Raw genomic sequence first — 133,229 nt, forward strand, 5'->3', positions numbered from 1 at the left:
ATTTAGGTATTGAGGGTATAGCCTGTTTAATATGCTCAATGATAATTTATGCACACAAACCGCTACACAGATGTAGATCACATTCACATTGCATATGACAATCCAACATGATATGTTTGGGTGTGTTGAGTAGACATTTTCTGACATACTACTATTTTACATTACTGTAGGCAAACATCAGGTGAGAAAAGGTACAAGCAAAAAGCATTGTTCGGGCCAGAAACCATCTCTCACTTCACCTGCTGCTGTAGCTAACAGACATATGATACACTGTATCCTCATTTTGCTGGGATAAATACAGACTAAATACATCCAAAATACAGTTATTTGGGTAAAGTTCATATTTATGTTTATATTTCTCTGTGACCTTTAAAATCAGTCTTGGTTTATTCTACTGTATACTTTATGACAGGAAAATTACAAAATCACACACTGATTGAACCAAACAGTACCGTAATTGGTGTAATTAAATTACATTATTTAGACCCAGCTCATCTAATGGAGAGAGGAACTAGATATGTTATCACTTTAAGACACATAATCAGGGCCTGTTCTAAGCATGCAGCTTTAATGTGTCTAAAAGTTAACATGACAGTAACTCTTTGTCAACAGAAGAGAATGGAAGAAGACAATGTTTGTTGCTTTTAACTTGTTAGTAGCTTGACTTCTTCAATGGTTGTTGTGTACCTCCAATACAGTACTAAAAAGATGCAAGCGCAAAGATTTTGTATGCTTCTCCTGGGGGCTAAGCCCCCCCCACCCTCTTTAAACCCTAGTGACGTCCCTGGCGTGTACTTATCGAATGCAGCAGGTATGAGCAAGAGAGGAGGGAGTTAATATCAGGACTAAATAAGGGAAAACACACTTACAGTGGATAATATGCAAGGAACTCAAGGACAATCCGAAATCATCTAATTAGTTTCTTCAGAATAACAGGAATAATAGAGATTTTTCCCCTTGCTGATCTACTGTTCTACACTCCAATCCAGTAGGTGGCGGTAAAGCACCGTGGAGCTGGTTTGTCAACCGCCATTAAAACTTGCAGAAGAAGAAAATGAAAAGTACCTCGCGTTTGTTTATATTCTGACCATTCTGACAGTTTATTAGTTCCCGTTCGCTGTGAAAGCTCAACTTCATGCCAGACTTGTATATTAGGTAAATATGTGCCTTTTTAACGTTACGTTCAGCACGTAAGATTAACTACTTTACAACTCAGATTATGTAGAGTAATACAATGCAGTTGTTTTGGATTGCCGCCATACCGCTAGCTAACGTTACTCGATGCTAAGCTTTAACCACTATCTTATCCATGTGCTAGCCTTAGCTACGTCAATGTACTTGTGTATAAACCTGCTAACATATCCGTTGTAGCAACGGTCACGCTAAAACTAGAAACGCCACAACTGTCGTAAAATGTCTGTTGTAAAATGCATATGAAATAATACCTGACGTTGGCTTGGCAATGTATTGGCTAACTACTACGTGGTTGTAACTCAACTCTTGAGTGCTAACAGTATTAACTAACGTCACGTTTGAACTCTGATCGTAAATCTCAGTATTCCTCAAATCAAATTCATATCTAATTACAACACCGAGAAACCGAGATTGCAATGTGTTTAGATGTTGTTTTTTACTGTGAGACATGTCGATATTAAACACATTAATTTCTGCAAACCACTGCTTTTAGAGTCTCTTTTTTTTTATCTGATTATCCCAGGAGATGATGACATATTTAATTTAGAACACACAATAGGGTTAAATGTTCTCTCTGGAAACACTCATTGAATGGGCCAATGCATGCAAATAGATGGCTGAACATAAGATATGATCATTTGTCTTACAGGGATGGATCCTGGTCACCCGTTTGAAACGACGCATGGGAATGGTGACCACGAGGGCGGTGATGTCACTTCCTGGGTTTCGGTGTGTCCCAGAGGCCTCTGGAAAGTCCAGCAGAAGCAAACACAAAAAGGGAGTCAACAGACGGTTTCTGAATCTGAAGATGGTGCATGTATGATGCTTTTATATTGCATTCTTTCATAATATTAATCATCCACTTTCAGTCAATATTTGTAGACTGAAGTATCTATTAATCTCACTCACACAGTGTTTCTTTGGCTCTTCTAGCGTGTTCATCCAGTTACTGTCCAAGGCTGGGTTCGCTGTGTCAAGTCCAAGTGCGACTCAAAGCTAACATGGAAGAAGCAGAGAGTTTAGTGTCCGAAAAGGGAAATGAGAAGCTCTCAGTCCAACCTGACCGATCAGTGACCGAGGTTACAGAGGCAGAATCCTTCCCAAGGAGACGGGACGCTGTGCTGCAGGTCCCACTGGGTGACTGGACAACATTGAGGCTTGGCGAGGGTCAGTGCGATATCACAGAAGCATGTGTGGAGCGGATGAGAGCAGGAGAGAAATGTGAGGTAAGAGTGAGAAGAGGACAGAAGAGTAATCCAAAAGGATGTCAAGGAAGTATATATGATCAAAGTTGGATGAACTACTTTTTTTGGAGATGCTCTACTAACACCTCAGTTGTATATTCTGACATGAGCTGATGGGGAATTGTGACGAGGAAACATTGGGATCTTTTGTACTTGTGAACCAATATTCTCAATGCACCTCAAAGCCGTCCATTTTCTCTGCCCATTTGCATCAATGTAGTGCATAGATAGGAATTTGTGCTGTGCTCAAGTAAATAAATGTCCATACAAGCTTTTGTTTTCTCAAATAAGGACATCTGTAATCTAATCTAATAATGGTGTTTTGCTTCTCAGATACTGATTTCTCCGGTGGGAAACGGAACAGATGTCTCCTTTCCCCATCCTACTGAGGAACACCTGCCGTTATGTGCCACAGTTGAACTCAAAACTTTCACACCAGGCAAGGAATCGTGGCAGATGTCTCCTGGTGAGAAGTGGCAGTGGGTGAAGTCACACAAAGAGAGGGGTGGAGTGAGGTTCAGGAGTGGGGATGTGTGGGGAGCAGCTGACAGCTACAGCCGGGCCCTCAAGCTTCTCATCACTCTCGGTGGCCATGTTAGAAAGGTGGAGCAGAAAGGACAAGACCAAGAAGCAGAGGAGCAGAGAGATGAAAACACTCATGATGAAACACAGAGACTTCCGTCACCTAATGAATTCACGACCGTTAAAGCAGAGCTACACTCAAACATGTCCTTGTGCCAGCTTAAGTTGAACCAACCACTGCAGGCTAAGGCCAGTGCGGCTAAAGCTACTCAGCTGGAACCAAGTGGGGCTAAAGCCTGGTACCGAATGGGCCAAGCCTGCCAGATGTTAAATGAGCTGGAGGAGGCCGGGCAGGCGTTTAGGAAACTGTTGGCACTACAGCCAGAATCACCTGCTGCTTTGAAGGCACTTAAAGACATAACAAGTAGAGAGAAAGAGAGAAATGCACAACTGGGACTTAGATTAAGCAAAATGTTTAGCTGAGGATTAAATATTATCCATTTATTATCAGATGTTGTCTCTAGAATGGTAAGTTTCTTCTTTTGAGTCATTATGCAATGGAAGTGTATGTACAGCACCTGCCTCAGCTTAAAAGTAAAGCCATCTGTGAAAGGTGTCCTCCTAATGCGTCGCTGCTTGTGTATTAAATTACAATTTCAAAAACTTACTTTAGCGTAGTAAATCTCCTTCTCTATGAGTGGGAAGTACATGAGACCATGGAACTCCCAGCTTACAGAGTTTAATGTCGATAATAATGTTGATAAAAATAAAGTAAACATTGATGAAATTGGCATTTGGTTAGTATTCAGTTTGACATTCTAGTACAGTAAACATTCAGTGTCAATTAAACCTGAAATGTGGATACAGGGAACATTTTCAGCCTCCACTGTCATACGGAAAAAACATCTAACCTTTTTGACCACCATTGTTTAAACAACGCCAAGGGACCTTTTCATTCTGAGGGCAGTGATGTGTCTGTTGACATTCAGTTTAAATTTTGTTTCACTTTGTTTTGAAGCATGAGTTAAATATTTTGAGACCTTTGACCTTTGCAGGTGAGTTATGGTGTTGTGCTTTACCATATGAGCTATTTGATAAATGCACCTCAGGGTTTGAGAATGTTAACGGTGTTTCAAGAAATGAACCAAAGCAATTGAGAATAACTGATAGATGAAATAAGCCGTTTATAAATGTAGTTCTTCCACTCGACCACAAGGTGTCATGCTTTTGTCAGTATAACAGTGGTCGTGTTTCCAGGCCGTTTAACAAGCACAGTGTGTTGGTTGAGGCAAAATGCCGAAACCCGGGATCGAACCAGGGACCTTTAGATCTTCAGTCTAACGCTCTCCCAACTGAGCTATTTCGGCGTGTAGGTTGCCAGGGCTATATACCTTCATAATCGTCTTCATGTATAGCCTACGTATAGAGACCATGTGATTGTTTGTCCACCATCGTTTGTAGTTCTTTACATTTCAAGTTCATAATGTTTATCAAGAAAAAATGGAGTAGATTTTCAAAATTAAAGCCCTTCAAAATCTCATGTAGGATAAAAAAGAAACAATGGTCACACACTAATTTCACTTCATATGAATAGCCGATCATCTTATTTAGACACAAATTGCCATGTTACAATACTGTGCTGGTTTATAAACTGAAAGGTCTGGACTGTTTGGTGTCGTCGTGAACATAATGAAAAGAAGGCTGAATGAAAGGTAGTGTAAACATAAATGTAAAATATTGTGGCGTAGCAGTTAATCGTGAAGTGGCCTAAAATTGGTTGCAAACACCGCAAAGCACATGACAGTGATAATGAATATTTTTTAATTGGATTAAACACACTGAACTGATCGGATCATAACGGGAGCCCATGAAAGTGAGTTAACGGTGTTACTTTTTGTCATGTATGCAACTAAAGCAAACACTTCAACCAAATACTTGAATATAGGTTCCATGTAAAAAAAGATGACCTTTATGACACCTGAGGCTGTGTTCAGTCTATTTATAAAGTTGAGTAAAATGTGAATAAACTTAAAATGGTATTGAGATTTTATTTTGCTCCTTTTCCCAAGGGCCCACAAAGCCAGAACAAAATACAAAGTCTTACTGTCATATACACAAAGACAAGGTTGCACTTTAAAAAACGATATTTTTAGTTTAGAGGTACAACATGAGGCATCATAGATATGAGATATGTCCATTGTGTTTCCTGCAGTAATAGTAGTCCCACAGTCAGTCCTTCATGTTGTTACTTCCTCTTCGACTTGGTGTTGTCAGTGTGTGTCTGGGCTGCCGACAGCTGTCTCCATGCATCCACAATGAGCGCAAGCGGTATGATGACCCACAGCGCATTCATGAACACAAAGTAGAACCAGAAGTAGACCGGGTGTCCCAACTCACTGTGAGCATAACCATCCCTGTGCTCCGTGTAGAAGTAAAGCACTGCTCCATACAGCTGACCTGCAACCAGATGATGGAATGGGGGTCATTAGATTCTGAAAACTTGCTTAAAGTCAAGTGACGTCTTTTTCTTTTTTTAACAGTAATCTTACCTAATGAAATGATGAGTTGCAGAACAAATCTGTAGGGCTTGTTAGTTAAGAAGGCAAACACAGCCCAAAAGCTGAAAGGCCCCCATAACCATGCAGTCACAGTCTCCATACAGACAGTGAAGTTATCCGCTCTGGAAAAATGAGGGCAATTAGTTACAGCTGTAATACTTATTAATTATGCAAATGTACAACATTGTTTCTGTGCAAAGATGAACTTACATTACATATCGACTGTCTCCTTTGGAGTACTCTTTCCCTGTGAGAGGAAATATGAAAACGTATTGACTCATCTGGACTGGGCCTCCAGTTTGTAGCTTTTAAGAACTTTTTTTTCTTTTTAACTCACACAGCTGTGAAAGGAAGCTCTGGTCTCCAGGAATGATGTCATAATACAATGAGAACCATCCCTCAATGACGCCGTGGATGAAACCACATACGGCAAACCAGCACACCGCCAGACGCCTCCACGTCCCCAGCCTGCTGGCGGTCCCTCTCTGGCCTTTCTGGCCGCTGATCAGCCAGGTCATGAGCAAAAACACCCCAGACACAGAAAACAGGAACACCAGAATCTCTGACATGGATCGGTCATTGGCCACATAGGTGGGAATCAAAAGGTCCCGTGGCCAGTAGGGATGAAGAGCTCCAGCTGCTGATGTGGCATCCATCATCTGTTTCAAGAAAGGTTGGTCAACACTCTTCATCCACAGCAGGCTTGAAATGGAATTACTCATATAATATGATATTTACAGATCATCCGCATACACAAGTTAGTTTAATTGACGAATTTGCTTTGTAGCCTACTGCACTGCACGTGGAGTCTATACACGTCAGGCATTCATCACACATTTACAAAGTTATTGTCATACATGTTTGATTGAAGGAGCAGACCAAAACAATAATGAATGTCTAAGTTGTCCTTACCAGAACGGATGCTACCAAAACGTGTGTCCAGACGCACAGAGTTTAACCTCTGTATTGAATAAACAGTAGGATATAAATTAAAACATATATGAATATCTTTGAGATGCGCCAGTCTATGAAACTACATGCCACATCAGTGCAGCCGAACTCAAACGCGGAACTCCCTGGACCCAGGGGCGGTTACTTGTGATTACAAAGCCCAATCATACGACCGTATGCATAGACCTAGCGGCACATGCGATCTGCCGGCTCTTTGATTGGCTTGTCGTCTCGGAACATGGACGTTTCCTTAGCAACTACCAATTAAAATGTATCGTTTGTTCAAAAATACCGCCCACCGCCTGTCTTTATGGAATCTCGTGGGGATGATACGAACGGCACTTGCAGGCATTTCAAATAATTAACTAATAACAGCAAAGAGCTGTCACTTTGACGTAAACACAATGCATAAATAAGGACGAGCAGTGTATATGATATCTCTGGTCAATATGACATCATATCAATATCGAAATTGACCAAACAGCCTGAACACTAACTCAACTAGTCCGCGGAACAAAGTACACGGGCAACTCACTTAAATTGAGTAATTGTCGAAAAATATACATTTTTAACCGTACCTCGTTAGGTGTGTGCTACAAAAGGTTTTTTTGCAGTTTTCTCTTTAACATTTGCTATATTTATGTGAAACGGCTGCAATACAATCGCCGTAATGTGTATTCTTTGTCGGAAAAATAAAAACACATCCTCCCAAGCCGTGTCAGGGAATTAACCCTGCCGTGACCCGGATTCGAACCGGGGTTGCTGCGGCCACAACGCAGAGTACTAACCACTATACGATCACGGCGCGCTACTGGGAGTTGTGTATCACAGTGCTCAGTAGGCTTTATAAAGCCGGACAGCCTGCCTGCGTAACTGGCTGTAATATATAACTCTCGTTTAGAGTTTTAACCAACGAATGTATACGGTGACTAAGGTTCACGTAAGGTGGTCAAACAAGTCACATTTGAGAGCTTTATCGTCGACAATTGGTCTAGTTTTAGTTTTTTTAAAACGTTTCTCATCCAGGAGGCTTCTTCAGTTCCAACCGACTAGTGGGAAGTTTGGGTATTTAACGTCTTGTACGGACGTTAATACTGGTAAGCAAGTCGTTACAGGTTGTAAATTGAACGAAGCATAATTTCCACGCAATCTTTGTTTTTTCGTTAACATTATTTCGGACGTGTCGTATACGGGATTTGTTTCTGAATGGAGCATTTATACAGAGAAACCAGTACTTCATTCACTGCTCGTGCATATCGTTTCACGTTTAGTGTGATATATATATAAATAATGTCTTTGTCGAAGCAAGTAGTCCCATATGGTCTAGCGGTTAGGATTCCTGGTTTTCACCCAGGCGGCCCGGGTTCGACTCCCGGTATGGGAACTGACTTTTTGACAAAGACATTGGATCTGTTCAAACTTATATTAAATTTGTTTAACACCTCTCATATGCCGATTGTCAATAGAATATATTTGTGATATTGTTAAAAGTCGGAGGTAAGTATGCATTATTAACTGTTTGACATAATTAACGCTACAGCTCACGTCTTTATTCGTATTATTGGTCGTCATGCTGGTACTAAGAAATTATTTCAAATATTTTGATGTTAAACATGCTCAAAAACTGTAATACTGATAACGTTGCACGATTTCGTTGTTTTACCGCAATCTGTAAAAATATATGGACACGTGGTATTAATCACGTGTCGCCATGTGTCACATGATGCAAAACGGAAGTAGTGAACGTCGATGCAGTGTTTTTCTATTGAACGTCTGACTTATAGTGGAAACGACGGTAATTACTGTACGAGAAAGTACTTGAATTAGGAAAGCGAAGTCGACATGGGTGTGTCTGAACTGAAGGAGTCGAGTTTGTTACTGGACGACAGGCTGCTCCGTTTCATGGACCAGCTGGAGTTACTGGAACAGAAACGAGCCTCTCTCAACACTCTCATAGAGCAGGTAACGTTTGCCTAGCACACAAAACCACGTAGCTAGGCCCCCCTCCCCCTCTTTTATCCTGTTTCTTCTTCTCCCACTAAGTGTTTAGTTACCATGTCGTGTTCCCCACAGGGATGGTTCTCCATATCCAAGGCTCGATATTCTATGGGAAACAAACATGTCTCTCCACTTCAGTATGCGAGTGAGATGGAGCCGCTGGTCTGTGTTCATGCTCGGTGAGGAATTACACGTCTTCCACAAAACTGAATGCCACCAGGTACATTGTTGTTTGCTGGAGTTGAACCACTGTCGATAATATATGACTTATCTGTTACAGAACACTGGACAATGGTGGGGTGGATTTCTGCACAGAAAGGGGCGAACAAAAGTGTAGTAATGAGGCCGTAAAAGATGCCAGCTTAATAGAGGATATTGGACCCCAAGAAGAAGGTGAGTCTGCTGCAGTCTGTGTGATAGAATAGTGAATGTTGTTTACATTTCCTAAAAGACAAATGCATTTACTCAATGATGTGGTTTCCTAGGTGTCAGGAGAAGAATCAAACCAAAAAAGGATATGACGGAGAAAGAGGCTAGTGAAGATGCAAGTAGTGAGAAACCTCCTGAAGTAACTTCAGTAAGAAAAACTGACCAGAATCCTCAGCAAGATCCACTGAAATGGTTCGGGATTCTGGTGCCGCAACCTCTAAAACAAGCGCAGTCATCATTCCAGCAAGGTATGTTACATTTCCAAAAGAGCGTGAACTTCATTTTGGTTTTGATTTGATGGTTCTGCTAATATATGATTACTTTAGGATATAGTCAAGATTAGCAATCATTTCCCGTATTGCATTCATGTATTTTTCCTGAGATCTTAATTTATTAAGAAATTGAGAAAAACTTAAGGAATATTTATAAACATGCTGCAAAGAGGTTTACAACACATTGCAATAACAGAAACACCGTTAAGTTGAATCTCTGTAAGTGATTTTATGTAATGCTATGTAATAATGGTGTAACTTTTTATGTAATGCGTTCACAATGTATTTCAGTTTTAACACTGACTGTATGATCCAGATATCAGATATGTGTTATGTGTTTCCCTTACTTGCCTCCCAGTTGAAATTAACTGACAGATCATTGACTATTTTTGCCTTCAGTACAGGCTAGTCAATATTTTGTCATGCTATTTTAATTCTTTGATTTTTTAGTTACAATGTGTTGAGCTTGCAGGGCCACATTTAATAATGCATATGTATACTCACAACAATAGCCTAATACTATATAAATATAGATAAATAAACATGGATAAACTGAAGTTATTGTCCCGCTGTGACAGATTATCATTTAATTTTAAAACACAAATTAAATGCAAATTATCAATGAGCAACTACTATGTACAACTGAATAGACCTGTAAGAAGAATCAATGCAGTTGTATTGGTGTCTGGTATTTGTAATCATGTGTGCAAGATGTTAATCCTTTCTCATCATCCTTCATGTTCTTCACTTTTTATTCCTGACATATTGCAGTAATAGAGCTGTCAGCGGAGATTGCGACCCTTCAGACTGCAGTTTTGAACACCAGACAGGAGCTGAAGCTCAGCATTGAGGACAAACACATTCTCCAGGAGGAAACCTCAGCAACCCAGTCGGACAGAGTGGCCGACTAAATAACTGTGTTGAGTCAAAGCTGGAGATAATCTGAGATGAGCGTGTGGATGTACAAACACTGACAGGTTGGAGCCAGTAGATTATGCTTCAGGGTCAGTTGAACTCTACAACGATCGGCCCTGTGGAATTTGATTACAGATGATTCTGTAATGACTTGATGACTAAGAAGTTATAGATTATGTTTGATCTTGTGAGTTTTTGACTGTATGGCATAAGATGGATCTGTTTCTGAATGTTGGGGTTAGTATTTAAAATAAAAATCTGTGTTAGTTGTTATTTATTGTTTTATATATGAATCAGTGATTTCTAATACTTGATAGATCAATTAAAATAATTTGGTAAGAACCAGTTGTAGGTTATGAAAAAAAAATCCTTTGACTTTAAATTTGATTTGGTAAAAAAATATCAAACATGAATAGCTGATAAATACATTTTGGTCCAGATTCTGTGCAGACATTTTCCACAAAGGTATTCAACCATATTGATTATCATAGTAATCATTTATTATTATTGTTTTTTTAAAGTGCGGTGTGAAAACCACTATAAGTATACAGTCTGTTGTCAATGAGGGTATTTTTTTTACAACCTGGCAACCCAAACGTTGCTGACAACTGATTTGTAAAGCAGTGAGTAATGACCAGAGTAACTACTTATTAACCATTCATTCATCCATTATTGACAACTTCTTAACTCTTTATAAAGGAGGCCCTTTTATGTAATATCTGTATTTAAACCCCCCTTAAATAATGACACAAATCAAAGAAATAGAAAGAAACGTTTAAATAAAACATCATTTTGATTCCATGATCAACGCAGAAATCAATTTTGAATGTTATTGCAATAACACAGAGGAACAGCCTCCCTCTGACTGGGGACAGCCGAGCGTTGCTGAGAGCTGCCGAGCCGTGGTGAAGGAGACTCGGGTTATTGTGTGTACTTCCTGGTGCTGCTCTCATACTGGCTGTGTGCCTCCATGAAACCCGGCGCTCTGCCTCCCTTCGCCTGCGTCCAAACGACGGATGGGAGCGCAGAAAACAGCGGATGCAGCTCCACTATTATATTATTGATGTTTCCAGACGGCCACAGCAGCCCACGTAGACAGACTGGACCATTTCAGACGTGCATGTGACGCAACCGCCGCTTGGAATTACGTTTTCTTTTGTCTGCGCAGCTGGCATCAACATTTTTTAATGTGTGATCGGGGACCGAAAAGTAAACAAGCTGGCCTGCGCTCATGATTAGAGAGGCGAGGCGAGATTGATCACTCGGACTCCGCTCGTCCTTGGTCGCACATTGATTTCACCTCGGATTAGAGGAACTGTGGGCTTCAATGGCGTCAGTTTCGAAGGTGTCTATCCTGGATTACTTTAATATTGTGTTTGAAGGTGAAAATGGCAAAATCGAGTCCAACTGCAAGGCTTGTGGTACCCGGATCCAGGCGAAGCGGAGCGTCACGTCCAACTTCGTAACGCATCTCAAGGTAATTATTTCAAAATAAAATGTACCCTCTGTACTTATCTTATTTAAATCACATTTCTGTCAGCATCAGTTTGACGTCCACCATAGAGTGTCAGCTACATTAACCTGGCAGCAAAGACAGTCTGTCGCTCCTGTTCTTCCAAAGGTGTCAAAACAAGGCAGGATGGTGCAGATATGTCGACTATGCATCTAATCTACCTGCTAACCCATAACACTGGTGTTCCTCTCTCTCTCTCTATCTATCTATCTATCTATCTCTCTCTCTCAGCGGAAGCACCAGGCTATGTATGACGACTTTGTGAAAAGGAAGGATATGAAGAGAGAGGGTTACTCCTCTGGTTCCCTGCACAGTTTCACCACAAATGGAGGGAGTACCCGCTTCACTCACCCCATCAGTACTCGAGTGGGAGGTGGAGGTGGAGGAGGAGGAGGAGGAGGAGGTGGAGGAGGAGGAATGGGAACTCTTGATGGAGGAGCAGGAGGAGGATCTGGAGGAGGGGTGTCCAAGTTTGACAGACATGACCCACGTCAAGTGTGTGTTATAATCCATCACCGCTTGAGATGCAAATATCCAGGTTATTTATGAAATCCTATATTTGTTTTTGCATTATTTATTGTAGCATCCATTTGTTTTTGTTTTGTTTTTTTGTCACCGCAGGTCGTGATCTCCGAGGCTATAGCTAAGATGATCGTGCGTGATCTGCAGCCGGTGTCCATCATGGAAAATCAAGGCTTCAGAGAGCTGCTTCAGCTCCTGGAGCCACGTTACACTCCGGAGCCCCAGCACTACATCCAGAGCCAGCTCCTCCCGGCCTATGCGTACCAGGCTCAGCTGGCGACCCGTCAGGCCCTGGCCTCGGCACACGCCCTCAGCCTCAGCCTGGATCTCTGCAGGGGGTTCACTGGAGCCACTTCTGGGTAAGGAGGTAAAATCAACCAAAAACAACACTGATTTCCTCTGAGTTTCATTCCATCACTGATGACTCCTCTCTGTCTGTCTGTCTGTCTGTCTGTCTGTCTGCAGGTACCTGGGCGTCACCTGCCATTTCCTCACGTCCGATTGGCAGATGCGTTCGGCTCTCCTGGCGTGCCTTCCCCTGACTGGCGGCAGCTCTGGGAGTCGCGTGCTTTCCGATTTCGATGAGGTGTGTCACTCTAACGGCGTGTCAGGGAGAGCGTTCCGCGTGGTTGCCGACCCTTTCCTAGCAGCAGCAACAACAACAGTAAAGCCTTGTTGTCTTCCTGGTTTCCTCGAGTCGCCTCCTCTCGCGAACAGGCAAGACGAAGATGACGAAGAAGAGGTGGACAACGGCAACACTGCGGGGGAAGGGATCAGGAACGGCCACGGTGACGGGGGAGAGGAAGCGGAGTGGGAGGACTCGTGGGAGCAGGGTCTCGGGGTTTGTCGGGTGGACTGTTTCTCTCGATCCCTGGAGCAGTGTGTCAGAGAAGGGCTGCGCTCCTGTCTGCAGGTCACGTCCACGCTGGCCAAGGCTGCCTGTTTCTACAACTACATTACCTCTGCGGTCCCACCTGAGAAACTCAGCCAGGTGTTTGACGGTCCTGGGCTGAGCATCGGGGCACAAGGAAATACCCCTCCTGCAGCCAGAGACTGGGCTGCTCAGCTTAAGGTACGTGTAGCATACAAGCAGCCGTTTGCTTTGGTTCCCCTACTTCGGATTTCACACTTGAATGACATTTGCACACTTTGCTGTAGCGTTTACATAGTTTTGTTTCATGTCTGATGCAGGTGCTTCGACGGCTGCTGGACTCGGTGGAATTCCTGGAGGAGGTGAGCGGTCCCGGGGAGCTGGCACTGGGTGGTTCAGAGAGGGCCCTCCTGAGAGAGCTCACCGACACTCTGGAGCCCTTCACCGAGGCCTGGGACATGGTGCAAGGGGACAGACAGGCAGACACACAGACGGACAGACACGTGTCCATCAGCCTTGCCTTGCCGTGTGTCCTCGGCCTTCGTAAGCATCTCTCCGAGACCTCGACGCCCCACTGCCCCGCTCTCCTGGTGGGCCTTAGCCAGGCCGTAGAGCGTCGGCTGGCCCCTGTCCTGGAGGACCCTCTCTACATCACTGCCACCACCCTGGACCCCCAGTTCAAGCTCACTTGGAGCAGCAACCCTGACTGGCACAGACAAGTTCTCATAGAGGAGCTGTCCAAACATTCCACAGCCTCCGGCTCCATAGACCCCAACACGGACCTGCATCCTCAATCCCAGACCCCTCCTGCCCCAGCACCATCACCGGTCTCCTCCCTTTCCCGGCCCTGTAAGCTGTTCTCTTTCATCAAGCAGAGACCCACGACACAGGCCAAGAGCCTAGAGCAGGAGTTGGCCGTCTACCTTCGAGAGGAGCCAACAGACGAGGAGGCTTTGCATTACTGGCGGCGTAAGGCAATTGACTTTCCTCTGCTTGCCCAGGTGGCCAAGAGGGCGTTTACCATACCTGCTTGTGGCACTGTAGTGGAGAGTATTTTCACCTCTGCTGGGCGCTGTCTGCGGCCAGAGAGAGGCCGCGTCTTACCAAAGAACCTGGAGACGCTCATCTACCTCAAAGCGAACTACAGATTACTATGGACTTAAAGCTAGGAGTCAAGCATTTCTTTGACCTAATTAGCAACTAAAGCCTTTATTCTTGCAGTAAAGTTACTACTTGGATACCAACCTCTGTTCCTCTCTAAGTGAACTGAGCTAGCAGCATACCATAGTCCCCATACTGCACATCATTTGACATGCGATGGTATGAGTTATCTAGATTTTCACCGTCAAGAGGGGATTTCCAGGCTGCAGTAGGTGTGGATTGGTGTTTGTTTACCATGAAGCCTGCATATAGACTATCCAACCACATGCTGTGGGCCGAGGGGACGACTGTAGAAGCAGATCAATACTAAAGCATTTACTTTGACATTACGTTTGCCTGGTCAGACAGCCGCAAGACCGCAAAGTCCCCGCTCTCTATCCTCCCAACCCCAAACAAAGCTTGTGTCTGTGCATCGACATGACGACAATAACCATAATGGTCAGTTATTGCATACTGTAGCATCTGATTAATTTGCACTGATATAAAATAATCCTAGAGGTTGTGAGTAATTCATTTGATGTTGTTTTTGAAGGAAAGCATCAGCTGCTAAACAACAGTATATATCAGTGCATCATCCACCTCATTGTTTTCTCTCTGTATGTATGGCTCATCGCTGGGACATCATAATAAACGAGTTTCACTTCCCAACACAGAGGTGCGTGCAGTCTGCAGATGCACTCATGCATGTGTGTCACACACCTTTCTTTTTCCATCGGAAACGAGCAGAAATCTACTTCATGTATTTTTGACCACAATATATTGATATTTTCCTTTATAACTCCACATGTGTTCTGTCAGAATGGAGGTCAATTCTGCCCCAGATAACTAGTCCTTTTGCCTTGTCTGGCCTAACGGAAAAATTTCTAAACCGCTTTGCAGGTCGCTACTTTGAAGGAGAAACGTTGCAGTGAGTGTGTGTTCGCCTCCATCCAGGGACTCTGTTACTCTCGGCTGGGCCAGTGGGGAGGCAGGCTGGGTAATTGCATGTAATTCCATTATAGTTAAATTTGAGTCAGCGGGCAGTCAGCAGTCACATCCTACATGGTCCTTTTCTCGAGCACAGCTAAGCTCACAATACCTTATTACCAAAGTACATAGAAATGAATGGCAGGAACCAAATGTAGTTACTGTCCTCTAGTTCTTCAATGCCACATCAGAAAGCACAAACTGCTTCATTTATTTAATTATGATTTATTTTTGTGATAAAATGAACAACGGCATCAATCTATTTGAAGAATACTGGCTGTGGAGGAATTGCAATAGATCTGATGATAAGGACCAACACAAGGGTTTTTTTAAGACTGCAATACATCTTCACCCCAGTGTTCCTGTTTTTTATTTTTGTTGTAATTGAAAACTACTTTAGATGAAGTGCGTTACTCTGCGAGATACAATGAGATTTCCCTCATATATCATAATTATCAAAGATTGCCGTGATCTTAATGATTATCACCGCGGGCGTCTCGGTGGATTTAGATGCGTCACTCGATAGCTTTGTCAACGTGTCAGCATAGCTTTGAGAAGTGCTTTTGCTCGTCCCCATGGGTGTGTTGTTGTTTTGGGAGTGTATGTGGAGCAGCTTGAAGTGTCTCCCCCCCCCTCCCTCCCCCCCAGCCCATGACAGCTCATCCATTCGAGTTAGTGGAGCGGGCTGCGCTGCGGTCCTGTTGGTAATTGCCTCTGAAATGAATTACTTGGCAGAGAGTGAGACTGAGGGAGGAAAGGAAATTGTAATTGAACTGCCCCCTCCCTCCCACCGTCTCCCTTACGCCTCAAGTTATTACATCTGCAGTGCAGAAAGCCATTTCTGTCTGCACAGACACACAGAGATGCAAAAATACACACACTTACAAAACCAATTTCCCCCCTCCCCTGTGCAATGGCCCCAGCAGAGGACCATATTGATGTAGGGGTGATTTAAGAGATTGATTGTTCACAGGCACATGCACACTGGTCCACTCTTGCACTCCTATTCATAGCACAGAGAAATATACTGGTGTGTGTGTGTGTGTGTGTGTTTGTGCATATTGTTTTTGTACTGCACTGCTCCCAGTCCTTCCCCCCCGTCTGCGCTGACCTCCGACTGGCCTTTGTAGCTTTGTGGCCTTTGGCGTTGGCACAAATAAAAGGTGGTGTTCAGTATCAAGAGACCCCTGGTTACCCTGTATACACAGACACACACACAACCAAGCCTCGTTATTAATAACCTGCCTGTTGCTGTCCTGTTGACAGTTGAAGCCTGTTGGATTCAAGAGCTGCCACTCGCTTTTGTCTCAGGTTGAACATTCCTACACAGAATACGGCCGTTCTCCCTCTTAATCTGGCAACTGTTTAAAGTGTGTAAGTCCAGTGTTGTCCCCGTAGTTCATCATGCAACACAAGGGCACTCACTAGTGTGTTGCCCTGTGGCCCTTTAACAGCCCTGGCTTGGAAAGAGGGGGGTGCGTGTTAACCTTTCCCTGCCCCGGCCAGACATGCACATGCTGTGACTCCAGCCACGGCACACAATGGGATCTATTTCTGTAAATGCACTAGGGTTATCACTGTTCTTACCCTGAGCTATCTCTCTCTCTCTCTCTCTCTCTCTCTCTCTCTCTCTCTCTCTCTCTCTCTCTCTCTCTCTCTCTCTTTCACTCACTCTCTCTGGCTCTCCCTCCCTCTCTTTATCTAACACTCTCTCACTTACTCAAAATCATGGCGGACAGAAACAGCCGGGCCGGTGTTAAGAGGAAAGAGAAGAAGGTGGAAAACAAAGCGAATGACGAGAAGGAGAAGGAGAAGGAGAAGGAGAAGGAGAAGGAGAAGAATTTGAAAAAGCCTGACAAACTTTTGAAAAAGCAGGAGAAGACCCCCGAGAAACCCAAGGAGGCCGATGAGAAGACGAATGGGGAAAGCAAAAGCGCAACAGGAGCAGAAGCAACAAACAGTGAAGAAAATGGAGAATTTCAGCCCATGGAGCTGCCACCTTTTGAGATCGTCACTGGGTGAGTACAATACACCAGTCAGCATGCTATACCTACACACCTGTTTTGCTCTTTAACACATCCGCTTTTTGGATTATTTTGTGTTTTCTTTTGTTTATGAAGTAGTTTTTCCGTGTCTTTCTGTAAGGCATAGTGTTCCCAATTCATGTTGGAGTTGATTTCAGGGAGGAAGGATACAAATGACTCGCACCTGCCATTCCTACTAATACTAACCCAGCGGTAAGAATAGGGATGAGTCACGCAGCCGACACAGATGCAGGCCCCTGCGATATCATTCCACCTAGCATCTGTTCCCCAGCCTCTGTCCTTTGAGTATTAGCCGTTTGATATAAGAGATCTACTTCCAATCTGTCAATCCATCTGGCTGTTCATGTGCAATACAACAATGGATTAATAACGTAAGACACGACCGGTATGTTTATTTGTACAGCTGAGTCATGAAGGGCCTGGCACGTCTACGGATCATAGGATGATGTGAAAGCCAAACTGTATTTATATATAGAAACATCACTTTACTCAGTGGCAGCCTCATCTATATTCTGTTCGCTGTGTCTATTTCGAAGGCTCACTATCATCACTCTCTCTCAACATCCCCGGGTTAGTGGAGGATGTGAATGTCACTCCCACTGTCATGCACCACTATTAAATGTGACGGATACCTTGCTGAATGTGTGTGTTTAGTCTCTCTCTCTCGCTAATTTAACCTTCATGCACCAAAGAAAGTCCCCAATGATGACAGGTGGCGCCGTGTTTTATGAAGCGTCACAACACAGTTATGGGAAACCCTCCCTTTCAATCTTTTCCAGGGAACAGATGAGCCCGTTCTACTTCAAGTTTCAGTTCAGGAACGTGGAGTACTCCTCCGGCAGGAACAAGACCCTGCTGTGTTTCAGGGTGGATACACCAGGAGGCACCACAGAGCCTCTGAAAGGTTATATGGAGGATGAACATGCCCTAGCTCACGCAGAAGAGGCCTTCTTTCAACAGGTAATGAACGCTCACACTCAACCCTTCTTACTGCAGTGTCACGTAACACACTCTACATTTCCATTAGTTGCTGAGCATTTTCTGTGTGATTATTACTGGGTGGCCCATAAAGTTGGAATAATGTGCAAATGTCTTGTCTTTTATAGCGCCAAACAAATGCTATGCATTAATTAATTTTTCACCTGGGTAATTAGGACACATGATGTAATAATTGCATCGGTCAAAAGTGATTACTGATGCATTTAAATAGTAATAAACAGAGGATTGTGTCTGAAAACAAAATATTCCAACTTTATGGGCAACAGTGTATTATTATGAGTTTTTTTCCCCCCTTTTTGCCTCCATTACTCCCCACGCTTTCCTTTCCAGGTGCTCCCTAACCCTTCCCAAGAGTATGAAGTCACATGGTACATATCAACCAGTCCCTGTGTGGCCTGTGCAACCAAGTTGGCCAAAATCCTCCAGCAGCGCAAGAATGTTCGTCTCTGCGTGTTCTGCTCCCGTCTCTTTGAGTGGGAGGAGCCGGAGATAGTGGAAGCCCTGCGGGTTCTGGCGAGCGCCGGCTGCAAACTGCGGATGATGAAGCCGTCTGACTTCGTGCACGTTTGGGAAACATACGTGGAGAAGGATGAGGAGAGCTTTGCACCCTGGGAGGACTGCCAGGAGAACTACAACTACTATGTGGAGAAACTGGCTGAAATCCTCAAGTAGATGTGAGCGAGTAAGTATTCTGTACGTTGTATAAGGTCTTCTTTGGATTTGAAGGTTTGTCAGGGTAACGACCATCTCTCTCTGACTTTTGTTATAGGTGCACATCAAGATTTCCCCACTGATTGAACCACAAACCAGCCTTTTTGTCAAATACCCACTGGTCGAATGTGTGTTCACACCTGATGGTGCAGATCAGTATTAGCTCGAATGAACAATCATGGCAACATTGCATTTTTTATTTTGATAATATCATAGGTAGACACATTGTTTGAATCATAGTAGCATCACCTGCTGCAGATAAATATAATCTTTTAAACAGAAAAAGCAATAACGTTCATTGTTGAATCTTTTCATATTAAATACGCTTTGGAGAAGACTAACATTTACATTCAATTCACCACTAAAACAGTGTGTTCACACGGAGAGAAACATACATACTCTTTTTGTCAGATGTGTAAATGCATGCGTTAACCTCATATCCCATTAACAGATATTGCATAGTGACACTTGCGCCTGCTCCACCACTTGATATTAGATTGTTGGATATTAGAAAGTGAGAAGAATGGCAAAAACCCAGCAATTACACCGATTGCGTTGCATCGGCGAGGTTCTCCAACAGCACCACTAAAGCTGTCATTATGTGGGACTGTACCGCACGACTGTGGCCATTTCTATTTCAGTAATATCTCATTAATCATTATTAATGATGAATTAAATAGCACTAATATTGAAACAGATTTTACAGAAGTGCACTTCATAATTCAGGATCAAATCCCAAATTTTTAAATGGAATAAAATCCACTTCCGATTAAACTTTTACAGAATGCTGTGTAGACTGCAAAATAATAACACAATCCTTGAAATTGAACCTCTGTGTGGGAAAAGACGTCCACATGTTTATTGTGCATGCACATTGTTTATACATCTGGCCTCTGGTATTTGCTCTTGGAAATGAAAAACTAAGAAAAGGAGGTTTGAAATTGTTTTCCTAAAGATGAAGTCATATGTACAGTGCATATAATAATTGCGTACAAGAAAAGAAGCTAACAATGTATATGATTGTTGCTTATCACATAAATAATATCATATTTTAACTGCCCCTTTAACAGTTCAGCAATACAATAACAGTATTGTGCTACTAAGTGATGTTCAGTGCAGAACAAATCTGTACATATTTATATGGCATGTGTCAGCCAATATCTCTTCAACTATTTGAATTCCTATTAAAAGTGGTACAAATTTGGAGGATGAATCTTGATGAATTAACTTCACTTTTATCCAGCATCACAGACGAGAACCTTGAGTCTGACGCATCACACAATAGCAAGAGTCTCTCTCCAGTTTTAATTCATCCAAATGTCCATTAAAGCCTCACAGCGGCAGCAAGTCTACTTATTAATACGTATCTGCTAAACTAATGCAAACAAAGCCACAGTGACTCATTGTTTAAAGGAAACCAGACCACCGTTGGTTCCTGTTGCATCTTGGCTCTCGGTTGTCACAACTAGAAAGACACGAAGGGTGAGATGTGAAAAGATGGATTATAAAATGTCTCAGCACAGCGCCTTTCATTACAGAGAAAATGTTGAATTGGAAAAGTGCATTTTAACTTTACTACCTTGGTCCTCCTCTGTAGTGATTGATAACGGTGTTGTTTCACTGCAAATCATGCCATTCTCATCCATTTCTGCAAGTTGGATTGTGTAAAAAAAAAAAAGAGGAACCAGGCAAATATGTCAGTAAGGGGCTGAACCAAGGGAACTTTAAAAACACACTTGCATAATAATACATTTTGTGTAATCTGCTTTGCTCATCTGTGGGTTCTTTACCTTTAGGTGAAGCATTCAGTTCTGCATCGGTGATGTACTGAACCAGTGGACAGGGTGCATCTGTAGGAGGGAGGAAGCAACTTCAATACAAGCGCAAACTATGAAAGTCAGGATCTAGCTTTACAAATGCCAGTTTCACAATTGTCATTTCTAAAGCAGCTCAGGAATGAATCGCTGTGGGCTGTATCTGCAGCATATGCGGAAACCACAAGCCACGAGACCTTGTGCCAACGTACCATCACGGTCCCTTAGCTGAGCCATGGTGAGAAACAGCTCCGCCTCTTCTGGCTTGTCTTCCATATCAGCTATGTTGTAAAAAAAAAAGAAAAGAAAAGAGGTCACCTCATTGTTTTTCACCGGTTTTGTTTTTGAGATTTTAGTCTTTGATAGACTATTTGGTTTCCACTAACTCTCATTTAACAGGTAGGTGTCGGTCTCTCTCAGGTAGAGTACTGTAGGTTTTTAGAGCTTTATTCTGTGCTGAAAACAGCTTACTGCTGCGAAAACAGCAAAGTTGAGGGCCGAACAGACAATGAGCTGGAACTCACTCTTAATGCCATAAAGCAACCAGATTGTCACATCGTATTAAAATTGCCATTGATACTATAATAATATTGATTATGGCTGATTTAATAATGCACATTCTTCAAATCCACTCTCCCAAAAGTCCCCAAAAAACTCAAAAGGAAACCTGGTTTGCGAATGACTCTGAGGATGATGCATCCGAGGAAGACAAAGATGAGGCCAAAGAAGATAAAGCCAGAGATGGAAAGGAGCACCCTCCTCTTCAAGACTGCAAATGAAAAATAAAATAACAGAATGAGAGTGAGACAGAGTATTTGCAGGGTAAAAACCTCTCGCCGCCCTCAGTTATACTCACGAAGGTTCTTGGTCTTGAAAGAAGCACTGCTTCTTGAATAAGATGGTCTGCCGTTTCGAATGCCCCGGCAGGTGTACAGACCCTGCTCGGGGTTATTCTGGGGTGTGACTATATATTTTTCAGAGGGCAGATGTTCGATGGGCTGCCCCTCTCTGAACCTGCGAGAAGGTAAGAATCCAAATACAAATATGAATGCATTTTAAAAAATGTTGCTCGATAGTATTAACGGCTTAACTTTTTTTTAATGTCTATTACCATGTGTAGTTCCACATGTCCTGACTTTCTTGCACCCCACATCTGAGCACCAAGCTGTCAGTGGAGAATACCTCGGACCAGCCAGTTAACAGGATTATATCAGCCTGTGGGCGCTCTATAGAAACCCCATGAAAACTGTGATCAACACATTCAATAAGCACAGAAAAATGTTAAGAGCGAAGTCAACAAAAACATACCCTCAATTTGGAGTCTGACAGCCTGGCTCTGCTCTGAGCTGAGGATTGAGTCGCTTCCTCTTTTAACTTGGCACTGATACGATCCCGTGTTTGTTCTCACAACAGATTTGATGGTGTGATTGTCTCCGTATACGTCAAGCAGACTGCCGTCTTTTAGCCACAGGTACTCCCACCCAGAAGAGACATTGATGTGACAGCTAAAGCAGACTGAATTTTCAGTATACATCACACTGTGATTGGGATCCTGTATCAGCGTCACTCTGGGTTTTGTGTCTGTGGGGAAATAATGTCATTGCTATTGAGTATGACAGCATTTTAATGTGTATCACACAGCACAGAGTAGCAGCTGGCCTTTAACTCGATGGCTATGGTTATTGTGATATGGTGAATCTTCCTTACCAGAAAGGAAATAATACATGTTACTATCCTGGGATGGAGGAGGTCATATGTTGTACACCTTGCAAAAGGTAATTAAATAGAACAGAATAGAATGAAAAATGCCTCCCAAAGAAGAAACTCTTTGGCTTTTTCAGTTTACTTAAAGAAATTATGAGACATCTTGGGAGTTAGATGAGAAGATATGAAAATATGAAGCTGATCCCATGACAGGGTTAGCTTAGCTTAGCACAGAGATTGTAAGCAGGGGGAAACGGCTAACCTCTAATAAACAGGGTATTAGCAAGAATCAAGTACATCTTTTTTTAAATACCCCCTTTCATAAATTTTAAGAACTTGTTTCGACCTTACAGAGTTTAACCGTTTGCATCACTTTTACTATTTGTGAAAAAATGTAACGGAAAAAGTAACTGTGTAGTATGTCAAATATTCATGAATAAAGTAATAGTATGTCGAAAAAAGTAATGAAAACATTCATAGAATAGTATGTAGAAAAGAACATAATTATATTAAATATATAAAAAAAAGTCATTATAGCATGTTAAAAAAGGCATTTAAAGCATGTCTTCAAAAAGCATAGTATAGCATGTCAAAAAAAGTCATAGTATAGCATGTCTTTCCTCTCTAAGGAAATCCTCCCGGTCTGGAGGCAACTCGCAAGCAACCAAGGCAAGACAATTGCAGCGAAGGCTCAACTCATCCTGGTCTCCCCACAGAAGTCTTCTCCTACCAAGACAAGACTATAGTTCTAGCAGAGACAAGGGCTCACTAGAAATCCTCCTTTCCACGCTAACAGGATCAGCTGAGGACACCAACAGCTTTTTCTCCACAAAGACCAAACAAGGATCAACCTTTTCTTAAAGGACTGCTAAAACTTAGCAGAGAGATAAATGGTCATAAGCACTGGACTTAATGTGCTGACGTTAACGTTACAATGTGATTCTCTGTTCAGTGTGTTGTTTCGTTAAGATTTTGTAAACTTGACTCAGTTGTTAGTGATCTAGAAACACAGTTTGTATGCACACTAACCAACCTTTGCTAATGGCACTACATAAGTTAGGCTACATTAAATACACGCACGTACACACACTGGTATGTATTAGTCAGCTAGTTTATTTAGATTGAGTGTATGTTTTATTTTTTATTGTTAATAAACCCTTTTTTTAACATGCTGCCGTGTTTATATACATACATACAATACAAATAATAAGAATGAATGTTATCAACAACTGCTCTGCAAATAAATACAATTCCTTCAGATGTACTAGCTGTTAAGGGTAACTTTATGAACAATTATTAATTTATTACTCATAAAAGTTACAAATTGATAGATAGTATATAAAATGTGACTAAGTTAAATTGTGAATTGGCTATTTTTCTCGTTCTAAAAGGGTGGTGCCACAATAATTATTTAATACCAATTAAATTGTTTTATAATTATTAATTATTTATTACGACAAATATCCATATTCCAATTATGCTCCCTACTAAAGCACTGCAATGTCATAATATAGAATGTCGAAAAAATCATGAAAAATTCATAGTGTAACATCGAAATAAAAAATAAAAAAGTCAAAGTTTAGCATGTCGAAAGAAGTCATGATAAAAAAAAGTCATAGTATAGCAGGCAAAACAATAATAGAAAAAAAGAGTAAAAAAAGACATATTAAAGCATGTCAAAAATGTCATAAAACAGTATAGCAAAAACTTAAACTTAAAAAATGTTTTAAAGTATAGCATGTCGAAAAAAGTAATTGTGTGTAAAAAGTCTTAGTATAGCATGTTGAAAATGTCATAAAATGACATATCCACAAAAGTGATACTATTTCATGTAAAAATAATGATATTATATCATGTCGAAAAAAGTCATGAAACAGACATAGTATATAGCATGTCAAATAAGGTCATAGCATGTCAAATAAGGTCATAGTATAGCAGGTCAAATAAGGTCATAATGTAGAAAAAAGTTATTAAAAGGCATATTAAATTTAAAAAGTAAGTAAATAGATTTAGTAAAACATGTGGATGAAGTCATAATATAGCATGTTGAAAAAAGGCAAAAATAGACAGTAAAGCATGTTGAAAAAAGTCATAGTGCAGTATGTTGAAAAAGTCCTAAAAATGTCATAGTATAGCATGTTGAAAAAATGTGTAACTGTACCATACTCTTACTTGTTTTGTACTTTTATAGACATAATATACTTTTTTAGTACTTTTCCCCCGAAAAAAGTCATTGTAGGCTATATAGCATGTCGAAAAATGCCATGAAATACTTTTTCTATACTATGACTTTTTTATAATTTTTTTGACTTTTTTTACATGATATACTGTCTCTTTTGTGACTTTATTTCTTTTTTATATTACTTTTTTAGTGTAGCATGTCAAAAAAAGTAATAAAGTTGTTATTAAAGCATGTTAAAAAAGTGAGAAAAAGTCATAGAATAACATGTGGAATAAAAGTCATGAAAAATCTACTATGGAATGGAGAATGGAGTATAGAATGTCATAAAAAGTCAGTATAGCATGTTGAATAAAGTCTTAGTGTAGTATGTTGAAAAATACTTGCTTTTCCAAATAGCATAATATGAATGAATGTTTATTGAATGTCAACGGAGACAACCTTCAAATATATACATCTCACCATGGCATTGGAGAAAACTTACCATATACTTTGAGAGCAGGCCCAGGACTGGAGATACTGCTGACAGACCTGTCGTTCAGGTGTCCCTTGCAGGAATATTGCCCTTTATGTGCAGCTGAAGCGGAGCTGATGGAAAGAGTTGCTCCATTCGAGTCAAAAGACACAACACTATCAGCTCGGACCTCCTGTCCGTCTCGGTCCCATGTATGTGTCCAGTCAGAGATGCCGTCCATCCCACAACTCATCTTCACACTCTCACCGGGGAACACATCAGACCAGAGTGTGATACGCTTCAAAGACGGAACGGGAATCTCTGGAGAGAGAAACACATGATCCCTTTTCTAATAACCGAGGATATGTTATCTTTCCATCTGGTTTTCACCATAACTTTCGATAGCATAGCATTCATGAATACAGATCTGATACACATCAACACAAATGAATATTTACAATTCATCATTTTCTTTGGCTCACCAGATACATGTAAGATGCGTTCATCACTGGGCTTTGTATCATACATTGTTTTGTCCCTTATGGCCATGCACTTATAAGTCCCACTGTCTGATAAACGGGCATCAGGGATGTTGAGTCCACTGCTGTTGATCGGGAGTTGTGTTTCATCTTTGAACCAGCGATACCCCCAACCGGACGAGAGTTCAACGTCACATCCGAAGGACACTGACTCTCCGATGTACACATTTTTAACATCTGGCCGTTGAGTCATCGAGGGCTTAGGCTTGTTTCCTGAATACAGAAAGAATGAAATGTCATACTCGTTATATTTAAACTGTTGACAAAACATCGGACCGGCCAACTAACAGGATCCCTAGTGACCAGAGAAGAGAGACCAGAACAGATGCAGAAACACAACTGGAAAACCCTTCAAACATAGAATACACCGAAGACATGTTTATTGGATGTTGATGCAGACGTACCTTGGACTTGGAGGCGTACAGCCTTACTGACGTCAGTGGAGAAGACTTGATCACTGCCTCTTCTTGCTTGGCAGGTATATGAACCACTATCTGTAGTCCCGACAGAGCTGATGGGATGCTCGCTCCCTGACACGGGTAGTGGACTGTTATCTTTGTACCACAGGAACTCCCATCCATCAGAAGCATTAATGTGGCAGTTAAAGGAGACGGGCTCTCCAGAGAACATCACCTCGTATTCTGGATCTTGCATCAGTGTGACTCTGGGTTTTTCATCTGAGGTTAAGAAAACACACCATGGCATTGCATTGCAAAATATATCTATACCCCTGCGATAATCCCCAAAATATTTGACCTAAAATGAAGAAAACAATGTAGTAAATCCCCCCCAAAATAAATGATTAAGTGAATTAAGAAGAGAAAACTCACCATATACTTTGAGAGCAAGACCAGGACTGGAGATACTGCTGACAGACCTGTCGTTCAGGTGTCCCTTGCAGGAATATTGCCCTTTATGTGCAGCTGAAGCAGAGCTGATGGAAAGAGTCGCTCCATTCGAGTCAAAAGACACAACACTATCAGCTCGGACCTCCTGTCCGTCTCGGTCCCATGTATGTGTCCAGTCAGAGATGCCGTCCATCCCACAACTCATCTTCACACTCTCACCGGGGAACACATCAGACCAGTGTGTGATAAGCTTCAAAGACGGAACGGGAATCTCTGGAGAGAGAAACACATCAGCCACTTTTCTAATAACCGTAGATATGTTGTCTTTCCATTTGATTTAATACCATAACTTTCGATAGCATAGCATTCATGAATACAGATGAAAGCAGCATCACTCCTCTGATAAACATCAACAGAAATGAATATTTACAATTCATCCTTTTCTTTGGCTCACCAGATACGTGTAAGATGCGTTCATCACTGGGCTTTGTATCATACATTGTTTTGTCCCTTATGGCCATGCACTTATAAGTCCCACTGTCTGAAAAATGGGCATCAGGGATGTTGAGTCCACTGCTGTTGATCGGGAGTTGTGTTTCATCTTTGAACCAGCGATACCCCCAACCGGACGAGAGTTCAACGTCACATCCGAAGGACACTGACTCTCCGATGTACACATTTTTAACATCTGGCCGTTGAGTCATCGAGGGCTTAGGCTTGTTTCCTGAATACAGAAAGAATGAAATGTCATACTCGTTATATTTAAACTGTTGACAAAACATCGGACCGGCCAACTAACAGGATCCCTAGTGACCAGAGAAGAGAGACCAGAACAGATGCAGAAACACAACTGGAAAACCCTTCAAACATAGCATACACCGAAGACATGTTTATTGGATGTTGATGCAGACGTACCTTGGACTTGGAGGCGTACAGCCTGACTGACGTCAGTGGAGAAGACTTGATCACTGCCTCTTCTTGCTTGGCAGGTATATGAACCACTATCTGTAGTCCCGACAGAGCTGATGGGATGCTCGCTCCCTGACACGGGTAGTGGACTGTTATCTTTGTACCACAGGAACTCCCATCCATCAGAAGCATTAATGTGGCAGTTAAAGGAGACGGGCTCTCCAGAGAACATCACCTCGTATTCTGGATCTTGCATCAGTGTGACTCTGGGTTTTTCATCTGAGGAAAACACACCATGGCATTGCGTTGCATAATATATCTATACCCCTGTGATAATCCCCAAAATATTTGACCTAAAATGAAGAAAACAATGTAGTAAATCCCCCCCAAAATAAATGATTAAGTGAATTAAGAAGAGAAAACTCACCATATACTTTGAGAGCAAGACCAGGACTGGAGATGCTGCTGACAGACCTGTCGTTCAGGTGTCCCTTGCAGGAATATTGCCCTTTATGTGCAGCTGAAGCAGAGCTGATGGAAAGAGTCGCTCCATTCGAGTCAAAAGACACAACACTATCAGCTCGGACCTCCTGTCCGTCTCGGTCCCATGTATGTGTCCAGTCAGAGATGCCGTCCATCCCACAACTCATCTTCACACTCTCACCGGGGAACACATCAGACCAGCGTGTGATAAGCTTCAAAGACGGAACAGGAATCTCTGGAGAGAGGAACACATCAGCCACTTTCCATATCCTTGGAGATAACTTGATTATCTTTGAGTTCATGATACAGTATAAAGCATTAGAAGGTCCAAGCTTAAAGCTTAAACACATCTTGTTTATATAATGCACAACAAAACTAAAACGATCATAAAACAGGAAAAAGTAAAGTTTTACTTCTATTTTTTTCTAATTGAATTTGTGTTATGACAAATGCCTGAACAGTTGACCTGAATGGCAAAAACAAGTAACAGGCCATGTAGATAAAAAAAAAAATCCCTTAAATTTAAAACAGGGAACTGTTAAAAGGACTAACTGACATTTTTCACTTTGTTAAACCACAATCTTCCTCTTACACAAATCATAACTTCTCCACATTTTCCACTGCTACTGTATTGTATGTACATCTACACCCTTCTGAGCCATCCCTCCCTGCATCATGCTCCACCACAACATCCTGTTTCAGCAGAAAGTGCATAAAGTACCGGAAGCTAAACGCTCTCAAAGTGCTATTTCGCTGAATTTGAAAGCAGCCTGGAGTCATTCAATCCTTTAGTGACCACATTTTACACATTTAAACAAACAAACGCACGCAATGTATTCAACCCAATTCTTTAAATAAAATCACTTTGCTTGTTTTTACCTAGAACATCTTGTTGTATTTCCTTGCTGAATTCGGTTGATGTTGTTTCACCTCTGCCGGCCCCGCATCTGTATTTCCCTCGATCGGAAAGAGTGAGGTGAATGCTGTTGTTTGGGCTTGTGGCATGGAGCTCATTTCCATCTCTGTCCCACTGATACTCCCAGCCCGAGGAAAGATCAACTTTGCAAGTGAAGTCCACTGTTTCACCAACGTACATGGGGTTAAAACCAGGAACCTTGCTCACCGTGGCTTTTGGTGTGTTTTCTAAAACAGAATATCAGTATCACATCACATTACTGCTACGCTGCACCACCAAACCTGAAAAGCACATCAACATTTGATCACCAACATTCAGTTGTATGCTAATGACGTTGAATATTAAGAATATATATTATTATTGAATATATTGTATGTTGACTATGAACATTAAAAAAGTTAATAATTGTTTGTGACATTCTGAGAAATGTATGCTGATTTACTTTGTTGGTGAGCGGTCAGGATATTGATTTCACTCCCATGTGTGTGTAGAGTGAATATGAAGCTGCCATCAGCAGCCAGTTAGCTTAGCTTTAACTCTTTTAGATCGCATCCCCAGTCATATTGTAAGCCTATTTAACTACTCTGCTGAAAAAAATACAAAGAAGTCAATTCCTTTGGTTTAAAAAAAATCTAAATACAAAGTTTCATTTTTCCTGGAAACCAAAATATGACGTGTGCAACTACGGCACTGCAGAGAGCTCGAGTAGGTTAGGTGCTCATCTTTTGAACGATCAAATCAAACTCCTCCCAATGTCCCGCCTTTCTATCTGGTTTCACTCAGAAATATGTCACTGTCTGGAAGGTGGATTCTGTCAACATACCATTTAATTTTGACTTGAATCAATACAAGGCAGTGGCACCCTTCTGTCCAAATGTAGCAAAGTCCACCTGGTAGCCTGGTAACCCCATGGTGAAACTAAGAAATAGTCCTGCATATAACTCCCATAAAACCACAATGTGTAATTTGTATGTAGTTTTGCCTGGATTAAACAAATGAGATATAAATTATTAATTACAGAGCTTTAGATGTAGGTTTTGTCACATTTGGGGCAGAGCAAGGATAGCCACTTCCTTGTTTGCAATTTTTTGTGCTAAGCTAAGCTAACCTATTGTTGGTGGTACCCTCACACAATCTGCAAACAATCTTATTTCTCAAAACCATTTCTTTAAGACAGCTGAAATAATGTAAACATATATGTAACTGCAGAGGCGTGAAAACTCACCATACACTGTGACACTGGTTGTGTTGCTGAACCCAGAGCTCACTCTCCTGGATTCCAGGTGAGCTTTGCAGGCGTAGCCACCTTGATCAGTTATAGTGACCATGGTGATGTTGAGAGATGAGTCCATGATTTCCAGGTTCAGGTCGTCCTGGGGCGTCAATTCTCGGTCATCTCGGTACCAGGTGAAAGTCCAATCAGCGCTGGGGACCTCGCAGCTAAACTCCACCGTCTCATTTTCAAACACATCGGGCCAGGGACTCAGTAGCTTCAGCAGTGGTTGAGGTGGGTCTGAAAATATGCACCGCAAAAGGAGAGGAGACAAGAACGACGGAAATGATCAGCGCATCATTTAAGACCAGTTTCACAGATAAAAATAACTCAATGTGTGCATAAAGGCTCATGTATGTGAACTTACCAGAGACCTGCAGGATTGCTGGGTCACTGTCCTCTGTGTAGAAAGGGTTTCTGCCTCTCCTGGCTTTGCAGTGGTACTGTCCACTGTGAGCATGATCTATAGACGCTATGGTATAAGTATTTTTAGATTCTTGGATTTCATTTGTTCCCTTATACCACAGATATTTCCATCCAGAGGACACAGCGACGTCGCATGTGAAGGTGACAGACTCGCCGGGGAACATGGGGTCATGGATGGGGCTTGCCTTCAGAGTGGGTTTGGGCTCGCTTGCTAATCAGACAGGAGAAAGAAAAAGGCCGCCATTTTAATTACGTTGTATTAACATTCAGCACAAAAGGGGGTGATTAATGAGAACAAAACTTACCATAAACTTTGAGTTCGACTGAATTACTAAGAGTGGTGACATTCTTTGTTTTGTGATGACATCTACAGGAGTAACTTCCAGCATGTGTTTGTCCTGCAGTGATTGTAAGCACTGATCCCTCTGCAGACAAAGACACATCTGGATCTGGATCTTGTAGTTGTTGTGAATTTTTGTACCAGGTGAAGTTCCAGTCAGAGCTGCCAGTGACATTACAGATCCACTCCACTTTCTCTAGAGGGAACACATCCCGCCAGGATGACAGTCGCTCCAGAACTGGAACAGGAGGATCTGGAAGTGTATCAAAACATATTATTGATATACATTAAAAAAGACACATCTAGGTCTATTGGATCCAGGAGCATTTAGCTCTTAAATACGTATAACAATGAACCATGTGAGGCTCCAAAATTTAAATACAGAAACTGGCTACTTAAAATACCTAACATTACAGACAGCTGTGAAAATGATTAAAGAACATATGCTTACAAATAGAAATGAAATAGATATTTGAGTAATATAATGTATAATTTCAGCAGTTCGACAGTTCAGTTTCATTTAGCAAATTTTAATCAGTCATTAAGTTATAAACCACGGCGGACGGAAAAAGTCAAATAAGTGCGAGAACTACAACAATTTTATTATATAGGCTTTCATTATGAATTACAAGTAAACACCCACTTATGTTAATTGTAATATAATTCCAATAGAGCTGACATATGGATTGAAATATACATCGTTATACTACACAAGCGTGTGGCAAAAATAACAAGAACACCTGCTGTCTCAGAAATTTCAGGAATTGAAAACCTCTGATATATTCTCATAAGTACTACTGGATGGCACAAGAACAGGGCGTTAGCTGGACGATAGAGTTTCGCAAACATAACCATGTGAAAACATAAAGCTGGAAGTAGAGAATAGTGAAACATGCAATATGAGGTGTCTAATATTAGGAAGTGCCAGACTCTTGACAACAAAGTACTTCATGTTCCTCATGTTAACTTTTCTCATGTTTTACTTCCTAAATGTTTTTGTATGCTTCAATACAGGCAATCAAAATATTTCATTTTACTTTAACAGGTAATTTAGTTCACAATCACAACTGAATAAACTAAATTGAATATTACGAATATTATCATTATTTAATTACTTATATGTTTTTGGTCAACAAGAAAATGTGAGATGTTTTTAATGATTAAAAAGGGGGCAAAATTATGCATAAACACGTTGTAGTTTTTTGATCAGTGTGTCAAACATGTTTCTTACCATCTTGAGGATCCGAAGCTGCACAGGCAGTGAAATCTGTCAAAACAAATTATGACGAATGTTCAGAGTGAATCGCATTTCAGGATACATTAAAACATTCTTTGTGAGACACATCACAGAAGATAAATGCAACTGCCTTAAAAATACTTACATATGACAGTGAAGACCTTAAGAAGCCACATTTTCCATTGACCTGCACATGTATTCTGTTCTGCTGATATGAGTCATGTATCTGCTGTGAAGTGAGCTCCAGTAAAGGAAATAAACTTCACACTCGATGGGCGTGCACGACGTCTTCATTTCTAAACTCACCACAGGACGGCAGCTTTCCTTCCTCGTACATCTGCTTTTCTTTTTGATTGAAGCAACAGGAAATATGTTGGTCAACCACACTCAGATGTTTGTGTTCTCAATGTGAATTTGAAATGTGGATTTCTGTTTCAATGTGACGCTTTACAGAATTTAAACGACATGCAGAAGTGTCAATGTGCTGACGTGACTTGCTTTTGTGTTGAATAGCCGAAAGGATGTTGTGTTTATTGTGTACTAGGGTGTCAAAGAGGGAGGTTGAACGCAAAGGTGTCAAAACGCCTGCAACACTTGAAGTACACAGAACAACTTTATTGTACGATCAGCACATTTCAGCTCGTGGCCTTCATCAGGGTCAAGACATATTACTATTCCACTATTCTGTTACATCTTTAAGAAGACACTAATTTCCATTATATATGTGTATACCAGCCTCACAGTGTATCTTTTTTTAAGTGTGGGCGTTGTGTGATTGGGAACATGAGCAGAAGCTAGAGGTTGTTTTTTTCCTGTGAACCCAGCCCCTGAACCACAGACATCAGTGACATCCTTTCTTCAGCTCAGTGTCACTCTCTAAACATGCAAATGCAGTTAACTAAGTTCCCATTGAATCTTCTACATACATGTTAACATTTGAGGATCTAAATGTTCATGCATATTGTCAAGTGTTCATGAAGAGTGGCTATCTAAGAAGAGACGTGCAGATGTTTTCATGCCCTGATAACCTGTGACTTCCTGTAAGGCTGAAGTGTCGCGTGTTCTGTTCCTCTGTCACTGGTTTCGTAGCACACTACTCACCATAGGGTGTCAGTATTACACAGAAAATCTGATTATCTCTGATCCCAGCACCCTGAATACTGGGACTATACTGAACTGACTACACATCAAAATGTGTGCTTATTTTACGCATTGAGATTGTCTTAGTATGGATAATATAATTATTTATGGCAATTTATTAAGTTGGGAAAAGAAAACAACCTGTAAAATGATGTTACACATATGTTGCCTTCAAAGAAAACTATTATTAATCAAAGTAAATAAACCTACTGCATGTAATTTTTAGTCACAGGAAAGAAACACACAGTTACTTCAGACAGGAATTGTTATGTAAAAAGAACAATCTAACAAATTCTACTACCTGTATTATTAGTTAATTTTTATTAGATTGTTGATAAACCCAAAACTACCTGCCTGGCTGGATAACTTTTTTGTTGTTGTTGTAATTGTTAGATTTTTAGTCACAATGCCACCTTGCCAGCCTGTAAAAGCCAGCGGCTCTTTTTTCTTATTGTTATACCATATTTACAAAAACTTGCATCCAAACAAAACAGTGTGGCAATGTGTGAAATTTGTGTACAAATCCACATATGTAGTAAAATACAACGTTTATTAAACATTCATACAGTCTTTGCAATTGCATGTCTAATGGTTGACTGTTGTATTGAGTAGTACACACATACATACATCATCAATATACTTTAACAAACAGCACAGGGACGTGGGCAGGGGAGACATTTTTTTTTAAATATAGGCTAACTTACATGTCACTAACTAAAACACAGAGCAACATTTGGCAAACTGGGATGGGTTGGTAGGTCTTCCCTGTTCCTGGCAGGAGTGGGTGAGTCGGGACGGGGTAGAGATGGATATAAAGATGTTGTCCCTTTCTTCATTATGTACACACTGCTGCACAGACAGCAACGACTCTTTCCTCTCACCTCTTCAAGCGCTCTGTACAAAAAAAACACAGAAAGTGCTGATGAGATTTATCTTACACACACACACACACACACATACACACACACACTTCAAGCAAGGCTTTTGAGCCAATAGAATAACGATGTTGGTATCACGTGGTATCTCTGCGTAGTCAGGGGTCAAGAGTCTTTGGGTGTCTTTTGTTAGTATGGGAAAAAAACGGAAAAATGTCTGAGTTTGACGGTTATCGTGCTGCATTTCGGAACCGGTCCCAAGTGCTGAGTGACAAAAGGAGGAGCAAGACCAGAGTGAACATTGGTTCAGCGTTTGAACGTCGGAGTCAGCTGAAGGAGTTTCAAGGACTGAAAAGCCGAGGTGGCTACTTTTCTTCTTGACTGGTAAGATATCGTCAAAGCTAGCTTTTAGCTAACATGAACATTGGCAACTCATTGAGGGCGCATGCGCTTTGAGCAACAGCTGTTGTTAGGTGAATGCAATGGGAGGGGGAGTGCGACATCTAGAGGCTGGATGTTATCAATGTTGTCAATAGCACCTTTAAAGTATGTGCGGATTTGTTTGTGGTTTTGTGTGTGTGTGCGTGCGCGCTTGTGTGTGTGTGTGATTGACAGAGAGCTCTACTGAGTAGTTTCCATCAAGGATCATCTGCCGCTCTCCCCTCTCCTCGCGACACTCCTGATGTCTTCCTGTTAATGTGAGTTTGTTTGCCTTCGTGTCAAATCATCTGGAGTAACTTTCAGAAGCCGCGGAGCGCCGCACTGCTGACGTCACCGCGCCTCATTGGATTGCACCCTGAAACTCACACAAGCAAGATCACATCATCTGCAGAGCGCAGTTCACACCCGGGCACGAGCATGCGCCTTTGGTAACGTGATCGCAGGCGGACAGCTGTAAATACAGGTGCGAATACATCCCAGCACATGGAGGATGCATTAGGATGTGATCACTTGAGCCAAGCTGGGGAGGGGGGGTCTGGTCAGGCAGGCATGTGACACCAGTTGCAGTATAGTGTGAACACACACGACTCCCTGACCACACTCAAGGTCAGCTTTGTAGTGTGCATGTAGTATAGCGGTATAACAGTCGCATCCAGTTTATTTGCTAATGTGAAACAACTTAGCCCAGGAGTTGAGGCCCTCGATTCAAGGTTAAAGTAATACTTCACGTACAAAATGACCATTTGTGGATCAGTTACCCAATCCTCAATCAATCCCTGATGAATAGAACAACTATCAAACTCACACTTAAAGTCCAATCCAAGTCTGAATTTATCGGTCACACACTCAGATCAATGAGACTCGAAATATACTGGCTCGAAATATATTGGCCTCTTTAGCTGAAATCCCATTACCTATAATGAACAGTAAAACCAGGTCACCTTTGTGGAGCAAAAAACAGCCACAGTATTTTAAACCCATTCATTTGTGAGCATTAAGTACAAAACTTAAAGTTGCTTGAACAGTACACATTTGTTGTGTTATTTGTAAGAGCAGTAAATTGGCACTGAAAAACCAAGTAACCATAACGACCACTCACAAAATTTGGTGAATAAAACATGGGAAATATAACACTTTCCTAAATTGCAATTAAAATGTAAACATACTACAAACCAATTTCCCCGATATTACATGACTTGGCCCAAAATAAATGATCAAATCCCTTGACTGGCTGTAAAAGACTTTTTAAAAATATCCTGATATTCCCTGACTTATATTACGGCTAATGTCAAAAGATCATAAAAAAGCAAGTGGGATTTCTTTGATAATTGATTTTACAGAAAATGGAAAACAGTCAAATCTATACAAGTGTTATCAGTATTGATTGGCTCCATTTCGCTCAAATGTCTTTGTCCCCCCCAAAAAACAATTTCCCCCCTCTTTTTACTTTTTAAAATATTGCCACCGTCTCCAATTGACAAATTAAAAAAAATATTTCAATGACGCATCTTTTGCCAGCAGTTAAATTGACACTAAAGCCTCCTGGCAGTCCACGACAAGCTACACCACTCGAGCATTTGAAAAGCTTAAATCAAAGATTCCTATACGTGTCAAAACAAAAACATGAACGTGTCTCGTAGTGGTTATAAATAGAACCATTAACACTGTAAAAACAGCAAATTTGGTATTTCAATCTGACTGACGTTAATCTTTGCCACATTACCACATCCAAAAGCAGGGCTGAGGAGGGAGCACCGACGGGATGCACAGAGGACGGCAAGAGGGAAGGACAAATGAGCTGTTATTGGTTTTAATTTGACGTCCTGAATGCACACTGCAAACCCTGGCTGGTCAGCACAGCAGTGTTAGTGTTAGTGGAGGCACATTAGAGGATATTTTATTCAGGAGAATATGGAGAAAGACATAAAGCGATGAAATGTGCTCCCACTAGTGACACGTTTGTGTCCAAAAAACTGGACAACAAAATAATCTCTGTTACACTGGAGGGGATATATTTCTCTGTTCCTTACCTCGGGAGTTTTGGCTGCTGGTTTATATATCTTCTCCTTTTCAGGCTCCAGAAGAATAACCTCTGCCGGAAGAGGAATTTACAATGTATTTATGCTTTTCAATGGATTCAAGTTGTGATATATTATTAGTTAAAATTTGGGGTTGTGGAAGCTCTAATCATCATTCAAACTCATTAAAAGGTTCTTCCAAATGTTCCACCTTTAAAGGAGTAGTTTGACATTTTGGCAAATATGCTTATTCCTTTTCTTGTTGACAATTCGTGAAAAGGTCGATACATGCTTCCAGTCTTTATTCAAAGCTAAGCAGTTGCTGGTTTTAGATTCATATTTAGCATACATGGAAGTGGTACTTATCTGCTCATCTAAAATGAGAAGATTCACACTAAAACTTTGACCTTCACTTGACTGCAGAGACGTACGTTTGACCTCCAGCTTGCAGGAGACGGCGTCCTCTCCCAGGTGGTTGGTGGCTCTGCAGGTGTACACGCCGCTCTCGAAGTTGCCGGGCTTACGGATCTCCAGGGAGCAAATGCCCTCGGTGAAGTTCTGACGAAACCTGGGGTCGGCTCCAATGGTGGCGTCATTCTTCATCCACTCGATCTGAGGCTGAGAGCATGAGGGGAGACATTTGTGACTATATGACTATAAATCCACACAAAACATTTCCTCTCCGCTCATGCTGATGTTTTGAAATGAAATCCGCAACTGTGCTGCTTTTGTGAAAGATGAGCAGCGATCGAGAGTCCCAGTGTCAAATATCACATCTTACATTTAATGGGAATTTTATTCAGGCACATCTTTTAAGTTTGAACCGAGGCACAAAAAAACCCCCAAAAAAACATTGTGTGGTTTTAGTTTTCTATCTAAGCTCTGGCCTATAAACTCATAAATTTAGTAATATTCATTGAATTGACTTCTATTTTTAAAGTTTGACATTGTTACACATGTACCGGGACGTGAAGGGGCATCCTCTAACACCTAAGGCTTTGATTTAAAAACTTTAACTTGATTAATTAAGCTGAGCAAACACAAGTGAAAACTAACGTCATCCATTGAATCTTCTTCATCTCCTTTGCCCTTTCTGATGGATGATGAAAATGAGGGAGACCTTTAAATCCTGGGCAGGAGATCATGTGTATTTGGGCCTTGGCAGGTAGACCTGCAGGTTTTATATGAGTTGAAGTTAGGTGTGTCACTCCAAAATCCACGATCAGATGTTATCACAGTTTGGATCAGTGCATCAGTGCATGGAATCAGGAATCGGCCAGCAAAGGCATGGTTTTTGGGAAAAAAGGATTTTCAGCTAGCATGGCTCATGTTTTGTAGTGTTGTTGTCTGTCCACCACAAATAGTCATGGTCCCCATAGGATGAATTCTTATGAAATATCAGTTGACACTGTGTTCTGCAAAAAAAGAAAAGAAATACAGCCCATAGTCTTGCTTAATGGACAGGGTAAAGACAATGGCAATACCCACATTCATGTTGTCTTAATCTTCCTTTCTCTCTCTTTTCCCGTCACATTTCTGTCTTTGGGCATCCGTGTGTGTGGACGTTACACTGACAGGCAGTCACACTGATAACAGTGCTCTAGTCTGGACGGGCAGCAAAAATAGGACCTTCATTGATACAGCAGCATCTCCACTTAGACGTGACAAGCCAATCGGCTAATGCTTCTTATCACTATCTCTTCTTTGTCTTCCCCCGCTTATCTCGCCATTCTCTCTAACAGCCATCCGTGTGGTCTCTGCCTCTATATGTGACACCTCTATCAGACAGGCAGGGCTACTTATCACGCTACATGCCTTTCTGCCATCCCCACCCTCAGCAAGCTCAATGGACTCTAAGCCAGAGCCCATAACCACAGGCATGCTATTAAACAAGTGTCCAACGTGTGAAATCATTTCATTTATAGATGTTATACAAAGAAAGAGATCTTAAAGTGTTTGAGGGAGATATATTAAAGAGGGGTGGACTTCAGAGTGAGGTATGGATGTCTCTGGTTGTGGTTTCCTGTAGATGATCAGTGGATGGGATTTCACAAAGCTGCGACGGCTATGTTTGCCTGCTCATGCACAGCGACTCGTTAGGACATAGTGGGTCTACTCCGTCTGGGAGCACCTCTGATGAGCCAATGTTTCAATGCATAAACCAAACACATACTATACTATACTCTGGCGATTGCCCACACACGCCACATTAAAACAATCCCCCTTCACTTGAGTCCTTGTGTTGGTTTTTGTCATCAAATTCAGGCTGCAGTCAACATCGGTTCTTGTTTAATTTGCCTCAAATACAATGGCATGTGCCGACTGCTCGGCTGCGTCTGTCCTTGCTGAGAAGTCAAAGACAGCTGGGACGATTAACCAACTGCATTTCCACCATGGCCGGCCACCTAAGCCGTCTGCGTCACCCTGACAACTGCACAGATATGTTTAACCATCGCAGCAGCCGACAAGAACAGTGAGGGACATACTGAAACCTCACGTCGACATACCAGTGCGTGCTCTGCCCAGCTTCTAGCGGATGTTTATAGCAGTGACGTTAATACCTCATTTGAACGGTCAAATTATTTATCAAGGCGTCCCAATTAAGAACAAAACTCTTTAAACATAGAAAAACAACTGTATCGTAACATTCGACTTCATACATTAGCAGTCGAGTGACGTGAAAAGGGTACAGACGGGGTCCGTGAGACATGAAACTATATCATGATGGCTTCTGTGCAAAGTGCAAATGAGTCTCTGACCTTGGGGCGTCCACGGACGGAGCACAGCAGCTTGGTGGTGTAACCTATAGTGGCAGCGCGGTCAGTGAGGGGTATGGTGAACCTGGGGGCCTCGCTGTAGTCGTGCTCCTGGTATTCAGGAAGGTTGAAGTCTCTCCCTGTGAACACATGGAATAAGGTCACGACCTCTCCTTACAGTACCTGTGCACTTATTTAAGGGAGTAAATGACTGATTGCACGGGGCATTTAACTCGTGTCTGAGAGTGAATGCTACAGTGATGCTTTAGCTAAAAAAAAAAATGTTCTCTCGTCCATCACTTCAGCTTTTCACACTGGCCAAGAGAGCTGCCCACTTATAATTGAAGCAGTGCCGAGGCCATTTCCACTCGTCAAGACTCTAAACACGCACAACCACACACTCGAGACATTTCATCATGTCAACAAATGACCTCGGGAGTATTTAGGGAAGAATGATGGTCACCTGTCTTCTGGATGGTGGCCACCCCGTTGGTGACGGTGCTCTGCTCGCTGATGCCCACTCGGTTCTCAGCGAACACTCTGAAGGAGTACACGTTGCCCATCACCAGGTGTGTGATGGTGGCGGTGAGCCTGCGGCAGTGCTCCAGCACCGAGTACCATTCCTGCCGGTGGAGACACAACCGACTCATAGGAAACCATACTTTTATGTGCCCTCATTGGATTGGTTAACACCAGTGGGCTGTCAATCAACCCATTAGCCTGATATCTGGCAGATGAGGATGAGGATGGCTATTTTAGGCTACTCACTACACCACCGTGTATAAAAGAGACGGGGAGTGATGAGGTGTGTGTGCGTCCTTGCCAACGAATGTAGCCTGCGTGGTGTTATAAGTTCTGTTCTGGTAGTTGTTAAATGTTTTCAGCGCTCCCTGGCAGAGGTATCCTCTTACTTCTCTGCTAGTTCCCTTCCAGGACCACGAGTCACAACGTTAAAGAAGGCTCATTAGCATTTTGATAGACTGTGATGTAAACTCCAGTGAAAAGTAATCTAGGCCCTCTGATTAGAAAGGGGGGACAGGAGGACTTGATGTTTAAATACTGCGTTTAGTTCGGGGAAGATCTACTTTAAAGTCTTGATTCACAGTTTAAGTATAATTGTATTCTGTTTGATGTAAATCTTCTCGACGAAGTGACTTGAAACGTCACTGATTAAAAAACATAATAGCTGAAATTTGCTCAGCAGTTGACGAAGGTCTGTGATTTGTCATCATGTAGTCCTTGACTCCCACTCTCTATCACAGTGAATTAAACAATGTAGATACCGAACAGAAAACAGTTATAATGGGGGATATAATTAAAGCCTCACAGGTCAGATCATATACAATACACCTGTCTAGTGTTGTGGTGGCACTATCAGCATCAGTGGGACAAAATCAGAACCAATTAATCAAAACGTATGTCACATGGCCTGCTGTATTTGTACGTGAACATCTGTCATACCCCATTCCTTCTGTCGGCCTTCTGGATGGTGTATCCAGTAATCTCTGTGTTGCCATTATCCTTGGGAGGGGTCCATTCCAGGGCGGCGTTGACCCCCCAGGTGTCCACCAGCTTCACACTGGCAGGACTGCCGGGCCGGTCTGAGGAGACACATTACAGTACATCATAACCAGCGTGTTCCGCTCCCAAGAGGAAAACTGAACCATTTGTATGCTCTGATATGAGGCCGTGCATTTTAACACCAGCCGCTGACAGCAGGGTCAAAGGTCATCATTGTTACAGGTGTGATGTACTGTATGTTAGTGCTTTGAAGTCAACAAGCCGGCTGCACAACCAGCGGAGCAGCAGGGAGGACCTGAAATGAGTCCATATTCAAACCTGTCACGTTGTTGGCGTGTAAACACCAGCATTGTGCAACTTACCCACAATCTGAAGGGTGAAGTAGACTTTGTCTTCAAAGCTGTCCACTTTAATGGTCATCTCATAGACACCGGAGTCCTCCCTCTGAGCCGAGCGGATGAACATGATGCTGTCTATGTCGCTGTTCCTGATGTTGACCCTCGCATCCACAGGCTGACCGTCCTTCAGCCAGTCCACCTCAGGTTTGGGGTTTCCCTGAGGAGTGGGAGAACGACAAGGGATGAGATGATACGGGGTAAAGTGTGACGTCTGCAACGTTTATCCGTAGACTAGACAGATGTGTCGGTGCCGACTCACAAAGAAGGGGATGACCAGGTTGATCTGCTCTCCAACCTGCTTGACGTAGCGGGACTTGAGAATACGGGGAAGGCGGATCTTTGGAAGCTCTGAAAAACAAGAAGTAAAGTCAGTTTATCTTTGCATTATTACGTATAAATACGATAAATACATCAGCCACTTGAAAACATCAGTTAACAACACATGTCTACAAAGTGGGGTTATGTAGAGTGAAGGAGTTCAAATGAATCCAGGTTAAATGATCAATGATCCAAATATGTCATCAAAAAATCTATTTTAAAAACTTTATATTTTTGATGGGAATATTTCCTTTTACGTTCTTTTAAAAAGGATGATGATTATCGTTTCTGAGCTGTAAAGTTGAGTAATGGAATTAACTATTTTGATAACCGATTCATCATTTCAGTCAATTTTTAATAAAAATGCCCAAACTTTTTGTGGTTTCAGCTTTTAAAATGGGACAATTTTCTTTGGCATATAAATAGTGCATTAACTATCTTATTAACTATCTGTTTTTGGATTCTCAGATGAAACAAGCCAATTGAAGTCATCAATGTGGGCTCTGAGAAATTCTAAATGACTATTTTAGAGACTAAACATTTCATCGATCCACTGAGAGTCCACCACCACCTGTGTGGTTATTAAAGTCAAAAATAAACCCACGTCCCAGTCTGATTGACCATTATGAGTATTCATAAATAGGAAATGTAGCTAAAGAAAGAAGAATCTTACAGTATCCGGCAGAGAGGCAAAAGAGGAAGACCCCGAGATCAAGCAGCTCTTAAAATAGCTTTGGTGATGAGAAACTGAACTTAATCAACTCTGACACGTGTCACAGGCACAGTAGCAGCGGGAAGATGTCATCACACTGACATCACATATAAACACCGAGGTGCACCAGATTGGAAACTGCAAATCAACGGCAATCACTGTCGTTGTGTCCTAGCTGTGGATAAAATGATACGGATGACATTGCACAGTGGCTGGTTGAGTGTTTTCTTATTCCCACTATGCTGGATGGCTGGCTGCTAAATATCAAGAAAAGCATCCCTTGCATGTTTCTGCATAAGCAGCAAATGTCTGAAAAGCTCTCTGGGCTTAAAGGACACATAAAACCGAGCCACTATCCTCCATCGCTGCAGCCTCTGGTGCTCCCGCTCAGAATGTCCTCTTATCTCACTCCCCATCGACCTCCTGTCACCGCTTTTTGCTCCGCTTCTAATTTCCCGCCGGCGTGTCTCATCCTTCTCGTCCTGAAATTTGTCACGATATCATTGCCTCAGAGGCCTGAGATCCGGCCCCCTGGAACCACCGCTCCCCGTGAGGATAAGGTCTGCCTCCAGATTTGGCTCAACCAGTAATCCCTGCTAATCACCACTCTTCCCAGTAATGCTCAGAAGTGTTGCTGGTATTACAGCATCCAGCAGGCAGCAAGTCCACCCGCAAACAACTCATAATCTGCCTTTGTATCTGGATAAAGTGTCTTTGTTGGGGGGGCTTTCAGCATATGCAGGACAGAGTGTCTTTATCAGAAGCTGGTGAACGTAGACGGGCGATTGGTCGGCACGGCGTGGGACTGACAGCTGGATTTACCCCCAACCAAGCCACCTAGAATCCATCAATTAGGCTAATGTTACGCTCCACCTCAGCTGACCAGCACTTCTCCACTTTAGTTTCCAGTTTGTTCGCAGCAGTTTGAACCGCGAGCAGGAAATATGCTCAGAGACATTAAGCTGCCCTTCTGAAAGTGGATAACTGGGGCACGTCAGCCCCGGTAGGCACTATGTCAATGTGACTCTGTGTGAACGCCGATGAAAATTCACGGCTCCTGTGAAACCGACGTCAGTTTAAACAAGCGCGAGGTTGGCAGTGTCTTTTTTACCCTCAATAGTAGGGAGATGATAGAAAATGAGGGTTTGTGTGTATTTTAAGGCCATTTTCTGCCATTCATAACTCAAACCTGCAAAATAGGGATAGTGGTTAATATATGTAATCACATAAAGGTGACTTTCAAGTGAATTTCAAAAGGGTATGATGAGAAACGGTCATGTCTATTTATTGGGAGACATTAAGTGATACCTGCAGGGTGACAGGACAGCTAGAGAACCGCTGGCATAAATTTGAGTGAGAAAGTGACAGTGAGGTCACACTGACAGGGTTGAAAATATGGCTGCCAGACGGCCCATTAGCCAAACGTTTTCCTTTCGCCTGACTCTAAGTCCATTAAATCATCTTGGAGACGGACGCAGCAGGAGCCATTTTGGATCTAGACAACTGCAGACAAGATTTTAATTGTAAATTATTGTTCAAGCTGTCATCCAAAATACATATGTTAGTTATTACTTTACTTACTTATATTATAAGTATGAATTGGTATTATATAAGTCCCCTTTCCTTATTTTGCTCTTGGAATTTGATTCTAATGTTTCCATGTTCATGTTTAAGCATGTTTTGTTTTTGTGAAGCACTTTTTAATCATTGATTTTCATAAATGTTAAGCGAATCAACTTAATTATACATCATTTAGGGCACTACCAGCAAGAAACAACCATCCATAGACAACAATAGTTTTTATTCATTTGATTTAAACATGAGTGAACATGTGTGAGTGCTTCACCTTCGTATTTGAAGGACTGAAGGCGTGTGCACAAGTGTTAGCATGATTTACAGCTAATGAAAGGTCTTGTCTGCACCTGTATGATTTATGTGCACACATCTGTGCAGTCCATCTTATGCACCCGGCTGTTAATACCACCTCTGCCACCCCGCTTGCAACTTGAGCATTTTAAAGATAGGTCATAAGTTACAGGACAGTTTTATTTTAATTTTTTTCTCACCACTGTCGCGCTGTGACACTTTCTCCTGGGTGATGTTGGGACTTTAATGTCATGAGCGTGTTCTAGTCCTGCTGGATGTGAAAGTGTCCTGAGATAACTTTTGTTGTGATGTGACACTATAAATAAAATTTAATTTAATTTGAGACAGCTAGAGAGTTTTGAGGCGGACATTTTAGAAGTTTTCTTTACCTTTGCTGGAACTTTTGTAGAGAAATTGACTTTTTTTTTTTTTACACATTCATGTCCAGCCCCACGGATAGAATATTACTGTTGCAGCTTGGGCTGTTTGGAAATCCCCTTAAAGTAGACACTCATATGTGATCTGTTGCACATTTTGTGCTGCTCACCAACAATCTCATGGATGGGCACAGGCTTAGCGAGTGTGCCAGGTTCACTGCGGCCTCCGTCGGCGTTCACGGCCACGACGCGAACATGCAGCAGGTCTCCGGTCGTCAGATGCCTGATGTGGTAGCAGGTAGTCAGGATCATCTCCTCCTGAGCCGAAACCCAGTCCGTTGCTGCAGGGAAACATAGTTTTCTAGCAAATATGCAGCTTGTTTGTCATCTTTGAAGTACACAAAACAACATTGTTAGAGGTGTCAAAACAGCTTGTTAAAGGCTGCAATATATTTTTATACATGCACACCGCCTGAAACCTTTTCCTGGATGGAAAGTGTAAAACATCCCTTGATGGGACATGCTAAGTGGTTTATCGCCTGTCGACACGTTTACACACAACCCGCCTGTAAGAAGAACACCTTGGCCTCCATCATGAAATCACAGAAGGCATGCTGTCATCTGAGCAAACGAGGGCTTCTAAAAGTGGTGTGAGGAGATACAGTACAGTGACAGCCGGTGAAACGCTGCCTGCCGTATACGGCCCGGGTGTATCTGCCCTCTGGCACCCCGGGGACAGGTGCAGCACCACATACATGCACACATACGCAGACTCACTTCCATCCTTGCAGTACTCCACCACGTATCCGTCCAGCCTGGAGTCTCCGACGGTCTCTGGCGGGTTCCATTTAATGGTGAGGCTGGACTTCTGCACATCCTCCACAGAGACGTCCAGAGGAGCGCTGGGGACTAAACCAGGTCCACACGGCACACGTTCATGAAGGTTTGAGGTGGACAGTGAGAGGAGCTGAAACTCAAAATGCCCTCTCCCTTCTACAACATGATTACATGTAAGGCTGCAGCTTCTGATTCTTTTCATTCTAAGTGACATCTTCAAATGCCTTGTTTTGCCCAACCAATGTTCCAAAACTCAGAAATATTCAATTTAGTCAACACATCTACACGATTGAGAAGATTTTAGCTTGGAATTATCAAATAGTTGTATATTATTACCTTGGACAATCGACTGATCAATTAATCGACTTATCGTTTCAGGTCTAATTATGCAGGATTATCTGTATACACTTCTGTACACCCATTTCCATTACAAGTCGTCACCTGAAGTAGAACTGAACAATTCTTCGTTTGACAGAGAATACTCTGCAAGCATATTGTTTATGGAGTTTGGGGTTAGTCATCATTAAAGCCAAAATGTCAAATATTTGTACTTCCAGCTTCTAAAAAGTGAGAATGTGATACTTGTCATTGTCATCCATGATAGTTAACTGAATATCTTTGGGTTTAGAAGGGAACTGTTCAGTGGCACACTGACAGAGCAGGACCAGCTAACAGCAGAGCAGTATGAGTCGGTGTTACCTGCAGGAGGTGGCGTGGGCGCCTTTGGCGCCGCTTCAACTACGTCAGCTTCTGCTGGAGCAGCTAGCATCAAACAAGCAGGAACGTCATTTAGGAGACAGAAAAATGTACAGAGCATCTTTGCTTCGCTATGACACTGGTCGCATGTCAGGAGGTTTAAAGGTTGGTTAAGAATCCAGTAAAAATAGGCCTGATGGGTAACACTTGTTCAATGGGACTTTCAATAAAACAGCCATCATTTGTTTGCAATGTATTTTGTGGTTGAACGGTTGTCTGTTGTGGTTGATGTTTACCATCTCTGGGAGCGTCTGCACCGTCTGCACTGTCTGTAGCAGGAGCGTCTGCAGCAGGAGCGTCTGCAGCGGGAGCGTCTGCAGCGGGAGCGTCTGCAGCGGGAGCGTCTGCAGCGGGAGCAGCAGCTAGTAGTGAAATGCCGCAGGGAAATCCAATTAGTTACTTTCATTATGACATTAGTCATGCAGAGGAAATCAATCAATGTCAAGATGGTTTGATAATGAAACACTCCACTGAGCAAGCAGCAGGACAGACCAGAAACCTTCAGTATTCACAATGACAAGAATGGATTAATGTCCCAAAATGCGTCACTTTTTGAGACACTGTAAAACAAGTCCACATAGAAGACGATCACACGTCCACATGGGTTAGGTATGAAATGGTCATATGAAAACATACACATGATGAACTTTCCAAGCAGAAATACTCGTAAACACAACGGATCACGAGCAAGTAACTGGGCATAACTGCAGCTACAGTACATTTGCAAAACTCTCCTGAATTCTGTGAACAATCGTCATGGAGACGACACACACTGTCACTCAGAACACACTGAGAGGAAAAACACCATCACCATCAAACACCACACAGGTTAGACACTTTTCATCTTTACAATTTCAATAATGTGAGTGACTTCACACAATTCTTTTTTTTTTTAAATAAAATGGAAATTTGTATTTTATAACAAACCAGTTTTTTTTTTTAGGTTAAACAAAAAGGAATGAAAATCAGCAGTTCCCCTAAATAGATATACATTTTTATTTTGTCTGTCGTCATTTACTAATGTTATTGTTGGAAAAACCATGTTAACAATAACATTTCCTGCATCTGAACTTCCTCTTCCTCCTGTTGGAGCAGCTTTTGGGTCCAATTATAAAATGACTATATATATGTGTTCACTACCAAGTCTAAAACAAGACACCTGCTCAGGCTTTCAGCTAAAATTGCAATCATCATTGTTTGAAAGTCACTAGACTGAAATGATTCTGTGTTGATGTGTGGTTTACAGTTTTGACAGCGGTGTGTTAACATCTGAACAAAGTGAAATAAATCCACAGAGTTGCTCAGGCTGAGGTTAAAGCCAGGAGAGAAGTGTGCAGAGTTTTGCACAGACAGTGTTGCACATGTGACTTCAGTTGTGCCCGCTGTCGTTTAGCAATTAAAAAAAAAAACTGTGATGTTTCAAAACTCACCACACACAGCGTTTTATATTGTACATTGAGATGCATTAGAGGATATTAATGCCCCCCCGAATGAGGGCATGAATCCACCCTGATTTAACAGTTGTGTCTCCTTTGCTTCATGAGTTGGGGTCCATCAGCAGATGAGGACAGATTTGTATTGTGGAGTTCCCCTGTGTTTAACAACCCACTTAGTTCATCAGTTCCCAGTTAAACTGTTGTAAGTAAGTGGGTGAGTTACATTATACTGATATCTCGCCTGTATTATTCAGACCTCAACAGCAACAGAGGGTGCTTCTGTGTTCTCAAAATTCAACCGAAAGTAAAAGCAACATTTCAGACGTGTTCATAACAAAGATTAGTACAGTTAGCAGTTATTCAAGGTGCCTTTAGTTCCCAGGGTACCTGGGGTGCCTCCTTCAGCAGTGGGGGTGTCCTCTGCTGGGGCTGCCTCTCCCTCGTGTGCCGGAGCAGCTTCCACAGACGCAGCCTCTGCAGGTGGAGCCTCTGCAGGTGGAGCCTCTGCAGGTGGAGCCTCTACGGGAGCCGGTTCTGGGACCGGAATGGGCTCAGGTGCCTTCTTGGCAGCCTTCTTCAACGGAGCCTTCTTGATGGGTGCAGGTTTGCCTGGCATCGTGCTAACAGACAGCCAGTCCTTGTGGATAAAGGAGCCAGGAGGGATCTTAACTAATATATATAGCGTGAGGGGCCGGTGGGCTTTAGAGAACTCCACCCACTCCACCCATCCCCTGACTTCAATAACGTTATCCCCTGCCAAGCCAACTTCAGCCACATCATCATCAGCGCTGTTGGGACCTGTGACCTATGCAGGCAGGAAAATCTGACCTTGTTTTAATAACAAACATGGTTCTTAAATGTGTACGAGCAACTATATCTGCATGTAAGTCATGCCAAATAACATTTTGCTATGAAAAAAAACATTCACACAGCCTCATAAATTATCATACAGGAATGTTAGTATCCCCTCGTGACATAATGTAAACACAGCCAATACAGGTAGTGATGTGAAGAATGGCATGACTTTATTATGTCCGTTGCTCAATGTTCGACATATGGATTTGATGTGTTTATAGAGACATGCCATACAACCATTATTAGGCCCCCTTTTAAGCCAAGTGCTCCTTCCTGGAGGAAGACGATAAAACCACGGAGGACGCCCGTTTTCTGCATACTGAGGCCATTTCTCTTACATCTCTACACGTTTTAGTGATTGTTGTCGCAGATGCATGAGTATTTACAGTGTTTACAATAGTGATGTCATGTACAAAAGAGAGAGAGAGAGAGAAACCTTTACAAATATTTGCATAAGAAAAACAAATGTCCGCTCTTAATAAAAAAAACAACATGAAAAGAGGAAGATAATCCAGTTAATAAAAAGCCCTCCCGTGGTAAGGTTAAGTGTGGTAGGTCCAATGAAACAAAACTTTGGGAACGTACCAGGGTCACGTGCATCAACATAACATCTGCAGGCTCACATCTGTTCTTACACCGCTTCCGTCTTTCACACTCACGTTTAAAATGGTGTCAAACCGTGCACCGGCAGCCCAGCCGCCATACACATCATGGCAGAGTTCACACACACATCATCATAAGTGACAGCTTGTCATCATTTCTACCAGCCGAAGGTCGATAACCCACTCTCCATCCACGTCTGGCCACCAAGGTGATGAGATTAAAGTGTCACCAGAGTAAGGGAGAGGAACTGATGATGTTACCTCCGAATCGAGGCCGATGTGGACGATTAAAGCAGTTCCAAAGCAGCTTTAGGCCAATTGTGTTTCAGGCACAGATAGATTTAGGCATCATGTCTCTACTTAACACCAGCACCCTGTTTGGACAGTAGAGGAACATCTGGACAGAACATGGGAGTCTGAGGTACAGCCACAGGGGGCACATGGGGGGCCAAGAGGTTTAAGAAGACCTCTACTACAGTTTTCTCCTCTTAGAAGATGTTTCATCCTGTCTTTCTTCCTTACAAGAACAGTCAGGATGTGAGCAATAAATACTCTCTGTAATCTAATACTCTAACATATATATTATGTGCAAACAAATCAAGGGAAATAATACAAGGAAGCCACTTAAAATTGAGTTAACTTTTCGTAATCCCAGCTCTTTCTCTTACAGTAACTCTTAATGATGCGTGAGAAGGAGCAAATGTCATGAGAATTTTTTTTTTTTACTGATGGTCTCCACTTCCCCTTGTTGGATGATGCATGAAAAATGATCAAAAGAGTGAAGAGAGAAGTGGAAACGCTGTTCTAAGTAATGGCGTGTTAGGAACACATCGATAAAAGCTGCTGCAGACAGATTATCGTTGACGATGACTCAGTATAAAATTCTACAAAATCAAGATTTCCAAAGCCGTTTCCTCGTCTATCACAAGGGAAAGTTGTGTTTTAAAACCGATATCTAAATACAGAATATACGCAAGCATAGCCAGAAATGTTAGGCTGTTTCCGATTACACAAACAAGCAGGTTATCTATCTGTGTGTTTACAATACTGTATGTTGAGTGGGGTCAATGTCAGTGTCTGTGGTTGTATCAGTGTATTACTGGAGGAAACCATTGGCTACTGAGTTTTCTTCATGGACTGACCCTAAAATCCAATTAATTATGTCCATCCATTATTCATCCATGCATGCTACTCTCACAGCTTCATAGTTCTCATATTCAATGGCTGAACTCAAAAGGAAAAAAACATTCAAGGCCATTTTTATGGCTCAGTTATTGAGTGTGTGTTATGTTCTACAGAGCACCTTTGACGTCAGAAAGCACACCAGGAAATACTGCCATCTAGAGGAATTACTAATTAACTGCATGACTCTCATTAGATAAGCAGTCACCGACACAGCCTCCTAAAATCCAATTACCACAAGTACAAAATAAAGTGCATTTTTGGCTGTCGTCAAGTGATGATCCTACTTCTTTTTTGTTTTTTTGACTAAATCAGAGTTTCTTCCTCAAAGAAAACCAGTGGTAGTAAGCACCAATAGGTTTTGGTGAAAGTTGTGGCTAAAAAAGAAAAAGAATGGGTCTTGATCAATAGGATTACAGGTAATATTTTTGCATCATATTATTCCGGTTACCATGCACTTGCAGATTCAACAACAACCCATCTGGAAGAAATCGAGGGCAGAGAAGAGACAAGTCCATGTCTCATCCTGACACCATCATCACAGCTTCCTATGAAAGCAGTTTAATTGTCTTTTTTGATAGCGGGGCCGAGCAAACCCTTCGTCCACAATCTCTCTCTATAGATCCTTTACATTTAGCTTCGTAGCAGCTCACTGAGCACACAGTTAAATTCATTATCCAGTCTCATCGGGACTTTGCCGGTCCAAATAAAGAGTCCATAGTTCCGGAGGTTGACCGACAGTCGGATGTTATTCTCAGAGCGTAGTCTGCAGCGAAGGATCCAGACAGCCTTCCCGCTCCGGAGACTCGATGTAGTTGGCCGACTCCTGGAGCTTCAGCAGCATGGCCATCTGGGAAGCAGGAAGGGATGGAGAGGCAGATTAACAGACATGTTTTGTATGACAGGGTTAGATTTAGATTTTCTCCTTTTTAGTGTTTGGTGGCCAATTTCCAAAATGGGGGGGGGGGGGGGGGGGGGGGGGATCCTTAGAACATATCCCCTTAGTCTACTGTAGGTTCAAAACATTCATTTTCATCCCCCATCCCAACAAAAACCTTCAAGCTCACCAGTGGGTCTGACTCCAGTGTGCTGGGTGGAGGTGTATCTTTGGGAGGCTTCTTCTCCTCACTGAGTGGACCTATGCTGGGGGGAGGTAGGTGAAAGAGCCTGGACTGGTCCTGCTGTGCGTTGGGCCACGGGAGAGTCCCTCTCACCCACTCCACCGGATCCTCCCATACTGCCTTCTGGCCGTGCACCTGAAAGGGATGAACGTCCTGTTAATGTCAGCACTAATGTTACAATATGGAGGGTATCTCTGTGTGTGTGTGTTAGTGTGTGTGTGTGTGTGTGTGTGTGTGTGTGTGTGTGTGTGTGTGTGTGTGTGTGTGTGTGTGCGCGTGTGTGTGTGTGTGTGCGTGTGTGTGTGTGTGTGTGTGTGTGTGTGTGTGCGTGTGTGTGCTCACCTTGATGCCGTCTTTGGCTCCCTCCTGCAGGTACGGTATAATGGAGTGGTTCCACAGGTCAATGAACCACTGCCTGAACTCTGCCACTGATACTGGGCATGACAGGAAGAAGCAGGGACCTGCGGGGAGCAAAATTTCATGTTGATTGTTTTCCTGTTCCAGATCAAACTAATCCCCCCCCCTCCCTGTTCTCTGCCTGCACTGACTGTCTCTCACCTATGAGGAAGTCCGAGGTGCCGTGTTTCTCCAGGAAAGTGTGCAGGTGGTACCAGAGCTGAGGGATCCAGTCCAACACGTGGAGAAGGGCCTGGTGGTACGCCGAGTCGTGCTCCTTCTGCTGGTAGGCTTCAACAGCTTTGCGGTGCAGGTACCTCAGCAGGAACCCGTTAGCCGGTTCCACGTTGTTGGAGAACATTACCATCCTGTCGTCACAGACACAGAATGTTACTTTTACTCTGTATGCTTCGTTTAAATTGACTTTATCAAAGTAGGAGGAGGCGTGGTGAACGTTGGCTTTGTAGCTCACCTGAAGCTCAGGTGCAGACCGTGGTTGGATGACATCTTCACGGGCTGATTTGTTGTCCCGATGATGTAAGGACTGAAACATCAACCAACAGAGGAAATGATGTACTTTCATGAAATCGCATTGCAACTCTGTAGTGAAATACCGTTAGCAGTTTGAGGAGACTCACCATTTGTGATACTTGCAGGTGAGCGCTCCGTTAACGAGCTCAGTGATGGCTGCTGAATCGCTGATGTCATCTATAATCACAACCAGCGGCAGCTCTGCACCACTCTCTCTGCCGATCTGATTGGCTAGATCGGACATGTACAACTGCAACTCCTGTGGAAGCAAGGACAGGTGAATTGGTATTTGTCATGGTGCAGAAATCAATATTTGTGTACAAAAAATTTGAAAATCAAGCGCCATGTGCTACCTTCTGTGACTGGCGATGCATGTTGAAGGTGACGGCGGCACTGCGGCCGAGGAGGCAGGTCTCGTGGTCGGCCTCAGGTGAGTCGGTTCGGCTGCGCTGCAGGAGGTAGTGGGCCAGGTGCTGGGCCAGATAAGTCTTTCCTGTCCCACTTGGCCCAGACAGAACCAGACGCCTGTGCTTCAGCAGCAAGCTGATGTAGTGCAGCATCATCGGCTTAGGAATCAGAGTCTCAAACACCAGCGAGTCGACACATTTTTCTCTGAGACCTGGAGAGGCAGAAAGAATGGAGAAACAATTAGATTCCTATAGTATTTCTCATGAAATACCTGTAAATATTGTATGTGGAAAAACATGGAAGATTGTACAGCTGCAAGTGCTCTTAAAAACAAAGAGCCTATGAATACAGTACCTACACACAGGAGTCAAGTATAAAAAGTCTAAATATAAAAAAAAAATACACCAAATAAGTTATGTAGGTACCATGTTTGCATATAAAACACTATATGGTCCTTATAAGAATGTGATGTGTCAACAAATCAAGGGGAAAAAAGGAGCCACTTATAATTTTTTTTTTTTTATCTCAGCTTTTGCTCTTACGGTAACTCCAAAAATAACGCGTGAGAATGAGCAACCCACTTCCCCTTGTAGGATGATGCATGAGAAGCAGGCTATTTATCTGTGTGTTTACAATACTGTATGTTGAGTGGGGTCAATGTCAGTGTCTGTGGACCGATTTATTATTCCTATTAATTATTCATCCCTGCATGCTACTCTCACACCTTCATAGTTCTCATATTTAAGCCATGAATGACACAATGGCTGAACTCAAAAGAGTTGTGTTATGTTCTACCATAAAAGTGGAGTAGATGCTGCCATCTAGAGGAATTACTTATTAACTGCATGACTCCCATTAGATAAATGGTTACTGATGCAGCCTCCTTAAAATCCAATTACCACAAGTACAAAATAAAGTGCATTTTTGGCTGTCGTCAAGTGATGATCCTACTTTTTTTTCATATCAAAAGCATCACATCAGTTAAAAAAACATCTCGACACAAACTGCTTTCAGTTCATTTCTGTATGGTGGTTATTGACTATTGAGTGGGTCAATCCCTCACAATCTCAATCTTTTTTTTGCCAAAGTTGAGTTATCATTATATGGCAATATTGTGGCCAGGGACAGTATTGAAAACTCTCCCCGTTGGTGCATTCTTGGTCACTTAGACATTCAACATATACGTGTTGGCTGCCAAACAGGAACATTGTCTCCATAATTGTCAATCTGTGATTATAGTTTGTCAGAACATATTCAATCAATGGTATTACAAGGAGATTTAGAAAATAAATTAATTAATTAAAGCAAAACTCAAAGTTGAGTTTTACATTATATTAAAAAGACCAAGTGGCTGCTTTGAAGGTGGGGAATGAATTGAAATAAAAGTGAATTATAGACAATATCATACAAGTAGACTCACTGACCTTTCAAAGTGAGAAGTATTTGAGCTGACCCGTTGCTGAGACAACGATAAGGTGAGGCTTTAGGTTTGTCCCCTCCTATCACCCTCTGCACCTGAGCCAGCTGGTACATGTGCAGAGAATCACAGGACAGACCCAGACTGGCAGCCGGGTCCACTTGAGTTAGGTAGTCCTAGCAAAGAAAAAAAAACAAAAGAAAATAAGTTAGGACCCGTCATCAAATCACAGCTATACTATTAGTTCAAACCCCCAGGCAGCGTGAGGACAAGCATGGACTCACCTTGAAGGTCTTGGTTATGAGAGAGTCGAGACCGGACCAGTCGGTTCTTGCATTGAGCGGCACTGAGCCCAGGTGGAACTCCTGCTGCTGCTTACTGTCCTGCAGCGACAGAGAGAGGGAACGAGTGCACAATCACCCAACTGTTCGATTTAAAGCTGCTCACTTTATTGGATAGTGTGTCTATTAAAGCGGCTCTCTGTTTACCTCGGCTTGATCTGCAAAGCGGACAATCACTTGTGCACATTCCTCATCCCGCTGGGAGGACACACTTACTGAGTCAACCGGAGACAAGTCTGGAGGAGTGAAGTAAAAAAAAGAGTATAGAGATATAACTTTGATGTATTCTGCACACATGCGTGAGCTGAATGTGAGTTTCCGTGTTTGTCTCTTACCAGGATCTTTACAATCATTCAGACTGAGGCTGAAGGACTTGGTGAGGGACATGCTCATCGGTTGCCTCAGTGACGGCGCCAGGAGTGAGGCCAGGCCTGAAGGCTGGGAAGTGGAAGAGGTGGGACCAGAGCCTGTTTTCAAATGGTCATTCTCTGCCTTCAGGTTCTCCACAGTTGACTAGGACGTAAAAAAAAGTCAATTTTCAAGTCAAAATCAAGTTTTTTTCAAATTATCAGATACTTATACTTCAGTTATGTACTTTACTAAACATGCACATGCAGGAAAAACACACCTGCATGCTGTTCATGGCTTCTCGGAGCTGCTCCAGGTGATGGGCAGAGCTTAAGGCCTCCAGTCGGATATCCGTCAGCTCCCTCTCTTTCACCCACAGTTCTGAGCGCAGGTCCGATACGGCCGCTTCCTCGTCGTCTCCCTCTTCTGTTGTCTCGATGATCCTGGAGAGGACACAATGCACCCGTCAAGTCCAAACTGGCGGACTCACTATCGAACCACCAGGTGGCGTTTTGTGTACTTACACAGAAGAGGCCGATGTCCGGATGGACGAGGGCTGGTCTTCTCCTTCTTCTCCTCCCTCGTGGAGCATCTTTGGGGAGTTGGGAGCCGAGGAGTCGGGGGTGACGATCTCTTCAATGTCCGAGTACGTTTTGGCGCCTTTCTTGATGCTGAATGCCTTGTTGAAGGAGCTCCTCAGCTACACCGATGGAGAGGAGAGCAGGGAGAAAGATGGAGAGGCCGACATTTGAACAGATATTCATATAATATCCATATTGGGTAACGCTTATTTGCTCTCTTGTCTTGCACGAGATAAGAAGATTTCTATTACTCTCTCATGCCTGTCTGTTGAACATGAAGCTGGAGGCAACAGGTAACTCGCATAAGACACACTATACTACTATACTATACTATACAGCTAGATCTATTAAAACCTAAATGCTGGACATGTGCCAGGCTAGCTGTTTCCCCGTTTCTAGTCTTTATGCTAAGCTAAGCTAACAGGCTTCATATAAACAGACAAACATGAGAGTTGTATCAACTTGTGGAAGAAAATAGATAAGTCTATTTCCCAATATGGGAAACTATTATGTTAAGCTTCCTGTCATTTTCTAAGACTTCTATAGCGACAAATATGGTGTAAATGAGGGGGAAACCATCATTTAGGAACTGCAATTAATAAACTTTGATGATTAAAATGAGAACTGCATTTTTTATGGAACATCATGTCTGTTGATTGCCACTCAAGAGAACAGGCGGCCAATCAGCAATCTCACCTCAAAGACCTTAAATAGAAGAGGAGGGCGAGACTGGCACGTGTGCTACTATCTCATTATCACCATGGAGACTGAACCAAAACAAAGACACTTGCAGCATGCGTTCTTACCCAGCTCTTTTTCTTCTTCTTCTTGGCTTCTTGGTCCTTCAAGCTGCCCATACTCGACATGCTGGTCAGGCTGTTGAGACTGGAGATGCTCTCACAGGAGTTCTGACGTCGAATCCGCACGTCTGGTAAAAAGGAGAACTCAACGTCAAAAGACCGCAAACGTGCCGAGACAGTGAGCGGAGGAGAAAAAAGTAAGATGGCCTATGTTCAAACCTTTCATATTACCTGGGGTGTTTAAGGCTCCCTGGATCACAGCCTGGGCTTCTTCATTCCTGGTCTTCAAAGCCTCGATGGTCTCCCTCAGGTCCAACAGCTCCGAGTCCTACACAAACAGATTAATATCAGCATGTTGGGTTGCGATTGACCAGTTTGTCTGTAAATCTGTGTCAGCATTTCCGCCTTGTTCCAAGCAGCTTTTCATCATCATAAAGTTTTTTTCTATTTACTGCAAATTTACATTGAATGGGGTCCTCCGGGAGAGAACAGCTAAGAAATGCTTCTGGAAACAGATAAATAAATGCAAATGACCTGCGGAAGTACTCAAAGTAATGAATAGTTCATCAGCACTTCACTCATCATGACCTCATTCATGCTCATCTCAGTTCAGCGCTGCCATGTCTCTGTGTTCTTTTTTATTGAGACAGTTTTAAATAATGCACATCTTATTTCTTTTGATATTTCCCCCATATTTTATACATTTTGAAAATAATTTATTGCACTTGGACCATGGCAATGTAGCATTTCATTACATATTATACACGTATAATGAACTATGTGACAACTACAATTAATTTTTTTTTTGAAAATATAATAAATAATTAATGTTTGGGCTCATTAAAAAAAACAAAAAACTAAATTTCATTCAGATTTTTGCAATTTTTTTTATATTAATAATAAAACAATTATATATTCTTATAATTTGGGGGAGGAGTAGTATTGTCTGATGTTCACAACTCAAACCCACTTGAGCTTATACACCTGGTGGGCTTCATCCCCCTCACGATGTTAACAGTTCAAAAGCACAAAGAGTCCAGAACAACGGAGCCTCTCTCTGCTGTGTATTTTGTGCTAAAGCCGACCCCACTCCACTCTGAACAGAGCCGGTCGGCCCATCTCCTCAGGGTTAAAGAGCCTGTGCTGAGGCTGAGCTGCACAGGTCAATGCGCTGGCACAAACAACAAAGAGATTTCTGGAGCGGTCTAGACAGCCTTTTCAGTGGGAGCAGCAAGGCATGAAGCCCTCAGAGGGACTCCTCACATTCATGCACACACACACACATGCTGCACACGGCCTTCGGCGCTGATCAATTAATTCACAGCAAAACAGATAGAAAGGTCGAGGAATGCAGGAGTGTGATGTTTGGTGTGAGTGCACATGCGAGCTGTTTTCACTTTTCATTCAGCCTAAAGCAAAGGTTGTTCTTCATAGATCCTCTGTCCTCCTCTCACGCTAAGTCACCCTGCGGGACGGCAGCCTGGGCCTCTAACCTACATTCAGCTCCTCACCGCAGGCTGTGATCAAAGTCAGATCGCCCCACGTTCTGCCGCCTCTTACTGGACGGCTCCTGAGATGGCAGCAGTGGAGGAATGCAGCTGGAATTCAGGGTTGTGTGTGTGTGTGTGTTTTCAAAGTGTGGATGTGACGTTACCTTCTGATCCTGGGTTATTGACAGACTCTGCAGCCGAGCTGTCATCAGGTGCAGGCTCTGCTCAAAGGCGGCCACCAGATTTGCCTGTTTGGAAAAGATGAAAGGAATAAGCAATAATTCATGTTTTCCTCCAAATGTTTATTCACGTAGTTGTCTATAACATGACATTATTATTTATTTGCATTACTAGATGTTGACAGCATCATTTACATGAAGACACATGTACATATTGTATGGGGCAGAGGTCTTCATGTATAAAATAACTTTATAATTATATATGTATACAATGCTAAGCCATTAAAATAATAATGGTTGATATATATATATATATATATATTTATAGAACAGATTTGAATTCTATATTGGCATTTGTACATCACAATTTAATTCAACATTTAACAAATGTATATTTGCATATTAACGGTTGCATTCGTGTTAATGTGTATTTTTGGAGATATTTAAATATTTGGAAGGAAAAAAGTTTGGGATCAAATCATTCTGGGGACCCCCTGCAGTAACTCTGCCGACCCCCTAGGGGTCCCGGACCCCCTGTTGAAGATCTCTGGTATAGGGGGACTAATGAACACTACTGTATAAATCACATTACAGATTCAATAGATGTCCTCTGCCCATTTATTCCTCATGTAGATATTATGCTAAAAGGATGGATGACACACAAAGGCTGAACAGGATGTCCCCTGTGGAAAATTCTCCTCCTCCCTAATCTCTCTCACACACTCCCACTTTAGCCCGGAGCAGGAAGGGAAAATTACTCTCCTTTCTCCTTAACAGAACGTATTAATATAGAAGAATAATGCATAGAGCCCAATCATTGATCCAGCACATTCATAACCATGCTGTGATCTGTGCATCTGTTTTGCCCATTTACTGCCCTTGCACGCACACACACATGCACACACACACACACACTTGATTGATGTGTGCCGCATAAAGCCATGCATAATGGCTGCACTGTATTGCTGCAGTTGGACCATTGGAAACGCTGACAGGGTGGTCATACAGAAACAACCTTGTAGAGTGGAGAGAAAGGGCAAGGCACCTGGGTGTGTGTGTGTGTGTGTGTGTGTGTGTGTGTGTGTGTGTGTGTGTGTGTGTGTGTGTGTGTGTGTGTGTGTGTGTGTGTGTGTGTGTGTGTGTGTGTGGCTTGGGGAGAGGTTCAGAAGAAGGTTAGCATTATTAAGGCCCCACATGGAGAAGAAATGTGCTGAGACTGCAGAGAAAATTATTTTACTTGAAATCTCTCCCTGTGGATCTCTTTTCCATCTTATCTGAGGGGTAAATATCTTTCCTGGTGTGAGAAAGTAAGCGAGTGATGAGTGTGGATTGAATTGGATGGTGATACTAATCTTTAAAATATAAAATATGTAGTATAGTATAGTATATATGTATATGTGTAGTTTTTAATCACATGATTTCTTGGAATAGCAGGTCACTGTTACTTTGTTAATAGTAACTCAAAGTTGATGGGGATGATTTTCTGCTGTGCCCTAGTGAGTAATCTTTGGCAGCAGGGCGGAGTACTGTGTGTGGGACAAAATAAACACACAGTACTCCGACAGCTCGGCTTATTGATGCATTTTTAATGTTTTGAGCGAACAACGGAGTTCTGTTTCACAAAGGAATGAGGTATATTTGGCTTTCAGCACACACGTAATACTTATTAGTGGGATAAATTTATTGATGTTGTTGGACTTTGAATCTGCATCAACTGACTAACATAATATCATATAACATAATCTGACAAGAAATGTCTGTGCATTTCAAACAAGAGAACAAAACAGCTGAAGGCACGCTGACGTTGATCCTTCTTTGCCTGCTGTCGCTTGTTCAACACTCCTCATGTCTTTATGAGGATCAGTTACCTCGGCCTCGGGGCAGACGTCACTGAGGTGGACAGTTCATCAACATGAGTGACAAGTATGAGGGTGTAAAATTGGAGGGAGGGGCTACTACAAATTTGTTGCCTCGGGGCAAAACGCTGCCTATTGTAGCTTTATTTATGGCAAATGCCATTCAGATAGATTGTGTGTGGTTGAGTTAAAGTTACATTTTTATATTTTTAAGAGGAAATATTGACACTACTAAACAAAGGAAAATACGTTTCTTTGGGTGCTTCATGATTAGTAAGACAGCAGACAGTACATACGTTTGCTGTCAGCTGTGTCGTCAGGTTAGACACCTTCTCCTGTGACGACTCCAGCTCCCTCCTCAGCTTACGGATTTGCTGCGAGGGAAGAAAAAAAAAGGTAAGTTACACTTTAAAGAAAACAGTTTTACTGAAGCCGACAATAGCTGACATTACACAAATGACTGTGTTCATCAAATGAATGACAGACAACCCCACAGACAACAGAGATGAGAGTGACGGGTGAAAGGACAGGAATGAGAAAGAAGAAGAACAACAACAAGATCAAGAAAAAGAAGAAGAAGAAGAAGAAGAAGAAGAAGAAGAAGAAGAAGAAGAAAGAGCAGGAAAGAACAAACTTACCTCTCCCTGAATCCTTTCCTCAGCCTTTGGAAGCAGGGGGAATAAAAGTAAGATGTTAGATAAGACAAAAGGAGAGAAGTAGAAAGGAGAGGAGACTAATTAAGTACACCGAGCATTCCCAGGGAGAAAGTCCTGTTTCTCTTTAAAGTGTGCAACAAGAGGAAAACACTCAGACATTAATACACCTCACAACACATTAGACACTGAAGTTTAGCTACCTGACTCTGCATGCCGCCCACACTCACAGAGGAGTAAGTCGACGAGGCGTTGGACGCCAGGGAAAGCACAGACCCATGAACTGAAAGGAGACAATTACATTAATGAGATAATAAGAAGCTACCCAACAACACTGAACAATATATATATATATATATATATATATATATATATATATATATATGAAATGTATAAATCAGTGGGCTAACCCTCATCAAGTTCCTTGTCCCTAAAGGATCCGGAGCGAACCATTCCCATGCTGCGGGGGCGTTCAGCCAGCGACATGGTGCTTCCCAGCGGAGACGCTCCGTACAGCTCCAGAGAGGCATCGTGTGTTGGGATGCTGTTGGAGCGAGTCATCCTCGGAGGGCCGCCAACAGGGCTGGGGACTAGGAAGAGAGCAGAGGGGTCACGGGAGGGAGAGTTAGCGACGTTACACACCAAATGCATAATCAGTGCTAATGCCATTCTAGTCAGCACTCATGTGTTTTAAACTCACCCATACTGGTCTTGGAGGTGCGGGGCAGGGAGGTGGGGGAGGACAGCAGTGGAAGAGCCAGCGAGTCGGTCATACTGAGAATAGAATGAGAGTGTCTCCTCTCTCCTTTCTCCTTCCCTTCCTCCTCAACCTGGCAGGCACCGCTGTAGAGACACAGGAAGAGGGAAACGTCATGTTAAATGCTTTCCAAAACAAGTAGCCAACATCATATGAAACAAGTACTATTTTAATCCAGTAATGGATGCTTCTCAAGGTGAGCTTTTATTTCTTAAATGTTCATAAATTGTGTTGGCAATATCTTATTTTGTGTGGAAAGACCAACAAAAGGTTGGCAGTGAGACACAATGAGATACAATATTGAGGGGATTAAAGCCGGAGTTTTGGAATACAAGTGCCTGGGATGATGAGGATTAACACAATCTGTCATTCACTGAGGATCCTATCAATGGGATCTCTGTGTGTGTGCAATTAAATGGCCATGCTATAATTGTGTTAACTCATCGGTGCATGACGGTATGGTGTGTGTGTGTATGTGTGTGTGTGTGTGTGTGTGTGTGTGTGTGTGTGTGTGTGTCCACTTACCTTAAACCTTTCTTTGGCAGTGTGTTTCTGTCTCTCTGAGAACTGTGGAGATTAAACATTGACATTATTGAACCACTCCCGTGAGGAGTTATTAAACTCTCAGGAAAAGGCAGCAGACACAAAGAAGCATCGTACGACTGGCAGACAGCTGGTGTCAGCCAGTAATTATGACTTCAGCCACTGAGGCCCGTACAACACCAATAATAGGGCTGCAGTAATAATAGCCTAGACTCCTCATCCTGCATGTGGTGTATGTGGGTGGGTGCACATGCTTGTAGTTGCCCTTGTCCTTGTTGTTTTAGTTTGCAATATATAAATGATAAATATGCAATATTTCAGTGATGGAGGTAAGGCATCCAATACGATACAAGCATTTCTGTCTTGTCTTTGGCTTTCTGATTACTTCACTGAGTAAAAGGTATTAAAGTCATACGACAGGTTTAGTTTAGGCTACGTCTAAAGTAATACATTCTGATATTCGGAGTATATACCTACAAGACCACTAGACATCTAATCCAGTCTGTGTTTTCGTGTTTTGCTGCATACCTCTTCCAGTATGAGCAGTATTTTGTCATCAAATACCAAAAGCTTTTTTTAAAACCTTTACTCGTTACTAAGGTGAGGGGATGCATGATTGTGGCATAGAACAAAGTGAATAATATATCAAAGGGTTTCCCTGATGTTGGTGCAGTTCCTCAGCACACCAGTAGGTGGAGTTATATAGCAGCTTTATGAAACATGAACCACCAAACATCTGCTCCGGATCTATACTTGTATGATGTGACTTGGTTTAATATGGAGTATGGACAGTGGAAGATGATTGGATCTCACCTGTCTGTCAGAGACAACGAGGCTTTGCTTCCAGAACTCCAGCTGGGGGGAGGGCCTCTGTCTTCCTGCCTGTCTTTGTGTCGGGACTCTAAGGTGGTGTAGCCTCTCACCAAATGCTCCCTCTCCCTGGTCTTCTCCCTCTCCTGGGGCTCTGGGGCCAGACTCATGTGGAGCGGCAGCGACTCCATGCTGCGATGCAGCCCGGACAGTCGAGGGTAGAGCAGGGGAGAGGAGCTCCCTGGGCTCCCTTGAACCCCGAGAGACGTGACCTGCCGGGGCCCTAACCCGGTCCCTGAGCCTGAGAAGCAGGTTGAAGAGTTCACGTTGAGTAAAGGTGCGGGGCTGGGGGTCAGTCGGGGGCCAGTGGAGCTATCTACTGAGCTGGCCAGATCCTGGAGCTTAGAGTAGGGAGGGATCTTAGGTGGCAGGGAGTCCTGAACGCCCACATCTAGGTTTGAGTTCAGTTTGTCCAGCTGGGCCATGGATGGAGGCTTCGCCAGGCTGCGTATCCCAGATAACCTAAAGACAAAGACAAACGGTGTTGAAGCATATTCACACTTTCTTTGTGAAATACTGTTAAATTGCACAATGTATGTTTTGGGGGAGTACCTGTGTGTGCTGGGAGAGGGCAGATCCATGCCCTTGCCACTGCTGGGTGGTCTCAGTCCCTGTAGCTTCCCTCCGTTCTCTAAGGGGGTCTGAGCAGGGCTGCCCTTCAGAGACCCACCTCCGCACTCAGAGTCCGATACCACAGCTTTGGCTTTGGCCCTCTCTTTCTCTTTCTCTCTGTCGGTCTGATTGACTGGACTGGGACTCGGGATCCCACGGCCACCTGCTTTACTCAACCCAGAACCGAGCCCCGAGCCAGGCTCTTTAAGTCTCGAGCCCTGGGGCGGTTTGATCAGCCCAGAGCCCGCATCCAAGGTCGTGCTCACCGGGCGAGCTGAGCTCGGCCGGGTAAGTGTCAGGGTGCTCGTCTTTGCCGGGCGAGGCAGAGAGCGGTACTGGAGGGACGTCCTGGCATTCGGAGATAGAAAGCCACTGTGGTCGCCGTTTGAAACATCTAGACTTGTCTTCCTTCCTCCGCCTCCACCACCAGCCCCCGGTTTGACAGGAATACCTGACGTTTTGGGATTTTTCCCCGCATTTGCAGACCCACAGGGTACAGGCATGTTGGCATTGTTTGTGCCAATACTGGTCGCCGTGGCAGGCTTCTTGAAGCCAAAGCTTCCACCAGTCGAGGGCCGAACCAGGCCAGACGGAGGCTTACGTTGCTCAATGGCAGGGACGCCATTTCTGTGGTCTTTACCGGCATCGGAAGAGGAGCGCTGAAGGCCGGAGGTCTTCACTGTTAATCGAGACTTATCCATCGGCTTGCCATCTGACTTCACTGTGCCTAAAGAGGTCGAGGAGGGAAAACAGAAAGAAAATCACAGATGAGTAGCTTGACTAATTTAAAGCCTGAACAGTTTCTGGTGGTGAGAGCGAGCGAGTCATATGGAGGACGTCATATCTTATCTGACCACCTACAAGGTCTGTCTGTGTGCTGATAAAGACCAACCCGTCTGAGCAGACAGACAACGTGTGGACCAGACTCTCAGCCAGCTTCACCCTCACACACACACTGTTATCATGTGGCTACTCCTCCTTTCCATCCTGATGAACTATAACAGTTTTTCCTGACTTTCCAGTAAGTGCACGTCTGTGTGTCACAGCTGCAGAGCGCCGAGATTAACGTGCAGCGCGGCTGTGGAAAAACCGGCGTTCACATTCACAGAGCGTGTCTGCGGGCACAGAAAGTGCACGAAACACCCAGTATAACTGAGTTTCTCCACTCTTGAAACCTCTTTGGGGAAAGAGGGCGGAGTGAGAGATATAGCCGGGGTGAACGGAGGTTGGAGGAAAATAATGTGATTTTCTTCCCATCTGTACATTTCCCAGATGGCAAATTAACTGGACTTGTTTGGAAGTTATTATGAGAAAAAAAAAAAAAAGAATTAGACACATGTGCGCTGTATGCACCACCGCACCAGTGCCAGTCCACACTTCCTACGCTCTTAATACGCATCTATTGGGAGTTGTTATGGGAGGTTTATATACAAGGCATTAACAGAGTCAAAGAACTGCTGTTGAATGGGACCCACCGGCGTGCTGCCTTGGCACATCTGGAGCCACTTAAGGGTATTGAAAAAGGCCGCAAAACACACACGCATAGGGCCAGACGTATATACCACACACGCTCACGGTGTCTCAGAGATTGGATCTTATAGGAATGTGACACCGACAACACATTACACTTGCAGCTCTTTTGTAAATGTGAAAATTGGCTTTACATGTCAAGTCATAAACTCAATCCATCGTAAAACCGCAACGCTGCATGCTCCAAGGACATCGAGCTGCAGAGACACACGCGGCCAGCAGGGCGGTGTGAAGCAAACACACACGCGGTGACAGAATCCAGGAGTGTCTATTAATTCTGACATAAATGAAGCCTGATTTTAATGACTCAGGCTGTGGAGACAGTGGAGCTCACAACAGGCCTGAAGAGATGTCTGAAGAGGCAGACAGACAGAGAAAGCCTCCGCGTAACATTTCTAACCCTGTCGTGTCTGGGTGTTGAAGGAAAATAGCTTTTTTTATAGCCTCCTTCCTTAAGTATTCTTCAATTTAAGGCCACTGTGGTAGAAGGGAGATGAGTATGCTATGATGTCTGTCTGTCTGTCTGTCTGTCTGTCTGTCCCCGTGCGGCTGACTGTTTGTAGGTCAGAAAGGAAACAGAGAGACACATGATACATCAGTGCTGACAGAGTGATGAATACCTGCTCCGGGTTCCTAACTGCATCGTGCTTCTTGCAGCGCGCTCGCACCAAAATAATTCATTCATATCTGACCGTACTGTTAACGGACACTGTCGTCTCATAGTGAAAGGAAACACAGGCAGTGCTGACTGCTGGGCATAAATGTTAACACATTGTGAACGTTGGTTCCAAAGCCCCACCAACATCTATTATCTTTATTATGTGAATACCATCGTCTACCGCTTATCCTGTATTCAGGGTCGCGGGGGGCTGGAGCCGATCCCAGCTGTCATTGAGGGAAGGTAGGGTTCACCCTGGACAGGTAACCAGTCTATCACAGGGCCCACATGTAGAGACAGACAACCATTCACCTATCCCCATCTTTGGACTGTGGGAGGAAGGCGGAGAACCCGGAGAGAACCCACAATTACACGCGGAGAACATGCAAACTCCACACAGAAGGAAGTTCTGTGTGGAGTTTGCATGTTACTACTAATACTACTGTTACTACTAATACTACACTGAGTGATGCTGAATGTCAACATATGTCTACAAGTACATCACATATAATATGACTCAATACATAATAATAAAAATGAAGTGAACTTGAAGTGTAATAAGTTTAGAGTTCAGTAATAAGTAAGTTTGAGGCACCGTGTTATAAGTGTTATAAGTGTGAAGTGTTTACTGTATGTAGAATCGTTTAACAAATTATAATATATATATATATATATATATAACAAATTATATTATAAATTATATTATATGTACAATATAATTTGTGCTTACACAATTAATCAATTGTTTAAGTCATTTCCCGAGGAAAACCAGGAAGTAAGGAATCCCAAATATTTACATAGTGCATATTAGAGTATATACTACAGGATAAGTATACAATATGGAAACGCTTTTCTATCCCTGTAAATGTTTACACACAATCCTGCTAAACCCAACTGATCTCCAGCGTGAGCGATAGAGACCAACGTCTGCCGCTCATCTGGTTGAACCGATGTTCTCCTCCACGCTGGCGAGCTACAACTACCTTTTTCCAGCCTGCTTTCAAGTGACTTCATCATCTGATTATTTAGAGTCCCAAACTCGGCGGCAGACTGAATAGCCGCGATAGCGGATTCATACGGCTCCCATCAATAACAATAACGGCCTGGCACACACATCACAGGCTGGTTCAACACACTTGTTTGGCATATCTGGAACTTCAACAGCTGGCAATGCAAACACAGGACGGCCCCACAGAGAGAGGACTGTTTACACAGCCACTGGTGCACAGAGGCCGGCGCACAACAGCACAAATAATATCCTGTCGTTGGGGTTGTCTATACGTGTATATTTGTGTGCGTGCGTGCTTACGTAAACGGCACACAGATGGTGTGCTTAAAAGGCAGCTGCACAATCGGCACTATTGTGCTCTTTGTGTGTGTGTGAGTGAGAGTGTGTGTCTTAAGTGTGATGGGCGACACTCTGTAAGGCTGGCACAATCTCAGATGTGTCTGCTCTCACAAACACACACTATTACACACACACACGCACACACTGTCTCTGGTCCAGTTGTTTTGGGTACAAGGCCTTTATTTAAGTGTTATAAATTCTCTCTGTCCGGCACAAAAATAAAGCCTGCATAGGAAAGGCTGGACCAACAGGAAGATAAAAAAAAACACTGTTAGTCAATGTGTGCATGTGTGTTGGCTGGCAGGAAGGGAGTGGGTGGCGATGGGCGTTTGATACATGGCACCACTTTCTAAAGGCCCGGAGGGTGGGCTGCAGCTGTGGATGAATGTGTGGGACAAAGACAGAGAGAGTGTCTGTGACTGTGTGGGCGTGAGACTGCCAGAGAGAAGGGAATATTAAAAGACAGCCAATGTGTCCGTCTGCCCAGGTTATGAAACCATTTCAACGTTAAGTGCAGCTCTATATATTACACCTTGCTGTGTGTGTGTGTGTGTGTGTGTGTGTGTGTGTGTGTGTGTGTTCCTCCTCTCACCTGCCACTTTCAGGCCACTCTGAGAGGTGTGTGTGATCGGGGAGGTGACTCCCACAGGTGGGTTTCTTCCTTTCTTCAACATGTGTCCCTGACCCAAGGTCTGAGGTTTCTTCAGTTCGCCCCTCCCTCCTTCGAGCCCCACCCCCTGCGTCCGCGTCTTCTTCCATTTATTGGCCGATTCGGACTTGAGACTTCCTGTGTCGTAGACGCCACCGCCCTGGCTCTTGCGGCTGGGTTTGGTGTCGTCGGTGTCCCAGGACAGACCGCTCTCCACCAGAGATCTCTTCTCCGCATCCGTACGCATCTGGAATGGGAAAGACAGACACATGCTTTGAGAAACTGTGTCAAGAAGATGTTTCAGATGCGGGTGTGTGAGATGTGAACATGACATTATATGTATGTCTCTGGTACACTGTTTGCTTTATAGGCATGGTTCTCCTTGACTATCTAATTATAAGGCAGGGGGAAAAAAAGATTGAAAAGCTGCAGTAACGGCAGAGACATTTTTTTTATCTCACATAGAAAGTGCCCATGGCTTTTATTGAAACGTTTTCCACAGATTTGAATCAGAGCTTTAATATAAAATGGATTTATTAGTGATATTTTGTTCAAGACATAAGGAAGTCTAGATATTTATATGGATCTTGACATCCAGCACTCACTTAGAGTCTGGGATGAGAGCATAGGTCAGATAAATTAGCCTTAATCTAGATTTGTAACAGCTATTAGGCTTGTGTGTCAATGGATCTACCATGTGATATGGCGGGACACTCTGAAAAAGTGAGTGTTACTGGAAAAACACCACAAATCAACCTCCTCAATTTCATGTTCATGGACATATTTTATTGCCATTATAAAACCTCTGTAATAAAAGGAGTCAAGTATTAAGTGGAACAGCATTGTAATGAAACAAAGGTTGAATAACCTGTGAATAATTGTATTTGGCTGTTGATTCAAATGTAGATTTTATGACCTACTGTTAAAAGGTATTTAGAAAACAAATTGGCTTTGTAAAATCTAAAGACGTGTTAATAATTTGCTTGAGACACTGGGAAGCATGAGCCAATGGAACAAATCATTGGATATTAAATACAAAAAGGTTGTGTATCGCCTGAAATCTGCACTTAATGTTCATCATTGGCCACAGTTTGAAAAAGAAAGGCATTTGATGAGGTGAGTGGACTCCATCGGAGCCTCAGACTCTGCCTCACCCTGATGCCCTCTAAGCAGAAAAACATGTCTGAATCCAGTCAACCCAAAAACATGCTCTCTGATGCCTCATCTCCCCTGTCTAAATCCTATTGTATGCTCTATTTGAACACTTTCAAAGAGAGAGGGGAACCTGCCCAACACACACACACACACACACACACACACACATACTCAAATGTTAAAGGAAATATGAGGTCATTCTGGAGTCCTGGTCTTCTGTGTGTGTTTTGTGAATACACATGGAAGTGTACAATAGATTTGAATACACATAATGCACAATCCCTGCGTAGGTGTGTGAGAGTGTGTATAGGAGTCTAAATGAGGACAAATATGCCTAGTTTTCACAGAGACGGATTATTCTCTCCCCTGCAGGAGCCTGACAGTTACACAATGCATCAGGAGGTGTTTGAGTGCCAGTTCAGGACGTTGCACCCAACAGTTCTCATGAGGACTCATATGCTGAATTCCTTTTTTATTAAAACCAATAGACCCCATAGACGGGTTTCATATCACACGAGGATCAGGTATGCGTGTGTGTGTGCTTGTGTGTGTCCTGTCTGACCAGATAAAACATGGTCATTTCCTCCCTCACATTCCCTGATTATTGAAACAGGTGGGGATGAGATACACATATTGGTAAAACAAGGTGTATTGCCCTGATTTCCACCAACTGGGTTTTTGTACCACCTACACACACATGTTCTGGCTCTCAACCATGTCTTCTCTCTTTGTACCCCCATCTCTCCTCCGCCTTCACATCCATGTTGAGTACATTATGCAATATGTGGGAGAGATGAGGAACGGATCATTTTAAGCCAGAGCTGCCTTTGAGGGAATTAAAATCAACCGACTAAAAAAAGGGAAAAGGTGGCGCGCCGAAAACGGAGACAAAGAAAAAACAAAGAGGAAGTGATAAAGAAAAATATCAGCTAAGCATGGCGAGAGAGCACGGTGCCATGTGTATTAGGGTGCATGATGAGGTGATGGTTGGTTACCATGGTGACTCCTGCAACTAGGCGTGGGGGGGCGCCCCGGTTCTAGCAGCTCGCTGTCCAGGGCTGCAGATGGCCCTCTGTGTGTGTGTGTGTGTGTGTGTGTGTGTGTGTGTGTGTGTGTGTGTGTGTGTGTGTGTGTGTGTGTGTGTGTGTGTGTGCGTGCGTACGTGCGTGTACTTGTGTGTGTGCATGTGTCAGTGTGTCTGTGTGCAGATGGCTGTTCTAGACCTGTCCTTCAATATACAGGAGGAGACAAAGACCCGCACTCCCAGCATCTCTGCACTTCGGTTGCCATGGTTACGTTGATTCCCTCTCGCTCTCTCTAACTCCCTCTGTCTTTCTGTAAGATCCCACTACATCCATCACATAAACCACATTGCGGAGGTGTGACCTACATCAGACACTATCTGGAACACGTACAGCTACAGATGGACATTAAAGGACCTCAAGCAGAGCTGCTGATGGGATTTTAGGGGCGCTGAGGTCATGAGTCCCAAATCCTCCCATCCCCTCAGCAAAATATTAAGACAAGACATTATATATATCAGTGCACTTCAGTGTGTTGTTAACACAAAGATAATCACTCTGCTGTACTGAACTGGGCCGGTTCAGGCTCTGTAACATCTGAATCAGGTGGGTGAAATCATGCAAAAACACAAACATTTGACTTGAGCAGAGCCTGAACTGGTATATTAAAAGTCCCAACCCTCTGAAGCAGCAACTACATGCCATGGCATTATGGTTTGTGTGGATTAGTGTAGGTCAATGACCAACAACCATGTGTACGGCCACACTGGATCATCATTTTCAGACCTCAGACTCTCAATCCTACAAGAGTACATCAATTAAAAAATGCCTCCACAAAATAACAAAATGGAGTGTTGTTGAACAATGCTGCTATCAAGTACGCTGTGTGTGTGTGTGTGTGTGTGTGTGTGTGTGTGTGTGTGTGTGTGTGTGTGCGGTGAACATTGATTGCTGCAGATGTGATAAATATCAAGGGTGTGTGTAGAATACCTAATCAGGCTTTGTCTCTGATGCCAGTGTCCTGTTGCCTGTTGTGTGTGTTTGTGTGTGTCTGTGTGTGTCTGTGTGTGTCTGTGTGTGTTTGTGTGTGTTTGTGTGTCCCCTCCACACTGACAAAATGTACGACATGTTCAGCACCTCATCGATACCTCACTGGATTAACAGCTTAATCAATACTACTGTAGCCTATGAACACTGCTCATCTGCCTGTGTACGATGGCTGTGTGTGTGTGTGTGTGTGTGTGTGTGTGTGTGTGTGTGTGTGTGTGTGTGTGTGTGTGTGTGTACTTACCACTATGGCTGAGTTTCTGCGGGAGCTGATGGGAGTGGTAGGAAGGGAGTTGAGAGTGGGACTCGTGTTGAACTCTTCAGAGCTGAGGTTGTCTGAGCCGTCACTCAAACCACTGCTGATGGAGCTGCTCTCATCCCAACTAAAGGAAACAGTGACAGAGACAAAGACGTGTCAGATAATATTCATAGAGGAAAACATGCTGTTCTGTTATTGTCATGGATATACAGTGGAGTAGTTCAAAAATGAAGAAAGAAAGAAGAAAAAAAACAGCATATTGACTCAGCTGTAACGTGTTGCAATTAAACGGGCTGGTAAAAGCAATGAATATGCGATTCAAATAGTTTCCTAAAAGTGATGGGGAAGCAATCAAAATAGGTCAAAGTAAAAGCATGGTTGACTTTGCTAAAATAATTTAAATAGTTAGCTAAAAGGAACAAATATGCAGTCAAATAGTTCGCTAAAATTAATGGCTAAATGGTAAATATAGGTAACTACTGCAAACCTGATAGAGGTACGGGGGTTAAATCTAGACAAAGGTAGAAATGTGCACCTATTTTTTGAACAAGTGGTTGAGCCCGCCATTGAGTTTTTAATTCCCCTGCAAAGATTGATCAAGTATCACATGCCACCACATGCACTCATACCCCCAAAATATATCTGTTACAATAAACTGGATAACCTGGATAACCAGCTCCGTTACATCAGCGGTTGGCTCACTTGTCTCCCCGTCTTTGAGTTTGTCTTTTGATCAAATATTCATGGGCCTCGTTTAACACACTGCCTCCTCTATATACTTATCTTTCACACTGCATGAGCTGCAAACACTTGGCAAACTGAATTTCGGAGCGCTCTCACATCGTCTCGGCCCACACACGAACTAAAATAGCACTGAAGAACATATACGCTGATGAATTTGCCCACAAGTGCAATGCAGAAGGGGAGTCTGTGCCAAGATTGTGAAGTTTGGAATACATCTTCTTAGCCATTTCACTCTTTCCCCCCTAAAGAGCAATTGTCCTGGATCTCCTGACAGACACAGGTCGAGGATTTCCTGCTGTCTTACTGTTTGCTTATTTAAATCCGATGAAGAACTGTGTTTACTTCAAATACAAATTATCATTATTCCCAGAGTACTAACCTCTGAGAATGTGGCTGGACTTGAAGGTGAGTTGTTTATTTGTGTATGTATAGTGGCTTATGGCATAATTGTCTACTCTGCCTATTGTCAGTGGAGTTGTTGGTATTTTGGCCTGTTGGACAAAATATTTCTCCATCATGTTTTATTTAACAAATCAACTGTGATTACCTGTGTGGTGATAAAGTTCGTGGAATACTACATCTCCAGTAATATGAGCTAGATACCACATAAACCTCATGTTTCATCTGGCTCAACACAATGACTCGTACAAATGATGAAGGGGGAGAGTGGGGGAGAAAAGGGCACATCTGAGGGGTGTGTTTGGGTGTGTGGGTGTACATCCACATCTGCTCGTATACATTAAGTAGGTCATGTTCAGGAAGTTAGGGGGTTGGTTATGATCGTATTTGGGTCAATAGTTCAGACCGATATCGCATATACTGTAAAACAAGTTAAGAGGGTGGGGCTCGCCTAATGAGGTCATGTATACTGCGAAATAGGGGAGGAAAGCAGTGGGCCTTCCGGATGGGTGCCTCTACGGGTCACACTGCACCCTGGGGGACATGAGGGGGGATCAGGGGGAGCGGGGCGAAGGGAAGACCTCCCTGTCTGGTCTGTGGATATGTACACACATGAGCAGACGAGATTTTTTCGTCTGAAGTGGCTGTCACGCTGCCTTGTCTACACGCCAGAGTCAGATTAAGGGCAAATGTAAGATGAGGTCAGCCACAGCTAGAGAGCCAACCTTCACTTTCTGCATCCACGTTAAATGCTAACAAATCCAACAGGCGTAAAACTAAGAATTATCAGGATGTTTGTAGGACGTCACCTCATGTTTTAATTTTTAAGGGATGTTTTCGAGTTTTACGAGACACCATGACCTGATGGAATTGTTTATTGCTGAATATTTACAAAGAAAGCTCTGCACTGAAATCATGTGCTTTATTAACAGACAGGTGATTTCACAGTTGGTTTTGCATCTAAATGTACCATTTCACGACTCAATTAGAGATTTAACAACTCTGGAAGAAGGATGTTGCATTCCTGCTTCATACCAGATTTCTATTTATTCCTTGATACGACAATGTGTAAAAGAACTAATAAACTTTGAACTCAATACTCCCCAAAATGCGTTCATTCATTTCAGAACAAACAACACAACTTTGGACTATTCTCTCTGAAGCAACTCCTTACTCTTCATGTCCTGCTATTTATTTCAAAGCTATTTGGGTGTCCACTTGAGATTTTTCTCAATGATAATACTCTGATGAATAATTCAGATCTCATAGGAAAGGGAACATACATGGTGTCTGCTGGATTTAGTGTCACTCAGCCGACCCACAGAGGAGAGGGACGAGGTCAGAGGTCAAACATCATGAACAGGACCAGATAGATGGGTGAATAACACAAGCATCTGAATCAAAGCCCCAATAAAAATCCACAATCTAGATCAGGGAGAGACGTTCTATTAAAGGCCGTTTAGATGAGGAAAATTATGCCTCAGAGACTCAGAAAGTAAATGAGAGTTGAAGCGACGTGGCTGCCAAGACATTGGTTCATCTATGCATACTTCTCAGTTCTGTGAGTAGAAAATCTTTATTCAAGTTCCAAGACTTAATTTTTCTTTTTGCAAAAACACTGTCTGTCCAAGTCAGTCCAAAGGTTATTGGCTAAATCCTGTTTCAAAGCCAAAACCTGATATCCTCAATCACTGTCTGCAGAGATATGGCCACATATTACTTGCCACGTATAATCCTCCATTAACTGCACTGTGTGACAAAAGGAAGCTTGAAAAGAGGGCGATGAAACACGAGGATATTGGAGAGAAGAGGGTGTAGTGGCGTGTGGAAAGAAGAACTGAAAAGACAAGCATGAAGAAGAGAGAACTATAGTGGAAACAGAAGGGCCGTTGTTGACGCATAGAAACCCTCAACACGTAAGGACACGAACTCTGTCCGAGAGGATCGTCTCTCAACTTTCCCTCAAAAACCTCCAACAACTGGCGTGCTCTACCTCCATCTGGTCCATCCATCCTTCCTTCAACGGTAGCTTTTGAAATCTCCTGTCATAATCTCCCCTCCCGCCGCCTCTTCTTTTTCATTCTTAAGCAGCAGCTGCAGAGAGCCAGGGATAATATTAGCAAGCGATTCATCTAGATCGCTGCTTTCGCAGATAAAGAGGCGTCTCCCTGCGAGCACCGCTTTACTGAAGCCACTTCCCTGTCACATTTGTGTTGAATTTAATTCATTAAACTTTATTGCATGATGGCATCAAAGTCCATGGCCATAAACCACATCTGTATGCCCTACTTATGGGTGTTAAATTTCATTGGTCTAGGGCGACATTAGACCTGATCTAGGCTAAAGGACACAGCTGGAGGGAAAGTATCAGGACATTGATAAATAGGAGCCTATGACTGTAATTTCATGAGCAAAATGAATATCAATGCTGATTCGATTTAGGCTGCAAATAAAGGTCAATTTATCCGGGATGCGCTTGATTAAACCCATTCTTCACCTCCACCTGACCGGTGATATCTTCCGGCGCAGCATGAGCAGAATGCAGCCTCCCGCTGAGCTGAGAATATGCCACATGGACACACTGTAGTCTGTCATCCCAAGCCAGCATCAACACATGCAGCATCCTACTCCAAGAAGCGCCACAATGAGCCCAATGCACACTCTCTCAATGCTCAACGCAGGCTGCAGAATATTTCAAATGGTTTGAATATTTAATTTCCCCAGATTGATAAATGTCATGGTGGTCAATGCAAACAACATCCCCCTTTCACACAGACATGATGTCTTTGTTCCTCGTGGTCTACAGAGAGGACCGGCACACCCACACAAACGCTGAGCCTCGCTAACTATCAAGAGAATGGTTGAAGAGCTGCCGCTGTGCTTAATAGCCAGCTTTTATTAACAGGCTCCATGTGTTCCCCCACTATTCAGACTATGGAGCTAATTGCTGGAATCTCGACGTGAATAGTCTTTTTTTGCTGCTCATTATGAGAGCTCTCTCACTCCCTTCTCCCTCCATCTCTCCTCTCCTGACCTCTTTGAGGTTGAGGAACAGGGAAAAAAGGAAAGTGAGAGAAATAAACTAGATCTGGAAGGAAGAAAAAGCCCCCGTTGAGACAAAGCAGCTTTGCTTGCAAATTGTGGGGGCAGTGCATGTTGGGAGTTGGAGTCTTGCGAGCCTCAGGGAGAAGACTATACAGTATTGGCTGATAAGCTGTTCCACAGAATATGGGTAGTGATTGTGGAAGGAGACAGACTTACTGTCCAACACAGAAATGATTCATTTAAAGAAAACAGTCGAGTCATTATCTGATCAATAGTCAATGCACATTATAGAGAATGCTAGTGCACTTATACAAAGCCTGCTGCCATTAAAACACAGATCAATAGCAAGAAGGAACGCAATGTCATTAGGAATCTTGTCATCTAATTATAGCTCACTTTGCAACAAAAAGGGAATATTCTACTGGACCAGCCAGGTGAAATGATTGTGAATGTTCAGTGTCACCTTCAAGGTTCCCTGTGGAGTTTTAGACCTCTGGTAGTGTCACAGAACTGGTTTTCTATGGGTGGATCATTTATCTTGTGCATGATGCAATGCACTGTCCTACCAACGCAGTCACACTGCACTGATCAACAGGTGGCAACGGGCCAAGACATGCTCCAGCGCACCAGCGAAGGTAGTGGAAAGAAAGCTGCGACCTTGTAAACATGAATCTAAACAATAATGGATTTAGAATTATTACCTTTGCCGATATTGTATGACAAAGTATGAGAGTGTAAGCATAGCTTTTGCTTGTGTACCAGAAAACTCTATAGGGACGTGTAGTGACCGTGCTAATGCAATCTGGGCAATCAGGAGCTGGCAGGGCTGACTATTAGACCTACTGGACCACCATGGAGAAGATGAGATGAGAATATAGTCAGATGGTCTGAAGAAAGGATGCAATGATACGGGAACAGAAAGGAAGACAAGGCTCTAGATTGTGTGAATGACATGAATAAAAGGGCTCAACTGATTGTACCATCATGGGGTTAAACACATTTTTATTCAGGGTGATATTTGGACACAGTCTCTCCCACATGCGTAAAAGCACGGAAAGTTCCTACAATGGACAGGAACTTTCCATTCCTATTAAAATCCCCAGTGTCACATGGCAGAACCCAAAATGGCTAAATCAGACGGGTTCCTCGTCGTAGTGATGCCTTTTCAGTCAAATGGAAAGTAGGGCGCTGCCAGACTGGCACTGGGCAGTCAGCTCAGAAACCAGAGGGGGCACGCATGAAAGGGCTGCTGGAGTCATTAAAGTCTCTAAAGACTCACTGTGACTGGTGCTAGGGATGACAATACGGTGAGCTTTTTATGTCTGGAAAGTTCAGGATTTGCAGATAGATCTCAGAGCCTCTAAGGGACACAGGGGTTTCAGGGGTAGAAGCATGACCAGCCACACCCGTTATCATGTGATGTTTCTTCTCTCCAACACCATCGTGGCTGCACTGACCATCTGAGAGACTGAGTTAAAAATCCTGTAGATCTAGTTGTCATAATATATCTAGAATCTAACATATGGGCAAGGGCTTGCATCATGGGCATTCAGCTGATCGGATCGAAAGAGAGGGTGAGTGTGGCTTGTGTGCACAGATGGCTAACAATATGGGTCCCTGGACCACTTCAGCAGCTTAATCATGAGGAAAGAAAACAGATACACACACAGATCTGTGATTCACCTTAGTGGCTTATAAGCATAGCAGATTGTCTCAATAAAATCGTTATTTTCCAATCAAATGGAGAATAGAAATAGGAGAGGTTGCGAATGTAATTGAAATATGCTTCCTGGCTGGATGAGCATTTAAAACGTTTTCGAAGGTTGTTTAAGATGTATAGGATTATCCATCACTGCTGCACCATATAAGACCATGAACGAATTCCCTCTGCAGGCCAAGCCCTTATTGTATCTTGAGAGCCTCAAACTCTGGAACACAAGGTGCCGTACAGACACAACGCCGTGTGCACATCCAGCCACTGCAGATTGTAAAACTGCGATCATGGTATACATTACATATTATCTGCGGTTGTACTTCAGGTGCAGGCAGATTGATTGCAAGTGTCATTTCAGCTGCTTCTTCCCATAAAGTATCAGTCAGCTGCTGCTCTGGAGTCACGGTATGTACTTATAAGAGAAACATTGCTACACATGCTCTGCTGACCTTGAGTACCACTCATAAATTACTTCTTTTTAACGCTGATGTGTTGCTGTCTGGAAGCCTGGGGCAATTTTAGAGTAATTAGCAACAAATCTGTCATTAAATATTGGCTTTTAATTAGCCACCTAATACGGATTCTCTGCTGAGTTGTATTGTGAAGCACTTACAGTTAATCATTGACAAGACCCAATTAAAAACGATATTGTCCGAGCGGCCTGCCGTTGGGTACACACTTAACGGAGAAATTAATTTCCTCTTTGGCGTTATTTATTATTTCCTCTCTGCCCCATTTCCATGATGTGGAATGAGCAATGTGTGATGACTGTCTTCTGTGCACACACACATGCACAGATATACACACAACACACACACACTGCAGTATTTGGGCATTAGAGGGGATTACAGAAAAGGCTGGAATTAATGAGCTTGTAATTACTGCTAATTCCATCTGCCACCGGGATCAGAGCAGACAAGGGGCCTCGGCTAGTAGTCCAGAGAGAGGACAGAGAGAGAGAGAGAGAGAGAGAGAGAGAGAGAGACAGAGAGAGTTCACGGAGGGAAATAGGAGGTCACATCCCTAAATGGCCATCACAGAGGAGAAACCCTGTTGTGCCTTTGACAGGCAATATCCCTGACAGCTATGCCCTGAGGGTTTAGGACACATACACTCTCACACCACATACACTTCCAATGCACTAAATTGCCACTGTCCCCGGGAGTGAGGCTTGAATTAGCTGTCGAAAGTGTGTGATGTTAGTGGCTGGTGGGAACGGCAGCTTAGCTCAAGGTACTGCTCCACTGAGGGTTACACTTAAGTCAGCCAGGCTTCATATTACTGGGCTTTTAGGTGAGTGTCTGTGCGTGGAAGAATATTGAGGTACATCATTCTTCCAAGGTTTCCTCCAAAAAGGACAGGGACACATTCTGCAAATGCTTCGGGGCTTTCTGGATGAAACGGTAAAGCAGAGAAAAGGCACTCAGAAGAATGAGGAATCCCGGTCAGGAACATGTTTTTCTGGCTGTGGGGGAGGTGGAGATAGATGGGTGAAAACCGTGCGGCTTAAGAAGAGAAGAAATTGCTTCAGTAAAGCAAATGTATCTCTAAATCTCCTCTCTCTTCCCGAACTCCCCAGGGTGGGGGAACGAAGTTTGCTGAGATTTCAACAAGTCACAGCTGAGAACCGACTTGGCTCCGAACTACTACATCCCCATGATATTAAACAGGACAGTCGGAACGGTGGACGGCTCCGAGCTTCATATAAGCAACTTTGAGTGGTGAAACACTCTTGGAAGCGAAAGCTGTGTGACTGTTGATCATACTGACACCATCTGGGTCACCCTGCTCTTCTCGTATTGTAAGTCCCAAAAAGGAAAACAGTAGAAGCAGGGAGAGGTGTGGAGATGATAACTTGAGAGGCACCAAACAAGTTCTCTTGTTTGTATTCAGCACTATAAATTCAAAGCACTGCTGAATAAAAATGGAATTTTATATTTAATGATTTCGTGCCCTTTGTTAAAGGCATAAGAAATTAGGTCAAAGCAAGTTACCTAAAGCGTGGGTCATATAGCTCCTATATGACCCAATAACCCTTGACCCTCCCAAAGAGTTCCTTCCAAAGTCCTTTTCTTCTCTACAAGAGAGCAGGAAGCAGAAGAGGGACAGCACTCCTGGGACAAGGTGGAACAGCCTTTTAAATCACCTCCATAAGTAGTTCAGTCTGGGGTGCAGTGTGGAGCGCTTCCCAGACACAACTCAAGGGCTGAGAGCTGAGGAGGAGCTAACGAGGGGAACCCCGGCACGCAGAGGCCCAGGGTAGGGGTTGGATCCTGGGGTAGAATTTCCTCTGGCCTCCCTCCAGACATGTCAATGACAACAACGTAGAGTGAAATAAGATACAGCTAAACTGTTGGTCTTTGGGAGGGGGAAATGTTGCACGCACCCAAGTTTCATTACTGTTATTAACTACATCTAATTGTGATCGGATGGTATTGATTCTCGGCATAGGATACTGTCAGAGTATGCAGCACAATGTTACTATCTCCCTCCTGGAGACACAGTCATACACACTCATATACTGTACATGCAGATAGGGGAACTATATTAACGAAATGCCTCAGTCGCAACCGAGGGCTGGGGGATGATTACTTTTCCCTCCTCTGCCTTCAACGTTGCGGCCGGCGCTGTATCTTCTGATGACGACAGCTTCTCAGCTAATGCCGCCACTTCATTATGTGTTAATCTCCCAGATTAGTACAGACAACAGCAGTCAGTATGCACATTGCTGGGAGATGTCAAATGTGCTGACCGGCGTGGATCAGTGGATTGTGGGCTGAAGGTACTTAAGAGGCCAAGCTGTGTCCTTTAAGTCAGTTTTTGGGGTTAATAAAGAATAGAGATGTTGAGATGGACGAAAAGGAAAAGACAGAAGTAGATGGTGAAAGCAAGAAAAGTCAAATATGTGAATCAAATGTGATTGCATAGCTTTTTGTTTAAATCAAATCAAGCTACACAAAGAGTCCACAGATCCGATCAGGATACCACCTGCCAAAGGTTGTCCAAACACCAGCTGAACAGAAACGGAATGAAAGGCTCATTGACTGGAGCAGAGATACTCTTTCACTTCTTCTTGCGAAGATAAAAACAGACAACTATTAAAAACACACACATTACGCTGCGTCCGTGGACACGTGGTGGTGACCGACGGGGCCCTGAGGGCGCACCCAGCAGGGGCACGCACCCATCACCTGCTGTCCCTCCCAACACACACACACACTCTGGTCATGCCACTTAAAGTTGTTACAGTGAGTTTGGGAGACATTCCTCGCCCTCGGGCGGCTCAAAACACACACTTCGCATTCCAGCCAGTGTATTCTGGGGTCCCACTCCCAAATCCTCCAACATATGCAAACGCACACGCGCATTCCGTGGCACGAGTGCATGGACACACGCAAACATTGCGCATCCAGAGGTTCGGATCAAACCTAAAGCTGCAGGCTCAACTACTTCTCCATCAGCTGAAACTGACATCCAGAGGTTGTTATTCTCCATGGCCATTCCAGGTTTGGCTTATAGCTTTCTCCCTCGTCCCCAGCGAGCCCCTTTAGGTGGACCGTTGTCCGGCTGTAGGTCCTTCTTTGGCTTTGATGTAACAGAGGAACTCACTAAACCACGGGAGGCACCACCCTATGAAAATATGAGCTCTGTTTGTGAACACAGGCTCCTGTGTCTACAATAAAAGAGTGCATGTGTCCTACAAGAACAGGTTACAAGCATCTGTTGTTTCGCTCTCGGGTCACCCTAATGACCTTCGTTGGCAGGGCAAGAAAAACTTGTTCCCTTGATTGGAAAACATCAGTAGTTGAGAAGTGACTTTTGGCCGATATGACTTTGGCCATTTTGTCCTTCCATTCCCACTGACCTCCCAGTAGAAGAGATTTAGGTGTTTTTGATTGAATATTTTTGTAAATCCCTGATTTGTATTTTCAAAAGCATCTGCACATGTGTTGACGTGTTTGTGTGCCGAAGATGAATAAAACCTGTTCGTGGCTCGTGAGTCATGAGGGTGTGACATCATCGTCGACGGGCCGTTGACCCTTCTCAGTCATCCGGTGTCTGAGTCAGGAAAGTGTATTTCCACAACAGCCTAATCTATCTTTGGCCGTGAGACCTTAACTCCAGCATGAGACAACATTTGTGTTTGTGCGCGCAGTGTTTATTTACTAACATTTTAAAGTTAGAGGACACGGGGGCTGTCGGCCGACAGGTGCCACCTGACTAACCCACTTGTCAGTAGTGTGGTGAATGCTCTGTTTCAATAAAATCACAACATATTAATGAAAACATTATGCATTTCAGCTTTAATTACCATACTGGGTCTCCGGTGAACAGTTAATGGCTGTTAAAGCATTCAACCAATCCAAGCTACGCTGTACAACCCTTCCTACACACAGCTAAAGGACATCATCGACACAAGCTCAGCCTGCATCACAGTGAGCGGTCCGTACATTTTTATTTTATTGAAATAACCTGATAGTATGAGGGTGTGACATATATAAGTGACATCACCGTAATGCAAAATCAGCTATTTGGACGGAGGTTGTGTTGTTATAATCAGGGGTGGATCTAGATCTGGGCAGGCCATGCTGAGCAGGCTATTTGTATGTTCAGATTATAACACACAGGGACAGACAAGTTGATGTTGGATTGCTTTCACTATGACTAATAGAGTTGATCAAATCTTTGTGTTGTCTGGAACTGGTTAACTAATGATTGATGCTTAACATACACACACACACACACACACACACACACTGTGACACGTACACGACTATGTGCAGAGACGCACACACTTCCTTGTGCCACCTCTGGCCTCCATCTTATAGTATATCAGTGGTTTGACAGCGAGTCTGTTTAAGCGCGCGTGTCCAACTAAAACATGCAGATATAAAAAGCCTGGGTCGTTCCTCTGGAGACTCACACTGAAAAATATCTGTGTCTTTGGGTGGATTGGATGGAAGTGAAAGTGTTTGCCTCGGTTGGGTGTGTGTCTAACGCGCTGATATCAGACCACTCTGCCCTAATGGGTTTACACAAAGGGTCGATGAATACTATAGGGGTCAGTCCACCAAAAAGAGCCACGCTGACCCCTGCCACCCCTTCAAACCCGCCCCTACACACACACACACACACACACACACACACACACAATAGAGCAAATCACCTCCACAATGTTTCCTACAGATAACTCAATAATTCACAAAACGTTTCCTCTTTCAGTCTTTAAGCAGAGCTCCATCTCCTCGGTCTTCTCGGACCACCTGACCTACATGAGCCCACGCATACAGACATACAATTAGATAACTAACACGGCGTGGGTATAGAGAAGGCACCGAGGAGGCTTGCTGCTGTTCTCCCAATCACAGCGGATAAATACCGGAAGAGGGGGGCCTTCAGAATGTAGGTCGGCCGTTCAGAATGCGGTTCGGTCCTGCAGCGGATCAATGCGGACACACCCACCTACCCGCCAGCCCGCATGCATGCATACCTGCGCACCGAACACCAGCAAGCCAGTTGTCATCGCACGCCGCTTAAAACAATGGGCACGTCAGCAGACCGTAAATCACAGACACACTTAAGGCGTGCGCGCGCACTTTATGCGCGTACACACCCACATGCAGCATTCAAATCCACAGGCACTTTCACTATTAGCCATTAGATGACTTGCAGTAATGCGTTTCATTTGATGTAGATTCAGGCAGGAAGCTTGCTGCTTCAGTCACCGACATTAAGACCGAGCTGATCCACACATGACTTTGCGCATTGAGCTCTTATATGCTGGGAGACTACAGCTCCAGCTATACGCTCACCAAGAGCCCATTCTTCCCTCAGCGTCTGCACTCAATATCATATAACAAGCCAGTCACAATCATGAAACGTGCCACCGTGCAGCTGTTTGACTTTTATCAATGAGACGCGCTGCTGCGTTTACGCACTGGCTCTGCCGGAGCCCCATTCACAGCGATCAGATAGCGCGCGCGGGCGTATCGCGAGGAGATAATCAAAAGCAATAGCACCGGAGTGTTAATTGGCGTCTCATCCGGCGCCCTCAGTCACACGCAGGCTGCGGTCTCGTCCGTTACCTTGACAGAAAGTGCATTGTCCTCCCCGCGCGCTGCGGCGCCGCGAGCTGCAGCATTTTCCCGTGGAGCACGCGCCCGCTCATTCTTTAACCGTCCAGCTCTCACGCCGCTTTGTTCCCGTTTGGCATATCCCGGAGAGAGAGAGAGAGGAGAGAGAGAGAGAGAATCCACCCGGTGCCTCCCGCCGCTGATTACCGGGGAACCGCCTGTTAGAGTCAGCAGCTTTAACTGACTGACCCACTCCCGCAGTGCCTCCACTCTGACACACTCTCTCTCTCACACACACACACGCTCAGGGAGGGAGGGAGGCGATGAGCAAAGGAGGGAGGCATGGATAGAAAGGCAACACCCCGAATTCCTCCTCCTCCGGCCCCAGCTTCGCTGATCGCGACCAGCTGTGTCTTTTCCCAAAAGCGCATAGCGGCTTTAACGCGCATTCAGCCGCAGGATAAAAAAAACACACACTCAAAAAAACAACGCAGTCATCACATTCTCTTAAGCGACATGTCAAAGACATTTTCACACTTAAATCTCCGCTCGACACGGTTCACTACCAAGTCAACGCGAGGGAAGACTTTTCATTTTGTTTTACATTATAAAACAAAGTCGTTAGACCAACTAAAAGTATGAAAACCACGATGCCAATTTCACTGTTTGATGCATTGGTGCACACCTTGGTACTACTTTGCCATCAGGCACAGTGTTTACTTTACTAATGGTTAATCATTTATTCATGCCTTCTATGCAATAATAAGCAACTCACAACAACAACTTCAAGTTGCCAGGTTGTGATAAATGCCTTTGACTGGGATATATCCCCCTTCAAGATATACTGCTTTTGCTTTTAGTTCTATCCATTATTACAACTATTCCCTTATATTTACATTGAGATTCAGGGCATTTAGCATTCAGTTTTATCTAATGCAACTTATAATAAGTACATTTGTTGGAAGAAAGTGAAACAGTATATCGCTATCAGTACAGTAAGCCTGGAGGCTTCTGGTGAAATGAGTAAATACATGTTAATAATAATGGGTCAGTGGAGCTAATTTGAAATACTTTTATCTGTAACATCATATGTTAAAGTCAATGTTTTGTATGTAAAATATGTGTAATGTTACCTGTCATTTTTTGTCAGATATATATATATATATATTCAAGTAAAAAGTACAAAAAGTTCCTGTGAAATGTAGAGGTTATAAGTATAATGAATACCGTAAAACCTCAGTACCTGAGTTAAAAACGTCCAAACTGTGTCATAAGATAAAAAGAGAAACTTAAAAAATAGAAAATAATATGGGCGTCATTAGAGATAATAACAACATACTGTATATCTATGAAAAATAATAAAACAACAACACTGATTGATACACATTCATGTCTTTCAACAGTCGCCCAGTGTCTTGGGGAAGTGCTGGCCAACAGCCAAACCAACGCTGGCATAAATGGGCCTCAATAAGATGTAATGAAGCAGGGAGGGTAAATGACTCCAGTGTTTCTGTTGTAACCCTGTGTATTGGCTATTGGAGACTTGCAGAGGAATAGAGTGGGTATCATGTATCCAACCCCCCCCCCCCAGCTCTGCCCTCTCACAACCAGTGGTGTTTAAACACTGAGTGGACCCCTGTGAATAGATCTGCCTGTCTTCTGGGTCTGTTCAATAAGTGAATGAAGGGTGAGAAAGAGACAGACAGACACAAGAGGGGGGGTCAAGTTACGTTGTCTTTTCAGTGAAGAAAACGGTGTGAGTGGTCAAGAAAGAAACAACAGATAGAAACAGAGAGACTGTTAAACACGGCCAAGGGGAGGGAAGAAAGAGATGGTTAAAAACACTCTTTTTAAATGCAGAGGGAACAAAGACAGGATTCTTCAGGCTACTGCTCACCCATACTACGCCGGGCCAGGTGGGCAGCGGGCACACTGTGTGTGTGTGTGTGGCGGTCTGATTGGCACATTGGCATGCTGGACTGCAGGTGTGCGGAGCCGTTGCCATAATTGTTGCCTAGCGTAACCAATAAAGGGAAAGGAAAACAGTTTCTATGCGCACACAAACAAACTGACACACACTCGCAATCTCCCTTAAGTCCGCGTGAGCCTTTGCTCTCATTTATGTAAACTCTCATCCGAGTTTCTGGAAAGTGCAGTTGGACGGCGCTCCGAGTCTGTCTGGCAAGGTTCGACTTTGATTGCTGACTCATGTCCAGACATGCTCCGTGTCTCCCACTCTGTTTATTCGCCTCTTCTCATCAAAGAGTGTCTTCTTTTTTTTTTTTGTTCACTGCCACCCTCCTTTTTTCACTCAGTGTCTAAGACCACAGTGTTTGTTTTTCAATGCCCGTGTGTCTGCTGGTGCAGTAGGCCGGTATAATTAGGTGGTGATGTAACCTGTGTAATGACAGTATACAGGCAGGGGTCATCCATACGACCCTGGGAACCTGTCACTCTTCTGCTGATGAAAGAGACAAGCGACCTGGGAAAGCTCATCCCCCTTATCAGACCAGGAACACACACACACACACACACACACACACACACAAACAGATGAACATGCTACACTTGCTAAACCACAATAAACAAACACAAAGCATCCTCCGCACACATGTATAACACTTAAATACTCCTCCTCATAATCACACACAGAAACTTCTGTTACTTCTATTTCTACGATAACATTTGAATTTTCTCTCACAGTCAGGATGTGATTTCTTTTGCCTCATCACTCAGAAATCTCCACACTACAACACTTGCTTTCCTCACTCTCTCCTTGTCCACACACACACACACACACACACACACACACACACACACACACACACACACACACACACACAGACACACACAGACACACACAGACTTTATCTGGCTTACGAAACCAAACCTGTATCTCAACCTCCGAATGTGCACTCGGATATGAGAATTAAAAGGAGCTGTCAACGCACACATTCTTTTGTCTGATTTTCTGGCAAACGGCCTCCTCCCCCAGAGGAAGAGTCAAACTGTGGTTTGTATACCAGCCTGCATGCTCAGTCTAGTAGCTCACTAACATAACAACGGAACCAGGTTTTAAAACCCTGAATGCTGAAAGCATGACCTCACAGTCAAACACTCGGGGTTGAACATCAAAGGGTGCGTCCCATCTGAAAAAGGTGGTCTTGTGGTTACTTGAGGGAACCCTCCTTGTCTGAACCCCCCCAAAAAAAGCATCTAATTAGGCCCTTTGCTGGAGGACAACGCTATGCTTTCAGTCTGCTGAGAATAATATGGAGTGGAGCCGCTCAGAAAACTTGTCTTTCGATGTAAAGCTCAACAGGTTTCTGCAACCGGTTCAGCTTATGTGTCCTGGGAAAATAATGAGGATTATTTTCACCGTTGGAAGCACTGGTGCATACAGGAAAAGATGAGATTAAGAGATGGCGTAATGAGGGAGGGGCCAGGGTGAATGATTGTGTTGGTGGGGGGGCCGAAAGAAAAGTCTGTGACTAATGTCGAAACAACTCCAGAGAATAACACGGTGGGAGTTAATGGGAGGGAAGCAAAGTTAATTTTGATGCGCATTACAAACCCCGTCACACCCCACGGTTAACCCTCTAAAGCTCGTTGGATGTCTGTGTGTGTGTGTGTGTGTGTGTGTGTGTGTGTGTGTGTGTGTGTGTGTGTGTGTGTGTGTATTTGAGGCGGCTTCCATCCAAAAGCTTCATTTACCCCCTATAGAGGACCTAAGCATGCACTTAAAGGCGGTAGAGATGAAGAGGGACGGCGTGAATGAGTGAGAGCACGGTGAGTGAACGGGAATGTGAATGGACCTGATCACTTCCTCAAACGTAATTACAAGGAAGGTGCTCTTAACACTGAGAAAAATGGTTTCAAAATGGTAAAAGGGAACAGAGTTCCCAAATGCACCTAGAGGGTTACACATGAGAAGAAATAGGCTACATTCAAATACCCAACCTGCCACTTGTGGTGCTAGGCCTATACACTAGAGTGTATATTTTATAATTTTCCATTTCTGCAGGTTGTGAGATTTCTGTGGCCGACTCGATGCCATGGAGGTGAATGGAATTACATTTATACCCTCCAAATAAATTAACTAGCGACACCAAGCCTTTCCAGGATACGTGTCCCCCTTATTCATGTCACGCTACGCATGCTAACTTGTTCACATGTCAAAGCTAACTACCTGCTGGTGTTTAGGAGGTACGGTCATTACCATGTCATCCCTTTTAGTTTAGCATGCTAACATTTGCTAATTAGCAAATACAAAGTAAAATATGGGAACCATGATTGAGGATTGTCATTTCTTGTCATTTCTGGAGCTACGCTGCTTTTAGGACTTCCTCCAAAGTCCTAAAAGCAGAAGTGTGTTGACTGAATGATGTCAGTCTATATGGTTTATATCTGCGCTTGTTGGCTTAGCATCGCGTTTCACCATCGGTTGTTATTCTCAGGTCATTTCCCCCCTTTTAATGTCTCCCATAGGTCAGGAGTGATGATATCATAACAAAATGAGATGAAGTGAATTCGGTAAACATCTCCAGGAAGAGCGGGATGGGCCTCGTTTCTTAAAGGAAACGGGGGGAAAGCGGTCATCGGGCAAAAGTCGTGACATTTTAACCTCTGTGAATTAAGAAGAGTCTACTCACACACACACACTGAGTTTATTTTCTTTGCACGCTCATTTTGTTGACATGGTAACACATCCCTCTGAACTACATGGGGGTCTTGCACACACACACACACACACTATAGCCATCATCACCCCCCCCCCCTGTCCTTGCAGTCTGCTGACCAAGTCCCTGAGCTCTCTTATTCTTTTCCAACCCTGCCATAAGAGGAAGCCAGGGATTAGCGGGGATTATGCCATAGCGTCTCCATAGAGATTTACCAGGTCTCAGTCGGGTGAGGGGTGGTGGTGGTGGGGGGGGGGGTCTAGGCAACAGTAGTTGTGGCAGTGGTTTTGGCATTTGATGGGGCCAAGTTGAATGCCGTGGCCTTAAACTGGGAGTATAGTCATATTGGGAATAGGATGTAAACACTAGAAGTTTGAGGAAAAGACAGCAAGGAAGCGAAAACATTTATTTTCTTAACTTCCCCCAAACTTCTCAGTCCAGAGCAGAATGTGGGAAAACCAGTCAGAGGGATGGTTGTAGTTCCCAAGCTCCAATCCAGCACATGTGTTGTTGCTCAACTCCAGCATGTTTCACAATTATGAAATGGCCCGTAGTCAAACTAAACATATCCATGCAGAGTGACAAAAGGTGTGTGCATGTGTGTGTGAGGACACAAAAGGACACTGAAGAAAAAGAAGCACAGCAAATATTTTCTTTAGCAACAGTGAAAGACGCCACTGATGAACTGACAATTACGAGAAAGTCTCATTCATTCTCATTCTCGTGCCTTGTTTGTTTGGACCAAAAGCTAAACTATAAACGATGTAATGTAACAATAGTGAACAAAGCCGGTTGATAATTAAACTGTGGTTCAAACAGCCTCAGCAAACACAAAAGAATAAAAGAAATGTACAAAAGGACAAGGTGTCGAGGGGGTTTCAAGGACCGCAAATCCCCCCGCAGCCCCATATGTTACTCAGTGTTAAATCTTTTAATGTGTTTGTGCATTCGTGTGCACGCCTCTGTATGTGTGCGTGAGTGCACGTGTGTGTTTGTGCCACTTTGGCACACAAACAGATTAATGTCATTATTGTTTGTCAGCAGCATATTGCTGGAACAGCTGGAGACGATTACATCATCCCTGAGACAAATCGCCAGGCGGATAAATAATAAACTTCAATACAAACTCAGCTAGGAGTTATGAACTAAATGATCCTATAGTGTGAAGTTTGGTTTCACGCTTCGTTAACTCAGAATAAAAGGGAGCGTAGGCCGCGACGCAGAATGTCAAAGTAATCTCTGTATGGCTCTGTTCACATATGTCATGTGAACATGTCGAATGGTGCGTATTAATTAAGAAATTATGTGTGTGTGTGTGTGTGTGTGTGTGTGTGTGTGTGTGTGTGTGTGTGTGTGTTCCCCCTATAGTGCTTTGCCCACACGTGTTGGAACAAAGAAAGAGCACACTCCTCCGCTCAGTCAACTTGCCTTCATAATGACAGGAGAAGTAATCGATTACACGGAGCACTGAGCAGGAAGAGCCACGGGAGAGCAGAGGCCCAGGGAGGAGCAGGGAGGAGCAGGGAGGAGCAGGGAGGAGCAGGGGGAGGAGCAGGGAGGAGCAGGGAGGAGCAGGGGGAGGAGCAGGGAGGAGCAGGGAGGAGCAGGGAGGAGCAGGAGGAGGAGCAGGAGGAGGAGATAGGAGCAGGGAGGTTTTTGGTTTTAAAAATCCCTTTATTTACAGTTTTCAGGAGAAAACATACCACTGTCATCACTTCATCATTTGAGGAGCAGGGAGAGGAGGAGAAATGAGCAGGGAGGAGGAGAGAGGAGCAGAGAGGAGTACCATCTCTGACATGTCTTTACAGACAGAGAAAGAGACACGTTGTGAGAATTTTGATGAAGAAGTTTTAGTACCATACTGGTAATTATTTACAGCTTTTAGTTCCTTAAATCAGGCTGTATTAATAACACTGCTGACCATTCCCAATGTGTATAGTTTCAGATTTCTTTAATATGTCTGTTGGGTTTACTTTTCGGCTGATTTCTGTAGGATGTGTGGGAGCGTTGTGGAAACAAACCACCTACGTATCAGCTGTGTGCTCCACATCTGACTGGACACCGCTAATTAAATAGGCTAAACATGCAAAATTACTCCTAAGAATAAACTGAACCTTCAGAGTTCAACAGCAGTATCAAAGTAAAGAGTGACTTACTTTGATACAGACACACACACACACACACACACACACAGACACACACACACACACACGCTTCACCTTTGACCTTTTCATTGCATTGGATTTAAAGCATTTAATCTCCTTTGAGCTCAATTATACAAACTGTATGTCTTTTTTCAGCTGTATCTGACAGTCATTAATTACAGTTTTTCTTCTCTCTCTTTTCTTCCCCTCCAACATCTTTCATACAAACTAATTGTCATCTCAGCTCATGTTGTGATGTGTGTAAGACAGGAAGAGAGCTATGCAGTTTTTGGGGAGGGATCTGTAAAAGCCCTTATGAGTCACAGTCTATCGATCTGGCTCTTTGCAAGAGGGAAAGCCTGGGTGTGTCCACTGAGGATCACATCAAGAGGATGTGTGTGTGTTTGTATGTGTGTATGTGTGTGTGAGTGTGAGAGAGAGAGGGGGGGGGGGGGGGGGAGTAAGTGAGAGAGCAGATCCATCACCTGTAACATAAATCTGATCCAGATGTGGGAAAATAAATTAATTAATCGCATGTGTCAGCCTGCATTATGGTGTGTGTGTGTGAGAGAGAGAGCGAGAGAGAGAGAGCGAGAGAGAGAGAGAGAGAGAGAGAGAGAGAGAGAGAGAGAGAGAGAGACAGAGATTCTAGTTGTTGGCCAGTAGATGGTGTCAGAGTACAACATTGAGCTTGACATGAGAGACACTGCTCTGTTCCTCCACACACACACACACACACACACACACACACACACACACACACACACACACACACACACACACACCGTGGTCGTCAGTAACTACCCTGTCCCACTGGAAATAAGGTTTAGACTAAATGACGAGGTCCAGGAGTTCCTTCATTACAAGTGTTTAGGCATCGATACGGTCAGTTATCGGCCTCCAGCGTTTGCCATTTAGTGGCAGGCATGAGGTTAAAGTAACAACTGATGACACCAAAGCTAATTCCAGCCATCTTTGTGTTGAAAACAGATTACTTCTTATTTAATCCTTCCTCTTTCTGTTTCAGTTCCCCATGTGTGCTGGATGGACCGCTCACTTCTGCTTTTCTAGAAAGTACACCGCATCAAACCCGAACACTCAAACCAGCAGAGTCCGAGAAGCTTAGGGGAGCTCAGTGTGCCCCGCTCCAAACAAATGTTTTCATAATTCAGACGTTTAGTGCAGTGAACCAGCTTGTCTCACAGCGTAGTCATGGAGACTGCGCCATCACCAACGTGATTTCGCAGAAGACGCCATGAGCTCAACCAAGATTGAGCCCATTATTACCACTCCAACAACAACAATGGCAATCAATACCGACCATCAAGCACAGATGAGGCTCAGACACATACTCTGTGTAGACCTCGGACACACACAGATCCACATGTTTAGTAGAGCCTTTATTCTCCCATTCTGAGCAGTATATATTTGGCATTGGGTTTTCCAATTTACTCCCCCATGCACTTTGACACACTCAACACTGCTACGGAGACTAAGAAGTATTGATCTCAAGAGAAACAAGGAAATGTCAAAGCATCTCCCCAGCCGTGCTTTGTGATGCTAGCTGTTCTCCAGACAGTGGACTGCTCACTTTATTGTTTTGTCTGTGATATGGATGAGGTGATTCCTACTGAATATTAATGTTAAAGTTACAATGAGAGGCACGATACATACAGTCGGTGAAAAAATGTGGACTTGGAACAATGACAAGTAAGGCGATCGAACTAAAGTGCCTTTAAGAGGAATTAATTTGTTTTGTGGCAGTGCTCTCCTGAAAGTTATGCCCACACTGTGAGAACATTATACAGACATCTTCTCAACAGCATGTTGGATCGACAAGTCAGCTTCCTTAATGTGCAGATGGTCTGCAAATATGTTTCAGTGCATTTTAAGGTGGACCTGTCTAAATGTTAATCTACAACCAACACTGGACTACACCTCATCACTGTTTACAAGCTGAAGGGACTGATGTCTTCACCGTCCCACCTCCCGCTGTTTCCCGGTGAGAATGACGTGTGTGTGAGAGTGTGGGGGATTCTGGGAAGGGTCTGGTTCCAGATGTAAGAGGCACTCGTCAGACAAGAAGAGGCCCAAGCTAGAAAAGCACAGGAAACGGATAACTGACTCAAGGGGTCCTGACTCGGTATGTGTGTCGGTATAGGGTCCGTGTGTCAGGCAGGTCACGGTGCAGTCACCGTAAACTTACCTTCGTATGGGAACGTGAGTCACGCCTATAGAGTTGGACTCAAGTGAGTCACAAGACCCACGATGAGTCAAATCCTGCTCCTCCATATGAGTTCACAGCCGTGCTTTAATATTTTGAGACACATTTTCCTCACAATTGAACCGAACAAAGAGACGAGGACTACGTAACCCAAACAAAGAACATGTGTGTGTTTGTGATCCATAATTTATGTGGGGAAATCCTATGTATTATATATGCTGGGATGAGATATGGTAATGTAGTGTGACCTCTCTATGACAGGGGAAGTGCCTCTATGTATAATGGATGAGTATGTGTAATAAATTATGAGATCAGGCAATCCAGGGAGTAATCCAGCACGGGTTTACCTCAAGTTTACTAGGGTGGAGGGCAGAACAGGAGCACAAGTCTGCCCTCTAGTGGTAAAGACATGTTAGCTTCAGCTGGCACCTGACTACAGCCTGCAGACTCAAAGTGACCATATACATTATTCAATGAAGGCCAACATGAACATTTAGTAAGAGCTAAACAAAATACATTTTGAAATACAAAAATTGTTTTAAAATCTGAGTATTTTGAGAGTATTTGCTGCCTTTCTCTCTTTTCTGTAATTGTAAATTGAATATCTGTGTGTTGTTGGATACAACAAAATACTTGAAAATGTCACTTTGCCACCTGGGAATTTGTAAGAGGCATTTTATAGAATAAACAAGATTTTCGTTTTATTGGATACATTTCCAATAGAATAGAAAATAACCATTAAGTTGCAGCCATAGAATCAATATCTCTTGGACACAAACAGTACAATCTTAACAAGTCAAGTTTTTTTTTTTTTTTATGGGCTGTTGTTTTGGGCCAGAACCCTTGTCTTGTGCATCTTTGAAGATTGTATAGACATTGTTATAACATTTACATGAATATGATCTGAGTTTAGCAACTTTAAGCAGAAAGATAGCATTTTCTATTTTTTTCACGTGTGTCTCCAAGCTCATGCTGTTTGTCTGTCTGTCTATCATCTCTCTTTCCCAATCTTTTTCCTTTGGCCTGGCAACAATGTTGTCTTTTGTTTTACCTCCTCACACACAGCACACTACAAACCTGTAAAACCACTAAGTGGTGGCCATGACCAGATAGCCTACACAATAACGCTACAGGGACCTGAACTGTGTTGCAATTGATTTCCTGGTGACTGGGGGGTGCATTTTTGTGGTTACCATGGAGACGTCAAGTTGTGGCCAGCAGAGTTTTTCTCTTTAGTTTGGTTGGAACACACACACACACACACACACACACACACACACTGCCAGAATCCAAGTTTGCAGTGAAATAATGTGTTTTTCTTTGAGTCGGTCAGTGAAACATGATGCTCTGTGTGCAATTGAGCTAAAATTGTTGTGTCATACCTCCTCAGGCAAGTTCTCCAAAACCAACCAAGAACGTCCAGGGAACAGAATTCAGGTCACTCTTCAATGGACCCTCTAAACCGAATTCCCTCTTTTTATGGATCGATGTAAAACTTGATTAACGTAATTCTTCTCCATCATTCTGAGACAGAGACTCACTAACGGAGTCTCAGGGAGGTAAAAACACTTGGAACACTAACAGCAGCTAGCATGCTCCCTCTTAGGATCTGTCCTTTAGTTCTCAAAGAAAAGGCCCAATGCACAACCAAACACATTCACATTAACATGATTCCATAAACGTCTCAGTGTTTGCTATCAGAGCGTGAAGACAGCCAGCTGTGCTGATTGAATGCCACAGTCAGCTGTGTATGTGTGATGTCAGAAACTATACCTTAGAAGATGCTCCAATTATAGGAGAGAGTGGCATTTCAAAGACATGCATCAGTTGGGTAACAAACGCTACGCAACACAGCAAACACGCCGATGAACATCAGCTAAGTCAAATCTTTTGATCTGAGGAGTCCGTGGCTAGTCTGAAACAAAACTCAACCTGACCCTGACATTGGCTCGACAGAAAGAACGACCGGTTTTCCAACACCTGCATTCTAGCTCTGCCAGGGGGCTCTGGTGAGCCAACGTTGTGCGTGCTCCTCCACATGGAAGCCTGCTGGCAAGGCTGGCGGACTCGCAGCTGAATTTGACAGTATGATCTCTGCAAGGGGGCTCCATGATTGTGACATCATTCCCGGACTCTGCCAGAGGGCTGTTTTCTGACTACGACCGAGGCCAGCTGCAACAGGGAGGCTACAGCTGCCAGTGTGGAGGCAGACACTATGGCGGGCCTGATCAAGGCTTTGTTGCGCTGGTAAACTACGAACTACAGGCCCGCCTGCAGCTGTGGGGCTGTAACAGTTGGCAGGTGGCAGGATTCACCTCCAAAGCAACGGCTAAGATCATTAATGAGACACAAGTGTCCTGGTTTCTGCAGGCTTCATTAAATATTCTTGATGCTTTCAAGGCAGATTATTTTCAAATAAAAAAAGAACTTACCCATTCCCTAGATCATCATCATCATCATCATCATCATCTTCATCATCACCCTCGTTTGGGCTCTTCCTGCCGAGGTCGCTACTACTGAGGTAATCTCCCTTCAGGAGGGACGGATCCGAGGCGTCCAGTGCTTCGATGAGTTGGATACGAGCCGAGTGGCCGATCCGGAGGGGAATGTCCGACTGGGTGCTACCTGTGGATGGAGCTTCACCAGCCTGCAGACGGGGGCTGGCTTGACCCTGGCGCCATGACAATGGAGAGGAGCGATTCGATAAACTGGAAATTGAGAACGCAGCCGCTTCGTCGCTGTCGTAGCACACGGTCCCCTCCACACAGCTATGGGAATGAAAAAAGAATGTACCTTTGTAAGGTTTCTTCAGACATACTGAAGGCGCCACCCTAAAAGGGACAGCTTCCTCCATCCAAACATCTCTCCTCCTGTCATCACCCTCCATCCTCTTCTCTCAGAGGGACCTCAGTCAGCGGTTAATACTGACTTTATACGGGCGAGGTTGGTTTCTGGGAGTCTGCTTGTGCAGTGTGCATATTTGTACGTGCATAAGTAATATGTGTGTTCATGTTACACTCCTGTCAACAAACATGCCTTTCATGTTCCCCTGTGGCCTGCATGGCACCGTCGTCTGCATGCGTCTACAAATAACAGCATCGCTGACATGCGTTCCCTGTGCTAAAGCAGCACAGCACATCACTGCTGATTCAAAGTTACTCAAACTGTGGGCCGTACAGGCCTTTGACTGCTACATTAAAATTAATCTCGTCCGCGGGATGCAGAATATTTTCCACGGAAAACATCAATGGAGACATTTTCAAATGAAAGCCTTGAATACTAACATAAAGCAGGCGGATGAGACACGGAGAGAGGATGAGAGAGAGAGCATGCTACTCTCCTGCCCGTCTTGTCGGGCTGGATTTTCACAGGATGTCTGCTTGTTATGCACATGTTATATATCAACGAAAGTATGCGTAGACAAAACAATTTGCTTGCTCACCGATCTGATTTGTGTAAATCATGCAAATCTCTCACTCTAAACACTCATTTTTCACAGGAAATATGACATCTTGTTTGAACAGGAAGCCTCCGCCGACAGGCTGTAGGCCTCAAAGCTGGAATATGTCTTCGGGGACGGCGGGAAGTGATTCAAGGTTATTACACTACGATAAAGGTATGAATGGCAAAGGAAACGTATTCCAGCAGGGGAACCATCTGCTGATTTGCTCTTCATGTTGGGCTCTCCCGCCGGGGGACAGACAGAGGATACATGACGGGAGACGCAGGGACTGGCAGACAGACGGGAAGGAATCAAGGACAAAGCCTGAAGACGGGCTGAATGCAACCATCAGTAAAAGACAGGAAGCAGAAGGGGGGTAGAGGACACACAAACGCTCGCATACGCTCAATCACGGCATTATTGCGTGTCCTGTGTGTGTCTGGAGTCGTGAGTGTGCATCGGGAGAGTCGGCTTTGAAGTGAGCTTTGAGCTAATCCTGCTGCAGTTTCCGTATTATCCAACACGGAGGGAAAGCAGAGCAGGCGGGAAATGACAGACGAGCAGCTACTGGTCTATCAGGAATACTGATATTGATCTGAGAGCTCACAGGCAGTTAACCACCACACCCCCCAAACACACTGTTAGCAATGTCAATACGAATCTGCCCATCACAGCTACCTTCTCACTTGGTTGCTTTGTTTGTCTTTTCTTCTTGTTGATAGTGTGTGTGTGTGTGTGTGTGTGTGTGTGTGTGTGTGTGTGTGTGTGTGTGTGTGTGTGTGTGTGTGTGTGTGTGTGTCTGACCTGTGGCTGAGCTGTACACCCCTCAGGCTGGTCATGGTTTCCTCCAGGTTCTGTCGAAGGTCCAGGACATTTTGCACGGTCCTCTTCCTCTGGGACTCCGGATCTGTGCAAACACACGGGGATATTTTTAGGCATAAAATGTCATCATTAATGGATAGAAAAAAAGAAGAAGAAAAAAATATATATTATATAATATAATTATTATTACACAAGGATAATCATATTGACCCATGCAGTGACCAAAATCTAGGATTAGCCTGACCCAGCCTGAAACCTAAATCTAAAATGGCAAAACAATGGAAGTGGAGAACCACACCAGGAAAAGACATGACAGAGTTAATAGTGAAGGAGTACGTGCAGTTGTTTTTCCAGATGGCAGTGGAGCAAACTAAATTAAATATGATGGCAGTCAGACAGACAAAACAACAGAGGAGGCCTTTAAGAACAGACAGGTCTCACACTTCAGTAGCATCCAGCCAGAGCACACCACACATCACCTGCCATCTGTCTGGATTCATCTTCCCCTCCTCTCCCAGTAGCCTCATGCTGCCCTGGTGCCCGTTCATTGCACTGTTCCCCTTTTGCCCCTCGCTGTCAGAATAAACCAAAAGCCATTCTCACTTAAACCCACCAGGAAACACATCGGCATTCGTCTCACCCCCTCCTAACATGCTGTAATCTGCTCAGATTGGGTTATGTAGATTCATGCTGGGCCATCCAGCCAGACTGCTGCTTTATACGTCCGTGTGTGTGTGTGTGTGTGTGTGTGTGTGTGTGTGTGTGTGTGTGTGTGTGTGTGTGTGTGTGTGTGTGTGGTTGGAAGATCAAATGCAATATAAGGACCAAAGTGGTTCAACCACTTAGTGATTCCCTGTATTCATGTTTCACTTTACAGTTTTCATTCCAAAACAGGTCAACGTGAGAGCTTAATATTCAAATCCAATCAAATTATTGACACCGTAAATTGATATCAGGTCTTGCTCCCATTTTTGTTCTACCTTCATAGAGTTTCCTACCCAGTCAGTGGTCCGACCTAAGACTGAGAACCAGGAGGAATCTGAAAAATACTCTTTGTCACATATAAACTAATCAGGACACCTAGCTGCATCGCACGACCCTGACCTTTGCTCTCTCTCTCCTACTGCATGTATTTATGTGTGATGGGGGGATGGTGGTAAAAGAGTTATAGTGGTAAGATACGGGGCATGCTGTTGTCTGATGACCTCTGGCCAGCTGACTCCCAAATGAGCGTAGCAGGAGATTTACTACAAGTGAAAATATGATTACACCAACAAAAGTGTACTTTTACAACCCCGACTGTGTTCATTCTTGTCAAACATACACTATACGGTATGTACGGCTAATCATATTCAAGTTTCACAACAGATTTTTTTTAAATCCATAGCTCAGTTTCTCACCAATTTTCTTTTTTGTCAAAAAATCTTTGCTTTATAGAAATTGCAAGATGGGACTTCCCAAAAACTGACCACCACTTTGGCCTGAAGTGAAATATCTCAACAACTGATGGATTGTTACTGAGACTGTGCAGACATTCATGGTATTATGAGTCCCAAAGTATTTGGTGATGCCATGCCATTTCATGAAGCTCCACCTGCTTTTTAGCTTTTAGTGAAACTCAACAACATTTGGAGAGATTTCAAGATTATGAAAATCGGTTCACACAATCACATCCCCTCGGGATGAACGATGAAATCATTGACGATCCCTTCACTTCTCCTCTGGTGCCATCATCAGCTAAAACATGAATCAGTTCTTTGGTTTATGAGCAAATAACTGTAAAAACTAATGACATTCACACTGGCTTCACATTTGTGCTCATAGACTCTTAAATATTCAAAATAAATCTCACCTTTTTTTCTACTGAGCCCTCAGAACAACATATTCTGTATACTGAAGCAACCTAGTAACACACATGACCCTGAAAGCACTCGACCCCCCTCCCTCCCACACACCCACCCCATTCACAACCACCCCTCCCATGAATCAGTCCAGCTGGCTAGTGAGGAGGTGAAGGAGGAGAGACGCTTCTAATGAGTGAGGAGGGCAAATCATGAGCTGCCAGAGGTGTCAATCTCAAGAACAGCTGCAGACTAAACGCCGTGCTCACACACACACACACACACACACACACACACACACACACACACACACACGCGCGCGCGGTGAGTCTACTCATTCACCAACGCGCTGAGAAACACTCTCACCCGGCCCGATTTATGAAGCCGGATTGATTTCTCACTGAACAGAATGGCCACATGGGCAATTGATCAGGCAGCCCTGGGGACGGGCCGCTCAGTGGACAGATGATGGAGTCATTGTGTTCCAACCTTTTGCCGTGCAATCACATACATAGACACACACACATATAATACAAATGTCTCATTACTAAAAATAGATCCAAAAATAGAACCACTTTGTTCTGCTGGCGCTGCTCACATGAGAGGTAGTCATGCCTCTAAAGAGCCACGTATCAGCTTTAAAATGTTAAATGTTTGTAATCTGCTCATACAAAGGTTTAGTGGGAACAAAGAACCCCTTAAACATGCAAACGCAGACAAAAGTCTGACACACACTCGGCTCACACGCGCACACATGCAAGCTGTAATTGGGGGATTTTAATTACCCTAAACGTGAGCTTTGTTTAACATCGGCGTCAAATTGATTAGATACGGTCTGCATGATTGCGCATGTGCTCGGTGTGTGCCTGTGTGTGTGTGTGTGTGTGTGTGTGTGTGTGTGTGTGTGTGTGTGTGTGTGTGTGTGTGTGTGTGTGTGTGTGTGTGTATGTATGTAAAAGACTTCCTGCCTTGCCTCTGCCCTGGCGGTCCCAGCTGGCATGGGGAGGGGGTGTGGTGCCAGTGATGGTGATGGGGGAATTAGGGATGCAAATATCCCTGTCAGCCTCGGCAACTCCCCAGGGGTGCAGATGAATTACAATGATCTGGTTTTAACTGTGTGTGTGTGTGTGTGTGTGTGTGTGTGTGTGTGTGTGTGTGTGTGTGTGTGTGTGTGTGTGTGTGTGTGTGTATGTGTGTGTGTGTGTGTGTGTGTGTGCGTGCGTGTGTGTGTGTGTGTGTGTGTGTCCATAGACGTGTTGGGACGGGTGCGCACCACCTGCCTCGTCTCGATGCACTTGTGAACACACACTCCAGCTCTGAAGAGGCTATGAAACTAGCTGAGGAGCCTTTGGTAATGGCCCACTCAGGCTCTCGAAATGAGAGTCAGCAAGTTGGAGTGTGAGTGTTGTTGTAAGTGCATCAAAGAGGGCAACCTCCGCATCCTAATGAAAGTCTGCTCTGAAACAGAGCAAACCGGCATTAAGCTAAAGAAATACAAAGTTATAGATGTACGGGATGAAAGTAAACGGGCATATTCTGCCAACTTCACAACAAGAGTACAGATGGCAAGACAACATGTATAATGGCGATAAAGGCCCCTTTTTCTTATTGTGTTCGTGTGGTCACAAGTCCATAAAGCTCAATTGCTGGCTCTTCAATCGCAAGCAACAATTGCTTTCTTAATATTAATCAGAATGTTCTCATGTGAATCTGTTTTAGTCCGGCTCACATTGCTTTCCTGCTTCCCTGGCCGTAGTTTCTAGGATTAAATGGGTTTGCTGTGGACTATTTTCAGGTAAATAGAATGCATATTTAGTGCACAAGTGAGTGTTTTCAGCAGCTGGATGTGATGATGTGACAAAAAAAACAAAAAAATACACAAAGCCTGTGTTTATCCATGAGGGAACAAGTCACCCAGTGTGACTCAACAGCGTGACTCATCTCTATGTTTTTAACAGTCTTTGGACAACAACAGATAAATGAGCTATATGACACACAAGCAATACTTTTCATGGGATTGGATGACAATAAGAAAAGGGTTAGGGTTAAATATGGGATGATGTGGATGCCTGATGTTTAATTTGCGAGCAGACAGAGAGAACCAACAAATAAGAGTCAAACTGCTGTCCACTTGGTTTCCTCTCCTGGGTCACTTGACTCTCCTCTCCATTAGAAGGAGGAAAAAACTCCCCAAAGACACACTAATGGCTCTGTCCTTGCAGGCGTGTTTGTGCAGTAAAATTGCATCCTTCTACGACGGTGTGTTTCTGTGTGGGGACTGTGTGTTCATGCATCTGCTCACACACCAGGGTGTGCCTTTACCAGCGAGAGGTGCAGGATATCTACCAATGTAGGTTTGAGTAATGGCTCCCGTTTCTATTCTTTCCTTCCTTCCCTTCCGGAGTTCATTTGTCCCCGTCGCGTCCACATGCGTGCACATATGTTACTGTCACCGTAACACTTCCTCCGGCTACAGAGCCCTCATTGCGTGATAGATGTGTGTGGTTGAGCCTCGCTGCTACCGCCTAATCAGAGGTCTGCACCTCCATGTGTGGAAGCCTTTAAAATAGTCACACATTGACATACAGGAATCAGGAAACAGGACGCTAGGAAGACCTTTGTGTTTTTTGTTATCGTTGAAGTCATTACATGGTGCTTGTGGAGCATAACCCACATATACACACCTGTCACAATATATGAACCTGCTAAGCTGCTAAAACGGTTCATTACAACGTATTTTCTTTGACGTGACCATTTAGTACAACCACTGTTTTTCTGTCCTCCGTCTCCAATAGTAACATCACAGCCATCTGCTGACCTGAGACAGCAAAACAGGAAGCATTTCAACATACAGTCATTCCTGCACATCTGGACAGACAAACACACGCTAATGCATCCAAATGTGCATCCATGCACTTATACAAACAAATGCAAAAAAAAACGAGCACTAAAGTTCATCCGCTTCGCCGGGATGTCGACACAGGATATTGGACCCTCGGAGATCGTATCTGATATGTGGCATGAATGCTTAATGAGCACGTCGGGGCACAATAGTGCGACTGTGAGGCCGTTGGTTCAAACAACATGATCGTCAACGTACAAGCGTGACAAAGAGGAGACACTGAGTGACGGGTGGCGGTGGTTTAGGGCAGCTGACCGTGTTGAAATCCATTTTAAATTGGAAACCCTTATGTAAGAGTAGATTCCATAACTGAGACAGAAGGGATGAGCAACACATTGGCTGCATCAGAAACACAGACGGATGAAAATATTACAAACAGATCCGGGATCCTCTGTACAGCATTTAATACGGAGTTAAAACCTTCAAACTTCTCTCCCTCATCCTCCCAAAAACCAGAGCACAAACATACAGGCATAAACACTCCTATCTCCTTCACCGCAGCCCTATCTGCAGAGGTCACACTACTATCTGCTCAGAGGGGGAGGTGAGGAAGCTTTATCTGACGGAGAGACGTTAACTTTCTCAGAAAAGAAAGTTGTTGTAACACCAAAAAAACACATCACTTCCAGCCATGCTGGTTTGGTTTGAAAACACAAAGGGGAATGAGTGTGTGTCCCTCGCACACACACATGGCATGCAGGTGGGGCTGTCAAAAAGGATCCCACAATGGATGCGCGCGTGTTGTCAGCTTGTGTGGCATCATGAAACGATAGATATCTGGAGCGTTCAGCCGTATCTCTTGTGCTTCCTGTGAACGCTCCACGTTTCTATATTAAAATCCGACTACAGGCTGAGCTGCACACACACTCACTCACTCACACAGTCACACACCTACACACACGCTACATAAATCCAGCAACGAGCCAAGGCAGACCATAATGTGTGGCAATGTTTGGGTGTATTTTTGTTCAAGAGAGTTGTTTCCTGTGGAACTGTGTTTTACGATGTGCTTAAAACCCAGCTGCAGCTCCGCGCTCACATGTCGGACAGACAGCCTGCTCTCTGTGTGCAGCGGCCGCACTCTTTATAGAGGAACGACACAGAAGAATGGATGACAGATACAAGCAAGCGACTCCACTGACATTATTTATTTTGTCGGTTAATTTATTGGTCTTTGGGTGATTAAAGTGTCAGAAAATGGTGGAAAAAACTGGGCGACAGTTTCAAATGTCTTCTTTTAGTGAACTGACAGTCAAAAAAACCTTCAGATATTCACTTTACTATCATAGAAGATTAATGGAACCTGGAAATATACAGGTTTTTCTCTGAAACCAGAGAAATGTTGCATTTAAAATGAATTGCCAATTAAGTCTCCGTTAACTAATCAATGAATTAATCGACTAATCGTTGCTGACGTGAATACAACTTTAGTATACGTAATGTTACATCATAATATTCAGGAATACAGTATGTATTAAGATATTGTACATATTATGGAAACTCAATAGAGAAGCTGAAGGTATCTGGTAAATCAAACACCGGATTCCAAGGTACTCTACTACAAGTTGTCAGAAAAATCCTGTAAATCCAATATTGTCATGAAGCTATTGGAGATATAGAAAGGACAGCTGACTTGGTATGCATATGTCTAATGCATACAAAAGCATATGGAACCATTAAATAGGTGAGGGTCCAGGTATAGTTATAGTTCAACTACTAGGATCAGAGAGATGTAATATCCCTACTGTTCTTCTTGTTGATTTACCTCCAGCCTACACCACTGACACTAGCATTAGCGTTGTCGCTGATTGAAGCTAACCACAATACTGTCATGAGACTCAGTCAGATGTGTGTGTGTGTGTGTGTGTGTGTGTGTGTGTGTGTGTGTGTGTGTGTGTGTGTGTGTGTGTGTGTGTGTGTGTGTGTGCTTCAGCTGAGGAGGAGTCCCATCAATCTCTGCTACCGGCGCTGATTGCTGCTCGGCACCTTGTAAACGCTGTTGCTTGCTGCCCCGTTGGCGACTGAAACCTGTTCTGTGTGTGTACATAAGTTACTACTGGCTGTTCCCTCTGCTCCCCTGTGACCTTTGAACTGGTATTTACCCTAAGCCAGGAAGCCAGGTAGGGGAGAGCTGCCATTTTGTTTGCCCATTATCTCCTGTTTATCTGATGCTAGGGAGGGTAAGGGTGTACCTTTTTTTGTTTGTGAGTCAGCTGGATAATTCTGTTTGGAGTTAGGGATGGGTTTTGTTTTGGCCTGAGTTCTCCCTGAGGTCACACAAAGTTTCCCTGGAGGGCAATAAACTGGACCACTTGACTCCTCCCATTTTTAATCTGGTTTAGGCTAATTTGGGGACGTAACAGTAACTACTACTGTTTTCTTACAGTAGCTACAACATGCAGAGAGCTACACCAGTAACAAAGGGCACTTTTATCTGAGACCTTTCATAAGGGGGGAATACAAACGGAACACAAATAGATGAATACTGAGTAGCATTCCTCATCACAAGGCGGCCTACATAAGTCTCTCTGTCTATTAAGTGCATCATATCTATCAGTATGAGTTCAGAGAGTACATTTTGTTTTATGAGATACCAGGTTCCTGTTATTGCCGGATGAGAAAATGTCTTATGTCTTATCTTTACCCATCTGGTCTATTTCATCACAATATTAAAGCCCAGCACACGCACAGAGGTTCTACTCGCTAGCAGTTTAAGGGTCATTTAGGTACTGGAAGATGAGCGATAAGTGTGAACGCTCAAGTTATATCAAGTGTTGGAAAAGAATAATATAATTGTAACTATAGCTTGTTTTTTTGTTGTTGTAATAAGCAGCATGTGTGTTTGTGTGTGTGTGTGTGTGTGTGTGTGTGTGTGTGTGTGTGTTATGTAAGAGCTGACGAAACAAAAACACAGAATGTACTAATATGATTTAGGAAGAGGATGTCAGGAAGCAGACAGCACTAATGCAATGGCTCCTGCATTAAGTCCTTAGAGACTGACCACAATGCATTGTAAACACACACACACACACGCACGCACACACACACACACACACACACGTACACACAGCAAGCAACACTAGTGAAAACATCCACATACATATGCATCTGTGTAAAAAAATCCTTGTGACCAAATCTGTGTCACACTACAAAGATTGTCTTCCGTCTTCCGAAAACACTTGCTAGAAATATCCTCTCTACTGACTGGTGACAGAACACTGCTACCCGTCAACTCACATCAGAGTTAAAAGAGAGGAAGAGGAAGCAGAGAGAGAGAGAGAGAGAGAGAGAGAGAGATGCTTTATTCCTCACTTTCCTTGGGCGTCTGCATTTATTCGGCTTGTCAGGAGGACGACTGCCCTGAATCCCTCAGTCAGCGAGGCCAGTGTGAAACCCGCCGCTCTGGCCGCACCCACATCACATTAGAGACTCAGCACTGTGATCACAATGGGAACACCGAGGCACTAAGTATCAAAAATACCCTGGAACTGACAAAATATTGAATCGCAGGGGATTTGTCAGGAGAGGGTATCGCCGAGTGAATGAGGCACAAATTCACTGTGTGTGCGTTTGTGTGTGTAACTGTGTGTGTGTGTGTGTGTGTGTGTGTTTAAAGCTACAGCTGCGTTGTTGTTATTTCCTGCGGCGCTGTGAAGTCCTCATGAACAGGATTGAGTGTGTATGTGTTTGCTTGTGTGCACATCCTTTTTAAGGGTTTGTCGATTCCTCTGTTGGGGTAATTGTTCCGCAGACAGCGGACGAGGATGCATCGTCTCCCACGAGTAGCCATCAACCAGACAAACACACACACACACACACACACACAATACAATGTCATGCTAAAATAACAAGCGCTGGCAGTCAAGGCTACTTTTATGTGTCACTGTGTCATTTACTTCTCTGTGAAGGCTGAGCCTAAATCTATATTCTCTATCTGATCCTTTATAAAGTAAAAATTCCCCAAAATACTTAAATCGCCATCCCAACAGATGTCCTTTGGGCTTTAATCTATAATTCATTTTAGCCTAGCTAGCTGGCCTTTTCCAGGGCGATAGATGCGTGATTAGTGGAATGGAGACTGAATCTTTTCATTATCTTTATGCAAGGCCTAATCCGGAGGTTTGCTGGTGTCTTTGGACAGGATCCTCTCTAAACCAAGCCCGCCCCATGCTGGGAGAGGCCACTGCTTTGGGGAGTTTACCCTCTCGCATTCACCTCTTTATGGGTGCCTGAATGAGAGCGGGACGTGTCATTAGTGGCGCACATCTGAGGTTCAGTGCTTTACATTACCCCGGCAGTGTACACTTTACAAGGTCGGCACATTTTTATTGGCAGAACTCACAGTTTATCATTCCTTACATTGTAGTACAACCTTGATGCTAATCCCGTTAACGAGATATCTTATAAAACTGGCTGCATTTGGGAGAATCACACCAGTCAAGTAATTCTCTAAATCCAGTTAACGTAAAGCTGCTCCTCGTCTCTCGGTGGTAAAACATGGACGTCTGATTAATGACAAACAGATTAAAGTGAAACTAATCCTAAATCGCCTCGCAAGATAATCATATAGTCCTAACCTTGAAATATCCTGATTTCCTCACTTAATTGTGTGTGTGTGTGTGTGTGTGTGTGTGTGTGTGTGTGTGTGTGTGTGTGTGTGTGTGTGTGTGTGTGTGTGTGTGTGTGTGTGCGTGAGTGTGTGTGCGTGTGTGTGTGTGTGTGTGGTGAGTGCTAGCTGATGATATTGGGTTATGTATCCCATTAGACCTCGGTGATATTCTCCATTATCTTTGCCGACTACTATATGGTCATCTCAAAAAGACAGTGTCCCAGTGCATGCTGGGAGCTGGCACGCAACAAAAAATGCTCAAGACACAGCAGGCCCACATTTTACTCGGTGTAGCAAACAGCTAAGATGTAACCTCCATCACAACAGGCCGATTGGTCATGATATAATACGATACTGTACGATGACACGGCGCTTTCCTGTACGTGGGAAGCAGATGGGGAGACGGTGGGAGTGTGTATGGGAAGGGGAGGAGCTGGGAATCATCCATTGAACATCCATAATCTATCTTCCTATGACAGAGCACATGGAGCAGATCCAATTAGCTGAGCGTCCCATCGGATATGGAGAAGTAGATGCGATAGAAAATGAGCCCACAGCCGCAAGCTACAGGGCAAGTTACAATTAACCTCCTCTACACACACACACACACACACACACACACACACACACACACATGTGTGAGTGTGCTCACACATGTGTACCACACACCTGCTGTGGTTTCTATAATAAACCTGGCAGTTTTTGGTAGCCTGTAATGATCCAACACTCGGTCATTTGAGGTGCCAGGTAAAAATTTAGGTCGTTAGCCATTCCCATTATTTTACCCCAGTGTCTCTTTTTTTTTCATAGCCTTTCTCTGTCTCCCTCTCATTTATCTCCCTCTGAATACGTTTGTCCTCTTTTTACTTTCCTCCCATAAATCCTTTCCTTCTACCTTCTTTTTGTCCGACTCTTTTTTTTCCTGCACAAGTCTCCTCCTCCCTACCTGGCTGCCTGCCGTAGGTGTGGCCAGCAACACTACAACAAAGACTGGATAAAGGTCACGCCACACACACACACACACACACACACACACACCCTGTACAGCACAGAAACACACACACAGAAGGCTGCAAGGTCAAACAAGCCGTGATTTGGGGCTGTGCTGCAGGAGACAAGCTGGTGAAGAGAGAGAGGGAGAGAGGGAGAGAGAGAGCGAGAGAGAGAGGAAATGGGGAGAGAGGAGGAAGACAGAGGTTTGATGATGGACAGAAAATGATTTCCTGCATCGAGCCAGATATAATGACCCGCTCGGCCCATCTCCCTCTCTCTCTGATGCTATCTGCTCCTGATGGAGAGTGAATGAGCAACGGACACAGAGAGAGAGAGACAAAACGGTGTGTATGAATGAATAATGCATGTTAGGTGCAGATCTAGACCCTGGTTTGACCTATGAGTCACGAAGTCAGTCGTCATTGTGGCAGTACACCCCCGTCAGCTAAAACTTTGGACGTGTTCCGGTACATTCACCCCGGATGTGTGTGATAGTGTGTATTCACGGGGGTATGTGTGTGTATTGGTGTGAATGATAGGACGCTTACTACCTGCCCGTGCCACCATCCCCTCAGATTCCCTTCCCTCCTGCCCCACGTTGCCCCCGGTAACAGGAGGGAAATGAGTGAGGTGGGGGAGTCAGGGTGGGTGGATAGTGACCATCTGTCAGTGGCCCAGAGATCAATGGAACTGGAGGGGAGGGAGGGGGGAGGGAGGGAGGTAGGGGGGGTGAGGGAGTGGTGCAAGGCTAAATATGTGGCCCACTGTGACCCGAGCCCGACTCAATATGCGGCCGTTTTATTTACCGGCTGAAAACACACACCCCACTAGTCCCACTCACACGACCTTTATTAACGAGTGGCTGGTTTCAGCCTGAGCCAGGAGATGCTGGGGCATCATGTTAACACGAAGCACGCAGCAGAGATGGACGCATACATGCTGCATGCTTTCAGTCTTAAGGAAAAGTGCCGTTATAAACCCTGTGAGATAGAGATGTGATGAGCGAGGCAGAAGGGATGCATTTAATGGGTTAATATGTATCTAGCTCACTGTGGCAGTGGGTCAGGAGAGACTCGGACAAATCACTCCGGTGCTAGCTAATGAATCAACAACAAGACAGTCAGCCCTCTGAAACTGCTTACTTCAGCTGCTTCACGGGAGCACGGGGCCCGTTTACATCCCCATACAGCATGAATCACGTATACACATATAAACAAAACACATTTGACGGCTACAGCGGGGGTGGGAATGTTCACCCCCTACAGAGCGAGGACTCTCACCACTGTACGGCGAAGAGCATTTAGAAAAGCCCAGCGACATTATACCCTGCTGCAACAGAAACTCATTTAAAATGCACTGTTGATGCTGGAGCAGGAGGGACCAGTTTGGGTGTAGAGAGCTGAGGAGAGGGGAGGAGAGAGAGCGTGGTATTGGCTGCCCCCTGAATCAATAAGTAACCGTTGCTCACTTGTTGACATAGTTGTATCATGTCCTGAGCGGTGTCATGCATGTTCATGCAAAAGAGAGAGAGACTCACCAAGCATCTGGCTGAAGAGCAGCTGCTCCAGGTCTCCCAGAACCGTCACCACTAGTTCCGGGTCCACCTTCAGAAAGCTCTTATCATCTTCTCCCTCCATCGCCTTCCTGTCTTTCTTCTCCTCCGTCGACAGAGACGCAGACCTCTCTTTCTCCCCTGGTTTCTTGCCATTAGTCCCAGTATTTCCAGCACCATTGGAGTTGACCTTAGTTTGGTGGTCCGCAGGGTCTGTGTCTGCATTCTGGCCTGCTTCAGAGGCCTTGCTGATGGGTTTGACTTCAGCATAAGGCCCCCGTGGTTTGCCAGGGGCAGGGATTCGACTCAGCTTGCTCCCTTTAGAGGCTACGGATGGGGAGCAGAAAGGTTTGGGCTTCCCCTGGAAAAGAGACTGTTCTGACTTTGAAAGGGTCCGGGAAAGTGGCGGTTTGCCACCCCCGGCCTGAACTAACTTCGTCTGGCCCGGCTTGTTGGTGCCTGTGCTAGGTCGACTCGCGTCGTCATTCCAGCGCGGAGATTGGTACAGGTGCAGTTTCTTCTCAGCATCAGTGAGCACACACAGGTTGTTGAGTGAACGCTGCTTGCGGAGTCTGGATGGATTTGCACTCGGGATGGGGATAGATCCAGAGGTGGGCCGGTACACCTTGAGCTCCGACCCGGAGGGACGTGACGGGCCCTGGGGAAGAGCGGAGGGCTTGGCCGGGGGCTTCCTAGAGGCCATGGCCTGGGCTGAAGTTTCGTGGCAGGAGACAGCAGCAGACCTCAGGTCCAGCTCTCTGGGTTTGGCCGTCATGCTAATGTTAGCCACATTAGCCCCCAGCATCCCTCCTGCAGAGAGCCAAGCAACAGCATGAGTGACACACTCTGAGACACACACACACACACACACAAGCACAAAGAAATGGAGGGAGAAAGGAAGGTGTGATAACGCCAAGACTATCTGGTTTGCCCTTCCCGCCTGTCTCTGTCTCCAGTGGGTCCAGACTGTGGGTTCACCCCTCTGTTGAAAATGACGAGTGGGTTGGTAGAGTGGCAGTAGCAGTCACTCTTTACTCACTGCTGGTAATCCATAGATCTGCAGATCTGCGTCCTGTGCCTGAATCCACCTCCTCGCAGCGAGTCTCCAGCTCCCTGTGCCACAATAGAGCTGCTTAAAACACAGCACAGCCTCGCTCTCCTCCGTCTTCCTCTCTGCTGTTCTCTCGCTCTGCATTCCCTCCTGCTTGCCAGGCAAGCAGCAGCCGACTGACAGGAGAAACAGTCGCAGCAGCAGCAGCAGCAGCCACATCCCCCCTCCTCCTCCTCTTTCTCTCCTCCCTCTCCCTCACTCGCTGGTTTGCTCACTCTACCCCCGCTGGCTCATTCACCCTCCCTCTCTTTCTTACTTCTCTGTCCTTCCCTCCTTCTTACTTGTTGTCTCTGTCTCTCTCTCCACCCACTGGCTGATTCATCTGCCAATCCTCTCTCTCACTCTCTCTCTCTCTCTCTCTCTCTCTGTCTCTCTGTCTCTCTCAAACATGCACCACAGTTGCTGTGTTACACTGAAGGAAGAAAGGAAGAAAGGAAAGAAAAGAAGAAAGAAATTGAGAGAGAAAGAAAGAAAGAAAGAAAGAATAGACAAAAAAAAGAAATATTTATAAATAGCTTTGACTAAAGACGCCCCACACACACACATGCACATCCAATCACTCATAATCACATTACCTGCTCTATTCATCCATTGAAATTCAAATTTTTCCGTACGTGCCCTAATCAAGCTGATTGAATCATCTGTAAAACAGCCGTGACTGCAGGATTGGCTGAGAACAGGACACACATTAACCAGACCCTAATACACGAGCAGATAGGCCACTAATTATGCTTCAATTAGTAGCTAACAGACCCTGAATGCTCGTCACCCCTCCTCCCCACCTGCATCATTTTACAACTCCACTCAATTGCTCTTTTCTCATGTCCTTCCTTCCTTTCCTTCCTTCCTTCCTTCCTCCAGGCCTACACTATGTCACCCATCCCCCCCTTCCAGTTAATATGGAAGCAAAGGCCATTAACTTTTGCAGGGTATAGCTTCATCACAATCTCGTCAATCCTTCAGCGGAGCCATTACGACACCTCCGTGGGTTAAAGCAAGCGCACATGTACATGTGTGGGTGTGTGAATGAGTATCAGTGTCACTATATTATTGTCTGTCCTCCCCTGCATGTGTGTGTGTGGGTCGGTCTCCACGCGTGTGCCACATCGATGAGACAGGCTCAGAGAAGCCAAAGGCTCCCATCCAGGGACTCGGCTAGATCTGGCACGGTCAACTACGTCACCTCATCGCCCTGGACATCCCATCTCAATCAACACAGGACACATAAGAAACTCTTCTTCCTCCTCTTCATCATCCCCGTGTTTCACTCGGTCATCTTCTCGGCTCCTTCGCTTTAGCTGGAGAATCTATTCCTGTATCCCTCATAAAGCGGAGCCGTGTGGAGATCCAGTAATAGGGACATTAACAGAGACAGAGGGATATGATGGCATCATTTCACCTCTGTCTTTTTTCCATAACAGGTAATCATGAACTTTAAGCCCGATCGTAACTCATTAACAATCAATAAAACTGCAGAATTAGTTTCAGTGTATTAATGCATCCTGCTCTGAGTCTTGTAGCTGGTGGAGTGTTTGTGCTCCGAGAGTATGAGCATTAGTGCACTTTCTTTTGTACGCACGCAGCAATGCCTGCAGCTGTGATGCTATCAGGTCTAGCACTGTTAGGAGTAGTAGTCAAACAAGCAGGCTGTTGGGCTTATGCCCGTTTTCTGTTACATTAGCATAACGGTTGACACTAAACCAAAGCGAAAACAAGCAATGTCCTGTTCGCTCACATTCCGCGCTCAATATTAGATAGGTTCTTTGAAAACAGCTTATTTTCCAACAGTAGCCAAACTGGCGCCAATTAAGCCCAAATATGACACCGTCGTCCACCCATCTGGCCTTGAATGAGTGTGTGTAATACAGGAGCTAGGTCGCAGACAAAAGCACATACATTGGCTATTTTATTGTGTAAAGGCTACATCCATTAATTAAAAGCAGCCAGCTTTAATAAAGGGCCAATGTTGAGGCGGTTATGCCACACCAAGGCCAGAGCTGTGTGGTGACACTTATGGGGGCTCTGGGGGCTGGTAGCAGGCCAGCAGGGGAGTAAGGGTGTAATTTAAGGCTAATAGGTGCTGTAAGTCAGTTCTTATACCTCCCTGATGAGGGATTAAGGTGAGTCAAATGAGACTGGCCACGTACAAGGCAGGTCTGTGTGCCGTACAGATGCTCGCGGGGCAGAGACACGCGTCAGTGCCCTTGAAAGCACGTATACACACACAGGTGAAGTGTGTGTTGGCAGCACACAGCTACTTGTTTGTTCCTGGACTCGTCTCTCTGGCTCCACGGTCTAATCGCTTTAATATATGGCTGATGTAAACATATATTCTCTCACCCTCTTTCTGCTTAGTCTCTCTCTCTCTCACACACACACACACACACACACACACACACACACACACACACACACACACACACACACACACACACACACACACACACACACACACACACACACACACACACACACACAGAGCTTGCTGTCTGTGCAGGGTGTCTGACTGACCTGAGCAATCTGGCCTGACATCAGAGAAGCTGGCAAAGTGTGATGAGTGCCAGTGCTAAGTGTTAGCCTTCACATTCATCTCAGAGCACACTCACACTTATTCACTATGCAACAGAAGCGTGTGTGTGTGTGTGTGTGTGTGTGTGTGTGTGTGTGTGTGTGTGTGTGTGTGTGGCTGACCACGGTGGTTGGAGGCATGGGAAATTTGCTACGGCGACGGGCACACAGTTCCATCCACACACAGAGGCATGATTAAGCAAAGGGAACTGAGAGACAGGTAGGCAGAGATACGGGTATGAAAGGCTAGCTTGATTACAGAGTTAAATAGCAGGAGAGCGAGACAGACGGGCAGACGGACAGGCAGAGAGAGGCAGACTGTTTCTGTGCTTTGCATGAGTAAATTTGCCCTAACAACTCCAACCAGCCAGGAACAGATTTGCCAGTATATTTCTACAGAGTGGCCGTGTGAAGTAGCCAGGTTACACAAGGTCTCCGGCTTTGATGGGAAAAGTACTGCAAGAGGAGAGGAAAAACAACTGTCGCTGCTTTGGATGTAAGTAATTGTATCAGAGCGGCTTTAAGCTTTAAGAGGGACGATTCCCATTCAGCTAAGCAGATGGCATGCATTCTCACTTTCACCCACTCCCTGTTGTCACCTGCTCCCTTCTTGGTTCCTCTTGTTTTGTCTTTGCGTGTCTCAGTACAGGAACTAAAAAAAAAGTTGTTCTCTAGATGAGACAAGTGTGAACGGGGCGGTGAGAAGAAAATAACAAGAGTGAGACTACAAGGGAAACCATGAAATAGTAAAGGGACCTGCAGCATTTATATTGCGCCTTCCAAGTCCAGTAAAGGACTAAAAGACATGTATTGTACACTGATCTCCCGAATTAACTGGCAACCCGCTCTTCCTCCGAGCCGAAGCCACGGCCAACCATCAGAATGAAAGAAGCCTCCTGGATGCTAAGAACGTAAAGAGTTATATGAAATCATAATGCAGGAAACAAGGCAATGACTAAAGTGAGAGGAGGAGGAGGACCGGGTGAGGAAGGATCTCTGTATGCGTGCCAAAGCCTCAGAGGAAGCCTGTAAGACAGAGAGGGGATATCCTGCCTCACCGCCACGCCACTCCTGCTACGGTCGCTTATGTCCGCTAACACGCTAAGGCCGAGGGTCTACAGGACACGGGGGTGAATACCAGACACGGTGACACACACTCTTGTGCCGCACCAACACAGTAACGTGAGGCCTCTCTACACACAAAGGACCGAGGTGACAATCTGCGACATACAACGTCTGACTTCCTAGTCTGAGTCAGAAATGTAAGCATGAATGAGAGAGGCTGATTCTTTCCACAGTGACACCCAGTGCGGATGATGCGACGCATGAGTCACCAGCTCAAGTATTCAGACAATTCAGCCACTTAAAGGCTATCCATGGTATTAGTGTGAGTGTATTCCGGAGGCACAAATGTTGATCCAACAAAAACACCATTCTCCCAATGTCCCACACTCATCATGAATCACCCACAGCTGAAAACCCAAAAACATCAACCGGGGGATCATAAGGAAGAAGGAAACTGTTTGTGTGTTTTAAAAAAAAAAAAAGGTATCACTCTTTGTAGACGCTCCCTCAGTATTGACATTCTCAGCACACTTCCCAGGGGTATCCCACAATGCCTTGCTGCAGAGGCTGGGTTGCCTAGATACAGCGTGGTGTCTATGCGTACAGCAGCCATGGATATCATCGCCCTGTGTGTGTTTTTGGCAGGAAAAAAAACCTGCTGCGGCTAAAGTAAGATACAGAGCGGCGTGTGAATTACATATATATTATGAGTACAACATGATTCAATAAGCAGCAGGAATCTGGACCTGAGAAGTATGTGCTCATATCGGAGTGTGGGCTTAATTCTCCATGGGTTATTAATTTGACAAATAGATGCCTTTGTGACTCCCTTCCTTTGTGTGTGTGTGTGTGTGTGTGTGTGGTCCCACAGAGACACAGAGAGGTTACACACATGACTGACTCCATAACTCGACTCCCTGGGTTGGGAGTCACCCCCAGAGGTCAAATAGGATCTTGAGTATGTGCACTCATTCACCCATTCCTCAAGTCACCCTTCTCCGTCCTTTCCTCTCCTCCTCCCTCTCTTGCTCTTATCTGATACATAAGAAGAAAGCTAATGTCCCGAGGGGAGTGAAAAGGAGGAGGAGGAGACAGGAGGAGGTGGCAGCTCTGTCTTAGTGCATCGCCACACAATGGGTGGATGGCTCAGCGGGAGAATGAGAATCTTCTGTCCGTGTTCATTTAGACTCACTTTTTTCTCACATTTACATCGTCCACGTGCGCGTTCATGACCAACCACTTTCCCAAACTCCCGTGACGTCTTCCCTGTCAAACCTCGCCCACGCATTATAAACTGGGCCGCACTCCAGAACCCCTGACGGAGCAGAGTTAAGGTCAAATATAGAGTACGTGATGATATTAAACCCTAAATAGTGATTACTGCCTCACGCTTGGTGATGAGTGAGGACATAATCTAGTCCATGCTTATGTCTGATCATCTTCCCAAAGCTACTAAACCACTCATCACTGTCCGATGCCAACTCGGCATATGTCTGTCTGATTAGATTGGCCAAAGAGGATTACACTCTGTCTAAGAGTAGATGCAGCCGGGGTTATCAAAATGCTGTCCGCGAGACTGTCCAGGGGCATTAAAGGGATGGCAAGCATGACATTTAAAAAAAAAAAATGCAAGCTGATTTGTTGCCTTCATTACTAAAGATTTGCTGACTTCTACTATTCTGAAATTGAATGGCATACAAGGCGGTTTGAAAGTGCAGTTTGAACCCACACATACATACATTTGCATCCTACTTAGTATGAACTGTATGCCATGTCGAACACAGCCACAGACGTCAGAAAGTCAAAGCTGCTGCCTCTTTCTATTGGCTGTGAAGATGTAAAACCCTTTGACTTGTGCTCATCATTGCAAACCTTTCAATCCAAATTAGAAAATTTAATATATTATGATTTACTTATAAGGTAAGTGTACCTTATAAACTGGCAACAAAGTAATATGATATTATAATACAAATGAAGGGGCATTATTAAATTCAATGTAACACAGTTCAAGTTGGCTCACGGCCACCGAATGTGATTTTTGGCTCGGCTTGAGAAACACGTCGTGAAATCTCTGCTCCAGATCGTGTGACCGTTTCAAAAGGAATATGTGGCCATATATTTAAAAAATAACGTAACAATCCCACACCTGCAAAGTACGATCCTTTTTTTGCTTTCTATCAGTTAATGTCAATGTCGTGTGAGGGTGGGTGTGGGATGATTTACAGTGTTTCATATCCATATCCAGATGTACACATGACCAGCTCTATGTGTCGGTACAGCGTGTGTGTGTTGGTGAGTGTGTGTGTGTGTGTGTGTGTGTGTGTGTGTGTGTGTGTGTGAGGGGGAGAGAGAGAGAGCTGACAGACTTTGAGAGTGTCCATAGGGAAAATACGTACTCTCACTGGGAGATGAAAAATGATACACAGTCCACATATCACATTTATCTTTCAAACACCATCTGTGTACTGTCTCACATGCATACATCAGCGAGCGCACACACACACACACACACACACACACACACACACACACACTCAGACACAAATGCATGCTCAAATACACCTCTCCAGAGAGCCACAAGGTCAGGAGGTCTGCAGTCTAATTGAAAGAGCACATGGTCCTACAGTCACATTAAATGTTCAGGTCTTCATTAGACGCTGGGATAGAAGATGTAAGTGCTGATTGTGTTACAGCTGATTCAATCTAAGTGAATGGAAGCATATGGAAAAAATTCAATTTGTGGGGAAACTACTCTTTTAGCGTCGTCTCAAAGGACGACGATAACCAAATAACATCACCATTTGGCCTTTCGTGTGTTCATCCCAGACCTCTGAGCTTCCAAATATTCAGCCAATTTTTCAATCTATCTTTTTTTTATCACGTGCACATGTTCATGGCTCTTCTCTCCTCCTTACAAAAATAAAATCCATTGACTCACTGACCTTATCTGGTATCCTCTTTTCATCCTTCACCCTTTCTCTTTTCCTTCCCTCCTTTCCTTCCTCCCTGTTCCCCTCCTTTCCTCTGCTCCCTAAATTACAGTCATTACCGTGTCACCCTCAGCCCACCCTCCATGTAAATGCAGCTTCAGAGGAGTCTAAGACACTTTAGCTCTGCTTCTAGCACCTTTTAGGGACCAATTACAAGGCCACAACCATAGTCCCAAGACAGCCAGGGGCCTTTAAAGACATGGGCCGATCCACCATGGCCTCCCATCCCCCCCCCCCCCCCTTTTCCACAACCAGCTGGTTGAAACCTTCAAAAAGCTTTTAAAAGCTTTTTATTTGCTCTATTCTGGGAGTCTACACTTTTAGACAGGTGTCTTAAAAAGGTACTGTAATGGAGAACTTTAAAGTCAAAACAACTGTAACATAATTTAAAATAATAATATGATGTCTGAATGTATTTTCAATAGTAAGTTTTACGAGATGGAAACATTTTCACTGGAGTGGCCAGAGCTATAGTTATAGATGTTATACCTGAGGTCCACAACCGGCTGTGGACGTTGTTACAGATCGATTTTAACTATTCTCAGTTGGACATTTTATCCATTTAATTGTCTGTTTTCTCTATCATAACTCTCTCTCTACATCTTCTCTTCCTTGTTTCTGCCAAAGCGACTCCCTGATAAAAAAAAAGTCACAATATAAGCAGGGTTATCACATATTTATGTGATATTACAGATTTAAATGACACTAAAAAAAATGAACGCTGAGGATGTTATCACTGAGTTGTTTGAGACTTCAGATTAGTATGTCATTGTTTTCATATCTTTTCATCATTATTTCAATGCCCAACAGGAACCTGACAACCAGCAGCATGACAGGCAGGAATCAGCCAGAGGCGGCCTTCTGAAAATGATGTAAAACAGGAGAGGCAGAGAACAGTTGGGTTGATAGAAATATCATTCGTTTTGCAGATATTTGGTCATGAACCAACGTTTATTGACGGAGGGACACTACCGCACCTTGCAGGGCGTGTCTAAAAACATTGGGTTTCTACATCCACCATAGGAATAGGAATGGTAACCCTTTATTTATTTTTTAGTATATTTTATGATTTTCCTTTTTCAATTTTAAGTGACAGAAAAGCAAATTTGGGTTGTAATACCAAAACAAACATAAATCTGTACATATTCTGCTAGATGTGTATAAACTAGGAGTGATTTCTTCCATTCAAAGTCTCACCAGGCAGCTGGTCCCCTCCTATCCGACCGACACCACATCAAGAGTGATTCACGAAGCCACTGATAAAGTCATATCTTGGAAGCACGTCCACATCCCTCCACTCACACTGACCACCACAAAGCTTGACTATAGCTGTGGCTACGGAGCAAACCATTACTCAAAAGGTCCGGGGGAGGGGGTCAGGCTTTTTAGGTCAATGACGCCGGAAAGGAAGCATTGCAAGAGAGAACGATAAAGTGTGAGGAAGGGTTCAAGGGAAGGGTTCAGCTCATGGATGTAGCCGAGTTGAATGCGCATATAATAATACACCCTGGCAGTGGGCTGAGTGCCCTATTTCTTCCCATTACTGACCCACATCACCCATGTCATCTTCCTTCATCCTAACATCCTGAGCCACACACACACACACACACACACACACAATACACCACTTCAGACACAGCTCCTGAGGCCTGATGAGCAGGCAGTGCCGTCCCCTTAGTCTTCAGTCTTTTCAGGTTCTACAACGGGACTTAAAGGTCGGCTGCTGGCATGACCTGTCTGCGTCTACCAGAAAGTGGACATCCATCCCTGCTAAGAGGGCTCTCAGCCTCTCAGTGCCTTCATGCTAAGTGGGCAGACAGAACTGCACTAAAGTTTTGTTCAACAGGAGAGACAGGGAAAGGAAAAAGAATGTGTATTGCTTCTGAAAAAAAGTACGCGCAAGTGAGTATGGCCGTGTGTGTGTGTGTGTGTGTGTGTGTGTGTGTGTGTGTGTGTGTGTGTGTGTGTGTGTGTGTGTGTGTGTGTGTGTGTGTGTGTGTGTGTCTAACCTAGAGTAAGGTCATCACAGCAGACTTCTATGGATCCAGATGAGCAGTCACTCAGCTCGTCCAGTGAGAAATCGCCCTCCTGCACATGTAACCTGTAAACACATCATGAACACTGCCATCACACGTCTGTTACTCTTCATAAAGCCATAAATCCCTCATCTTAATATCTCTCATCACAATCTATAACACACTATTATGAATGGCAGCAGGAAGACTGGTGACCTTCCCCAGGTTTTCAGAAAACAAAACAATCTCAGATAATGCACGAAGATAATTTCATCATTATAAAAGTAAAAAGAAGCTCCAGAATTGAAGCTGTTTTTTCGAGTCTCAGTTCACAAAAATACTTTTCTTCTTTGATTGATTAATTCATAGCAGATTGAATCGTTGAACTAAACTCAACAACACACATCAGACACATAACGTTGCAGTTTATTATTAATAAATTAGATTCACTCTTTTCTTGTCTTTATTCCACATAGTGAGAAACTGTGTGTGTGTGTGTGTGTGTGTGTGTGTGTGTGTGTGTGTGTGTGTGTGTGTGTGTGTGTGTGTGTGTGTGTGTGTGTGTGTGTGTGTGTGTGGTGAGGGAGGGAACAATATACTGAGTCAGCCCAAAGGCTGTCAAGAAGACACTTTAACAATCAGCTCTGCTCCAGAAAACACCAAGTGTGTGTGTGTGTGTGTGTTCCTGTGTGTGTGTGTGTGTGTGTGTGTGTTCCTGTGTGTGTGTTCCTGTGTGTGTGCCATTGTGCGCACACACACATATTACTGGAAACGGTGCATAGGAATTAGACTGAAATGGTCGCCCTCTAGGTCTGATGTTTAGTTTCCAGAGTGTGTGTGAGAGGATCAGTGGAGAGGGGCATAAAGTGCTGTGAGGAGACTGAGTGATCTTAATGACAAGAGAATGGTTTTACGATGGGCCTCAGTAATCAGGGGCTCTGGATGGAAGTCTTGATAAACCGTTGTATCACTGTTGCGTGAGTGATTATGGACCACTTACCTGTAGCTGAATGGAGCCACAGTAGCCATGTTGACTCTGGGTGTTTCCAGGCCTTGACTGAGCACATCGGCAGCCACTTTGGACATTACTGGCATGGTGAACGTCATCGGCGGCAGCGGCAGGGGACAAGGAGAGGAGGCCGGGCTGCTGTCGTCAGGGGAGCCCATCTCCTCGTCTGATTGGCTGGTGGAGTCACTGCGACCCCTGATGGTGTGCCCGTAGCTTGTTTCAGCAAAGCGGGGGCGGAGGTTTCCGTTGTGTGACGTGGGGGACCGGGCTGGGTGGTTTTCTGGAGGCTCTCTCTCTCTCTGTGGCATGACCTCACTGGTTGCCTGGGATACAGTGTTGGAGTTGTCTCCTCTTCTGATCTGGAGCGGAGGATGCAGGTTGCTGGTTCCCCGCGATTGGTTCTCGTTGGCGAGGGCGTTTTTGTTGCTGTTGCCGTCATGTGGAAACAGTGAGGGGTAGTGAGGCGGGCCGGGTTTACCCAGATCCAGCGTGTCCTTAGAGTGTGGTGGCAGCACCCTGCGCTGGTTTAACGGGCTGCTGTAGGCAGAGCGTGACACCTGGGGAGAAGGTAGGGCTCCCGTCCGATGGAAGAGCTGACCCTTCAAGTCAACCGTGGGGTCTCTGGAGGGAGGCCTGGGGATGGTGGAGCTCTTCGGGCAAAGTAAAGGGGAGTACCTGGGTGTGTGCGGGGGTGTGTGCTGAGGGGTCTGTGTGGACGGTCTGGGAAGTTCACTAGCCTGACGGCGACCGCCTGCTTTGGGGGTGGAGGGCAACAAGCTGTGTGGGAGGGGGATTCCTGAAGAGGGAGGAGCCCGGGGCGCCAACTTGAAATTAACTCCCCCACTCATGCTGACCTAAATGGAGAAACACAGGGAGAAAGTCACATATAATGAGCCAACATGTTAGTCCTCCATCGTCAACAACAACAGAGATACCAAAAAAAAGGTTTGATTGTCCATTTAGAGGTTAATTTCACAGCGTTGACATCTAATCTAAAATGTTATCCAGTCAGTTGAAGCAGAATTCACTGTTGTCGACACAGACAGTTGAAAACATCCACGGAATGCAAGCATGTGAATCAAGCACATATGACACACTGAGTCACGGTCCACCACGAGTTTAGCTTATTTTCGGCATGAGTTCAAAACACACAAACATCTTCTTCACATAGAGGCACATGGTCACAGCGATGTCTTCCAGCTGCCTTCAGAGCACTATGTTCTCTAATAACTGATTTTCTCCACATAATGAATTCAAATACACAGACTCCTACGGACAGACACACGGCTCTCTTCTATAAAAGCTATGGAAGAGGTAGAGATCCTTCTCACCTGATTTGCTTTTATTCCATGTGTTCACGGTTTCCGTTTCCCTCTCTAAAGAACCCTAAAAGTCCGCCTGGTATTATTTGTGCCCAGCCGTTCTGTGCAAACCATAATGAATGTTGGTCAAGTGAAGCATTTCATGTAATGCCGTATAATTTAACTACCTCGTGCTGCTCTACTTGAGGCCAAGAGGAGGGAGGAAACAAGAAGGATCACATCTGAGATAAACAGATAAATCGAATTGCGATCTCTCACAAAGTATCAGGATCTCACATGACAGTCTGTGGTCAAATCCACACTCATTTAAATATGAAAGCCATATCTCTCTCAACATGAGATTTATAAATGTGCTGTCCCTTTCTTTACATATTTTATGTGTTTAGCTGCGTACTATCGAGTGTATTATTTCAATTCATACAGCCGGAGAACTGTTAGAAAGCTTCAGCTGGACTTTTATGACCGACTCACTGACATTGTGAACAAATCCTGTTGGTGTCCAGATGTGCTGGAGTGGGTCAGCAGCTGCTCTCACATTCAACACGGATATACACTGTATACACTGTACACAGATACACGTAAACACATTGCACATTTTACTGCCTGGACAGCTTGGGAACAGTGTAGATTTAATTATTAAAATGATACAAAATGCTCATAAATACACAGATTTTATTTTACTTGCCCTCTTAAAGGCAGAAACTGTGTTGCCAGAAGCCTTTTTGAGAAGCTGTATTTAGTAAATCAGAGATGTGTCAAAGCCACGAGGATAAAATGTCGGATCTAATCAGAGTATTGCTCACAGTGCAACATGGTTTACACAAACACGCGTTCACAAATGTATGTTACAGTCTGTCATTTTAAGAATCTGTGCAACAGAAAGGGGTAGCTCAGAAATCTAAATAGAAATGTAACATTTTAGCTCCTGATAAAGGAAAGGTTTCTATGGAAGACACCTTCCTCTCACCATTAGACATACTGACACAGAAAATGGAGATTTGGTGTTTTGCCAAGGAGCAGTGCTCTATCATAGTTGACTCAGTGATAATGAAGACGTGCACGGCGGCGTACAGCAGCAGTGATGCAGCAATAGGTAAACAGAGACAGATGCGATCATCCATCCTGCCCTCACCTCATGTCTCTCCCTAAATTCCTCTCCCTCCTCCCACATCCTGTTTCTCTTGCTCTTTCTCTCGGCTCCCTAATAAGCATCAGAATTTCTGCGTCTCTGATACAATTCCTGCAAGGATTTCCAGGAGCACAGGTGCAGTCTGGCTCCGAGTCTATCTGTATGGAAATTGGCTATTCTCGGGGGACCCAGCGGGGTCATACCAGTACTACCGCAGCCCACATAAGAAGACATCAGGGCTCAGCTGGTGGTGGGGATGTCTGTGTGTATGGATCCACAGTAAGAGACAATGAGATGTTTTCTGCTGACTGAGGAGCAGAGTGGGTTGGAACACGGGCAAATCAATCTTAAATCTGATTCCCTCACGCATGAGGGGAGATTTTACAGCACACACTTTTGGTATGTCCTCTGTGTCATGTGTTCAGATTATATACAGGAGGCATCAACACGCTGTTGTATAAGGGCCTTCACAATAGTTGGTCTGTTGGTCTGTTGACACTTTCACAGAAGGTCATGTGACTGTCTGGCAACCAAAATATAGATATAGTACATTTAAAGTACTTCTCGTTTAAATACACTTTCTCAAAATCTGCAGGACAAACATGTAAAAGGTCAGATTTTTATTTTTGGTTTTTGGTTTGTTTTATTGTTGATGATTTCAGGCTGGTTCCAAGTCAAAACTGTGAGGAAGATATGCAGAAAAATCAATAATCCTACATTTAAACTCAAATCTCAATATCATGATCGCCTGTAACAATTCTGTAAGTCAGGGCTTTATGTTCCTCATGCTGCCACTGAACAATCAAATAAGTCATATCAAGGCTTTCCCTGAACTCGGAAAGCAATCATGAAGTCAATGGTATCTTTATTGCTGAGGATTTGTGCCCCTAGCAGCCATTGAGCACCAGGGCTTTAGCACTTTGTTCTACACTTTGGAACCGACAACATTCCACTACGAAAACCAGACTAAGTCATAAAATCACTGAAGGAATCAGGTAGGATGGCAGTGATGCTATGTTACACTTAAACTAGGACGATGCTTTGTTTATTATAATCATGCATATTTAAAAATGTTGATGCATCAAGATGAATCAATAATTGTTTTATAATCACATCATAGCCTTCTCAATCAGAAACTAATCAAATTGTGAGGTGCCTTGAGATTCCTCCCTACTTGAGTAATATGATATTATTAAATTAAATGGCTGATCAGGTAGTCCATAAAACATAATGAAAGAGTGAAACATTCCAACAGCACACAGCTTTCTGGTCCAAAACCCAAAGATATGAAATCTAACAGTGATATAACAAGCAATAATTTAAGAGGCTGAAATCACAGATTGTCTGTCATTTATATACATTAGTTTTACTGTGACATTCAGCGAAACACATTACTTCTATTTATTAGGTTATTAAGTAGAATATGCAGTTCAGAAGCAGAATCACGTTTAACGGCCAAGTATTCCTACACATACACGACATTTTAACTCTGTTTTTCTTTTTTGCATTTCTCTCAATGAACTTAAATAAATGGATGTAATCGCTGGGAATAAGGACAACAAAGCTGGACACATAAAGGAAAAGAGAACATGAAGTCACAATGTAAACAGCATGGTAGTGAAACCTTCTAGGTAACTGCAGCACTTTGTCAGAAGTGAATGTGATGATCGCTGGTGAAGCAAATGCTGGAAGAAACCAGAGCGATGAGCCATCCTCATGTATTCTGCAAGGATGCTACTGGCCTCTGCTGGACACTGTGTGCAACAACAGCAGGGACTCTCATTCCTTCAGTAATCATCTAATTATTTATTGATTTCCACACCGTCAGGAAAGGGACCAAAGCTGATTAAACACATCAGTCATTAAAGAAAGAAGGTCAGGTATGTACTTTCTGTACGAACTCACAGAAAGTACATACCTGGGGAGCATGGCAGCCAGCATTAGACAGTTAACTTCTAACTTCATCATCATATTACATCGTTATAGCTCCTCTGTCCCATGACATACTGAATTCAGCTACTGTACCTCTGATCAAAGAAACATGCATACTTTCTCTCTCTCACACACACAAATACGCGTCCTCAGCCTTGTGATGAAAACCCTCTGACTCATCACCAAAATCAATAAATGAGGTGGCAACACAGGCCTCTCTGTCTGTGAACTGAAGGACGTTAGCTATGTTTGTGAGTTTGTGTGTCTCACCCAGTCTGGTAATAAATGAATATAATCACCTGCACATTGAGAATAATAAAAAAAAATAGACAAATTGCGATAACCTTCTGTCATAAATCATCTTACACCATGTGACACACAGTGGTGCAAAAAAAGAAAAGCTCCACTGTGCTGTTAGGATTCCTGGAAAGACACCAGCTTTAACAACAACAACAACAACACATGACACTGACTTAGGTCTGCTGTCTCACCTCAGGAGTGTCGTACAGGACTGTAAGCCGGGTCTCTCAGTGTGCCGCTGGGCTGAGGAGCCGGAGCCTGCAGGAGGGTGGTCACACTTCTCCAACGTCCCAGGAACAATGGACTGTTTTTTCCTGGATCACTGTTGCATCCTCACCGCTTGCCTCCCATTGGCCCATCGTGCCTCGCCATTCACCAAGACAGGAAACTGTGACAAACAGGAATGACATTTTCAGCCAATCAGGGGGCCGCCGTGCTGAGGTGACTCATTTTCAAAGTCACATTCTTTGATGGAATCAATGCTCTCATCTTTTGGCGGAAAAACCGTTCACACGTAAGAAATGTGTGTTGGAACACTGAACTGAAGAATAGTTACTCATATGCTGATTTAACTGGCACAGTGAACTCCGATGACACGTTCTGTCATCCTCAAAGATGCCACAACATCCACAGCATTTAACTTGTCTAAAAATCTTGTATCTCCATATTGTCACCTACACAGGAACATAAAGTAGATAAAGTTGTTTTGGCGTTAACTTCATCACAGTGCATCTTTGACTTCACACCGGAGGTTATGCAAGGGTTTCATTCACAAGAGAAAAAACACATAAGAAGTCATCGGTTCAGGGGTTTCACAAGATGTCTACAGAGTATGTGAATCACTCAAAGCTGGGAAAATGATGCATATAGCACACACAGCACATATAGCACACACACTCAATATAAACAGAAGCAGACGAGCACTCACACAAACCATACAGGAGAGAATCAGACGACTAACGTTAGCATGCCCTGCTTCCCTTCATCCTGATCCACCACCAACGACTCTTCACATCATGAGCCGGTCATGGTCACACTATAGTATGCCTACTATGCTATGAGTCATACAGCCCATATAACGCTGATTCAGGCATCACGTCACCCCTGGTTACAGTAAAACCCCCCTCCTCTATCATTCCCTCTCGCTCTCTTTTCATCCCACTTAAGCTCGGCCTTTCTGTCCGTTAACCTCTCTCTTCCACTCTGCCAGCATCTCCCCTTCGTATCACACTAAACATCATCATCCATGAAACACAGTGTTTGTGTTTATCTGCTCACGGAGGCTGGCATTCACAGTTACACTCACACACATGACAGAATCACACAAACAAACAAACAAGGAGAGACACACAATAACTGTCACATAGACAAATGCATGATCATAAATGTAATATATGAAACCAAGGCGACACTCACCCCCCCCCCACCCCCTGCAAGCATCGGGAAAAACAAGCAGCCAGTGAGTTTGCATCCGATCTGTATGCTGCCGAGTGCGTCTGGTTCAATCCCTCACTGCTTCTGGCTACTTTTGCACGGTGGGCCTCTGAGCGGCGAGCATGTGCACTTGTGTGTGACTCTCTGTCATCCCACCTCTCTATCACGTCATGCCGCTCTGCTGCAGCCGCAGTACGCCTGCAGCCGTGTCCCCGCCCCTCGTTCTCTCTTTTTTTTCACCCCTCCCCTCATCACAATCTCTCTCTCTCTCTCTCTCTCTCTCTCTCTCTCTCTCTCTCTCTCTCTCTCTCTCTGTGTGTGTGTGTGTGTGTGTGTGTGTGTGTGTGTGTGTGTGTGTGTGTGTAATGGACCTGTTGGCTGAGATCCTTCCCTCTCTGAGGTGAAATATAAGCCCAGAGAAAGCAAAGACAGGCTGGCCCATTAGCTGGATAAGTGTGGTTTGTGTGTGTGTGTGTGTGTGTGTGTGTGTGTGTGTGTGTGTGTGTGTGTGTGTGTGTGTGTGTGTGTGTGTGTGTGTGTGTGTGTGTGTGTGTGTGTGTGCGTGTGCTTTAGGGGGGTGTATAGTGTGAGTAATACATGGCAATTAAGCAGATGTAGCCACGAATGTGAAAAGCCCAAACCCATCATCAGGCGTTCAGAGTCTAATTGGCGGTCAGGGGAAGCCGGATGAAATAAGACAAAAGCACAGAACGCTAAAGATAGATCTGCTGACGACCTACGAAAATGTGGGGTAAACACCGAATCACACACATGCATCTGATGTCTATATCCGTCCGCACTCGATGCGCATGCCTGCACAAGCGAGCCTCCCATCCATCACTCCTCTCATTTGTCCCACGCCTCTAATGAAAGAAGGCGGAGACAGAAGGAGAAAGATGCATAAGAGGCTGGAAATAGGAACAGCATGTGCAGAGTAAACCCTCCATCGGCGTCTTTTTCCCAGCTGACAAATAGATTGTAATGAAATGCATCCCAGACCTGACCTTGAATTCACCTTCCCCGATCTGTCTGTCCATTCTCATAAACCACAGTCTGCAAATAATATCATCACATGGCCAGTCCACCTGAAACATGTGACCAAAACACCGTCAGTGTTGCCGTGTGCATCGCCAGGGTTTCTCAGAGATGAAGGTGTGAAACAGAAACAATTCATAGTGACCGCTTGAACCCTACTAAGGGTTACATTTTGTTGTTGTTGTGTTAAGTCTAATAGAAAGGAACCTGCTTGACACCTTCCCTGTTTCTCAGTCTCTGCCTGTCTATTCTCTCCTCTCATATTTCTGCTGTGCTGGCTTACAGTTTGACACAGTGACATAAAGGACTGCGTTGAATATTTAATGGAGACTGTGATACTCAACAGGATCAGAACTATATAATAAATCCTGTAAAATGTTTTCTTCTTTTCTTTTTACAGTCTTGCAGCTTATTTCTAAGAACTTGTTTTTCTCTTAATGCGTGTGTGTTCAACCAATCATTAGGCTTGATGGTACGTATGGGTTTTTACAGCCTTGATCTTGCAGTTAAGTACAGCCTGAGAGCTCTCTAACTGATCACATATTGATCGGGCACTGACTGGCTGAGCGAACACTTGACTCAGGTCAAAACTCCACTGAAGAGATCTATAAATAAAGGAAAATCATATTAGGACTTGGAGCCCAACCAACAAGCTCAGCGCTTCAGACACAAATGCACATTATACACATTAACTGCCCCTTCCTCCCCCCGCCCCACACACACACACACACACACACATGCAGAACACAACGTCCTTCATGCTGTAAAACACAATCACTTTAAGTGTTCACCCCGAAATACTCACATTGATGTGGAGCCGGCTCACTCTGGGGATTAAAACGTGTACAACTCAATGCAAAGTCAGCCACGAGCACAAAACACACTCACATGATCTGTCGCTTTGTCCCAGTGGCTCGCCAAACGGGAAATGACTTGTTTCAGAGGGATTATGGGTACGCGCGGTCCAGCGTCTGTGATTAGCGTGTGTGTGTGTGTGTGTGTGTGTGTGTGTGTGTGTGTGTGTGTGTGTGTGTGTGTTATTAGGGGGGGATGTCATAGCTGATCTACTCATGTCCCCCCAGGGCATGTCCTCCCCCCTGAGAGACGCTGTCATGACAATGGGACACTTGTGTCACTGTCACCCCGAGGGGCATCTGGAGGGGTGGAGGGGGGGCGACTCTTACATGTGGACTGTTTGGAGTATGAGGCCTCAGACGTGTAGTTTCACTGAGATGACGAGTAAAAACAAGAACAGAAGACAGAAAAAGGTCATGATAAAGTATCAAATACACACAAACATAAGAGCTTAATGCAGCGTAGAGGAAGTTACCAGTTCCTTGAGGAAGTTTGTATCCAGTTCACCAACATCCTGAGTTTGTCCCAGCATGAATGTACCTCGAGTGCTGTTAACACTAGGTGGAGTCAGAGTTTGAGATGTAAATGTGAGAATAAAACAGATATCATATCCCAGAAAGGGGAACCAGACCCACGAATGCATCCACACTTTGATTTGATTAACCGAGGCTCTTCTCAAGATCCGTCAACTGCACAAACTAAGGCTGTTCGAAAACTGAGTCACAACAGCCAGTATTACTGTAATTCAACCCAGTCTCACTGCAGTTCCTAGTCACGAAATACAATCTACTGGTTTCCTGTACAGGGACACAAAACGGGGATCCTTTTTCATAGTAGACACATTATTTAAATGCATCCATGTGAGAATGCAACAGCCAGAGCTATTGAGAAAGACTCGTTCTGATGGCCGGCTGGGGAGCTGGACGGGTCCAACAACACAGGACTTACAACTATGAGAACTGACTCTCTGCTGACCGTCGTTTCCCTCCTGACTATGGATCGCTGCGAAGTGCAAAATGGATTGAGGCTTGAAAGTTCACGGCCACGAAAAGGAAGCAGGATAGGAAACTGTATCTCTTTATCGATCGTCGCTCCATAATGCAGCAACTACACACACAAACACACAACAGTGCTGTCCATTATTCCAGCAGGTAAGCGATACTCAGGTGTATCTAGGCCAATCATGTTGCTGTTCTTCTATAGATACCTAAAGCTCAAACAGAGAGGGGTCAAAGAGCAAGAAAAATGAGACCCCAAGTCAACTATAGACAATCGACTTTATAAATGCATCGTCTTTCGTTCGTTTTTATTTTGCTGTGTTCTAAAATGTAACCGCTGTGAAAGAATCTGATTTTTTTCTAGTTCATAAATCACCTAGTAGATACATTTCTGATCTCCTTGAAGAACACAAACCCAGTAGGTTCTACCGGTAGAACCTCGAGTCAGAGCAAAGCAGGGTGAAGCTGCTTCTGGCTGCTGCACACACATGCAGTAGAACCACCTGCCTGATGCTCTCAAATGTGTCTCAACCTTGAAGCTACACAAATCTAAATTAAACATTTATTTTATTCTTTCCCCATTGTGGATTGTAGGGGAAAAAACACATAAAACCCCCATTTATCAGGAGGCATATTCTAATACATATTGCAATGTTGATTTCAACAATTTGACCTGTTATGGCAGCAGAATCCATCGACTATCCCCTTTAAATGTTGTGCTTTTACAAACATAGCTGCCTAAAGTACACCTGCGTTTAGAGTACTTGTACTGACAAGTTAAACCAGCTTAGACCACTGCCAGTTCAAATCCACACCCAGACCCAATGACAGCACTGACAGCAAACACAAGACACAGCGAGGACACTGTCTCAGACCGTCACAGGTAAGCACAGCTGCAGCCTCCTTCTGATCCTTACTTCTCCTTTCTTTCACACGGTGTTCTCCGGGTCTGCATGAATCCGTCTCACTGACTGATTCTCCCTTCCTCTAGAGTATAATGGAAAGCTAACATCACAGTGCGAAATTCTTCTCGTCAGTCCCATTTCATCACTCCCTGCTCGCTCCTTGTTATGCATTATTGAATATGCCCTGCATTAAAAATGATTTCCGATTGGGTATATTTTGTCTTCTAATAAACTAGAAATCAGACATTTTCTCAGTAACCTAGCTAAAAGGCTAAACATTTTTCTTCTGAATGAATATACAGTATGTAATACACGATGTAACTTAACAAGAAATGTGACTGTGACTTTAAATACATTCAAATTTTAGAATTGTAAGGGAAACAGTATGAGAAACAGTAAACCCAAAGGTTTAGTTAGAAGTAAATGCATCTATTATCCAAACTCAAAAAGTAAAGAAAATATCACAAATTTGCCTCAAGGGACTTCCAAATTTGGACCCTCGCTTCGGATGAGGAACTCCTTCAGGAACCTTAAGGAGAGCAACTGATGAGGGATCTCTCTCCCATGGAGGACAGACATGCAATAAACGCTGTGTGCAGAATAAACAATAGAGAGAATCCATTTAACAAAAAAATGATGAATAGAATGTCAAATTATATGAAAATTAAAAAGCATTTAAAAGCCCATTTGTTGGCTAATAGTCAGATCCAAACAGGTTAAAAGCTGGAGTAGTAAACATGACTCTGCTGCCCGAGGGGGGAGAACAAGAAAGGCTGCATACCACCAGAGAAGTCTACTGAAGACTTGTTCAAACACACACGGCTGTTATTTCCTCTAATATTGAGCTCATCGTGACACCAACCTGAAAAACAATGGATCTGTTTACAGCGTTTGGTCTTTGTACGTTACTATCCATATCTATATCTAGCAGGCTGTTGGTCCGTTGTGATCGGGTCAGTACCTACGGAAATGGAAGAAACAGAAGAAAAAACCACAAGTGCAATATTCGGTATGTGTTTCTATGATCTTTTTATATATACAGTTTAAAGAGTATCTTAAAAAGTAATTAAAGTACAAAATCCTATTTCAATAGCTGGGTTTCTGCCAGTAGAGGGCAGTCACTATGCATATTTATAGCATTAAAATGTAGAATTCATATACTTTGCATTCACGTGTTAAGATTTGGACTTTGGACTCAGTTGAAAAAATGTGGTTTGGGGGGTTTAGTTCCTCTAAGACTTCTTTTGTGGACGCCCTATATTTAAAATAGTTCTCCTTTTTTTGTGCTTTGCTCTTTTTGGTGACGTCTCAGAATGGAAAACAGTGTCAGATCCAAAACAAGCTGGTTGCCTATTTTCACAAGACCTTCTCCACAGCAACATGCATTCAAAGAGCCTCTTTCTGAGCATGGACATCAGACAGGACAGGGAGCAGCAAGACCAGAGTTTAGTCACTTTCTACCAGAGAGACGACGTTCGGTGGACGTCACCACTGCACTGCAAACTACAAGGTAGTCGCCGGTAAATTAAACACTCCTGCCTTCACCAGCAAAAATAAAATGTTCAGTTCAGGGATAAACCTTAAAAACTCAATTCCTCACAGGCGACGTTGCAACAGGATGTGGGGTCGACCGTCACATGATGTCAACGGTGATTTTCAAGCTTATGAGTGGATTCCATATAAACTTAGGTTAGACACCACAACACACACACACACACACACACACACACACACACACACACACACACACACACACACACACACACACACACACACACACACACACACACACACACACACACACACACACACACACACACACGCACAACAAAGCTGATTCAGGCCGTTAAATATAACATCCTTCTTCTTTCTACTGTGGCAACCATTTATATTGTAATGCAAAAGTAGTGAAACTGCAAGTAAAAGCAAATAATTGCTGTTAAGTCAAATTAAGAAGCGTAAAGTGTCAGTATAGTATACACAGTAAGTATTATCATATTTTTTAAACTTGTAACTACACTACACTGATTAACTCCACTCTGCTCAAAGGTGATTTTTCTTCATTCTCTGATTTACTTCATTAAAGTCATCAACCTTGTCCTGGTTGCAGGAAATGCGGCCGTCACCAAAATCTTCGAAGGTGAGCCCGATCACCTCGTCCCCTCAGTTTCCCACGAACTACTCGACAGCAACATGTTTGCAGTGGCGGGACGGATGATTGGCCATTCCTTCTTGCATCACGGCCCAAGTTTTCCAGGACTTAGTCCGGCCATTATCCACATTCTCTTTGGAGGTTCGTTGGAGACCGCCCCCGTGACAATACAAGACTGCCCTGACCTCGATATCCGAGACTCTGTTAAAATGGTGAGCGCTCACTTTAACTAGAGTCAACACACGAAATGAAACACAGATTTTATAAAAGGCTCTCTCTATCTTTTGCTTTATATATATTCTATACATGCTGCATGAATAAAAACATGTTTTTCATGATGTTTTATTCCAGCTTGTTGGAGACGCAGATTTAAGAGAATTTCACGGCGTCCATCACCTCTGCCTGTCGTTGGAGCTGCCAGCACCAACAGCAACCAACAGGAAGTGGCTCTCTGAACAGCTCCTCCTGTGTGCTGTAATGTCAAAATGTTTCTATTCACTCTAATGCAGCTTCTTAACTTATTTTAATTTCCACACTACACTCTGAATACCCAGTGTATTTATATATCTATAATTATATGTCCATAAAGCATTTCCCATATCCATCCCAGTAATTTGTCAACATCAAAATCAGTTTACTTGTCAACTCAAAGCAAAATCTGAAGAAAAAAAACAAGCACAACAGCTACAACAAGATGGATTTTCCAGTTCATTTCTGAAGACAATTCCCATCCTCTGTTCCAACCATCAGAAGTTGCTCTGCACCCACAACACAATCTATCAACAAATCTTCACCCCTCACCTTCCAATTATATGAAGCCTGAGTGGTTTTCTGTTTCAACGTTTATCCTATTTCTCATGAAATAAGGTCCACATGAAGACTACACATGCGCTGAGGTCAACATGCCTCGTCTTCTGTATTGCAGGTTATCGAGCGAACGAGGCGTCAAATCAATCAGTTCCGAAAAGGCTTAAAAGAGACGGGCCTGTGGCCGCTTGTCATTCACAGAAGAGATATAATCCCAATCCTGTTTCCCAGGGAATCAGAAGCACAAGTCACCCCTCAGGTACAGCAGCACATACACATCTATGTAGTCCAACGCTTCAAACAAGCACTCGCAAGTCAGACATGGTGTCTGGACCTTTGTTATTCATCTCACTCATTGTTCCTTTGCTTTCCTACTAAACCATTCATTCCCTTGAGACTAAACTGCACCAACGTCAAATGCTCAAAAAAATTCAAGATTATTTTGAATGCAGCTGCAGCTCCATGTGATTGCAGATGATCTTGGATTGCATTGACTGGCCGTCGTCCGTGACGGTCTTCTTAGAGAGCGACATAACAGAGAAAGTCAAGAGCAATAAAGACAACGGCAGGTCGGATGTCATGGATGTACTTCGAGTGTCTGGCTACTTGAAAACATTTATAGATAACGGTACGTACGGCTACCGTTACTGAGATGTCTTCTGAGTCTTTTCTAGCAGCTTCCGTGTTGACTGATCAGCTGCTTGTTTTTAACACAGCGTCTCCAGCTGAGCTGAAGAGCCTCATAAAGTTCTGGATCGGATGGGAGGTGCCCGCCCTAGAGATGAAGGTGGAAATAGTTGAGGCACCACTTCCGACAGCTTTGACATGTTTTGAGAAGCTGAGGCTGCCGAGGCATTACACCGCATACGCAACATTTCATCAGGATTTGAGTGCATGCATGTCGACAAGCTACAGCGGCTTTGGTTGTGCCTGAGGTTGAATAAAGTTCACTTGACATGAATGAAGAGAATGAGTGAATGTGTGGAACTTGGAACCAGTGTGTGTGTGTGTGTGTGTGTGTGTGTGTGTGTGTGTGTGTGTGTGTGTGTGTGTGTGTGTGTGTGTGTGTGTGTGTGTGTGTGTGTGTGTGTGTGTGTGATGATGTATATAATAAACCTATCTTACTCATCATTTCCTGAATGTTTTTGTTTTGTTTTGTTTCTCACTGGATTTGTTTGGCATTTTCATTTAAGAGTTTGTGGGTTTTTATTCAGTCTCTTTATTTCTGTGAAATAAGTTAATTTATGGAGCTCATGGCTACATATATAATCAGATTATATTGTACTTGAATGGTTTGTGATCATGTGAAATTGAAGTTAAATATTCAGTGCATTTATGTCTATGTATTTATTTGTTACGTTTTGTTTGACAGTGGTTGGACAGTAATGTCAAACCTGGCGTTTCCTTCCACATAAAGAATGATCTGTCTCCGATCCAAAAATCAAACCCTCGTATCAGACCATAACCCAGTAACTGACCAAAACCAAAGAGCAGGTATCGCCATGGGTCACAGATCACAGAAGGGGCCCCCTTTTGTCGATAAAAAAATCCCCTCCCCCCCCCCCCCCCCATCTATCTATGAAATTTTCATTTTCCAGATTCCATTTTATTTTTTCCCAAATTCCGTGTTTTCCGTTGACATTTTTCATAATTCTGTTTTAGAATTACAGAGAATGGTGTCTAATCATGTGGTTGATGAATCAAAATTCAATAAATCAAGAAGAAAATATCAGAAAACATGAGAAATGTATTGAAGAAACATAG

The 133,229-nt window shown here is 43.9% G+C and overlaps 9 protein-coding genes across 15 annotated transcripts; 5 read left to right on the forward strand and 4 right to left on the reverse strand.

Moving 5' to 3' along the window:
* The first annotated feature begins 1,018 nt into the window (after positions 1 to 1,018).
* fkbpl (FKBP prolyl isomerase like) lies at positions 1,019 to 3,701 on the forward strand. 2 transcript variants are annotated; one of them, XM_084015316.1, is made up of 4 exons: positions 1,019 to 1,155; positions 1,844 to 2,011; positions 2,119 to 2,420; positions 2,772 to 3,701. In XM_084015316.1, the coding sequence occupies exons 2-4, from the start codon at positions 1,846 to 1,848 to the stop codon at positions 3,441 to 3,443; spliced, it is 1,140 nt and encodes a 379-aa protein (XP_083871442.1). In that variant the 5' UTR covers positions 1,019 to 1,155; positions 1,844 to 1,845; the 3' UTR covers positions 3,444 to 3,701. The 2 variants fall into 2 exon arrangements, with proteins under 2 accessions (XP_083871442.1, XP_083871443.1); XM_084015317.1 differs by having other exon boundaries at positions 2,128 to 2,420.
* A 1,293-nt stretch (positions 3,702 to 4,994) lies between these two features.
* Positions 4,995 to 6,580, reverse strand: ebp (EBP cholestenol delta-isomerase). The gene is made up of 5 exons (XM_084014680.1): positions 6,431 to 6,580; positions 5,856 to 6,177; positions 5,729 to 5,765; positions 5,510 to 5,640; positions 4,995 to 5,417 (listed from the first exon to the last, which is right to left on the reverse strand). The coding sequence occupies exons 2-5, from the start codon at positions 6,175 to 6,177 to the stop codon at positions 5,206 to 5,208; spliced, it is 702 nt and encodes a 233-aa protein (XP_083870806.1). The 5' UTR covers positions 6,431 to 6,580; the 3' UTR covers positions 4,995 to 5,205.
* A 1,625-nt stretch (positions 6,581 to 8,205) lies between these two features.
* On the forward strand, positions 8,206 to 10,425 carry vma22 (vacuolar ATPase assembly factor VMA22). The gene is made up of 5 exons (XM_084015511.1): positions 8,206 to 8,431; positions 8,543 to 8,646; positions 8,748 to 8,860; positions 8,953 to 9,144; positions 9,940 to 10,425. Exons 1-5 carry the CDS (start codon positions 8,312 to 8,314, stop codon positions 10,077 to 10,079), a joined length of 669 nt encoding a protein of 222 aa, XP_083871637.1. The 5' UTR covers positions 8,206 to 8,311; the 3' UTR covers positions 10,080 to 10,425.
* Positions 10,426 to 11,013: 588 nt separating this feature from the next.
* Positions 11,014 to 14,802, forward strand: LOC311017516 (zinc finger BED domain-containing protein 4). Its single transcript, XM_084015906.1, has 5 exons — positions 11,014 to 11,560; positions 11,828 to 12,091; positions 12,218 to 12,477; positions 12,584 to 13,190; positions 13,310 to 14,802. Exons 1-5 carry the CDS (start codon positions 11,411 to 11,413, stop codon positions 14,150 to 14,152), a joined length of 2,124 nt encoding a protein of 707 aa, XP_083872032.1. The 5' UTR covers positions 11,014 to 11,410; the 3' UTR covers positions 14,153 to 14,802.
* A 1,993-nt stretch (positions 14,803 to 16,795) lies between these two features.
* apobec2b (apolipoprotein B mRNA editing enzyme, catalytic polypeptide-like 2b) lies at positions 16,796 to 20,074 on the forward strand. The gene is made up of 4 exons (XM_084015907.1): positions 16,796 to 17,134; positions 17,941 to 18,121; positions 18,491 to 18,842; positions 18,930 to 20,074. The coding sequence occupies exons 1-3, from the start codon at positions 16,845 to 16,847 to the stop codon at positions 18,830 to 18,832; spliced, it is 813 nt and encodes a 270-aa protein (XP_083872033.1). The 5' UTR covers positions 16,796 to 16,844; the 3' UTR covers positions 18,833 to 18,842; positions 18,930 to 20,074.
* On the reverse strand, positions 19,079 to 32,262 carry LOC311017515 (hemicentin-1). 2 transcript variants are annotated; one of them, XM_084015904.1, is made up of 21 exons: positions 32,139 to 32,257; positions 31,988 to 32,023; positions 30,722 to 31,009; positions 30,358 to 30,627; positions 29,943 to 30,230; positions 28,681 to 28,944; positions 27,746 to 28,036; positions 27,325 to 27,597; positions 26,864 to 27,133; positions 26,392 to 26,682; positions 25,966 to 26,238; positions 25,505 to 25,774; positions 25,053 to 25,343; positions 21,994 to 22,266; positions 21,797 to 21,911; positions 21,542 to 21,699; positions 21,353 to 21,454; positions 20,898 to 20,966; positions 20,662 to 20,721; positions 20,451 to 20,519; positions 19,079 to 20,336 (listed from the first exon to the last, which is right to left on the reverse strand). In XM_084015904.1, exons 1-21 carry the CDS (start codon positions 32,167 to 32,169, stop codon positions 20,272 to 20,274), a joined length of 4,047 nt encoding a protein of 1,348 aa, XP_083872030.1. In that variant the 5' UTR covers positions 32,170 to 32,257; the 3' UTR covers positions 19,079 to 20,271. The 2 variants fall into 2 exon arrangements, with proteins under 2 accessions (XP_083872030.1, XP_083872031.1); XM_084015905.1 differs by lacking the exons at positions 26,864 to 27,133; positions 27,325 to 27,597; positions 27,746 to 28,036 and having other exon boundaries at positions 32,139 to 32,262.
* A 1,402-nt stretch (positions 32,263 to 33,664) lies between these two features.
* On the reverse strand, positions 33,665 to 48,077 carry LOC311017901 (myosin-binding protein H-like). The gene is made up of 13 exons (XM_084016551.1): positions 47,832 to 48,077; positions 46,245 to 46,370; positions 45,952 to 46,014; positions 45,193 to 45,324; positions 44,586 to 44,756; positions 41,402 to 41,490; positions 41,107 to 41,299; positions 40,685 to 40,824; positions 39,687 to 39,846; positions 39,227 to 39,363; positions 36,899 to 37,085; positions 36,480 to 36,541; positions 33,665 to 34,027 (listed from the first exon to the last, which is right to left on the reverse strand). The coding sequence occupies exons 1-13, from the start codon at positions 48,058 to 48,060 to the stop codon at positions 34,019 to 34,021; spliced, it is 1,698 nt and encodes a 565-aa protein (XP_083872677.1). The 5' UTR covers positions 48,061 to 48,077; the 3' UTR covers positions 33,665 to 34,018.
* Positions 48,078 to 48,447: 370 nt separating this feature from the next.
* On the reverse strand, positions 48,448 to 119,450 carry LOC311017263 (neuron navigator 1-like). Of its 5 annotated transcripts, none has more exons than XM_084015498.1 (31): positions 118,588 to 119,450; positions 117,582 to 117,673; positions 107,824 to 108,648; positions 95,924 to 96,026; positions 94,110 to 94,445; positions 70,640 to 70,778; positions 67,115 to 67,418; positions 62,927 to 63,713; positions 62,318 to 62,836; positions 61,487 to 61,528; positions 60,905 to 61,047; positions 60,615 to 60,794; positions 60,408 to 60,487; positions 60,190 to 60,213; positions 59,848 to 59,925; positions 57,681 to 57,764; positions 56,258 to 56,354; positions 56,033 to 56,154; positions 55,170 to 55,345; positions 54,926 to 55,088; positions 54,633 to 54,810; positions 54,445 to 54,533; positions 54,241 to 54,339; positions 53,964 to 54,132; positions 52,485 to 52,750; positions 52,239 to 52,390; positions 52,073 to 52,144; positions 51,763 to 51,968; positions 51,547 to 51,665; positions 51,151 to 51,339; positions 48,448 to 50,933 (listed from the first exon to the last, which is right to left on the reverse strand). In XM_084015498.1, the coding sequence occupies exons 1-31, from the start codon at positions 119,442 to 119,444 to the stop codon at positions 50,838 to 50,840; spliced, it is 6,786 nt and encodes a 2,261-aa protein (XP_083871624.1). In that variant the 5' UTR covers positions 119,445 to 119,450; the 3' UTR covers positions 48,448 to 50,837. The 5 variants fall into 5 exon arrangements, with proteins under 5 accessions (XP_083871624.1, XP_083871627.1, XP_083871626.1 ...); XM_084015501.1 differs by having other exon boundaries at positions 56,246 to 56,354; positions 118,588 to 119,446; XM_084015500.1 differs by lacking the exon at positions 60,190 to 60,213.
* An 8,987-nt stretch (positions 119,451 to 128,437) lies between these two features.
* On the forward strand, positions 128,438 to 132,887 carry LOC311017476 (uncharacterized protein). The gene is made up of 9 exons (XM_084015851.1): positions 128,438 to 128,484; positions 129,438 to 129,515; positions 129,883 to 130,016; positions 130,109 to 130,195; positions 130,617 to 130,870; positions 131,010 to 131,132; positions 131,584 to 131,724; positions 131,940 to 132,093; positions 132,182 to 132,887. Exons 3-9 carry the CDS (start codon positions 129,887 to 129,889, stop codon positions 132,397 to 132,399), a joined length of 1,107 nt encoding a protein of 368 aa, XP_083871977.1. The 5' UTR covers positions 128,438 to 128,484; positions 129,438 to 129,515; positions 129,883 to 129,886; the 3' UTR covers positions 132,400 to 132,887.
* The last annotated feature ends 342 nt before the right edge of the window (positions 132,888 to 133,229 follow it).

Source organism: Eutrigla gurnardus, assembly GCF_963514095.1.
Source record: "Eutrigla gurnardus genome assembly, chromosome: 8".
In the NCBI taxonomy this organism is placed as follows: domain Eukaryota; kingdom Metazoa; phylum Chordata; class Actinopteri; order Perciformes; family Triglidae; genus Eutrigla; species Eutrigla gurnardus.

Coding starts and splice junctions, on each gene's coding strand:
- fkbpl (XM_084015316.1), top strand. CDS start 1,846: ATGGATCCTGGTCACCCGTTTGAAACGACGCATGGGAATGGTGACCAC. Junction 2,012..2,118: donor TGAATCTGAAGATGGTGCAT/GTATGATGCTTT, acceptor GTGTTTCTTTGG/CTCTTCTAGCGTGTTCATCC. Junction 2,421..2,771: donor GAGCAGGAGAGAAATGTGAG/GTAAGAGTGAGA, acceptor TTTGCTTCTCAG/ATACTGATTTCTCCGGTGGG.
- ebp (XM_084014680.1), bottom strand. CDS start 6,177: ATGATGGATGCCACATCAGCAGCTGGAGCTCTTCATCCCTACTGGCCA. Junction 5,766..5,855: donor GAGCTTCCTTTCACAGCTGT/GTGAGTTAAAAA, acceptor TTCCTCTCACAG/GGAAAGAGTACTCCAAAGGA. Junction 5,641..5,728: donor GGAGACAGTCGATATGTAAT/GTAAGTTCATCT, acceptor TCATTTTTCCAG/AGCGGATAACTTCACTGTCT.
- vma22 (XM_084015511.1), top strand. CDS start 8,312: ATGGGTGTGTCTGAACTGAAGGAGTCGAGTTTGTTACTGGACGACAGG. Junction 8,432..8,542: donor TCAACACTCTCATAGAGCAG/GTAACGTTTGCC, acceptor TGTTCCCCACAG/GGATGGTTCTCCATATCCAA. Junction 9,145..9,939: donor GCAGTCATCATTCCAGCAAG/GTATGTTACATT, acceptor GACATATTGCAG/TAATAGAGCTGTCAGCGGAG.
- LOC311017516 (XM_084015906.1), top strand. CDS start 11,411: ATGGCGTCAGTTTCGAAGGTGTCTATCCTGGATTACTTTAATATTGTG. Junction 11,561..11,827: donor ACTTCGTAACGCATCTCAAG/GTAATTATTTCA, acceptor TCTCTCTCTCAG/CGGAAGCACCAGGCTATGTA. Junction 12,092..12,217: donor ACAGACATGACCCACGTCAA/GTGTGTGTTATA, acceptor TTGTCACCGCAG/GTCGTGATCTCCGAGGCTAT.
- apobec2b (XM_084015907.1), top strand. CDS start 16,845: ATGGCGGACAGAAACAGCCGGGCCGGTGTTAAGAGGAAAGAGAAGAAG. Junction 17,135..17,940: donor CCTTTTGAGATCGTCACTGG/GTGAGTACAATA, acceptor AATCTTTTCCAG/GGAACAGATGAGCCCGTTCT. Junction 18,122..18,490: donor AAGAGGCCTTCTTTCAACAG/GTAATGAACGCT, acceptor TTTCCTTTCCAG/GTGCTCCCTAACCCTTCCCA.
- LOC311017515 (XM_084015904.1), bottom strand. CDS start 32,169: ATGTGGCTTCTTAAGGTCTTCACTGTCATAT. Junction 32,024..32,138: donor TAAGGTCTTCACTGTCATAT/GTAAGTATTTTT, acceptor TTGTTTTGACAG/ATTTCACTGCCTGTGCAGCT. Junction 21,912..21,993: donor TGTCAGACTCCAAATTGAGG/GTATGTTTTTGT, acceptor GGGTTTCTATAG/AGCGCCCACAGGCTGATATA.
- LOC311017901 (XM_084016551.1), bottom strand. CDS start 48,060: ATGCCAGGCAAACCTGCACCCATCAAGAAGGCTCCGTTGAAGAAGGCT. Junction 45,325..45,951: donor GCCCACGCCACCTCCTGCAG/GTAACACCGACT, acceptor GACCTGGTTTAG/TCCCCAGCGCTCCTCTGGAC. Junction 37,086..39,226: donor CCGTCCGTGGACGCCCCAAG/GTCAGAGACTCA, acceptor TCATGCTCTCAG/CCTCAGATCGAGTGGATGAA.
- LOC311017263 (XM_084015501.1), bottom strand. CDS start 119,444: ATGAGTGGGGGAGTTAATTTCAAGTTGGCGCCCCGGGCTCCTCCCTCT. Junction 56,155..56,245: donor CACCCCAGGTAATATGAAAG/GTTTGAACATAG, acceptor CCTTTTTACCAG/ACGTGCGGATTCGACGTCAG. Junction 55,089..55,169: donor CGGACATCGGCCTCTTCTGT/GTAAGTACACAA, acceptor TGTCCTCTCCAG/GATCATCGAGACAACAGAAG.
- LOC311017476 (XM_084015851.1), top strand. CDS start 129,887: ATGCATTCAAAGAGCCTCTTTCTGAGCATGGACATCAGACAGGACAGG. Junction 130,196..130,616: donor TGGATTCCATATAAACTTAG/GTTAGACACCAC, acceptor TCCTGGTTGCAG/GAAATGCGGCCGTCACCAAA. Junction 130,871..131,009: donor TCCGAGACTCTGTTAAAATG/GTGAGCGCTCAC, acceptor GTTTTATTCCAG/CTTGTTGGAGACGCAGATTT.